Source organism: Schistocerca serialis, chromosome 3 (assembly GCF_023864345.2).
Source record: "Schistocerca serialis cubense isolate TAMUIC-IGC-003099 chromosome 3, iqSchSeri2.2, whole genome shotgun sequence".
NCBI lineage: Eukaryota > Metazoa > Arthropoda > Insecta > Orthoptera > Acrididae > Schistocerca > Schistocerca serialis.
The window spans coordinates 647,651,885-647,796,063 of NC_064640.1; the positions used below are offsets into that span (position 1 = coordinate 647,651,885).

General features: G+C 42.2%; 1 long non-coding RNA gene across 1 annotated transcript; it reads left to right on the plus strand.

Moving 5' to 3' along the window:
* Positions 1-2,952: 2,952 nt before the first annotated feature.
* On the plus strand, positions 2,953-115,635 carry LOC126469551 (uncharacterized). The gene is made up of 4 exons (XR_007586011.1): positions 2,953-3,023; positions 42,328-42,400; positions 99,470-99,545; positions 115,530-115,635. It is a non-coding gene; the product is annotated as an uncharacterized LOC126469551 (long non-coding RNA).
* Positions 115,636-144,179: the final 28,544 nt, after the last annotated feature.

A 144,179-nucleotide genomic window follows, 5' to 3' on the forward strand; every position in this document is an offset into this window, starting at 1 on the left:
TCATTTATGGGGACATTTGAAAGCTCTTGTCTACGCAACCTCGGTACCAAATGTAGAGACTCTTCGTGCTCGTATTGTGGACGGTTGTGATAAAATCCTTGGCTCTGAGCACTGTGGGACTTAACATCTATGGTCATCAGTCCCCTAGAACTTAGAACTACTTAAACCTAACTAACCTAAGGACATCACACAACACCCAGTCATCACGAGGCAGAGAAAATCCCTGACCCCGCCGGGAATCGAACCTGGGAACCCGGGCGCGGGAAGCGAGAACGCTACCGCACGACCACGAGTTGCGGACGGACGGATGTGATACAATACGCCATTCTCCAGGGCTGCATCAGCGCATCAGGGATTCCATGCGACGGAGGGTGGATGCATGTATCCTCGCTAACGGAGGACATTTTGAACATTTCCTGTAACAAAGTGTTTGAAGTCACGCGGGTACGTTCTGTTGCTGTGTGTTTTCATTCCATGATTAATGTGATTTGAAGAGAAGTAATAAAATGAGCTCTAACATGGAAAGTATGCGTTTCCGGACACATGTCCACATAACATATTTTCTTTCTTTGTGTGTGAGGAATGTTTCCTGAAAGTTTGGCCGTACCTTTTTGTAACACACTGTATACAAGTTATTTTCGAAGACAGGAAAAATCCCGGGTAACCTGCGCTTTCACATCGCTGAAGTATAGTTACTTGTTCTGAAAATCATGTAACAGTATGGAATAAATTATATTTCCTCTACGTATTCTCTCATCAGGTAAAAAAATCTTTAAAAATTTTTGGAAGGTGACTATCAACAGGCTTCAAGTAATGTATAAAATGCATGTTTGTCATTCAGCTGCTTTTATTTTAAACCCAAGTATCCACTGGTTGCTGGGTTAAAGGAAGAGCTGACGCAGTTTCGATATCCCCTATCAAATTAATTGTTTAACAGATTACAGGAGTCAAATAGATCGATTAAAACACTCACCAACATCACACAATTATCCTTCATTGTATTAAAACATTTTTTCAACGTTTGTGTATCAAACACAAACAGTATGGAAAACAAGTAACGAAATTTCTGCCACAAATACATAGTAGCACGAAATATATCTGAGGTGTTGTGTGCACCAACATTTGAGAACACAAGCTCCCTCCTCCACTGTAACATATCCACTAAATATATCAGGAGAAAGAAATCCAGCCGATCACATAAACTCGCGGTGACGAGTCTGCCGACTGCTAGAAGTGACGGACACGCTACCCCCCCCCCCCCCCCTCCGGCAGGGACATCGCAACATCTTGCGAGCGCCAATGAGGAGAGATCCGCACATGTATCAGCTATGCCGGCAGCCGCACGCTCATCCCCTGGTATCCATATGCCCGCAGTACGCAAAGCTCAGGGGTCGGAGAGAGACTGTCACCAAGCAGTCAACCGATCAGCAGCAGCAACAGTAAGTAAAAATCCAATTAAGAAGTCGACGTGTCCATCCAGCATAAGAAAATAACATTAGCAGGAATACACGCACTAGCAAGTGGACTTGCGTAGATGGATTCCTTCAAAACATTCCAACAAAGAAAACTGAGATCATAAATACATTACAAACGACAGGAAGCTTTATCTGTGCAGAGGAAATCGAGGGAGGACACGTTTACCAGAGACATTGAATTGGAAATCTGCCAGAGAGAAACGTAAAATATCTCTGCCTTTCTTTTACTGTTGATAATAAGCTAAACAGCAAAGTGAGTGGCATAAAGAAACCTCGCTGATAAAATGTCTCCATCCTACAGTTCCAAATTATTGGGCAGAGGACCCATGTGGATGAAATGAGAGAAGACGCCAGTGCTTGTATCTGCTAGAAATTCTTTTTAGCAACAGTGTGAACTCATAATGTACTGGTACACTGGCCGCTTCTGATTTAACTGCTTTTATTTTACAACCAGTTTATGTATTTCGGACCATCTTGAGATAAAAAAACACGAGAAGTGTAGAATCCGTGTCAAAAGCTCCTTAATCTTCCATCTGAACAAAAACCTCACACCAGATACCTTTAATGGACCACATGAAGTTCTCATAGACATGCCAAAGAAGCAGGTACACTGAAGTTTATGTAGAATCTCGGATTCCTCTGGCGTGAGTGCTTTATCTGACAGTATTATTAAATTCGTAATCAGAAAATAAATATTTATTTTAGACATACCAAAACAGAGATCGGATGCAAGGCAGTATTTTGAAAGAACAGAGACACAAAGGAAAATAGTGTTACGCAGCTTCTTTTGGCGGCGCAGCTACGCTGATGAGGGAACATGTGATCTCCACAATAGCGCGAAAGAATGCTACAAAGATTGCTATAATGATGAGGACCAAACTAATGAAGTCTTTAAACACGAAAAGGAAAGAATGTTCTATCACGCTCAAAAGTATCCGAGCGACTAGAATTACATTCCTCCTGATTTGCATACAGCCCACATAACGTAAGTTCCTTGCAAGTTTTCTAATCACCAATCGGTACAATCGTTTGACTATACAAAACCACTAGAGTTGCGGAATAATGGCCTTTATCTGATGTAACAGTGAAATTGAATTTTTTCTGGATGTCTTACTTTACAGCGATGCAACAACTGATCTGTTGGATACCGAAGGGTGTTTAGGAAAGTCAAACAGTTAGACACCTCCATCTTCTACAGACAAGTCTGCCCAGGTCCTAACCTTATAGAACGAACAAGGTGGAGAGTGGTAGCTCACCAGTCTGTGAGCAAATTGTCCACTGCAACCAATGTTACCAACCAAATTCAGCATTTACAAGTAAACTGCGTCATGCTTTATGAATGAAATGCTAATATCTGGATATATAAATGAGTGAATGATGTGGCTTAGGACTCTTTTGTTAGTTGACTGGCTAATAGAAAACTCAATTACTCTTCAGAAACTTTTACACAAAACTAACAGTGACCATTTTTATTTCAGGTTTTGAGAATCGGCGCAATCGGATAACACTAGCGGAATTGTTTTTTGCAATTCAGCTGCTAATTCTGAAGTAAGTAATTCATTACTTTTGTGTTTAGAACCCATTTATGTTGCAAATCTTATTTGTAGATTATTAAACTGTACCAATGAAAGGTGCAAACACCGTGCATTAATTCAGGAGATAAGTGGGAAATTATAGCAGCCATTGTACTAGGCAGCAGAGTACAATTTGTGTGGCACTTTACATAGTGCACTGTCTCATGAAGTTCCTCATGTTGTACTGTGATCAGGCACATCCAAATTTCAGTTCAATCTACTAAACTCCGTTGATGACATGTGCTTTTTAGCACTTCTTTCAGTGCCACGTAACATTTAGAAGCAAGCATTGATTCCAGTTACTAATCATATGCTTTACTCTAAACCTATAAAACCTCATTCTCCCACAGATATGTGTTTTCATACAAACCAGTAAAATCTCAATATATCATAAGTGAGATTAGAAATCCTCTCATTCGCATGTAACAAATTATTGCTGTGCATTTATCACTTCTATGGTAGGTTTTTCTCAGGCCAAGCTTTAGGTGCTCTTATTAAGCTATAAACCTTCAACAAAATACGAACTAATTTCAGTGTAGGGAAAAAAATTGAAATGGGGCTTCAGGTGGGGAGGTACCCCAAACATTAAATACATGGGACACTGCGATTATTGTGAGCAAAGAGTACAGACTGCACACAGATTAATGTGAAATTCTGGTGGTGTTCGGACCAAGTGCAATGTCACGTCCAGTCGTAGTGAAACGGTGCCAACAATTTTACGAAGGCCGCACAGACGAGGAAGATGCTGATCGGATTGTGTTGATCTTACAACATACGATTTCCATCTTTTGGCAAGCTGAAAGAACATCTGAGGGAAAGAGATTTTCCAACGATGAGGATGCCGGCCGAAGTGGCCGAGCGGTTCTAGGCGCTACAGTCTGGAACCGCGCGACCGCTACGGCCGCAGGTTCGAATCCTGCCTCGGGCGTGGATGTGTGTGATGTCCTTAGATACATTAGGTTTAAGTAGTTCTAGGTACTAGGGGACTGATGACCTGAGCACTTAAGTCCCATAGTGCTCAGAGCCATTTGAACCATTATTGAACGATGAGGATGTTTGCACAGCAGTTCTGAAATAGTTCCGTCAACAAGGAGCGGAGTACTATCGTCGAGGAATTGAAGGATTGATAGAACTTTCCGACCGTCGTATACAAATACTTGGTGACTATGCTGAAATATAGTGTCATTTATTTGTGTCAATTTGAAGGATAGTGTAAAATCCAATAAAAGTTTCTTGGCCTCTCATAATAACCATTTGGAGTCTCCACATACAAATAAAAACATCAATATAACTTCTTTGCGTGTTAAAATAAAGGCATGAGAATCTGCAATAGCTTGGTGATCTCATTTCACAAATATGTACATTTAACAATCTCTCTCTGAGAACTACAGACAATTGATATGATTTAAATTTCAGATTTAATACTTTAAAATACAAAGCTACCGACTGGAAATTACCAACACAGGTCGTATAAGTAACCATTTAGTCTGCTACATTTGTGAAAGAGGCCCCATATTCGTAAATGTAGTATTATGGTGGACACGGGGACAGCAGCAGGATAATATTGAGGCAAAACATTAATAATGTTACATTGAACCATTGACACTGGGGGAGCAGGAAGAGGAGAGCCATTTAAATTTAATGTAACGTAGTACAACGTAAGAATAAAAAGAAAAACGGCTTCCTCCCGTCAGTTGTTTCGACTGGAAGATTATAACAATCATAGTATATCTAATACTAAAATATGGGCATATACATGCGCATTCACAGAAATAAAACTAATATGTCATAAGCTAATTATACGTTAAATGGAACAAATACAACGTATAGCTATATTCTAATAAATAGATGTAAATGTAAAATCAATCGGTAAGTTGGTTTTTATGAACCCTTTCGCTTGTGAGTTGGTGCCAGCACCAGCTGAACCGTCTGCGACCTCTCCTGTCGTATAGCGATGTGCAAGGTGCTCCTTCCACGCTAGATTCTCCTTGCTGCGGCGTGTTTCCCTCTTTGCTCTCATTATGAAAACTTTACAATGAAAGAAAAGGATGCGTGCATGGTAGTAGGATGGCTTTGCCAGTACGAGTGGAGTCTTTATTGTTGCCTGATTTCCGACGATGTCATGCAATGTTGCCAGATTTCTACCTCCACTTGTATGTCGCCATAGGCCAATCATCTGCTGTGTAAAATGGTGGGAAATTCAAAAAATGTCCGGAAATTCAAATTAGCCCTGTTGTAGTAAGTGTAAAACAGCGGGAAATTAAAAGTTCAAGGTGGCAGATCCAGCTAAATTGCCCTAAGTATAAAATCCAAAGTGACAGTAATAGGCTGTTTGTGCTATTTGATTTTCCCCAGTGCTATGATGTCACAATCCAAGATGGTGGACCAGGGCATATGGGTGTAGTCTTCCTGATTGCAAATCATAGAAGCTATGTATAGAATCTAAGATGGGGTATGGGTGCAGCCTGCATGGTTGTCAGATTTCATGTGTTCTAAGTTTAAAATTCTGTTCTAAGTACTAAATGTGGGAGATTAAAAAATGAACTCACCGTAAGTTTGAAACTGTGAAGCCCACTGACACAGCTAGGGAGTTTAAACAATTTACGCCACGTGAGTCACACTGTCGTTAAAACGCTGTGTTGTTTAAACAACTACTGTTGTGTGTAGTTGGGTGGGATAGAAATATCTGCGTCTTTATTTAAACATTTGTTGCATCGGGAGGGCGTCTGTCATGCCACCTGCCATCATCCTCACAATACTGTAGATGCCTCAGTCGCCCTTGTGTAGCCATAGACCGATGGACATTGAGTCTCAAGTTTAGAAGCAAAGAGCCTACTCATCCTAAGTTAAGAATTGTGAAAAATTCTATATCCAAGATGGTAGTTCTAATTGCCACCACTAGTACATTGTTTATGATAACACTGCAAGCACCGACCCCTCTCCCACAACCCCTCTGACATAACTGCCCATATGACTAAGTTAAAATGGTGGGCAATTTTGAAAATTCAAAAAGCACACTTATGTTTTAGTTCATATTTAAAACGTCGGAAAAGTAAAAGCTGTCACAGGTTAAAATGATCTCAGTTGTGCAATGCCGCACACGTAAGCCCTGCAACACAGTTTTATTTCGCGTGTGCTGGAAGGAAATTCAGAAATAAGAGACACACATTTGTTCTCTGGTACATGGACATGTGTACTGGCTCAGGAACCGAAAGGTTCACGTTCTACGCTTTTAAAATTCACAGCCAAGAAATTATTGTGTTGGAGGGATGGTGTCTATTAAGCAGACCGCTTTTGTCAAAAGGCAGCTCACAATTCCGTCAAAAAAATATGTGAAGTTATATGCACTAGGCATGCATCCACCACATTTGAGAGTTAAACAAGTGATAAGAGGAATCACGATCGTCAAAAACGTTGAAAATACAGGTTACGGAAAAAGAATTATATGGTTCTACAGTAGTGGTTCCGCCTAGTTGTGTACGTCATTTCGAAGTAAAAAAACAGTCAGCTCTACTAGGCAGAGGAGTCGGCTACATCTGGTGGCGGCTGAGTGGCGGGTAAGAGGCACGCTGATTCAGTGACGGTGAACGCTCTGCGAGCAGAGGATTGGTGCAGCAGCGGTGAGCAATGTGTCGCCAATTCTCATCAGTTAAGGAAGACATAAGAGTAAATTTTTTTGGGAGGATCCAGGGGATGGGTTGCGATTGCAGATAATTGATGGTGCAGTACATCCATTCTATCCGTTCGGTAGCATCGCAGGAGATATGCAGTTAGTTAACTGTCAAATATAGATACTGGACGTTTCTGCAGGATTTCTAAATAATTTCTGACGAACACTGGCGCAAGATCACTACATATTGTTTCTAACAATCTACATGTGGACAGTAAATCAAACGACATTCATCATTCCTGTAAGCTGAAACCGATCTACTTTTTGGGCTGGAATAGCATTTTAAGGGATTCTTACCCGATTCCTCGCATAAACTGGAATGAACGAGTTGATCATCGGATGTGTCTAATGGATTTCTAAAGAACTTCTGACGAATGCACGTGTGGATCCTTTGGCAAGTGTGCTTGTGCAGGAAGTCTTTTGTGTCTAAGGCTGCGGACGGTCATGGTAGCGAGTATCGGGAGATAAGTGATGAAATTGCCGTGTACGTGGACTTCGTAAGTCTACTAGGGTGTGGGTCATTGAAACATGTTCGAGTGGTCAAACGTAGAGTCATTCGAGCTAGTGGTGACTGCAAGGTCAGAACACCATAGCGACCAGTGATGAGTGTTGTCGAAAGACAAAGTCCCTCTTCCTTCTGGAGAAAACGGTTGACGGAGCCTTCATTTGTCTTTGGAAGTACATGGCCACTCGTTAGCAGTTAACTGTTGTCATATATTACCAACATGAATGTGAGAACGGTTGTCATACGTGTCAGTAGAATGGAATCAAACGCGTATAAACCTTACATAAGGCGGAAAAAGACATATGGTGTCGTCATGAAACACCCAAATGCTTTTGTCGTTTTGTGTGCAGCATGTGGATTGAGTTTCAGGCATTCTGCAACCAGCGTATTTGGAACATTTTAAGTCTTTAGTCTAAGAATATTTAACTAATAGATCACAATGCCTTGTACTGGAATGGAAATGCCAAACAGCCCACTATATATAAACGATTTAACAGATAGCGTCAGCAGCTCTATACGACTGGTGATGTTGCTGTTGTGCAGAGCAAAGTATCATTGTTGAACGATTGTAAGAAACGCGGAAAACTGAGGTCAAAATTTCCTCTGATTGTAATGAAATCTGCCAATTTTAAATGTATGGCATTAGTTATAACGTACAGGAAGAACCTGGTAGTATCTAATTACAAGATTAGCAGTGAACATCGTACAGATATTTAAGAGCAATACTATTGAACAGAACAACCAACTAAAATCAGTACTAAGGAAGGCAAGTACATGTGTTATGGGAAAATTCAATGCATCTGTAAACGAAATCGCATACAAGATGCTAACGACATCTGTTGGGGAGTATTGATTCAGTTCTCAAGCAACTGGGAAGGTGAGTGGGCGTGTTCTGCAAAAATCAAATGTATCCATAAAGAAATAGTACACAAGGCGCTATTACCAACAATTCTAAAGTATTTTCCAAGTGTCTAGGGCCCTTATTAAGAATGCTTGATAACAGGCATTGAATTCAGACACCCACTAGTAGGATTTTAGCTGATTGATAGAGCTCCCATACGAATGTGCAACAGAAATGTTCGGAAAATTTAATGGCATTTCCTGGTAGAATGATGTAGTTCTCGTGAGATCGTATTTTGTGAAGGAGTATGGACGTCAGAATGGAGTAAAGACGTTACCCATAGGACTGTGCGTCCCTCTAGCAGACGTGATGAAAGCGAGGTCACTGGGAAGGGTAGGCATATACAGACAACGGCGTTTGTGGTCCAAATTTGCGGAATGCTGCAGATTTTGTGGTAACAGCGTGAACAAGAACAGAACGCTGATTCATCCTGATTTTTAGTAATAACTGTGAAGCAAGTATTGAATCAAATGATCCCACTGGCTGTAAAATATTTTTTAGTAGAAGTCACAACCGGTTTGGGGTCAACTGAAGGCGGATCTTCAGCTGGTACATTACTTTTAACAAGTCATAGCGGAAAGATAATTGAGTTAGAGCCACTACTCACCATTCACACCAGATTTTAAACAAATAGCATGCTAAAAGCGGTACTCCATAGTTAAAATGAAAGGGATAGCAGAACAATGTCACGAGCAGGAAGGTGGCTGAGTGACAGCAGGCGAGGCAGTAGAGACCCACTTCTTTGTCAGGGAAAGCAAGTGAATGGTTCAAATGGCTCTGAGCACTATGGGACTTAACTTCTGAGGTCATCAGTCCCCTAGAACTTAGAACTACTTAAACCTAACTAACCTAAGGACATCACACACATGCATGCCCGAGGCAGGATTCGAACCTGCGACCGTAGTGGTCGTGCGGTTCCAGACTGTAGCGCCTAGAACCGCTCGGCCGAAAACAACTGAGATGGGTCTATTATTCATTAGTGATATGAAGGCTGCCGCTAATTTGAGAAATTGGGCAGATGAAACTTACCTATTTATGGCGAGACTATGTATAGCGAGTGACACAAAGACGTACATTATGTATCATGAGACACTGAGTTAAGTGCAAACATTTAATGAACTGGCTATGGCACATGTCCAGGGCTGTCGTAAACAAAACAGTGTGTGGCTTCTTAGGGAGAAACTCAGTAGTCTGCAACAGAAAAATGGTGAATCGGCGGAGTCCTCCTCGGACAGGATTAGGTAGATCAATGCACAAACTTATGAACTAATGCAGAATAAAGAGACTGACAGAATCATCCAGCGTGAGGCGAAGAAGGCTTTAGATGTATGTGGGAGAGGTATTGCTGTTAACATGTCAAGAAGAGTCAGGGTGGAGAACCGAAATGATTTGTGCGCTTTATTAGGATCACCATATGCAACTTGAAGACAGAGTGACTGTAGTGTTTTCTCCTCCAAGGCAAAGTGTTATAGGTGTGGGCAAATGGGTCACATCTGAAAGCAGGTCCACCAGCTAGAATGTTATGAGTTACCAGAGTAAAAAACGGGATGAATAACATCCAAGTAAATATTCCTTAAAATGGGAATGGGGATGCCTGATCCATTGGATGGCATTTCCAGTAGAACAGAATACTGTATAAATGTATGTGGAGATGGAATGCTGCTTGCTGGCACAGTAAACGGTATGCCACATAAAATTTTGGTGGATACAAGTACTCATGTTTGGTCTTCAGTCTCGATCTTGTGGGCAGAAAGAGGATGAGGTCTCCTCAATATAGTTTACAAAGTGTAGGGGACAATGATGTGACGTCATTGTGAACAATCCTGTTCAGTTTTAGAGTTGGAACTAAGAATTTTTAGTAGCATATGGAAGTGGTGCCACATGTTGTTGAGGGGTACCATACGATTCTAGGACTGGACTTTTTGATAAACATTACACAAAAATTGACCTTTCAGAGCACACTATGGACATATTTTCTTCTTCGCGGGGGGGGGGGGGGGGGGGGTGTTGTGTTACAATGTCGCAAGCTTCAGCAATCATGAAGGGATTAGCAAATACACCGCAACCACATTCACTAAAGATCGGTTCACATAATACCATACTGCGAGGTACAGGTAAGCCAGTCTGGTTATGGATTAGAGTACATACGGACGTACAGAAGGAAGTATAGTGTGTTGTTGAGCCATAGGAACATAATGGGGAACTGGAGAAGTCACACAGCTTTATACACAGAAGTGTAGTATGCATCAGTGAAATGGATGGAGATTTTATGGTCCTGGTTATTCTTGTGGCATGGATGAAGTGAGTCTCCCAATTGGTTTACTGACTGCTAATTTTAATGTCGTAGAGGAGGATGATTCAGATAGGTGAAGCGATGATCTTTTGCCGTAAGCAAACCATTGATGTCACTGTGTAACTTCAGAAAATAAAGCACTTTCAAGCCCAATTAATGTAAGCGTTGTTATGCCTGTTTACAGATTTGTTTCATCCAAATGGCCAAATTCCTGTAACGTTACTCATGCACAGGGTACAAATGGGGAGCAACAGTGGTTCTGCAGAGCTTATTCCGGTCAGAAAATTAATGATGTCAGTACTTTTTGTTGTCAGTGTTCCAGGAAGTGCTTCGATTTCAGCACCCTTTTCTGTCATTGTTCAGGAAACTGGCGATGTAAACACATTCCAGTGTCGCGGTTTCTGGTGCCGAGGCAATAGCACTTGTTATATTCAGGGTCACTGTCCCTCTACCCTCGTTTTGGCCTCGTTTTGTTATAAGAAATTATTTTTACTATTATCCTAACTACTTGAGTACCATCATTTGTTGTCGTGAGAGTACCATGCAATGAAGTTTAAAAAAAATGACTGTAAATATTACGGGGTAAGACAGTTGGGCACTATAAATTAACAATATCATAGTTTTTCTCAAAAATGACGGTAAATATTAATATAAGGTACTTTGACAGCACAGTGTATGTGTATAAATTTACGACCTCATGTAAATTATGTAAATATTTTAGTCTGCTACGTGAACTGTGTGTGTGTGTGTGTGTGTGTGTGTGTGTGTGTGTGTGTGTGTGTGTGTGTGTGTGTGTGTCAGAGAGAGAGAGAGAGAGAGAGAGAGAGAGAGAGAGAGATTAAATTCTAGCCAATATTAGCATGACTAATGACTGCACTCAAGTTTCATATCTTAGTTAACATCAATTACAAGCAAAGTATTGAGCTACTGACGTCCCCCTCACGTCATACCAGCAACGCACACATATTGTACTGACATCATTATGGCATTGTACTAATGTCACCCATACCTTGCACGTACTTTTCACAACACTTTATGTAGATGTGTATATGCCTGATGTGAAATGTGTCCAATCGTGCAGAAAAAGATGTATGCAATGCAGATGTAACTGCGCATTGTAAATGAGTAGCTGTCTGGGGCTAAGTATGGGTCTTCTTGAGCAAGGGCCAATTACAGTGCAGCTTGTGCTCAAAAGTATCCAAACGATGTCAGTTATTTATCATTCATGCCCTGCTGCTTTCGGCCAGTAGCCACAGGGCCTCACTACTCTCATGCAGTTTGCTCTTCATTGTAGGTCTGTGGTGTGTAGTAACAGAATCAAGGGGAGCGTATTTGTTATAACAAATTAATTTTCTATTATTATTCTAATTACGTAAGTGTGTGTGTGTTGTCCTTAGCGTAAGTTAGTTTAAGTAGTGTGTAAGCCTAGGGACCGATGACCTCAGCAGTTTGGTCCCATAGGAACTTACCACTAACTAATGGATGAATACCTTCAAGTTCTTAATTAACACAATTAGCAGCAAAGTATTGGTCATTTTCTGTAATTTTCTGTAATTGTAGCAAATTGTTAACGTAAGTATCCACACTAAGAATGAATCTGAAACCACTGCTACGAAGAAACACGTCTTGATTTACGTTTAGTGCCTATTTACACGAAATTTTCAACTAAACTCGCACTTTAGCAAGCCTCAGCTGGTATTGAGAAAGCACACATGAAAATCTACCAAGTTGGTGATTGCTGAGGACCCACTGGCTAAGCCCAACTTGTTAGGACTTGCTGATATAAAACTGCAGAGAGACATTCTGTCTACAAGTATGTAATCCAGTAGATACTCAGTATTCCAATGCCATTGCGTAAGTGTTATATTAAACAAGCAGAAGAAAAATATTTTTGACCACAATTCCGTCAAATAAAGATATTATCTAATTATGACTGAGTCAAATGGTTCAAATTGCTCTGAGCACTATGGGACTTAACATCTGAGGTCATCAGTCCCCTAGAACTTAGAATTACTTAAACCTAACTAACCTAAGGACATCACACACATCCATGCCCGAGGCAGGCTTCGAACCTGCGACCGTAGTAGTCGCGCGGTCCCAGACTGAAGCGCCTAGAACCGCTCGGCTACACCAGCCGGCTTGACTGAGTCAGGCAATGTTATTTCTTAAGAAAAAGAGATAGTGTATCTAATGCAATCTATTATCATTTTCTCTATAGTCCTAATTATTTAACGAAGGAATCGAGACACCGTTGTATGTTTTGCGTTACAAGTGTAGTCGCCTCCGGATGCTATAATATTCACTGTACAACACTATATCATGGACTGAAGATGTCACCAGATGCGTGGTTGACAAGGAACCACCCTCAGCATGATATCTTCTGACCTGGCGTTCCGTTACGGAGTACTCTTCAAGACCTCACATCAGTCATACCGGCGCAGTTAACAGTACTGGTTAAATGTATCGAAAAAGTGCTATCGGTAAGAAATCTCTTGCCAAAGTTTGACATTCTCAATGTAGATCTTTCTCCCACTGTAGGTGGGTGCCAACGAGATATTTTCACACGTCGAGGAAACAACAGGTGATTGAAATTTCTTGTAAAGATCCTGCTGAAACAAAAACGCATTTGTTTTAATGATTGCCGCTCCAATTCATGTATCATACCCGTGACACTCTTTCCCCTATTTCGCAATACCACAAAACGAGCTAATCTCTTTGTAAATTTTTCGAAATCCTCTGTAAATCCTGTCTGATGCGGATTCCACAAAGCACATCAGCACTCCAGAGGACGGCGGACATCTCTAGTCGACGCGCGGTGTGGCCACGCGGTTTGAGGCGCCATATTACCGATTTGAGGCCCCTCCCACCGGAGGTATGAGTCCTCTTTTGGGCATGGATGCGTGTTGTTCTTCGCATAAGTTAGTTTAAGTAGTGTGTAAGTCTAGGGACCGATGACCTCATCAGTTTGGTCCCTTAGGAATTCACACGCATTGAACATTTTTTGAAGTGTAGTGTAAGCAGTCTATTTACCAAACATGTTGCATTTTTTAAGCGTTCTGCCAATAAATCGCAGTACCTGGTTTGCTTTCCCCACAAAATTATCCGTCTGATCGTTCCACCTTAAGTTATTCGTAATCGTATCCCTAGATAACTGTAATCCTTAAATATTATGATCGAATTCCCACATACCTGATACAGACGTCCAACCATCTCTTCATCAACGTCAGCTGGTCTTCAACAATTTACTGTAGACCTTCTCCATCGACTTCTCCTGCTGTACATTTTCCCTTGTACATTATCATATTTTGAGCTGCAACTGTGGATCTACTTGGAACATGATGGTGTAACTAAAATTCATCAATAAGTAGCCTGCAGGTATGGATTCATAATATTACTTACTGTTGTAAGGAAATGGATGATGCGTGATGTAAACTTCTTTCATCGCGTTGTGACTGTTAATACAATGTTTGACCATTTAATAAACCAGTAGTGGAGCTGGCCTTCAGAAACCTGTTACCAGTCTTACCAGTAAACAAGAAGTTTCAGGTCATTGACGCTAAAAATGTAAACACAATATGGATGTGCTATACTTAGGGAACTGAGGGCTGAAAAGTGTTTCTAAGTACAGGCTTTTTCGAAATGGGTGAGGAGGAATTATTATTGTTGAATAATGGGTATGTGGCACTGTTTTATAGTGAAACAGTAAATGGTATAAACACCACAGGTTTTATTAGTTAAGTTTTGACTGTCATGTAAGAATGTGAAATATATACATATTAACTGTAAACTTTTTCTTTCCCTGTTTTATTTTATCCACATTCCCTCCATTTCGTGTAATAAGCTTACTAATACCATCATTGTCACGTGAACTGACATATTGGAATCTTACATCTTTAGGGTATTTATATAAGAAATTTTGAAGGTGTCATTAATGGCAACTGTGTCTATGTATATGCAGTAAGTGCATTTACTACAATACAATGTACTACCATGTGAACAGGCACACTTGTTACACATGTCGATGTTAATGTCAACTGAGAATCTTATACTGTCTTTATAACTAATTTGTGGTGTGAATGTCATTGCGATTTCAGGATAGTTGTTTGCAAGAATAGTGTAAGAGGAGCTTAATATGTTGTTAACATCCAACTTGATTCTGCAGGTCACAGAAGCACTGTCGCTGAATAGACAATACCGTGTAAGTACGACAGACAATTATACCCAGGGGATTATCAAGAGTAATAAATGAGGTACTGTTTGACGAATGCTAGACATTTGTTTGAAACAGCATGATACGTTAACACATGCAACTGTCATATCATTATATTTCGTGAAACAGGAGTTGTTGTATTATCTTAAATTCTTCCCTTAGTTTTTATTGAACTGCAAAGTGGAGTCTTAATTAGGTGATTATAAAACACAGCGGAATGAAATAATATCGCCACACTTGACAAGGACGACATGTGGACATCTTAACGTAATTCTTGCCGTACCCGCATTGCAATAGTACAATATCAGAAAAAGCCACTGGGATTAACATCACACAGTTAATATTTTCTTCATATGTGTAGAGCAAACACTGCAGTTACAAATTGAAGCTTAACACACAAAATAGTGTAATAAGATCAGCCGTGTACTGCAAGACGTTAAAGCACCTCTTATAAAACAATGTCTCGATTTCGTTGTTAAATAATTAAAACTATACAAAGACTGGTAAGTTTTCAGTAGGTACGCTGGTTGTTTCCGTTAAGAGCTGCGATATGACATTGCTTCTAGGACTCAATCATAATTCGGTAATATCCTTATTTGACGAAATTGTGATGAAAAATATGTGTCTCCTGCTGCTGCTTCGATATCACTTATGTAGTGGCATTAGCATACACGGCATTTACTGGTTTACACACAGCACTAGACGATATATCTATCTGCAGTTTCATGTTGGCTAAACCTAGCACGTAGGGGCTCTCAAAAAGTACTTCGCCAGTGAGTCAGTACTTCAGCAATCACTGACTCAGTAGAAATTCATGTGTGCTTTCTCAAGACAGGTTGAGGCTTGCAAAAATGCGAGTTTAGTTGAAAGTTTAATGTAAATTTGCACAAAAGATAGTTCAAGACATGTTTCTTCCTAGCAGTGGTTTCAGCCTTATTCTTAGAGTGGATACTTGCGTTAAAAATCAGCTGCAAGTATAGAAAATTGCAGAAAATGGCCAATACTTTTCCGCTAATTTTGTTAATTAAGACCTTGATGGTACCCATCAATTATGGTGACAATGGCTAGCATTTTTAGTTGGGATAGCACCCTGTCTGAGACACACACACACAATTCGCCTATAGGGCTAACATTTTTGGAGAATTTACCATGACATCATACTCTGTTATGTCAAAGTATGATATTTTAATATTTACCATCATTTTGCAGAATATGCTATGACATCTCCAATTTATACTGTCAATATACTGTTAAAGTGTCTTAGCTTGTAGGATTTGCTGCTAATGGTCTTCTCATTAGAGAGAATGATGAAACTTACATAAATTGAATAATAATAGAAAATTAGTTTGTTATAACATATACCCTCACCCTGATTCTGTTACTACACACCACAGACCTACAATGAAGAGCAAACTGCATGGGAGTAGTGAGGTCCTGTGGCTGTTGGCCGAGAGTAGCAGCACATGGCTGATAAATAATTCACATCGTACAGATACTTTGGAGCACGGGCTATGTACAATTGGTGCAATGTCAGTACAACATCATAATGATGCTGATACAACGTGCATGAGCCATTGGTACAATGTGCGTGTGACGTCAATAGCCTAACACTCTGTATCCAATTGTGTTAATTAAGATACAAAATGTAAAGGCAGTCGTGATATAGTACTAATGGAGAGAATTCTTAGGCGTGATTGCTCTCAGGCACATACACACATACACTATACCTACAGGACTGACATTTATGCATAATTTACAATGGCAGCATTAATTTATAGACGCACAGTCTGATAACAAAGTGTATTTTGTTAAAATATACCGCCATTTTCCATAATATACCATGCTCTCATGATTTATAATGTCAATGTATCTTCCATTAATATTTACTGCCATTTTGTAGAATATGTTAGGACCTCTTTAATTTATACTGTGAAAGTGTCTTGCTCGCAATATTTGCAGTCATTTTTTTAACCCCGCTGCTAATGGTCTTCTCACTAAAGCGAATAACGAAACTTTTGTAACTGGGATAATAATAAAAAATTAATTTGTTAGAACAAGTATCCACACCCTCATCCTCCCACTACAGAGCATAGATCTAGAATGGAGTTCAATGAAACTGCAGTAAAGCTGCAGGCATTTCCCTGGGAGTATGATGACACTGACGTTTCGCAACTGGCTGAGAGGAAAACAGGTGGGTGAGGGGAGGGTATGTGACCTTGACTATAACAAGCACAGTTGCCTCAGCACCAGATCACTGGAATGTGCTGACTTTGCTAGTTCCTGGTTCGCTGACACCAAAAGGGCTGACAGCAGCGATTTTCGGACCAAAGCAGACCCTGTACAGTTACTAACGATACTCTGGTAACTCATTTACCTACAAAGACTTTTTAGTTTGTTATGTTTTGGAAAGGTTTTTTGTAGATATAAATGCAAGTAATCGAGATTAAACTTTTTCCATTGGATTTGTAAATCTGTAGTGAGTTTTTGGGCAGTCGAATAATATGATGAGAGCCAAGACTGAATGCTATCTTTCACTTCACGCTGTCTAACCCTAATGTTCCTTTTTGTGCTGACGTAAACACACTAGGTGGCTTTGCACGCTACTCATCACCTCAAATATCGAGAGCAGCAGTGTCAAGAGGGCATTCTCTCTTCAGTACGTTACACAAGTAATACATCAAATGTTTTATTAAAGTCTTGGGACAAGGAACACAACACAAAAACCAAATTACAATATTTTATATAAATTTTTATTCATTAATGGCAAGCTATACAGATCGATACACCCTTCCCTAATAATCCAAAAATCTAATAGTTTATCGAAACCAATACTCATGAGAAGTGTGAGAAATGTGTATAATACCAAATAAAAGAACTAGATGGAAGTGGAAAGAATATTAAGAAAGCGTTTATATCTCATAAATAGGGGATGTTTCTATGCCCATATTTCAGAGATGAAAGAGATAATCTGGGTTTCTTGGACAATATATGTGCTAATTCAATAATCGGTTGCCATGCACTCATGGAGTTTTAATATCCTGAAAATGGAAAAATTTTTGCAAGGAGACTGAAGGACATTGGACTTTGTAGTTGGTGCGCTGCTATGAGGCAGTATTTGACTGATTATCAAAAGATATATGGCATGGTCCCTTGGCACATCACGTGTATATTTACTTTGAGTTGTTTAGCCATTATTTTGCTTTTAATAGTCTACCCATCCCATCCTCCCTCGTTTTGGACGATCGCTCCAAGATGCTGGGGGACTGATAATGTTCAAAGCCGAAACATATTTTACCAAGTATTCTCTGTATCTAATCATAGACCGTCTACATTTGTTGCTCCAGATGGTAGCGACATTGTAATCTCTGCCCACGTGGTTCACTAGGGATTCAAGTCTGCTTACTTTGGTATGAAAAGAAAAAGTTATATCCTTCACTGGAGTTGGAACCATTTCTAGATGGTCCTGTAAATAAATTATCATCTATTAATTTCGAAATAATATATTTCTGACTAATGTTATGAATTTTTAATTTGTGTACAGTGAGAAAGGTCGCCACTTGCAATGGCTTTGTCATCCAAGCCAGGGGTTTAAACATCATATTAGGAAAAACGGTTTCAGATTCCACGAGACTTCGGTGAGTGCTGTAGACAACTATGAATGGGACTATGATCTTGTAAAGAAATTATCATCTATTAATTCTGAAGTACTATATTACTGAGTAATATAGAATCGTTATAAAAAAAACTTTCGCTGCTTGAGAGGGCCTCATGAATAACGAGTGAGCGTAGGATAATGAAATTTCGTGGAGACATCTTGAAGAACATGCGGAATAGAAATAACGAATAACCTATTGAAGTCACATTTTAATTTCCAGTTACAAACGTTGCTGGCCACGACCATCTGCATCGACGACATCGACGACAGCCAGGAACCGCACTAGAGATGCCATTTCAAAATAAATTGTTCGCAGCACTTTTCCAGCTGTCGTGACACAGCTCGTGCACTGCCTGAGGATCACACATTACGCCCAGCATTCTCAGCCATGACAACTGTAACTTCTTCAACAATTTGTGGCGCAACTGGCCGTCAGCCTCTCCCAAAAGCAATTCCTAAATCGCAAATTAATTCGAACTTCCGAATCATGTTCTTCAATCCCTTCAATGTTCCTCTCTATATTCCTTTAATGCGTCGATACTCGCAAAGAGTAACAGCACTATTGCTTTTGTCTTTATAAAACAGCATTACAAGTAAATCCCTGATCACCACGTCCACATCCATGTTGACTGTAGGCATCTGTAATGCACACTGATGCTTGTGTTTCAACCCTACGTCGTCATACCAGTACCGGGCCTAATGGCAAGAAATGACACTAACGCTACTTACAACGCAAATCCTGCAGCACACGGTATGAAGATCGTTCATATAAAGTTGAATACCCAAACGGTAAATAGTTTTCCGTATACACTGGCTCATGTAGTGAAAGTTTAGTTACAACTACCTGCACTATGAATTTTTATCTCTATACTGTGAAAAAATTCGACCCCTGAAATGACTGTGTCGTCGTAGATAGAAGTAAAGCCGCATTGAGAAAAGATGTTAGAGATTTCATGATACATCGATGAGTATGGACCTGACGGGATACCAATTCGATTCTACACAGAGTACACGAAAGAACTTGCCCCCCTTCTAACAGCCGTGTACCGCAAGTCTCTAGAGGAACGGAAGGTTCCAAATGACTGGAAAAGAGCACAGGTAGCCCCAGTCTTCAAGAAGGGTCGTCGAGGAGATGCGCAAAACTATAGACCTATATCTCTGACGTCGATCTGTTGTAGAATTTTAGAACATGTTTTTTGCTCGAGTATCATGTAGCTTTTGGAAACCCAGAATCTACTCTGTAGGAATCAACATGGATTCCGGAAACAGCGATCGTGCGAGACCCAACTCGCTTTATTTGTTCATGAAACCCAGAAAATATTAGATACAGGCTCCCAGGTAGATGCTATTTTCCTTGACTTCCGGAAGGCGTTCGATACAGGTCCGCACTGTCGCCTGATAAACAAAGTAAGAGCCTACGAAATATCAGACCAGCTGTGTGGCTGGATTGAAGAGTTTTTAGCAAACAGAACACAGCATGTTGTTATCAATGGAGAGACGTATACAGACGTTAAAGTAACCTCTGGCGTGCCACAGGGGAGTGTTATGGTACCATTACTTTTCACAATATATATAAATGACCTAGTAGATACTGTCGGAAGTTCCATGCGGCTTTTCGCGGATGATGCTGTAGTACACAGAGAAGTTGCAGCATTAGAAAATTGTAGCGAAATGCAGGAAGATCTGCAGCGGATAGGCACTTGGTGCAGAGACTGGCAACTGACCCTTAACATAGACAAATGTAATGTACTGCGAATACATAGAAAGAAGGATCCTTTATTGTATGATTATATGATAGCGGAACAAACACTGGTAGCAGTTACTTCTGTAAAATATCTGGAAGTTTGCGTATGGAATGATTTAAAGTGGAATGATCATACAAAATTAATTGCTGGTAAGGTGGGTGCAACGTTGAATTTCATTGGGAGAGTCCTTAGAAAATGTAGTCCATCAACAAAGGAGATGGCTAACAAAACACTCGTTCGACCTATACTTGAGTATTGCTCATCAGTGTGGGATCCATACCAGGTTTGGTTGACAGAGGAGATAGAGAAGATCCAAAGAAGAGCGGCGCGTTTCATCACAGGGTTATTTGGTAACCGTGATAGCGTTACGGAGATGTTTAGCAAACTCAAGTGGCAGACTCTGTAAGAGAGGCGCTCTGCATCGCGGTGTAGCTTGCTCGCCAGGTTTCGAGAGGGTGCGTTTCTGGATGAGGTATCGAATATATTGCTTCGCCCTACTTATAACTCCCGAGGAGATCACGAATTTAAAATTAGAGAGATTCCAGCGCGCACGGAGGCTTTCAGACAGTCGTTCTTCCCGCGAACCATACGCGACTGGAACAGAAAAGGGAGGTAATGACAGTGGCACGTAAAGTGCCCTCAGCCACACACCGTTGGGTGTCTTGCGGAGTATAAATGTAGATGTAGATGTAGTGTCGTGGACAAAAAACTACACTCACAAGGGGAGTGTGAAGGAGTCGGAAATGGATATAAGGTACCGAATGACAGCTGGTGCAGTTCAAGGTGTCAAGTATCTCGCACCGGTGTGCTTTGGTTCAGGATGTATCATCCTCGGAAAGCGGACAAGATCAGTTTAAAATGCCATCAGGTTTCGTAATGAGCAGATAGTCAAGTATGTCTGCTTTTAGGCTGGCCTGTTTGAGGTCTTGGATTCGTTAAAAGCCGTGTAATATTTTACTTTTTTAGCTTTGTTGGCGTCAGAATGCTTTAACATATGTTACTGAAAACAGAAGTCCGCTGAATTTGTGTTAGACTCTGTTTTCTGCTGTAAATGTTAATCAGCTTCACATGTTCAAAATGATAGCTAACCTTTACTTTACTGTTCTATTTTCTCTCTTTCCTCACTTAAAGATACAAGGAAGATACAGATCTGTTTTTATGTGAGATATTCTCTGCAAACTTTACACGTGCTCGGCCGCTCAATATGCTGCATTTTATCGAAGGCGACCGTGCTCGTTCCCGTCACCTCTTCACGCCTCATATCAACGCGGTCACTTACGACTTTTCGTTCTTTTGATTTAGAGACATAAATAGAACAATAAAAACTGTTCTCTGCAAGAAAAACATATGTAACAGTTGAATTCTCAACTAATAATAAGTTAGGAAACTTACTCGTCCATAGCATAAAATCAATTAAGCAAACATACAACAACAGCGGAGTGTACAAAGTATGATGCCCAAGTTGTCCTGCCTACTGTGTAGGGAAAACAGGCAGATACTTCAAAACCCGTTTTCTAGAACACGTAAATGCTTTCAGGCTCAACCACTTCGAAAAATCAATAATTGTACAACATATGTGGGTAACGAAACATGTCATCAACAGTCTAGAAAACAATTTGGTAGTAAAAATTGAAAGAAAACAGACCTCGGTCACTATTTTTAATGAATTAACCGGGTTTCAACACTGCTAGGAGTGTCTTCTTCAGAATTTAAATGAAAGAATTGCCTATAACATGGTCACAGAATTATGACTAAAAAGTATGATACAGAGTATAAGTACGGAATCATCGTGAAAGACTGGCAGTACTTACGTCATTTATAAAATAACTAATATGCCAAAAGGGCAATAGTCACAAAGATATTTAAGATAAAGAAAACTGTGATGGCGAGCCACTAAGGGCTGCTCGTTACTTGCGTGGTGCAGGTTGCAAAACGGTAGTACTGCATAACGAAGCCGACGGTAAAAACCTAAATCTGTTAGAACAGCTGGAGATATACCTCCACAAAATCAAAAACCAGAATATATGTTAAATAAACAAACAAATTTCGCAAGTCATATTTATTTCAGTAATTTTAAACACCTATTCCAAAGTTATTTCCTGCATATGTCAGTTGTTTAATAGTTATATCCTTAGCTCTAAAAATAAATTCATCTTTGACAATACGATGTACAAAAACATTTATGAAGTGTTGACAGTCATGCGTTTGCACATGTACTTCTTGAATGAAGTGACATGTACGAAAACGATGAAGAAAAGAATGTTTGCTGTGCTAAAACGTTAAAAACGCTTTTCTTGGATTATGTGGTAAGTTCACACTGTTAATATTTTCCACTATTTCGCACATATTTTCCGCGTTTGACTTACGAAATTCATAACCTAACATTAAACCTTTTCGTGACAGGAATATGCAGTTCACCTCCTTCAAGAGAAGAAATAAAGCATGTATTACGACAAATTACACTCGATGGACCCACAGGGTCCGAAATACATCATGTACTTAATAAAACACGAAAAATTGTGACTGAAGGCGTTTCTCCATTCATGTGCAGAGTTATTTGCCTAGTGTTGTTGGCGGAAGTGGTTTTACTTCAGATTAATTCTCACAAGAAAGTAAAAACAGAAATCAGCCACCTATTAACAATGTTATATATATTACGGGGTACGTACAAGAAGTTGAGATAGTAGGAAAATCTAAAGTTCTGATGATAAATATGACACAGCTGTCAAGAAATGATATGTACATATGCACAGATGAGTTTTTGATTATTGGCTTTCTGTTTCTTTATATATAAGCAACTGAAGTTATTTCAACAATGTGAGTACGAATGTCCCATATTTGAAAAATCTAACACAACTAAATTGATATATATTTACGATATCATTATAGACTAGCTGTTACCCACGTCTACGGTCGCACATTAGTAATTTTGTTATGATGAGTGATGATAAGTAAGTAATCTATTGTACGTGTAATGACGTCAACTTCTCTCAGGCGTCTGCCTGTTGGAGTATGCATAGCATGCGTAATGTGGCAAGCATATAGGATTGCTTCCAAGCAGTTCATGTGGGTGAGCAAGGCCAGGTTCTCGCCTCTATGCGTCGTGCTATTGAAGTAGCTACACATTATGCTGTGAATATCTTATGCAACAAATTTAATCACTTTTTATCGTGGTTTATGTTCACATATATAAAAAAATGTGTTCCATCCCCTACTTCACACTTTTAAGTGTCGGCTTTATATTTATTATGATGAATCGCATAATGTAGAAAATATCAGTCAACAAAAGCATTTTCACAAGTATGATAAAATTCAAAAGTCAAATAATTTATTGCCTTTACATAGATTAAATATTTTTCCTTAAGTGACGTAAAATTCTTGAAATCAATAAATACCTTGTACAAAACACTTTCTACTGTGGCCTATCTTCTTAGTCTACTGTAACCTACCTTCTTCCTAAGCGTTCAACCTACATCCACCGCAAATTTAATCAAAATCGGTTCAGCGGTTTAGTCGTGAAAATGTAACAGAGAAACATATTTTCGTATTTATAAAGTTTTCAATCACGATAAATGTTTTTCTGTGATTCGATTTTGATGAAATAAAGTCCATATGTTGTCCCAAGCTACGCTTAAGTTACCTGTGAAAACCACCTGAAAAATCGTCTAGCAGTTACGGAGATTAGCGTGTTCAAACAGAGAAACTGGCAGACACGACGTTTTTACAGCTTTACTATTAGTATAGATACAGATATCTGTGGAACAGAATTACGATATCTTCTTTTGCTGAAATTTTACAGGTCTCCAAATACCTTTGAAAAGGCTGCTACAAATTTTAGGTCTTTTCTCCTCCACAAATGATTTTTTATTTTATAGGGTTATTCATAAGTACCTCTGGAGTTTCAGAAGACGACTGCATGAAAACTACAATACTAACTGAAAACAGACAAATTGCAGTCGGTAGGGCATCTCTACAAGTTTACTCACATTACTGATGCTCAGTCTCGGCACCATTTGTGGCAATGTAAACGTAAACACGTGTATGCAATACATTAAGCGTGGTAGACGCTCCCTTTGGAAATCTCTTCCTAGGGTTGCCTATATACAGGTGCAATGTGATTCGATGTGGCTATAGAGACTGGATGAGCTGACACGATTACCAACTACCCTAAAGTGACAAAAGTCATAGGATATCTCCTTACGTCGTGTCGGACCTCCTTTTGCCCGGCATAGTGCTGCAGCTCGATGTGGCGTGGACTCAACAAGTCGTTGGAAGATCCCTGCAGAAATATTAAGCCATGTCGCGTCTACAGCCGTCCATAATTGCTAGAGTGTTGCCGGTGCAGGATTTTGGGCATGATATGACCTTTAGACTATGTCCCCTAAATGTTCCACGGCGCTCACGTATGACGATCTGGGCGGCCAAATCATTCTCTCGAACTATCAAGAATGTTCTTCAAACCAATCGCGTACAGTTGTGGCCCGGTGACATGGCACACAGTCACTCATAACAATTCGATCGTTGTTTGGGAACATGAAGTCTATGAATAGCTGCAAATGGTCTCCAAATAGCCGAACGTCCACAGGACCCAGTCCATTCCTTGCAAACACAGTCCACACCATTATACAACCATAACCAGCTTGCACAGTGCCTTGTTGACAACTAAGGTCCATGGCTTCGTGGGGTCACCCTCGAAACCTACAATCAGCTCTTACCAACTCAAATTGGGACTCATCTGACCAGGCTACGGTTTTCCAGTCGTCTAGGGTCGAACCGATATGGTTACAAGCCCAGGAGAGGCGCTGCAGGCAATGTGCTGTTAGCAAAGGCACTAGCGTCTGTCGTCTGCTGCCATTGCCCATTAACGGCAGATTTCGCCACACTGTCTTAACGGATACGTTCGTTGTACGTCCCACTTTGACGTCTGTTGTTATATCACGCAGTGTTGCTTGTCTGTTACCACTGACAACTCCTCATAAACTCCGCTGCTCTTATTCGTCAAGTGAAGGCCGTCGACCACAGCGTTGGCTGTGGTGAGGTAAATCCTGAAATTTCGTATTGTCGGCACACTCTTGACACTGTGGGTCTCGGAATATTGAATTCCCTAACAATTTCCGAAATGGGCTGTCCCATGCGTCAAGCACCAATTATCATTCCACGTTGGGAGTCTGTTAGCTCCAATCGTGCGGCTGTAATCACATCGGAAACCTTTTCACATTAATCAACTGAGTGCAAATGACATATCTTCCAGTGCACTGCCCTTTTGTACCTCGCGTACGCTATCCCATGACTTTGGTCACCTCAGTGTAGTGCAACTACGCCACGGCGCATATTACGAATCTATACTGAACCGATGCTCTGTCCTCCGATATGCGTCGTTTATCTAAATGTCTTTTAGTTCATGCGCTATCATCTTCTGGAACGCTGACGGTACTTGTGAAGAACCCTGTATTAAGTGAAAATTTCTTCAATAGAATTTTACATTATAGTGTTGACTAAATTTATACTACAGTGAATTGCTCTAACTTCAGTGGTTTGTGAGATAAAGGTACATACGACTTACAAAATCAAAGATGTGGGAGTGTTCGTATTAGGTATTCTGTTATCTGTGTGAACTAGTGCAAAGCACACGCATACTCCGCTTTATCCTCAAGCACTCTCTTTTCCTTGGTTAAGCTGATTTCGAACTTTAGTAGGAATAATATCAGCTGCAACAGTTCTCGTGTTATCCATATACTGCAACACTACTACTGGGAGTGTGAATGTCCCTGTATGAAATCCTTGCCTGTTTAGAATTCATAGTTTGCCTGGATTACCGTAGTTAAACTTTGAGCAGATATCATGTACAGCAATTTGAACAGCAATTGTGTAAACAAGGTTGTATTGGCACTCAGAGACATCAGAGAGTTGCAACTTTTACTAGGATTTTGAGATTTTCCATTCACACAGTTTTTCAAAGGTCTGATCTGATAAACACCTAAACATGGGTTTTATTGCATTTAATACAGCCTCTGTAAACTGTGCTTCTGTGAGTAAAGGTGCCTTCGTATACAGCCTTCTTGAATTTGCACCCTGATACGTCATAAAAATTATGTACGAGTTTGTCATCAGTAGACAGTGTATGAAAATAGATGGACCAATTGCTTTCTGCAAGTTCTTCACATTTCCGTTGTTTTCTCTTATGCCCTTGCCGCAGTACACTGCTAACACCCCCCACACCGCCTAGAGATTTTACATCCTCAAGTTTTTTAAATTTTGAATTAATGTTTTAATTTTTAAAGTTTACCTTCCATACGTTTTTGCACAAGGCCGACATATTCTAATTTTCTGTAGTACAACTAGAACAACTATAATCTCTTTACAAAACAGCAACAAATGAACAAGGGTCATCGTCACTAAGGTATCGTATGTATTTATCAACATAATTTTCCACGCTTCCATGAAACAAGCTTCATATCTGTAGGTTCAATTCCACCACTAGAACCAGTATAATTTCTACATCAACTTTTTTTGTGTTTAGAGCGCCACTTTTTTTCTTGCTCTTCGGTATCAGATTTATTTCTGAGTGCACAGCTACTAAAATATTTACTCATCACCTGGATGTCAAGAACTTTTCTCAGAATCAACATTAATGATAGGTGAAACTCCATACAGCGATGTATGACCACACTTGACCCACGTTTCATCACATGAGAGATAGCAGTCGGCGTCTGGTATGTCATCTGCTTCTGTCTTCAGATCACTACTTACCTCTTCAGATTCCTGTACTGACGATATCAAGTTTTTTCCCGCATTCTTCTGAAGAGCATGTAGAAATTCTTTATTTCCATCGGTTTACCTAGCATTGGGTTGTCGCATATTCATAGTCTCAGAAAACAGTCTGAACCTTCTCAGTCTACATCTAAACATCTCATACCACATAGTAACGCATGTATGCTTCATATCTCAGGTTACTTGGTGCTGAAGTTATGACATATTCATAGTGTCACGAAAAGTCTGAATCTTCTCTGCTTACACCTAAACATCTCGTACGACATAGTAATCCCATATATGCTTCATATCTTCAGTTACTTGGTGCTGAAGTTCTAAAAGCTGTCTGTGAATGTCAGCAATCGCAAATGAGATGCAAGTTACACACTATTCCAATTCTGTCTTCTTCGTCATATAACTTGAAAGTTCTTGTACCACAGTCAACACTTACATAGACAGATGATATAACACTGGATAATATTTTCAGATCAAGAAGCCTAAAACAACTAGTAACTTGAGCATCTGAGCCACGCTCATCAAGTGATATACCATAACCAATTTTCCTCTTCGAGGCAGTTGTTTTCTTGCTTGAAATGAAAGTCATTCATGGTTATTGGATTAGATTGCAAGTAGTCTTTATGACATCAAAGCACGAAACTTCCTAACCCTTCTAAGCGCTTTAATAGAACAAGGCAAGCTGCAGATTATAGTCCATACACAATTTTTGTAAAAGTTACTTCTTTACAACCACTTGTAAACAGGCACAATAAAGCAAAGAACAAAAAATCAGTAGCAGCCAGTGATATCTGTACTGTCTGGATACATAAATTTCATCTCTGGGCGTAGAACTCCGCATACCATCCGATTCATATGCTTTACATCGTCCGCCTTGTTGTAGTTGGGCAAAAATTTCGATCGGTCCGTACGGGTTATGAATAATTTAGCTATTTATTTATTTATTTATTTATTCATTTGGTTTCGTGGAACCATGTGAGCTAAAGCTCCTTCGTCTTGTAATAAATCAGTAAACAGTTAACAGATTGCTGCTTAGAAAATTTCTAAACAGATAATTAAAGAATTAACAAAACACGGAGGAAGCAGAGTATACAAATAAATAACAAATTACAAAGAAAAGTCATCTATTACTGCTAGAAACTCTTTTACAGAATAGGAGTGTGTCACAAGGAAATCTTTCAACTAGGATTTGACCACTTTTTTAGATCTGTTGAAAGTGTATTGAAAATGAAACCAGTTTAATAGTGCACGTCTTTCTGTACAGTTCTTCTGTACAACTCTTTAGATTAAAAGCCTTGTGTCAGTGACTCCATTTCTAACAAATAGACAGTTGACAGATCGGAAGGATATTGCAGTACTTCATTAGAAGAGATGTACATAAGCAGAATAATTGTTTCCTTTACATATGCTACGAATTTTACAATCTCCCTTGTGGTTTCGTTCCTGCACATGGTAAAAGGAAACTTAGTGCTCTAAAATAATTCGTGTGCTTTGTATTCTATACCCTGCAGGAAGCTGACAATCAATTCCAACAACATTTCCGGAATCTGTCACTTTGTACAAGTAACTGTATTGGCAAAATAGACTACGTACAGAGCACCCATAAATGCAGATAGTACTTCTTAAAACTTATTATTTAAGCTCTGTTGAAGGAAGTATATTGTTGCATTTGAAGTACATGTCTCTATGACTGACTAGTTATATGAATGCTAGCAGGCAATGCGGAACTTCAGATGCAAAATACGTAAAAATGTAGTATGCTTAACATAGAGATGTAATAGCCACTTTGTTCATATGAAATACACTGGTGTCCAAAATTAAAGCAACAAACCGCTATTTCCGTTTCTTTTATGTGATTCGCGATATAATCGTACAAACTGTCAACAGGTGTTCGTACGATCGGAAGATGGCATTCCGATCAACGGACAATCACGCCAGAGATGCCGTCAGGGCACCCATCAAACGGGGTAGTATTTGTCGTGTAGTTCCACATCTACAATCACTGTGTACACAATCACACACGGTGCATTACGGCACAGAGAAGCCTCCCACACTCTGCAGTGGAGAGGCGTAAAAAGAATGGAAGCAGGACAGTCGCAAAATGATGTGGCCCGATGCCTTAAAGTGAATCTTTCTGTTGTTTCTCGGATGTGGCGATAGTTTATAAAGACCGAAACTGTATCCCAAAGACCAGGGGAGGGCCGACAACATGTGGCATCAGAAAGAGAAACCATTATTTGGCAATAAGGGTACAATGGACCGCCTTAGTACTGCACGGCAACTGGCATCTGACCTCGCAGCATTCACTGGATGCTTCGCATCGAGGCAAACGCTGTACAGAAGGCTTCGGCAGAGGCCTTTACTGTCGGAGACTTGTTGTATGTGTACCTCTGACGAGTCTTCACAGAAGGGAACGTCTAGAGCGGAGTCGTCAACATGCCAACTAGACAGTCGAACGCCGGTCGGTGTGGCCGAGCGGTTCTAGGCGCTACAGTCTGGAACCGCGCAACCGCTACGGTCGCAGGTTCGAATCCTACCTCGGGCATGGATGTGTGTGATGGCCTTAGGTTAGTTAGGTTTAAGTAGTTCTAAGTTCTAGGGGACTGATGACCTCAGAAGTTAAGTCCCATAGTGCTCAGAGCCATTTGAAGCATTTTTAGACGGTCGAACAGTGGTCCAATGTTCTTCTCATAGATGCCTCGATTTGGTCTGGAGGGTGATTCCCGACCGATTCGTCTCTGGAGGGAACGTGGAATACGATTTCGTGACCCAAACATTGTGGAAAGAGACCAATATCGAGGAGGATCCCTAAAGGTGTGCGTAGGGATTATGCTGGCCACCCGAACAGTTCTTTATGAAATTTTAAAATTTTACGGGTGAGTCAGTAAGGTTTCACTGCTGTCAGGTATCGTGACGGGATCGTGGGAACTCACGCGCTGTTGTAGCAAGGTGCTATGGGCCCAGGCTTTGTATCGATGGGCAATAACGCTGGACCTCATAGAGCACGGATGGTTGATGTTTTATTGGAAACGGAAGATGTTGCATGGCTCGCTCGCTGAATCCCATAGGGACGGCTGCATCACATTAGCATCCACCAACCGCTCCCCAAGACTTGCCAGCAGCTCTGCAGGAAGAATGGGCGTTGTTGCCTCAACATGAGATTGATGACATCATTCACTGCATGTCCCGTCGTTTTCAGGCCTGTGTTGCTGCCAGAGGTGGTCACATCCCATAGTACACACATTAATCTGTTGTCGGAATGTGTGTGCAAATCCGTTAAGTTGGAAAAAACGAAGACCATTTTTGTTTGCCGTTGTGCATGTTGTAGTTGTTTACGTTTTGTGTTCTTTACATTGTTTCTGCATTACTAGCACCTGTTTACACTGTTTTATGGCAAAATAAACGCAACCTTGCAAAAATTTCTTTTTTGCTTTAATTTTGGACTCCAGTGTAGTTATTAGTAGTAACATGTATGAGGAAAAGATGTTAGTTTGTTCAAGAGGAGTCTGCATTGTTTACAACATATGATTTTACGAATTACACCTATTTAAAGGGGTGGTTGATATAGTACCTAATTTATTAGTTTCTACTGCAACTCATGACGTTTTCTGCACATTAAAGGAATGTGTGACTAAATCATACGTGAGATAATGCAGGATCAATTTTCTGATCTGTTAGTGTTCGGAACTCAAGAGATACACTAGAAAGGTCAATGTGTTTTCTTTCTGAAGTCTTGAAACATATCACCTTGTTCTTCTAGAAAAGCCTGGAAGATGCAGCGTAACAGGCTCTTACGAGCGCAGAATTGGGAAGTATTTTCTTTTGGATTCTAGTGTCACTTCGTGGCCGTTATTTTGTACTTGGCAAGATACGAAGTATAAGGATCTTTTCCCAATGCGCTTCCGTAGATGAAACTGGACAGAGCTCACTGGTACCAGCAATGTTCTTCCACATCTTTCTTGATGTACAGGTTGCTATTATTAAACTTTTGCTGCTTGAGCCATTTACCATAGCGGTACCAAACTTTATAGTAATGATGCTAAGTCTGGGCATTGCAGGATTTGCGTGTTAGTAGTGTTAGTCCCATGAATTGCCTCTAGGCACCGGCACTGGTAAAACAACGTAGGGTTGAAACACAAGCATTTGTGTATTACAGTTGCAGACAGTCAGCAAGGGTCTGGGCAAGGTGAGCAGGGCTTCACTTAAAAAGCTGTTTTATCAAGAAAACAGCAGTAGTGTTGTTGCCCCACGCGAGTAACGACGCATTAAAGGAATACGGAGATGTCCTCCTTCCGTAATGGAGTTGAAGAAAATGATTCAGAAGTTTGAATTAACTGGCGAACTGGCAGTTGCTTCAGGGAGAGGCTGACGGCCAATAGCATCACAAGTTGTTGAAGAAGTTACTGTTGCCATGGCTGAGAATGAAGGGCACAATGTGGGATGTTCAAACAGTGCACGAGTTGTGTCTACATCTACATCTACATCTACATCTACATCCATACTCCGCAAGCCACCTGACGGTGTGTGGCGGAGGGTACCTTGAGTACCTCTATCGGTTCTCCCTTCTGCACGACTGCATGGTCCACCGATGGACAAATGCTACGAATAATTGTGAAATGGTATCTCAACCGCGGTTCCAGGCTGTTGTGGATGCAGATAGTCGTCACATTGGGCAACGTTTGTACACGGAAACGTAAAAATGGCAAGCCATTAACAAATGACACCCTCTCATGTGGAAACTAAAACGTATCGCTTTCAATCGTTTATTCATTATTTCCCTTCCGCATGTCCTTTCCAATATTTCCACAAAGTCTCATTGCTGTACGATCACTCGTTTCTCATGAGGGTCCTGTCAAGTGGCGGAAGTTCAACCATCCTGTACTACGCAAACATTCCCTTCACTGTAGTGTACAAAACGGGAACAAAACGCCACATGAATAAAAATATATTATTTTATTCACACTTTTGAGTGGATTCGGAACGTAACACTCGGAAACTGAAATTTAAATGCGAAATTGGAATTGAAGAGCAAATATAATTTTCAATTTTCGTTACTTCTGCGTGGTAGAACATCCTGAAATTAAATATTTAAGTATTACAGTAACTAAAAATGTAAAGTGTGTTCATTCTGATGCTGTGTACTTTCATCACCTAACTTTATTACTACCAGTTTAGGTGGGGGGAGGGGGTTGAAGATAATGTACACTAGAAAAATATAATCGATGATACTGATGGGCAATTATTACAAATTTTAAAAAATTGGGCCTAGTCAAGGTTAAGACGATACAAACTGTTGTTGTTAGAACTATGGTGCGAAGCTTCTCTAAAACGTGTACCAGTTCGGAACTATGACCTTCAAAACTATTTACAGATTGTATTTCGTACAATCAGCTACTAAATAACACCAATATATAATAAAAATGTGTGATGTAAGACACACACTGACACATAACATAGTCAAACATGATTTAACGAAGCAAGCAAGAAGGTGTATTGTTATGATACATCACTTAAACTGGAGAACGACTGCTTGTTTAAACACACACTGCTTATCATAATATGCAGGTATAAGCATAGTTTTCTACGAAAATTCGAGCAAAATAAAATTGTATTACTTTTCGAAACACATAAGATTCTACACATCTGCAAGCTCAATGGACCTTCAAAGTAAATATTTCTGCATTTAAATTGCCTCCAAAACTTATTGAAATGCACTTCTCTTGTTTATCGGACCTAGTGAAATAAACAATAAGTTAGTAGACGACTGTACTTAGATCTTTGCATCAAGCATAAATTTCATCCAAATATTTTAAAAATTGTTTGCAAAACACGCACATGGATACTACTGTAATCTAACTTACAGCAGAAAGTACACCGCGAATTAGCAAATTATACAATGAAAACATCATATCTTAACAAAAAGCAGTTACCAGGGCAGTTCGGAAAGTAGCCACCACTGAAGTATGGCAATAGTATTTGTGTGCGGAGCGGCAATAGTATTTGTCACATCAGCATGTACTTTAATTCAGTAAGTGTCCAGCTGTGAAAGGAAGAACCTTGTTCTTCGCGTATTCGCTTGTTGTTACCTCAAAACGTGAGTACTGTAAAACAAAATGTCGTGAAATTCGAAGTGCGAGCAGCAATAAGATTTCTTTCGGCGCAAAACGTTTCAGCAGTAGACATTCATCATCAGTTGTGTGCAGTATATGGCCCACACGCGTTATGAAGTGAAGGTGTTGGGTGGCAATAAATATGACTTTTTCCAAGTGGTAGATAAAACATTCATGTTGAAGAGTTCTGGGTCTTTTCTAGCTCGAAGTTTATATTGTTGAATTCCACACAGCACATATATTGTATATAAATTACTCTGGCACACTTCATAATATTCTTAAAATGACTGTTGAGCATCATACATGTGATATATACTTGATGTTTTTGTTTATAATGAAAAATTATCATTAATCAAAGATACAAAGCTCTCATTCATTAAATACTGGCAATGGGAATAAACAGAGCAAACATGATGAGTGGGATGTGGAAAATGTAACATGTTAATAGCAGAAACATATTTGCATTGTAAGAGTTATTATTAAAATACAATAGAACAATTTGGTTTTAGTGTTTTTTTTTTACTTTCAGTGGAAATGATTGACGATATATTTTAAAGCTAACTGATTGCATATTGTAACGTAGACATATATGTAAACACATTTATATATACAGATATTTGATTATCGTTTCGGTTTATGAGTTTGTTGCAGGAAATAAAAAATTAAAAAGTTGGATGTAGTTTATATTTATAAAACTGTATACTGGTATCTTACAATGCAGTATATGACTGTTAGGGGTGCAGCTTATGTATGATTCCTGTGAACAGCCCAAGGAAACTATTTAGAAAATGTTTATTGGCTAGCTGTAGCTATTCATTTATAATGTATTGGGGTGAGCACAGTTTTCTACCAAAATTGCCAATCCTTTCCTAAGGACTGGCGTTCAACTAAGTTGCAATAACACTGTGCAACATAACATTATCCACAGACCAAAACCACCAGCCCCGGCATAGAAAAATCAGGAATTTACAAGATTATTTGTGACAAGTGCCCTTGCTTTTATCTTGAACACACCGGAAGAAGCTTCAGTATAAGATATGGCGAACACATAGATGCCTTTAGACTATAAAATTTAAATAAATCTGCAATAACCACCCAAATGAATGAATATGGATGCGCTGCCTTTAACGTTTACGCAACTTACAGATATTGCATACCACTAACAAAGGCAAGGCAAGAAAATGGACCTCTTAGAGGAACTAGAAATATATATTTTCACCCTCAGCTCATCCCATACATTCTAAGTGAGCAGCTGGAGCTAGCCAGTAAATGTTTTCTAAATAATTTCCTAGGGCTCTTCACAGAAATTGAACAGAAACTGCAACCCTAACAGTCACAGCACTGCAATTCAAAATACCAGTATAAAATTGTACAAACATAAACTACCATGATGAACAAATGTGTTGCTCTCATCCCACCCTCCAACTTTCTAATTTTGTATTTCTTGCAACTCATTTACAAACTGTAGTTATGATCAAATAACTGTATCTACATTCATCACAAAAAGTTGAGCATATTTCCAAATTACCCACCAACAATCACTATGAACGTTCCTTTTGTGCTTACGTAGGGAGGTGGTCGTGTACATAATGCGAACTCTTTCGTCGTTGCTACTCTGCCTTATCAGGGACCGTGCAATCACGGCATCCAAGCAAACTTGGTACACCAGAGCTGAATTCTTGTGAATTCACATTTGTCTGTCTGCCTCGTAGTGCAGCTCAACGCCTCAGAACAGGCTCTCCATGGCAGACCGTATCAAAATCATCAACGCGATCATAAGGCTGTGACAGCATCTGTGACGACGGGTCCTACAAGGAATCTTAAGAAAGGTAGGAAGATATATTTGCTCAGCAAGGGCGACAGGATACAAATTTCGGAATATCTCAGCAGTCAGCATCAAATATTCGGTGATGAGGACGAAGATGTAGAGAACAAACGGAAGAAATTCAAAGGCATCGTTCAACATGCCATAGACAAGTATGTTCCGAGTAAGGTTTTAAGGGATGGGAAAGATCCACCATGGTTTAATAACCGTGTTAGAAAACGTAAACAAAGAGCACTTCATCTCAGATTCAAGAGAAGTAAAAACCTAGCTGACAAACAAAAGCTAAACGAAGCGAAAATGAACGTCGGAGAGCAATGAGAGAAGCGTTCAATGATTTTGAAAGTAAGACGTTGTCTGCCGATCTGAGCAAAAACTGTAAGAGATTTTGGTCGTATAGAGAATGAGAAAATGGGTAAAAATCATCTATTAGCGATCACACCGGCACTGAAACGGAAGATAACAGAGAGAAGGCCGAAATACTGAATTCGGTCTTCCGAAGTTGTTCCATCGCGGAAGATCGTAACACTGCCATTCCTATCAATCGTCGTACGAACATCGAAATGGCAGGTATTGAGATAACCGACCGCGGAATTGAAAAGCCGCTAAATTCACTTAGTAGCGGGAAGGCTTCAGGACCAGATGAGATACCTATAAGATTGTATAAAGATTATGCGAAAGAACTTGCTCCCCTTCTAGCAGTAACTTATCGTAGATCGCTTGAGCAACGAAAGGTACCTAACGACTGCAAAAAAAGTGCATATCATTCCCGTTTTTAAGAAAGGCCGCAAGACAAATCCACACAATTATAGACCTATATCGTTGACATCAATCTGTTGTAGAAATATGGAACATGTTTTATGCTCAAGAATTATGACTTTTCGAAAATGAACATCTCTTCTATAAAAATCATCAGAGATCCTGCGAAACTCAGTTCGTTCTGTTCCTCCATGAGATCAACAGCGCAGTGGACAACGGCGCTCAGGTTGATGCCGTCCCGCATTGCCGCTTAATGAAGAAAATACGAGCTTACGGAGTATCGCAGCAGACCTGCAAGACTTTCTTGCAGATAGAACTCAACACGTCGCTCTTAACGGAACTAAGTCGACAGATGTAAAGGTAATATCCGGAGTACCACAAGGAGGTGTGATAGGACCGTTACTGATTACAATACACGAGGGTAAGTCAAATATTATCCGCAATTTAGTTATATTTTTGTTTATTTTGGTAGTACTATCGTTTTACGCTGATGACGCATGCTTTGTTTATTTGTTGTTATATCGTTGCAATTTTCAAGCTGTTAGGTTAGTTTCGTTATTGCTACTGTGGCTGCTCCGCTGTCTATTTGCACCAAAGAAGAGCAACGTTCAGTGATCCGTTTTTAGTGGTCAGAAGGCGTATCAGGGGCCGAAATTCATCGAAGACTTTCTGAACAGTACGGGAAAGTGTTTTGTCACAACGGAGTATCTACGAATGGACTGAAAAATTCCAAAATGGTAGCACAAGTATTACGCACGAATAAGGAGCCGGACGACCGTTTACCGCCACAAATGAAGAAACCACTGAGCGTTCACGTGAAATGATCCTCTTAGACAGACGATTAACTATTGACGAAGTGGCACATCGTTGCAAATTAGTCACGATTCTGCCTACGAAATCATACACAACAGACTTGGGTTTCATAAAGTTTGTGCAAGATGGGTCCCAAAACAACTCACACAGTTGAATAAACATACACGCTTGAACACCTGCAAAAAACATTTGGATCGTTATGGTAACGAAGGGGACAACTTCTTAGACAGGATCATTACTGGTGACGAAGCATGGATCCATCATTACGAGCCGGAGAGTAAACGGCAGGGTATGGAATGGAAACATCCAAATTCACCTTGCAAGAAAAAGTTCAAGACCCAGCCGTCCGCAGGAAAACTGATGCTTACGGTTTTTTGGGATGCACAAGGTCCAGTACTGGAACATTATGGGGAAATGGGCACAACAATAAACAGTGTACTTTACAGAGAGATGCTTGCTGCCAGGCTAAAGCCTGCAATTCGAAGCAAACGCTGAGGATTGCTGTCAAAAGGTGTTGTGTTGTTGCACGACAATGCCCGTCCGCATATTGCTGCCCACACTGCTGAAACGCTCCAGAAACTCAAATTTGAAGTACTGCTGGATCATCGTCCATATAGTCCCAATCTTGCCCCTTCTGACTGTCACTTGTTCGGTCCACTCAAACAGGCATTAAGGGCCGTCGATTTGCCTCCGACGAAGCAGTAAAAGAAGCGGTGCATTCTTGGCTCGCAGCTCAACCGAGAACCTTCTTTTATGAGGGCATCAGGAAGCTTGTACAACGATGGATCAAGTGTGTTGAAATGCAAGTAGACTATGTCGAAAAATGATGTTTTTCTAGGGGATTCCTATTTGATTACAATAAAGTTTTATAACTACTCTGCGGATAATAATTGACTTACCCTCGTATATAAATGACCTAGTAGAAAGCGTCGGATGCTCTTTAAAGCTACTCGCAGATGATGCAGTTGTCTATACCAAAGTAGCAACGCCAGAAGATAGAAAGAATTAGCAGAACGACCTGCAGAGAATTGATGAACGGTGCAGGCTCTGGCAGTTGACCCGGAACGTACATAAATATAACATACTGCGCATACATAGGAAAATAAATCCACTACTGTACAGCTACACTATTGAGCTGGAGACAGCGTTTGTCAAAAAATGTCTGGGCGTAACTATCTACAGCGACCTTAAGTGGAATGGCCATAAAAAACAGATAGTGGGAAAAGCAGTCACCAGACTCAGATTCGTCGGAAGAATCTTAAGGAAATGTAACTCATCCCCGAAAGAAGTGGCTTATAAGGCGCTTGTTCGCCCGATTCTTGAGTACTGTAAACTTCTCTGGGATCCCTCTCAGATAAGACTGATAGAGGAGATAGGAAAGATCCAATGGGGAGCGGCGCGTTTCATCACGGGATCGCTTAGCTGGCGAGAGAGTTTTACGGAGATGCTAAACAAACTCCACTGGCAGACGTTACAAGAGAGGTGTTGTGCATCACGGAGAGATTTACTATTGAAATTTCTGGACAGCACTTTTCAGGAGGAGTCGGACAACTTATTACTTCCCCCTACCTACATCTTGCGTATTGACCACGAGGAGAAAATTCGGCCGGCCGAAGTGGCCGTGCGGTTAAAGGCGCTGCAGTCTGGAACCGCAAGACCGCTACGGTCGCAGGTTCGAATCCTGCCTCGGGTGTGGATGTTTGTGATGTCCTTAGGTTAGTTAGGTTTAACTAGTTCTAAGTTCTAGGGGACTAATGACCTCAGCAGTTGAGTCCCATAGTGCTCAGAGCCATTTGAACCATTTTTGAGAAAATTCGAGAAATTAGAGTCAATACAGAGGCTTACCGACAATCATTCTTCCCACATAGTATTCCTGAGTGGAACAGGGGTGGAGGGATCAGATAGTGGTACCGAATCTACCCTCCGCCACACACCATTAGATGACTGAAGGAGTATTATGTAGATGTAGATGTAGATGTAGATTGATGGGATGAAACGTGAGACAAAATGCAAATATTGTTCACGATAATCAAAATGTTGTCTCCAGACTGTGGAAAAAGTTCCAGGAAACGTATTCAATAGCGAATCGACAACGCGAAGGCCGTCCACTCAAAACTACAGCAGCTAGGGACCGGTATGTAACGATATCTGCACAGACGCTCTACAAAGACAGCGAATACTATGCGCCTCGCGCTTCAAGAAGACACAGGGGTTACCGTAAGTACCTACACTGTGCGTAGCAGACTTCATGATGGGAGGTTGTACAGCCGAAGACCTCTCAAGACTACACCACTCTCTCCACATCACAGGGGTGCTCGTGTAAGATAGACTAGAGCACATGAACATTGGGAACGAGACCAGTGGACCAAAATGCTGTTCACAGACGAGGTACGAATAGCCTTGCACCCTGACGACAACTGTGGATATGGAGGTGAACAGGGGGACGCCATCATCCCTCAATGACTGTGGAATGTCACCAACAATCCGATTGCTCAATTGTATTCTGGGCACGTATCATGTACGGCCGCCGCACACCACTCGTTCCAATTGAAGGCAACACGACTGCTGCAGTGTACGAAAACAACATTCTTCCACCCATAGTGAGTGCCTTTCCAGAGACTGTAGGGGAAGGATTCACTCTGGGTCATAACGTCCGATCCCATCGTGCTCGCAGAGTGTGTCGATATCTGACAGTACGTGGAATCTGAAAAATGGATTGGGCACCATTCTCACCGGATATAAATTATATAGAGCATGCATGGAGCGTGCTCAAAAGAGCGATTTCTAGTCGTCAGCATCCTCAGCTAACGGTTGAAGCTCTCAGGAATGTCGCCATTGAAGAGTGGAACATTGTGCCTCAAGAGGCCTGCAGTGATTTTGTACTGAGCATGTCCCGTCGCCTTCAAGAGTGCCTGAGGGTTCGTGGAGGACCTACACGTTATTCAACACTGCAATGAACAATCCATTTTATGTTTTTTGATGTTGTGGGGCATTGCAATTTTTTTGTTTTTTCAAATAACGTTCCTTTTGCATTTCACAATCGGTTCAATGATAACATACAGTGTAGTTTACTTTTGCGTAGTATTCTGTATTATCAGAAAATAAAGTATAAGACATCTATCTCTTTTTAAGGTACGAGAAACAATTATATCCTTAACGTTTGTTTGATGGGTGTATAAACGTGTGCACGTGTATGTCTACATTATAATAAGCAATCAGTTGATTTTAAACTATTTTGTCAATAATTTCCACTGAAAGTAAAAAAAAGAAAACGCTAAAAACATGTACCACAACAGAACAAATCGCCATCGGCTGTAACTGACATAGGTGAACACAACTATTTTATATCACATATAAAAAATTAAGCACTTTAGCGTAAAGTGGCACTAAGTATTGAAATATTCTTGGCCATTGTGGAGCAAATGACATGCTGTTGACCAAAACATCTATGTAATGGAAAATATCAGTCATCTGAAGATGAACATGGAAGCCTGAAACTGGTTGTGGTACTACAATAATTAAAAAGTATTTATGGCTGTTGCGTCTTTCACCAACTAAATTACAACTTTACACTTGCAAACAAAGTTATCCAGAAGCAGCATAGATACACTGCTACCAATGATGGTTTTTCACTGTGGCGAAAGTTTCTATGATAACACTGCTACCTTAAGGTACTTTCGACCCAACGAAAAATTGCCAACATCGTACTTACATCAGGTAAATGCAATTTTAAATGTGACCAACTGTAGGGCGATTAACCTGTCATTTTGAAACCAATACCAGTATAATTTGTTCTTCATAAATACCATTTTAGCAATGGCTCGTTTCTGTTTATACTTTACTTTAAGAATTAATCTGTATTTTTATGGAGCCAGCCTATTAGCATGTCAATTGGCGCCAAGATATCGTTCATTTTACTTCTCTTAGAGCTCCGCAGGGTAACCGCATCAGTAAACGCAAATGGGATGAGTTTATCAAAAAAAATTTCGTTGGACACGGTGACTAGGTGCTCGCCTGTTATGTACCAGTTCTTTACCCTAGCAGTGTAGAAACAGACTCAGAGAATGGCAGCGATACTATTTGCGCGACGGATACACGTTACGTTCACGTTACGTTCAGACGTAACATTCGCCCTCTAGAGCCTTTTCGGCCATCGACTCAGCGTCCATCTTGTTACCCACACCCAATATGGTTTGCGGCAGTGACTTGCTTAGATTTTGACAGACATGTAATGTACAATAATGCACTAACAAGTGTGTCAACAAATTTTCCGAAAAGTTTGTCTTATACAGGGTGTAACAAAAATGTACGTCATAAATTGCAGGACACATTCCTCACACGTAGACGAAGAAATTATGTTATATGAACATGGGTCTGGAAACTTTTTCCATATTATAGCTCATTTTCTCCAACTCATTAATCATAGGAAACACACACGAACAGAACACACCACCAAACAACATGCAACTCTTTCTCACAGGAGATGTTCAATATGCCCTCCATGCGCTTTGACAGATGTATCAGTCCCACGTCATAGTGGATCTCGGGTGTCTGATGTATCCATGGAGTATTTCGTATGGTTTCGTATCGTTCCATAATACGGATACGGAGACACTGAACATCTTGTACTGGAGTTCTATACACAAGAGCTTTCAAATACTCCCACAACCCAAACTCCAGTGGGCTTAGGTCCGGAGAGCGTGGTGGAGGCCTGGCAACTGGTACATCTCTATCTGTCCATCTGTCACCGAATCTGTTATTTAGAAGAGAGGGACATTAGCACTAGAATGAGAAGATGCTCGATCGTTCATGAAGTACATGTTTTGTCTGGATGAAAGCAGGCCGAAGTGGCCGTGCGGTTAAAGGCGCTGCAGTCTGGAACTGCAAGACCGCTACGGTCGCAGGTTCGAATCCTGCCTCGGGCATGGATGTTTGTGATATCCTTCGGTTAGTTAGGTTTAACTAGTTCTAAGTTCTAGGGGACTAATGACCTCAGCAGTTGAGTCCCATAGTGCTCAGAGCCATTTGAACCATTTGATGAAAGAAAGAGAGGCCCTAGCAAACTGTGACCAACAATGCTGGCCCAAACAATGACAGAAAATCTTTGTTGATAACTTGCTTCAACAGTTGCGTGAGGATTGATGTCTGCTCATACATGCCGGTTGTGAAAATTTACGATCTGATCTCGTTGAAATGACGCCTCATCTGTGATAAGCACCGTTGCACTAAAATTAGGGTTGACACTTTGTTGAATAAACCATTCGCAGATGGGTACCCGTGCAGGAAAATCAGCTGTTAATAATGCCTGCACACGCTGCAAATGGTATGGATACAGCTGGTCCTTGTGTAACACTCGCCAGACAGTCATATTCAGTGTTGCATCTACAAGTCTTGTACTGACGCTGGATTCATCGTCGACTGTATGAAGAATTGCCGCCTCCCACATCGTTGTCCTCGTCCCTCTAGGCGGGATCAGTAACTTCAAACGTTTTCCTGTCGGGGAACCGTCGTCCTGGAAATCTCTCCAGGTATAAACACTGAGCGCGAGCGTCATTGCCATCAGTTAATCCGTAAATCAAATGGGCATCTGCCTCCTCTGTGTCTGTGTACACTGCCATTGCACCAGCCAAGTCTGCGATTAGCTCTACGTAGTAATCTGTGTGCTGGAAACGGTCATATTGATCGCTGGGACAGTTGTTACCCGTAAATAAACAATGGCAAGAGGGATATTTAAAACGAGACACTGGCGGTGCACAACGTAACCAGACGTCACCAAGAGTGCATGTTCCCCATGATTCTAAGTTTCTGTTCTTGTTTGTTTCCCATGATTAATGAGATGGAGAAAGTGAGTTGTAACATAGAAACAAAACGTTTGCTGACCCATTTCCTTACAATATAGTTTCCTTGTCTGCGTGTGAGGAACGCGTCCTGCAATTAGTGCTATACAGTTTTGTAACACACTTCATGTATGTGTATGTGCATAATTTGGACCTAACTTTTCATCATCATGCTGCGTATATTTGTTGACAGGTATCCAAAGCCAGGCGTAACTCTGGGTCTGGCCATGTCTTTGATCACAAGACGTGGGATAATCCTCAAATGGGTAAGTACCCCATGCTCCCTCATACTAGTCAAATGTTCGAGTGGAGCGAAAACAAGACCCCACAGAAATTACAGAGTGAATTTTTGTTTGAATTTAGAAAAAGCTAGTGGGAAATGGACAAATGGGGGTATCAAATGGACCAGTTGTATTTGTTGGAAAGCAATCAGGGTGATTAAGAACCTCTTATTTATTGACTTGAGCGAAATTTTAAATATTTCATGAACAGCTGCTGCTAGTTATGTAAATGAAATGTCAAAACATATCAAATCACAACATAAATTGAAACTGTTTGTCTTCTCTTCATGTACATATTGTTAATACTTACTGAATACCGATCGATATTGACATGTACTATACCTCATACATTCTGAACAAACTTAAAAATAAAGAAAATTGAAATAAGTGAAATGTTTTATGAAATGATTTGTCTAAAAATAAAAAATAAAATTTGTTAAAGAGCCATTTGATGCGCCTTTGACTGATGTTCGAAACCACTTACATCAAATGAGGTGCTGGTCAACGTAAAAATTTGAATTTTGAAGATTACTAGAAGATATTTATCTTGTGAAATTTCACGTCACTAATGAAAGAGCATCTCAGCTGCTCTGTATGAGTCTGAGCATCATTCAAAGGCGTGTCAAATATTTCTCTAATCTATTTTATTTCTTACTTATAGACAAATAATTTCACAAAAGGTCTGACTGTCTTTAGTTAACAATGTTTATGTGATCTAGCCTATATTTGTTATGTTTATGTTTTTTATTTACGATTTTTTATTTTGATTGACTCATTTACTGTCAAATTTTTAACAGATCTTATTGGTCACATAATGAAGACTCTATATACATTTTCCAGCATAAGAAATATAGTGCCTCCGTTTCGCTCATAAACAGATCATACGGTGCAGCCAAGGATCAGCACGTCCTTCTGTGCCCCAGGCAACTCTCATCTTCTCACTCTTACTTAATGTGGGAACTACACTATCTGATCAGAAGTATCCAGACACCCATGCGTTATGTATATAGATGATTGTAATAATAATAATAATAATAATAATAATAATAGTAATAGTAATAATTTCGTGTAGCTCATCAGCCTGGTGCAAGTCTTCCTTTTGGACGCAATATCAGCGCCTTTTATTTTTAAGTTTTGGTAACGTAGTCACTACAGTTATCTTGACCACTGTGTCCAGCTGGCGCTGTGGTGAGAGCATCTGCGTAGCAAGGAGGAAACCTGGGTTCGAATCTCCACCTGGCACAAATTTTCAACTTTCCCCATTGATTTAAATCAATGCCCACCGGCAGCTAACGTCATTAATTCCGCTGTGTCTTGTTTCATAGTGGCTGCAGGATCAAACCGTGTCTGTTATTTCGAACATGCACAGAGATCAGATACCACATACATGGAATACTAGAGTCTATGGTCCCTTGGCGGTGTAAATAACTCAAGCCTCTAAATCAATGCAATCAGAAGATATGGCCACTTGCATGTTATGACACTTGCAAACTCACTCATCATGACATGTACGGTACATACAGGGTGGTCCATTGATCGTGACCGGGCCAAATATCTCACGAAATAAGCGTCAAACGAAAAGACTACAAAGAACGAAACTTGTCAAGCTTGAAGGGGGAAACCAGATGGCGCTATGGTTGGCCCGCTAGATGGCGATGCCATAGGTCAAACGGATATCAACTGCGTTTTTTAAAATAGGAACCCCCATTTTTATTACATATTCGTGTAGTACGTAAAGAAATATGAATGATTTAGTTGGACCACTTTTTTCACTTTGTGATAGATGGCGCTGTAATAGTCACAAACATACGGCTCACAATTTTAGACGAACAGTCGGTAACAGGTAGGTTTTTTAAATTAAAATACAGAACGTAGGAACGTTTGAACATATTATTTCGGTTGTTCCAATGTGATACATGTATCTTTTTGAACTTATTTCTGAGAACGCATGCTGTTACAGCGTGATTACCTGTAAATACCACATTAATGCAATAAATGCTCAAAATTATGTCCGTCAACCTCAATGCATTTGGCAATACGTGTAACGACATTCCTCTCAACAGCGAGTAGCCTTCCGCAATGTTCGCACATGTATTGACAATGGGCTGACGCATGTTGTCAGGCGTTGTCGGTGGATCACGACAGCAAATATCCTTCAACTTTCCCCATAGAAAGAAATCCGGGGACGTCAGATCCGGTGAATGTGCGGGCCATGGTATGGCGCTTCGACGACCAATCCACCTGTCATGAAATATGCTATTCATTACCGCTTCAACGGCACGCGAGCTATGTGCCGGACCTCCATCATGTTGGAAGTACTTCGCCATTCTGTCATGCAGTGAAACATCTTGTAGTAATATCGGTAGAACATTACATAGGAAATCAGCATACATTGCACCATTTAGATTTCCATCGATAAAATGGGGGCCAATCATCCTTCCTCCCACAATGCCGCACCACACATTAACCCGCCAAGGTCGCTGATGTTCCATTTTTCGCAGCCATCGTGGATTTTCCGTTGCCCAATAGTGAATATTATGCCGGTTTACGTTACCGCTGTTGGTGAATGACGCTTCGTCGCTAAATAGAACGCGTGCAAAAAATCAGTCATCGTACAGTAATTTCTCTTGTGCCCAGTGGAAGGACTGTATATGACGTTCAAAGTCGTCTCCATGCAATTCCTGGCGCATAGAAATATGGTACGGGTGCAATCGATGTTGATGTAGCGTTCTCAACAATGACGTTTTTGAGATTCCCGATTCTCGAGCAATTTGTCTGCTACTGATGTGCAGATTAGCCGCGACAGCAGCTAAAACACCTACTTGGGTATCATCATTTGTTGCAGGTCGTGGTTGACGTTTCACATGTGGCTGAACACTTCCTGTTTCCTTAAATAACGTAACTATCCGGTGAACGGTCAGGACACTTGGATGATGTCATCCAGGATACCGAGCAGCATACGTAGCACACGCCCGTTGGGCATTTTGATCACAATAGCCATACATCAACACGATATAGACCTTTTCCGCAGGCCGGCCGAAGTGACCGTGCGGTTAAAGGCGCTGCAGTCTGGAACCGCAAGACCGCTACGGTCGCAGGTTCGAATCCTGCCTCGGGCATGGATGTTTGTGATGTCCTTAGGTTAGTTAGGTTTAACTAGTTCTAAGTTCTAGGGGACTAATGACCTCAGCAGTTGAGTCCCATAGTGCTCAGAACCATTTGAACCTTTTCCGCAATTGGTAAACGATCCATTTTAACACGGGTAATGTATCACGAAGCAAATACCGTCCGCCCTGGCGGAATTTTACGTGATACCACGTACTTATACGATTGTGACTATTACAGCGCCATTTATCACAAAGCGAAAAAAGTGGTCCAACTAACACATTCATATTCCTGTACATACTACACGAATATGTATTAAAAATGGGGGTTCCTATTCAAAAAAACGCAGTTGATATCCGCTTGACCTATGGCAGCGCCGTCTCGCTGGCCAACCATAGCGCCATCTGGATTCCCCCAAGCTAAACGAGTTTCGTTCTTTGTAGTTTTTTCGTTTGATGCTTATTTCGTGAGATATTTGTCCGTCACTACAATGGACCAACCTGTATACATGACGTTGACCTAGCGATGAAGTGAATGCCTGGAAACCGAGGAGTCGCAGGTTCGAATATCGGTCGGACCATGAATTTTTCAGTTTTCGTTTTAACCTAGCCTTCACTTGTTGAGGAGTTCGCAGAAGTAACGCGTGGTTCGAATTCCAAGTTGAAATGTACATCCACTAACCGCCGCTGGATAACTGAGATAGGTTAAGGACAAATTATCTACGTAATTCTTCCTTTAACTACTTTTATTTTATCAATGAAATGTAATTAAATTAAATAATCTGAAATAGTATGTATTACGAGTAATCTTTGAATAAGGCAGATATATCTCTGAGTCTAGCTCTTCTTGTTGGGATTGTTGAGGCCAGGCAGACGTCACGGGCTGTCAGTCGTGAGCTGTCAGTTAGCACGGTAGTATGGAGATAGGAGGTAATGTCGCCTGGTATTATGTATATTTGCAATTGCACGTTCTGGTCTGAAGTTAATGTTAAAAGTTTGTATTTCCATGAAGTGAAATAATAAGTAAGTTACAGAATAGAAAAATGCGTATCAAAAATTGTTTCAAGTTGTGCCCCAAAAGGACCTTCCAGAAAAAGGATTCTGCAACGAGAAAATGAAGTCCGTATAAGTGCACGGCTACCGAACTTCCACACAGGATCCGACGCACAATTTATATGTCATCCCCTCTTAGAACAAATAAGAGATACAAGGTACTGCCGGCCGCGGTGGTCTAGCGGTTCTAGGCGCTCAGTCCGGAGCCGCGCGGCTGCTACGGTCGCAGGTTCGAATCCTGCCTCGGGCATGGATGTGTGTGATGTCCTTAGGTTAGTTAGGTTTAAGTAGTTCTAAGTTCTAGGGGACTGATGACCACAGATGTTAAGTCCCATAGTGCTCAGAGCCATTTGAACCATTTGAACCATACAAGGTACTGTCGTAACTGATCAGCAAAACCTTAGAGAACAGCTCTGTATAAAAAGATACTCTGTAGGAAGCCCGTTTAATTACGCTACGATTGGGAACTAAATGATGGTATTGTAGGACTGTATCCACAGCTATCACAACTTCCAACTCCATACATTTAAATATAGACATATACTCTCATTTATATAATCAAATAACATCCCTTTATCAATCTTTCTTATAATTTACATTTTTATTAGATCCTGCTACAGTGTCCTTGACGAAGAGGTTATTGGTATGCAGTATGACTCCCTGGTTAATGCATATTACGTGAAACTACGAAATGAAGAAGTGTGTCTTCGCGTCATGAATCTGACAAACGGATCAGCTGATTACACGTCAAGTAAAGGTGTAACGAGTACCGTTACAATTACCTTTGTTGGTTTGGGCTTTCGTAACGGGAAGATCTGCAACCTGTCCTTTGAAATTGCAGACCAGCGGCTTAACGATGCTCTATAGGTATATAGTACTCTGTACACTATTACACGTGAACGTTAGCAATAACAGGGTCTTTAATGTAGAGAATGGCGTTCATTTCCGCGCAGATTGTCCACGCAAGTGCCGTGTGCAAACGACGTATTTTGATGCTGTCATCAGTGGTGCGCCAGCCACTGTCCCACCGACATTCGCGGCCTTATTAAAAAGTTCATCTCCTTCTGACAATGTCAATGGAGTACCAGTTTCATAGTCAGTGAACGCCGAGAAAACATCTCCTTCTGACACTACAGCAGTTTTCACAACTGCCGTTGATGAAGCTTCCATGACTGAACGAATTCAGCAACCTACAGAAATTTCTTCCGAATTTACGTACGCACCAATGGATGCTGCTCCAGGTCTGAATATGCCAAAGAAAGCCACAAAAGAAAAATCCGAGGACCGTGACACACAATCTTCGTCCACTACGAAGAAGGGTCGTGTCGCGATAAAATAGGAACAGGAGCTACAGGTACAGCTAAAGAAGAAAGTAAGCAGGGTTGTCGAGAAACTTAAATGACGGGGAACCAGCCACGCGCCAGGCTCCCGCGAAGACTGCCCAAAGGCTGTGGAAACCGAAATTAAGCCACCATCTCCACCACCAGCCCCAGGCGATGAGGCCTGGTGAGCTGATGATGATACGGGTGGATACTGAGAACCTCATCATAGGTGATCAGATGAACAGGTCCCAAACTTTTAAGGTGACAACAGTTAACAACAATCGCATCCAGAATGCCGTAAAGGTCTGTGTCCTGCAGGAACTTTTATATTGAACGTATGTCGACACTGTACTCCTTCAAGAAGCTCTAACTGAAATATTCATTCCCGTTTATGTTGCAACTGCCGGCCGGTGTGGCCAAGCGATTCTAGGCGCTTCAGTCCGGAACCACGCGACCGCTACGGTCGCAGGTTCGAATCCTGCCTCGGGCATGGATGTGTTTGATGTCCTAAGGTTAGTTAGGTTTAAGTAGTTCTAAGTTCTAGGGGCCTGATGACCCCAGATGTTAAGTCCCATAGTGCTCAGAGCCATTTGAACCATTTTTTTATGTTGCAACTACTACAGAGGACGCAGCTGACACCGCAGTTACGTACCGCGAGAGTATACATGTCACCGACATCAGTATTAGAGGAATATCCTGCAAAACTAACGGACTATTAATTGTAAATATTTATGCGTCCTCTAGTAGTGGCCATCGGCGGGAGTGGGATTTTCGGACGGATGTACCTGAGTTAATCGGCCTGCACACCGCCAGTGTTCTTCTCGGAGGGGATTATAACTGTATGATCCATGCCAAGGATGAAATTCTTCACACCAATATTTGCTAGTTACTCAGGTGTCTTGTTCTCGACCTCCAGCTCCGTGATGCGTGGGAAAAACTATACTTATGTGACCTACGACTCGACGAGACGTATTGATAAAATTTACGTTTCGCACAGTTCACAATATTTCCGACCACAGCACCTACCATGCCTACGTGAACCACCACTGCTCCCCATTCCACCGGGTAAAGGGTTACTGGATGCTCGGTGTTAGATTTTTACGGCATGAGGAGCTGGATGTGGAGAGAGACCGCTCCTGACAGCAAGCTCTCCGATCCCGCCCCTGCTACAATACGACACTTGAATGGTGGGTCAAGGTAGCTGAGCCTAAACAAAGATCCACGACTATGTTTTATGCCAGATAAAAGAAATTTTGGTGGAATCACAGAACTGAGACGTATTACCAATGATTACTAGAACTATACCAAGACGCTAGCCGCCCCAGTTCCGAAATTTCCCGCAACATTAAGAGGTGTAAAGCAAGAATAACGTAAATTCAGAGGACAAGACTTGAAGGCCACTTAGTCCGCACGCAATCCAAGAACGCTGCGTCTCAGGAAACCGCCTCCTTATACCACCTTCTCAGAGCGTTCCGAAGCCGCAACGCTACCATCATTGTCGACATCACGGATGCAGCAGGGCACAAATTCACCAGCAGTACCATGCGCATGCCCGTTTCAGTGACCTCAACCGGAAACAGCCAGTAGATGCACAAACGTGTGATGCCCTGACGTGTAGGATATCCATCCGTCTCACCGTGGAGGATGCAGATATACTTGAATCTCCTTTTGATAAAGAAGACATCTACTATGCTGTTAACAGGGCGACAGACAAGAAAACTCCAGGATCGGATGGACTGACATCGGACTTCTACAAGTATTACTGGGAACTTCTCGGGGCATTGAAAACGAACTCCATATGGGAGGGGATATATCCCCAGAATTTAAAGAAGGAATTATCGTACACGTGCCGAGGAAGGGTAATAACAGACAACTAAACAAAGTGCGACTTTATTGAATGGTGATTTTAAAATTATGACAAGAGCTTTGAAGACTCGCTTGCAAAGGGTCTTATGTACGTTCTGGGTGACGGTCAACATGATGCTGTTCCTGGAAGGAGCATAATAAACGCCGCCTGTACCCTCCTGGACATTACCAGCGCCTATGCAAAGTCCAAGGAATCTGCTACACTGCTCTTCCTCGCCTTAGACAAAGTTTTTGACCGCATCAGTCATGATTAATTACCAACTGCCATGCAAGCAGTGAGTTTTAATCTCCAGTTTATGAACATAATTCGAAATGTCACCACGAATGCAACATCTCGCATTATGATAAACGGACACTTAAGCCAACCGGTAACAATCGAGCGATGTATCGATCAGGGACGCCCCTTATCGACGGCTTTGTACGCCATCGCTGTAGAACCCCTCCTGACCATATTACCAGAAGAAACTTCAGGGCTGGTGATTGGTAATATCAGGTATCAATGTATTCTACACACATGACCTGTGCCTTGGAGTAACAACTCAAAAAGACCTTAAAACAGTTGGCCATGCCACTCAGGAATTCGCGATAGCATCTGAGGCCAAATCAAACGATACAAAAACCGTTCTTATGGACATCGAAATGCACATCCGCAATGTTGAGGACATGGATTGGCGGAACGCCGGCAGTTATTATAAGTCACTGGGTATGCCCCTGGACACAGACTCAGCGAGCATGAACACCAGAATCAGGGCAGACGTGTTACCTCAGTTTAGGGCTGCCCTTAAAACGAATGGGTTCAAAATGATTCAAATGGCCCTGAGCACTATGGGACTTAACATCTGAGGTCATCAGTCCCCTAGAACTTAGAACTACTTAAACCTAAATAACCTAAGGACGTCACACACATCCGTGCCCGAGGCAGGATTCGAACCTGCGACCGTAGCAGTCGCGCGGTTCCGGACTGAAGCGCCTAGAACCGCTCGGCCACCATGGCCGACTAAACGAATGGGGACAAGCAACTTAATATACTGCAAAAAGTTCAAAACATTAAACTTACAGTTACCAACAAATTTAGTTACCTGGTGCAGGTCCTTCGCGTGCCACCCACTGTAATTACCAGCATTGAGAAGGCCTTCTGCTGGTTCGGGTTTGTGGTAAAAAATTGGAAATTTGTGGTAAGGTCTTGTAGGACCAAACTGCTGAGGTCATCAGTCCCTAAGCTTACGCACTACTTAATCTAACTTAAACTAACTTACGCTATGGACAACACTCAAACCCATGCCCGGTGGAGGACTCGAACCTCCGACGGGGTGAGCCGCGCAGACTGTGACAATACGCCCTAGACCACGCGGCTACCTCGCGCGGCGTTTGGGTTTTGTCACGAGGAGTAACATCTTCAAGGTCGGCTTGGAGACTCTGGTTTTGCCAAATACGTAAGGACGTCTCAACTTACTCGACACAAGAACGCGAAGTACGGTCCTCTTAATCAATCGATTCAGGCAGTCTCTTGAGATCCCTAAAGACAACACAACCAGTATCTTATTAGAAAGATGGGGCCCAAGTCGACTCGAACCCTCCATTGATGTATCAACGATTCCTCGTATGTTGCCATACGTAAGAGCGTACTGTTTAGAATTCAGTTACATGTATAAAGACTGTCCTCCCCATTCAAGTTCCGTCGGTCTGACGAATAAGGTAATATATGACTTCCCGACAAAAACTACTAGACGAAACCCTGTTGAACAGAAATGTCCGCGTTACAAATGGAACATTATTTGGATGAATATCTTCAGTGACTTCCTGCCTAGTGCTGTCAAATCCACCTGGTACATAGCGGCCAATGACAAGATACCTACTAACGACAAACTGCAAAAAATCCACCTGGCGGCATCTCCTATGTGTACTACCTGTGGATTTGTGGGCACTATAATTCATCGACTCAGCTGTGGGCCTGCTAAACAAATTACTTTTCTTTTATCCAGGGCATTGGCAATCATCTATCGCTCCACCGAGAGGCCACAGAAGTTACGCTACCCCTGAACAAAGAAAAACGGTTAAGCACTATTGCTCACGTCATTCGAAATCGAACAGCGACTTTCACCGACTACTGCTCTTATACTGAATATGAACATTTTAAAATCCAACCTGACCTGTACTACTCTTAGAAGTATGGGAATATGTTAGACATTATGATAGCAAAATGGACTGAGTACTGACTAATCGAAGTATTTCATGTAAACTCCGAACGAACGGACATCGAGAAGAAGCTCCTTCATTTCATGGAGTAGCAAGAAGTTCTTGGTTTTAGCTCTTTGTTACATTCAGCGAGAGTACCGTAAAAGTATTTTTCAACTTTTTCAAGAATTTATTTATTTTAAGAAAAACTTCTTGTTTTATTTCCAAGAAATAGAGAATTTTATTTGCTATAGCATTATGCCAGCAACTATTTACTCAAGAAGAAGGCGTTTACGTTTTTTTACGACTTTACTCTTTATTTCAAGAAGAGATAATTTAGTATTTCTGTCAAGGCGCTTATGTTATAGAAAAATGAATAATAATGGCGAAAAAGCAACACCGACGTAGGCACTTCTGGCAGGCGTTAAGGAAGAGCTGAACGGGTGGAAGGAGGCCAGTAAAAGAAAAGTGAGCCTGACGCCTAGGTTCGAATTCCAGTCTTGCTGAAATTTTCAGCTTTCCCCATTGATTTAAATCATACTCACTGGCAGATAATGTCATTAAATATTTTGTGTCTTAGTATTTTGCATAAATTTCAGTTTCTTAACTATTTCTTACCTAAAGCCACACCTGAGAAAAAGAGATCCTTACAGACGGCCGTATTTATTCATTGCACTGACTTAGAGCGTTAAATTTTCTGCACATCCTAGTAACCGTAGACCTCAGTATCTGACATAAATTTCAACTTTGTACCTGTAACCATTCCTGAGGAAAAGGGGTGTTAACACATGGGCAGACAGACAAACAGACAGAATGGCGGACGACAAATGACAAAAGAAAAGTGTTATAATCACAAAATAACAATTTTCCGATAAATTAAATTTTATGTTGGTCAAAGGGACAGTATCCCACAGGTTTTAATGGTGGAGTTTCCGGGTATCGAAATAGGAGACATAAATGGCCGCGTCTTTTGATTGCATTGACTTAGCAGCTTAACTTTTTCACACCGCGAAGGAACTGTAGACTGTAGTTGGTTGGTTGTTTTGGGGGAAGAGACCAAACTACGAGGTCATCGGTCTCATCGGATTAGGGAAGGACGGGGAAGGAATTCGGCCGTGCCCTTTCAAAGGAACCATCCCGGCGTTTGCCTGGAGCGATTTAGGGAAATCACGGAAAACCTAAATCAGGATGGCCGGACGCGGGATTGAACCGTCGTCCTCCCAAATGCGAGTCCAGTGTGCTAACCACTGCGCCACCTCACTCGGTGTAGACTGTAGTATGTGACATAAATTTCAGTGTGTTACCTCTATCCATTCCTGATAAAAAGGAGTCATAACAATCGGAAAGATAGACAGACGTACAACAAAGTGAGCACATAAGGGGTCCGATTGTACCGATTGAAATACAGAAATCTAAACAGTAAGTGAACTGTTTATTACTTCAAAAGTAATCGACATACCTGTTAAATTTGCCTCACTGTGAGACAATACGGTCAATTTCTTTATGAAAAATGCTTGCAGTTGCCTACGGAGCTATGACTGTACCAAGACGTGTATCTCTCCGTGCGAAGCAAATCGACAAACACGAATGTCTTTCGGCAGGGCTCTCTAAATATATGGAAATCACGTGAGGAGAGATCGGTACATTTTGAAGAATGTGTGAGGGTTTCGTTGCGAAACTTTTGCAGCGCAATCGAAATAACATTTCAACATTTGGGCCCGCCCGCACTTACTTTTTTTCCGCGACTCGTTTTCATTTGGCTGCTCATTGTATATTCTCTATTAGTACTGTTGAAGATGCCATGCAGGTAAATGGGTCAATCTTTCACGAACACACAAACACGTTTTGTTATGGTCGGCGCACACGAAACATTGTTTATGGTGTCTTTTTGAGTACAAAAATGGTTCAAATGGCTCTGAGCACTATGGGACTTAACTGCTGAGGTCATCAGTCCCCTAGAACTTAGAACTACTTAAACTTAACTAACCTAAGCACATCACACACATCCATGCCCGAGGCAGGATTCGAACCTGCGACCGTAGCAGTCGCGCGGTTCCACACTGTAGCGCCTAGAACCGTTCGACCACTCAGGCCGGCAGAGTTTTGAGTACACTTGGCGCAATTTGGGTCTGGTGTCATTCCGATTTTAAAGCGTTTCTCTCGCAACATCTGCAGGTCTAAACTGGAGCATTAAAGTTTTTGTGACGGAATTTGTTCTCGCTTGAAGAATGCGATACGTTTCTTTTACGAATATGATGCGAAAAATGAATCCACGTATTTTGTAGACCAGGGCATCTGACTGTGGTTGCTGTCGATGTAATCTGGAAGGGTGTTTTAAGGATATTTGCTCACCATATGGTCCATGCCCCGGCTGAAAAAATTTGCTTTACTTTTTTAGCTGCTTTGGGGCAGAGAGACGCTACCTGTTGTAACTTGAATAACAGAAACGTATTTATAAAGTGCACTAGTTCTAAGCGATCCATGTGCCCTTTTCGATGTTCCCATATTGTACTCAGTATTAAGCGCATTCTAATTTTCCAGTTCGTTTGACATATAATCTGAGTATCTGCAAAAATGTACATCTCTTGTTTTTCGTGTTCTGTTAGACTCGGAGGCCACTCTGTATGAGGTGGTCGGCTTCTGTGCCCAACCTGTAAGATGGCGGATTTGTCCTTGTCAAAAACCGGGCGCCGGCCGGGGTGGCCGAGCGGTTGTAGGCGCTACAGTCTGGAACCGCGCGACCGCTACGGTCGCAGGTTCGAAGCCTGCCTCGGGCATGGGTGTGTGTGATGTCCTTAGGTTAGTTAGGTTTAAGTAGTTCTAAATTCTAGGGGACTGATGACTTCAGAAGTTAAGTCCCATAGAGTAAAAAAAAAAAAAAAAAAAAGAAAAAAAAATGAAACCATCGTAATATTTTCCTAGTTTTAGTAAATTAAAGACACTGGGTCGATATTCTCGAGAATTTTTTAGAGTCGTTTTGACATGCTTTACCTTTTTGATATTTAACTTCTGAACTTTTTTTACCACAAAACACAAAAATCCGATTGTCATATGGTCCCCTTGTACGTAATAAATACATGAAACATTTGAGCCCTTCGAAAGCTGCCCCAGTCGACTGTTGATGATGCGATTGTGAAGTGGACACTCGAAAGAATAACCACAGCTAAACCAAAACCAAAAAGCCCTCATGTACTGATGGACAGGGACTTTTGAGCTTTGCAGAATATGGTTTTAAAAAATCGCATGAAATTAAATGAAAACATCACTCGTGAGTTCCAAACTGCTACCAGCAGTCCAGCCAGCACTATTACTGTTCGTAGCGAGTTAAAAAGAAAGGAGTATAATGGTCGAGCAGCTCTTCGTGAACGATGAGCTTTGGCAGTCAGTGCTACGTGACGGTTGAGGTGATGTAAAGAGTGACGCCACTGGCTAGTCTGCGACTGGAAACGAGTGATTTGGAACTCTCGAATCACGCTGTACGCTGTGGCAATCGGATGGAAGGGTTTGGGTTTTGGCGAATGAATACTTACCTGTCATCGTGTGTAGTCCCAAGAGTGAAGCATGGAACTGGTGGTGTGTTATTGTATAGGCGTGTTTTTTCGTGGTTGGGATGTGGTCCCCTTGTTGCACTTAAAAAGCGCGAAATACCGAAGTATGTAAACACATTTTACAGCAATGTGTACTGCGTACTGGAGAAGAACAGTTCGGAGACGATGACTGTGTATATCGGCATGAGAATGCACCCTGTCATAAAGCATTTGGGAAGGAATGGTTTGTGGATAATAACATTCCAGAAATAGATTTCCCTGCCAGTATTCCTGACCTGGTTCCAAGGGAACGTCTTTGTGTGAGTCAGAACGGCGACTTCTCTCGAGCCCCCAGCGTCTAACATCACTATCTTCTCTGGCCTCGGCTCTTGAAGAAGAATAGGCTGCCACTCCTCTACAGACATTAAGACTCCTCACTGAATGTGTCCCGGACAGAGTTCAAGCCAACATAAATGTGAAAGGTGGACACACCCCATATTGAAGACCACAAATGAGTGTCCGACTGTCCGCAGCTCGTGGTCGTGCGGTAGCGTTCTCGCTTCCCGCGCCCGGGTTCCCGGGTTCGATTCCCGGCGGGGTCAGGGATTTTCTCTGCCTCGTGATGACTGGGCGTTGTGTGCTGTTCTTAGGTTAGTTAGGTTTAAGTAGTTCTAAGTTCTAGGGGACTGATGACCATAGATGTTAAGCCCCATAGTGCTCAGAGCCAGAGCTCAGAGCCATTTGAACCATTTTAGTGTCCAGCTGCTGTTGATCAGATAGTGATCTACATTGGAAATGAAGCGCTGCAGTCCCCCACTTCTATGCAGATTAAGTTTCTTTCATCCTGAGCTGATACCCTGTTTCATAGTCTACGGCCAGTCTTAAAACACCTCTCCATTTAAGGTGCCCATGGCTATCGACAGTCATCACTATAGTAGCTTTACCTGCCATAGGAGCTACGATTTCATTTCATGGCAATTACATTTATCCACATTGGTCCACGAGACATAATGATCTTTAATTTAATTTTTACAAGCTCGTGGATAGCAACGCACAACGTTTAAGGATACATTTCTTTACACTGATCAGTGCAAAAAAAATTCGCTTATGAAACGAGCAGATAAATAGTAATGTATAAAACAACAAATAGAGGGCAACGTAATGTATGAAGTATATCAGTTCCCAGTACCATATTAAAGAAATGCGAGCATATGAACCGGATGTAGAATGGAATACAGAGCAAGGTACATGTTGAAACGTCCCCTTAGAGAAATTTATACGTGACTGTACTTAAACTGACACAAAATATTTTTTTTTAGCGCAACGCAATCTGACTTTCAGTAATCCCTACAAGAGAATGGCCCTTACTAAATTAACCTATACGTTTCACAAATCACTTACCTCACAAAAATCTTCGTTACTCGAACTACTGCAATACAGCGAGCGCCACTACTGCCAGCTAAATAAAAGATTCAAACTACGGAAGGCACTAACTACTGATAGGCATAGTTAGCAAATGAAAGATTTTAATAGAGAACAAACAATGTATTTACCTCAATAGTCATAATATATATAGCAGTTCATGACATCCATTCTTACAAATTTCAAAACTCCGCCATTTCTCTCCCCACATCCACCACTGCTGGCGGTTCACCTCCAACTGCGCAAAGCTACACGCTGTTCACATCCAGCTGCCCAACACTACAATGGCAGACAGCAATGCAAACTAGCCACAGACTGCACACAGCACAGCCAGTGATTTTTCATACAGAGCGCTACGTGGCGTTACCAATAAGAAAACCTAAACAGCCTACTTGCAATGTTAATAACAAGGCATTCTGCAAATAATTATGTACAAAACGTGCCATTAAAAAAAACTCACAACCAAAGAAAGAAATGAAATAAGGAAGCTTCACCAAGAGACAATACTCTACGTACAACGATAGTGGAAATTTGACTGACACATCGTGGGTCTAATATACTGATTCCGTTATCTTTAAAACACGTTCCTATTTTAAGCAAAGAGTTTTCCATTCCTACTGTAATGAACCACATGATGACTGTATCGGCAGCGCCATTTTACGGACACTCGCAGCAGCAGTCATTAACCTGTACCGAAACAGCTCCCCTAGCAACTGCGAGCTGCTTCCAGTCTTCCCTCTGCTTTCACGAGACGATGACCGGGTCCTCGAACACTGACCTCCCTACGATATCTTCCACGTGACAGAAAATTCCGTGTGACCAGCTTCTACGGGGCAATATTTATACCCCGTTGCCAGTCAGTCATCGGCGAATAGCTGGGCCATGTTATGATGCCCACCCTGTGTCGGATAGTTCTATGAAGACAGCGACGTACGTATGACGCAGCTGCAGTCATCGTAGCCAGGTCCCGAACTCTCGACAGCTGGTTAAAGGCGATTCAGTCGAACAAGGTAATGAGTGTATTAACAGGCCGTAAGCCAACACTCCAAGCAGTCAGGGAATCAGAATTATCATCAACTGTGGCACCACTGTGGTACGATACAGTCATATCCCAGCTGCCAGTAGAGCTACACTATGTGATCAAAAGGATCCGGACACCTGGCTGAAAATGACATATAAGTTCGTGGCGCCCTCCATCGGTAATGCTGGAATTCAATATGGTGTTGGCCCACCCATAGCCTTGGTGACAGCTTCCACTCTCGCAGGCATACGTTCAGTCAGGTGCTGGAAGCTTTCTTGGGGAATAGAGGCCAATTCTTCACCGAGTGTTGCACTGAGGAGAGGTATCGATTTCGGTCGGTGCAGCCTGGCACGAAGTCGGCGTTCCAAAACATCCCAAAGGTGTTCTGTAGGTGTCGGGTCAGGACTCTGTGCAGGCCAGTCCAGAACAGGGATGTAACTGTCGTATAACCAGTCCGCCAAAGGCCGTGCATTATGAATAGGTGCGCCGCGCAGTGTGGCCGCGCGGTTTGAGGCGCCATGCACGGATTGCGCGTCCCCTTCCGCCGGAGGTTCGAGTCCTCCCTCGGGCATGGGTGAGTGAGTTGTTCTTAGCATGCGTTAGTTTAAGTAGTGCGTAAGTCTAGGGATCGATGACCTCAGCAGATTCGTCCCTTAGGAATTCACACAAATTTGAACATTTAAAAACTTTTGAACAGGTGCTCGATCGTGTTGAAAGATGCAATCGCCATCCCCAAATTGCTGTAGACCTGTGCTGTGATAGTGCCACGCAGAACGACAACAGGTTTGTCCTCTCCATGAAAATCACGACCATACCATAATACCACCGCCAGCGAATTTTATTGTTGGCACTACACACGCTGGCATATGACGTTCACCGGGCATTTGCCGTACCCACACCCTGCTATCGGATCGCCACAATGTGTACCGTGATTCGTCACTCCACACAACGTTTTTCCACTGTTCAATCGTCCAATGTTTAGGCTCCTTATACCAAACGAGGCGTTGTTTGACATTTCAGAAATGGTTCAAATGGCTCTGAGCACTATGGGACTTAACATCTGAGGTCATCAGTCCCCTAGAACTTACAACAACTTAAACCTAACTAGCCTAAGGACATCACACACATCCATGCCCGAGGCAGGATTCGAACCTGCGACCGTAGCAGTCGCGTGGTTCCGGACTGAAGCGCCTAGAACCACTCGACCACTGTGGCCGGCGTTTGGCATTCACTGGCGTGATGTGTGACTTATGAGCAACCGCTCGACCATGAAATCCACGTTTTCTCACCTCTCGCCTAACTGTCATAGTACTTGCAATGGATCCTGTTGCAGTTTGGAATTCCTGTGTGATGGTCTGGGTAGATGTCTGCCTATTACACATTACGACCCTCTTTAACTGTCGGCAGTCTCTGTCAGTCAACAGACGAGGTCAGCTTGTACGCCTTTGTGCTGTTTGTGTCCCTTCACGTTTCCACTTCACTATCACTTCGGAAACAGTGGACCTAGGGATGTTTAGGACTGTGGAAATCTCGCCTACAGGCGTATGACACAAGCGATACCCAATCACCTGACCACGTTCGAAGTCCGTGAGTTCCGAGGAGCACCCCATTCTCATCTCTCACGATGTCTAATGACTACTGAGCTTGCTGATATGGAGTACCTGTCAGTAGGTGGTAGCACAATGCACCTTATATGAAAAACGTATGTTTTTGGGGGTGTCCGAATACTTTTGATCAAATAGTGTACCTGATTGCCCAGACTCTTTTCATCCGTGTACTCTGCTGTGTCGATGGGTCTACTGGCCAAAGTCTAGCCACCTTCAGATGTTCCGGGGCTTCAACTAAAGTCACTCTAACCCTATACCACTGGGGCCTGACGCAGCCAGCCGTACCTGTCCATCTTCTGGTTTGGAATTCTGGGCACTGGGTCGCACTGCCGTCACTTGGCCTCCTTTTTTGGACAACAGCGGGTGCCGCAGCGGGGACTGCTACGTTATCTGTTACAACGAGACGTCCACTGGGGCTGTCGCAATGTCATCGGGCGCTCGATTGGTGTTACAACTGACAGGGACAATGCTGCAAGAGCAACACTGAGCAATGCTGTGGCAGAGGATTTATTTACCGCACTCACCGAGGTCACAGATATCAACACCCGTGGTAAACAAGGCTGAATGATATCCAGTGGCTGTCTTCTTCTGCTGCATCCACATCCGTCTGTACATCGACATACATGACCACTCTTGAACTCACAATTAAGTGCCCAGTTGAGTTTTTATGGAACCAACTTCTTGAAGCTTTTTCCTTGTCGTTCCAGTCTCGAATAGTCCGTGGGAAAAACGAAAATTTAAATCTTTCCGTGCGACCTCTAATATATTTTTTTTTTTTACAATGATTGTTTTTCCCTGTGTAGGTGGGCGCCCGCAAAATATTTTCCACATTTGGAGGAGGAAGTTGGCGTTCGAAACTTTGAGATAAGATCCAGTTGTAAGGAAAAACCCCTTTGTTTTAATGAGTGCCACCGCTTCTTGCATATCATATCTTCCTCCTATTTCTAGCTAATACAAAACAAATTGCCTTATTTGAACTTTTCTGTGTTCCCTGTCAGTCCTGATGCGGATCCCACAGGGCGTAGCAATACTCCAGAAGAGAGCGGTCAAGTATATCTTGTGATTTATCGTGTAACCGAAATTTTGATGACTACTTTTAGTACTCATGTGGATGACCTCGCCGGCCGCTGTGGCCGAGCGTTTCTAGGCGTTTCAGTCTGGAACCGCGCTACCGCTACGGTCGCAGGTTCGAATCCTGCCTCGGGCATGGATGTGTGTGATGTCCTTAGGCTAGATAGGTTTAAGTAGTTCTAAGTTCTAGGGGCTGATGACCTCAGATGTTAAGTCCCATAGTGCTCAGAGCCATTTGAACCATTTTGGATGACCTCCCATTTTTCATAATTTAACGTCAACTTCCATTTTTCGTCCATACAGATAGCTTGTCTAGATGATTTTGCAATTGATTTTGATGACCTGATGGGTTAAATCTCCGAAGACGGTAAATCTCCGGTAGAGTATCTCTGTCTCACTACAAGTCATCTAGACACCGCGCCACACTATATAGGCGTCTCCGTTATGATTTTGGGGTAATTTCATTGGTCATTCGTATTGACTGTTGATCTTTTACCTTTCAAGTTTCTTATCCTGCTTACATTTATCTTTTATATGCTAACGTGGGACACTAGTACGTAAGCAAAAGGAAGAAAATAACGTTATAGGTTAATGTTCTGGCTTCTAAGATGTCATCGAAGACGAAGCGCTAGTTATGTCGAGCAGGCATGTAGAAGAAAATTGCCCTTGTCGTGTTCATAGGTGCACATGTGCATTTGATTTAAGAGATCTGAGTGAACTACGGCAGATCTAAATCTGGGTCTCCAGGATGCGGTTAGCATAATAGCCCTCCAAATTTTTAGTTACTTGGTATATGCCTGTAGCCTAGTGGACAGAAGAGAGCCCATAACACTTCCTTGTTGCACGCCAGGTATCACTTACAATTTACTCGATGACTTTCCGTCAGTTATTACGAACAGTGACCTTCTTGATGATTCCTGTCGAACAACTGCGATGATACTCCATAGACACTCACTTCAGTAGCGGCCATCGCTTGTGAGGAATGTTGTCAAAAGCTTTCTGGAAATTTAGAAATTTATGAACACTTCTCCGAAAAGCGGCTGAACCTACGCTGTGGGATATCCCAGCCAATAACGACATACGGAATTTACATTACTTCGTGGAAATAAAGAGCCAACTGTGTTTCACAGGACTTAAGATCTGAATCAGTGCAGAATATTTGAGAATAGATCGTTTTCATCAAAATTTCATAACTTTCGAACACAGTATATGTTCCATGGTGCTACTGAGAAACGATGTCTATAACATAAGTCCATACTTACGTATATACGTATACTTCTGTTTCCTTTATCGTGTATTGATGCGATCTGCCCACCTTTCCAGTCTTCAGTTACTGTAGGGATCTTTAGTCGTGCGAGCGGTTGCATATGATACCTACTTATGAAGCGATAACATCAGCATACTCCGTAAAGAAACCTAATTAGTATACAACCTGGACAGAAAGACTTGCCCTTATTAAGTGATTTAAGTTGCTTCGTTACACCGAGGCTATCTACTTCTAAGGTGCTCATATTATCAGCATTTCTTCATTTGAATTTTTCTTTGGTAAGATAATTTCGAAAAACTGCATTTAGTTGCTCCCCTTTAGTGTCGCTGTCATCGATAACATTACCATTGCTATCACGCAGTGATGGTATTGATTGTGTGTTGGGGTAGGTATACTTTACTTATGACCAGAATCTCTTTGAAGTTTCGGCACGCGGAGTCGCCGCGTGGTTTGAGGCACCCTGTCACGGATGGCCCGCCCCTCCCGCCGGAGATTCGAGTCCTCCCTTGGGTATAGGTGAGTGTGTTGTTCTTAGCATAAGTTAGTTTAAGTAGTGTGTAAGTCTAGGGACCGATGACCTCAGAAGTTTGGTCCCTTAGGAATTCACATACATTTTAACACTCGTTTCTTTCAAGTTTCTGCCAGATTTCGAGACAGAATTTCGTTGTGGAAACTGTTAAAGGCATCTTACATTGAAATCCGCTGTCAACTCCGAGGCTCTACGTTCCTTTAAATCTGGCATAATCTTTTCGCTGCTTCTGCAGTTGTTCCCTGACCTATTTTGTGTACCACGGAGCGTCTGCTCCGTGTCTTATTAATTTACTTAGTATGATACTCTCGTCTTCCATCAATACCAATTCCTATAATTTAAGCTAACGTCTGCTCTACGCTAATATAATTAGTTACGCTTACATAGTAGTAGAGGTTGTCTCTTAGAAATACTTCACGACAGTTTTATCTGCTTTTTTAAATAGATACATTTTGCGCTTATTTTCGGTGGAATTGATTATTATGGTGTTAAAAAAATGAAACGTGGGTGGGAGACTCTTTTTAGGATGTTCGGTCGCCTGCTGCGTCTTTTTATGTGACGTCATGTCGGCGAATTGCGCATGGATGATGATGAAAAAAGCCCCATCCACCCGGGAATCGGACCCGGAATCTCGTAATCGACAGTGAGCAACGTTAACCACAAGCTGCTGACGACGGTGTTCAGTCTCGTTACAACTAGTTAGTGGTCACTAATCCCCATATCTGTCATGACTCTCCCCATTTGTTCAGGATTAGTTTTCACTAAGAAATCAAGTTATGTTACCGGAACCATTTGGACTTAGAGTGAGCTCCTGAACTAATGACTCAAATTAACTTTCGGAGAAAGAATTTAGTGCAATTTTTTTGTCTATCATCGAGTTTAAACATGTATTTTTTTCAACATTTCGAAAGTAGATTGAAATCATTGCCCACTAGAATTGTATAAATCGGTTATCTGTTCGAAAGGAGTCTCAAATTTTCGTTGAACCTTCCAACAACACTATCGTCTGAGCCCACGATTCAGCAACACGTACCAGTCATTAATTTGTTCTCGTTGTCAAGTATAAACTCTGACCATACTACACTGAAACGCCAAAGATACTGGTATAGGCTTGCGTTTTCAAATACAGAGATATGTAAACAGGCAGAATAAGGCGCTGCCGTCGGCAACGCACATATAAGATAACAAGTGTCTGGCGCAGCTATTAGAAGGGTTACTGCTGCTACAATGGCACGTGTCAAGATTTAAGTGAGTTTGAACGTGGTGTTATAGTAGGCGCACGAGCGATGGGACAGAGCATCTCGGAGGTAGCGATTTTCCCGTACGACCATTTCACGATTGTACCGTGAATATCAGGAGTCCGGTAAAACATCAAATTTCTGACATAGCTGCGGCCGGAAAAAGATCCTGGAACAACGGGACCGCCGGCCGCTGTGGCCGTGCGGTTCTAGCGCTGCAGTCTGGAACCGCGGGGCTGCTACGGTCGCAGGTTCGAATCCTGCCTCGGGCATGGGTGTTTGTGATGTCCTTAGGTTAGTTAGGTTTAAGTAGTTCTAAGTTCTAGGGGACTTATGACCTAAGATGTTGAGTCCCATAGTGCTCAGAGCCATTTGAACCATTTGAACAACGGGACCAACGACGACTCAAGAGAATCGTTCAACGTGACAGAAGTGCAACCCTTCCACAAATTCCTGCAGATTTCAATGCTGGGCTATCAACAAGTGTCAACGTGCGAACAATTCAACGAAACATCATCGATATGGGTTTTCTGAGCCAAAGGCCCACTCGTGTACTCTTGATGACTGACGACACAAAGCTTTACGCCTCGCCTGGGCCCGTCGACACCGACATTGGACTGTTTATGACTAGAAACATGTTGCCTGGTCGGATCAGTCTCATTTCAAATTGTATCGAGCGGACGGACGTGGACGGGTATGGAGACAACCTGATGAATCCATGGACCCTGCAAGCCAGCATGACACCAGTGATCTGTTCAAGCTGGTGGAGGCTCTTTAATGTTATTGGGCGTGTGCAGATGGAGTGATATGAGAGCCCTGATACGTCTAAATACGACTGATATATGACACGTACGTAAGCATCCTGTCTGATCACTTCCATCTATTCATGTCCATTGTGCGTTCCGACGGACTTGGGATATACCAGCAGGGTAATGCGACACCCCACACGTCTAGAATTGCTACATTGTGACTCCAGGAACAATCTTCCAAGTTTAAGCACTTCCGCTGGCCACCGAATTCCCCAGACATGAACATTATTGAGCATATATGGATGCCTTGCGATGTGCTGTTCAGAAGAGATCTCCACCCCCTCATACCCTTACAGATTTGTGGACAGCCTCGCAGGATTCATGGTATCACTTCTCTCCAACACTACTTCAGACATTAATTGAGTCCATGCCACGTCGTGTTGCGGCACTTCTGCGTGCTCGCGGAGGCCCTACACGATATTAGGCAGGTGTACCAGTTTCTCTGGCTCCTCAGTGTAACAGCAACTATCTTGTTCAATTTCTCTATAAGATCAATTATTACTAACAGTGAAAAACATACCGTCACCAGTTGAATTCAGTCTATCCCTTCTGATCCCCGTTAGGTCCTTGGTGAAAACTTTGGATGAATTTGTGAAAAAAACAACACGTTACCATGCCTAATATAGTATAGGAAACCATTGGCATTCATAATAACTTCCAGTCGTCTTGGAATGGATACATACTGTTCTTGTTATACCATTCTTCTTGCAAAATAGTAGGAAGATGAGGAAACGATGATGGAGGTGGACTGTTATCACACACCCTTGTCTCCAATGCAAACCAGGAAGGCATTGAGATCTGGTGACAGTGGTAACCAGGGGAGATGCGAAAATTCATTCTTGTGCTCACAAAACAAGCCTTGGGCAATGTGAGCTGTGTGAACATGGGCCCCGTCTTCTTGGAACACAACATCCACTGGGGAACAAACATTGTACCATGGGAAGTAGTGCAGTAATGGGGCTCCTGGTGCACTTTTGATATCAAACTGATATGCAAATTAATTAAATGGATCAATTAATTACCCTGACACACTCACCCCATCCCCAGGTTATGCCATGTGTTTTCCCCAGCCGGCACATGGGACAACGCCCCCGCCCCCTCCTCCTCCTCCATCCCCACCCCTACCCCTCCCCCACCCATCCTATTGGTGGGAATTTGGAAATTTGGTGGGAATTTCGAATTATGGCAGTAAATTCAACAACTGGCGAGAATTACAAAAATGGTGGAAATTTCTTTATCCCAAGGCTGTGCTGATGCCCCTTCCCATCCCCCACCCGGGAATTGGCGTGAAATTCAAAATTGCAGATGCCCTTTCTGGGACTCAAATCCCAGTCCTCTTGGGTGGAAAGCTCAAATGCACCCCCTACACATGGAAACTGTCCAGATGCAGTAGAGGAAGATTAGGGTACTGTAGTTTATTTATTTTTGGTGGGAAACTGAAGTAAAGATCGGTCCTAATTACGTAATTAATCATAAAGATTGGTCTTAATTACAGAACTATATGCATGGAGCTACACTAGGAACTCCTAAAATCGCAGTACAGCTCAAAAACTGACGATGTCATACAACTGGTGTTATCCTGCTGGAAGAAACTTTGACAATACCACTTGAAACTAGTGGCAGACGTGGCCAAACTCTACATAGGATGATCCCCTCGCCTAAAAGCTGGAGGTAAAAAGGCTGGAGTTGAAGGTACTATCGTTACTTTTGGCGAGAATTGTGTTCAACTGACGAGATGCTGGTGTTGGACAGAGAGGAGTTAAATAAGTGTATTACCTGTAACCATACTGCCGAGGACTATGTCTATCGCTGTTTGACGTCAGAGTTCCCTGCAGACACCTCCAGCTGCATTATTTGGCAATCACTCTGCAGCCCAGCTGATCTAAATTCAGGAATACCAATACATGTTACCACAGCTGGTGGAAATTGCTTCACTGTTGTAGTTACACATCAAAATCGTAATGAAACAAACCATCACTCGTAAACGTTGGGTCACAATGCAGCACATGTATTGGGGATTGGGAAAAATTGCAGTCCCAAAAGATGGCACCAGGAGACAAGGGCAGTAGTTGCAAATGTGTTCTCCTTGATTTGCGCTCACAAACTAATCAACTTAGAGCCAGTCTTACCTCCTCCCCCTACATCCCCTCAACCCTCTCTCTCCCCACCATAGGTAGGGATAGGGATACTGACCTGTTCTATCTCGTCGCTGATGGCCGACAAAGAGATCCATCTGGTGGCAGTGATATTCTGTCTCCAGTCTGCAGAACTCAGTCACAGATAGATGACTCCTGCCATCTGTTAAATATATTTCTCAGAAAGACAGGAGCCCCCCTGGAAAAGCAACGAAATTTTGAAGAACTCTCCAGACCGCTTTTTCAAAACGACAGCTGCTATCACTTCTGCATGCCCCAGCACTGGCCCAGCAAGTGGACAGTGGCTTCACCCAGCGGAGCACATGGCTTGGTGGTCTAGGCAGTCGGTCAGTACTAACGATACCGACATACACAATATGCCGTGACACCACAGAGCCACGTAACAAAGTAAGATAAATGACAGCTACTCCGACCGCTACTTGATTGTCTAAACTGCAGCACGCCCCCATGCCTCCAGCATACCACAATCGCCATTCTGCGAGGAAAGCATTTCACTATAACAACTGTATTTAACATCACCGGACCGTAAACGTGGTGACTTCTGACATTTTTTGCTCCATAAGTTGCCTCTAGCTACCTGTATGTAAAGTTTCTGTCATCCAGCAGATCATCATTCACAACAGCAGCAGATTCTTGTGTTGTAGTTTTGTAAGCAATTTGGTCATCACAGAACAGCCTGTTTCACGTAATCTACTCACATGTGGGGACAAACACTATCATATCTAGGTTCCACAATCTGCTATAATTCAAGTGGTGGATATTTTTAATTAGAGCTTATGAAGTGTAACATGTATTTTTAAACATGCTATAGTGACGATAATAATTTAAAAAATCATGATTCCATGAGAGTAGGTAAATCGATTTCTATTAGTTTTATAAGCAAAATCGGTGTAGTTTGAGAGCATTCCACATCTTCAAATTAAAAATTAGCATGCATAAGGGCATTACATCCAATTCAAACATATGATATACCGATACAGATCAGCATCTATGCAGTCATTTAGTATGTTCAAGAGCACTCATCATCGTTATTTTTTAACATCCAGAGTAGGTAAAAAACTGTAAACAATCTGCATCCGAAGTTTAATCATACCATTCCTTCTAATAGCACAGCGTATAAGATTTTACTGTGTTCCTCTCTCTTACGATACATCGAAAAACAAATACCGACTGTGTGCTGACATCTGGCATATTACCTATACACGTATTGCTGCAGTGGAGCAGGTGGCTGGTGATCGAAGTCGCTTGCACAGACCTGTGTAACATTTTGTCGCCTGTACTGGAGGAACACCATATTCCACAGACTATACTTCACAAGAGAGGGTTCCTGTCTTGTTCTTTCATTAATACGTTGTTTTTCAAGCATAACACAACCAACCAACATTAACACATTTCTATTCATTGGCTCTCACAGAAATCTGGACATGCATAGTGTAAACTATGCTGCTCCCACAACACATAGGGTGGTACAAATGACAGACAGAAGCGATGTTTCCAGAATGAGATTTTCACTCTGCAGCGGAGTGTGCGCTGATATGAAACTTCCTGACAGATTAAAACTGTGTGCCGGACCGAGACTCGAACTATGGACAAGTTTGGAAGGTAGGAGACGAGGTACAGGCAGAAGTTAAGCTGTGAGGACGGGCCGTGAGTCGCACTTTGGTAGCTCAGTTGGTAGAGCACTTGCCCGCGAAAGGCAAATGTCCCGAGTTCGAATCTCGGTCCGGCACACAGTTTTAATCTGTCAGGAAGTTTCAGAGGCGATATTTCTTACTGACAATAATGTTTGAGACATCACAACATACAGGAACTGGAAGAGTTTGTTGCATTGTGGAGCGTCTCCAAACAGATGTCAAAAGGTGATGATGTATACAGTTAATCTCATCTTCCACAGTCACAGCGTAGCTGATGTCTTGGTATTCCGTTTTGAAGAGCATTGTTGCTTCATTTTGCAGTCATGTACATGATCATTGTTCCACTGTTTACGCACTCACTCACTCACTCACTCACTCACTATACTGACGGGCCTGCCTTGGCCTGAGGTATAGGAATTTAAGCTTGGATAAACTGTTCCTCCTGAATCCTCTCTGTTGGGAATGTTTTTCTTCTCGGTTTGGATTGTCCTCTGGTGTCTGTAGATGAAGAATTATCTGCCGGATGCTTCCGGCGGCTTGTTACTCTTCTTTTTCTTGCTCCTTCCTGGCTGCTCGAATTCTATCTTCTTCAGGCGGGAGAAGTCCACTGGCGGCGTCTGTTGTTGGATGTACAGGACTGCTTGGTCAGTCATGTACCGCCAGTCCTCGTCGGTGAAGATCGGGTGCTTATTTATCAGCTCCAGATTTGCACGCCTGACGAGTTCCCTCCCGTGAATGTTCTGATTTAAGGATTCGCACCCCCAGTGGAATGGATATGGTTTATGAGGTAGGGGAGGGATGTTGTCTACCGTGAAAGGGTAGGGATGGCCATGGTGGGGGTAGCTACCGTCGCGCAGGGAATCTGCGATCTTGGTGAGCACCTCCCTCACACAGTTCTTGTTGGGGAGGGGGAGGCACTCGAACGGCTCGTCTTCTTCTTCTCCCTCGGTTTCCATCGGCATTTCCTGTGACGTCTGCGTTTCCGCAGAGACAGGAGTGACGACTGCTTCCGAGGTTGCCGTCTCCTTGTTGTCGGCGGTTTTCCCCGACTGCATGACCAGCTCCCTATCAACCTGCGTTCCCGCGTCGGCCAGGGAGGATGTCGTTTGTGTAGCCGCGTCTACCCCCGTACTGGTGGGGGTCGGTGCCACGTCCGGCGTCGTGCGAGACGCGAGGTACAAGGCGACCCTTAGTTGAGTCACCTCCCGACGCGTCTCTTCTAGTTCCGCTCTCAGGGCCGCACTCTCCTCCGCCATGGCGGATTTGAGCACGGTGATTGCGTCCTCGTTGGCTTCCCGCAGTGCTTGGCGAAAGGCGTCCACGTCGTCTTTGTGGCGCAGCCCGCTTCCCCTACTAAGGTAGGAGGGCGGGAGGTCCACCTTTTCTTCTTGTTGGGCCACCTCTTCGTGTGTGGTGGCCAACTTCCGCTGCTTCCACGTCTTCAGATAGCTGCAGCTGCGCGCGTTTGCGGCGTGCGAGCCACCTCAATTTACGCACGCCGCTGCAGTACCTCTTGGTTTGGTGCAGCGCGTGTCGTGCGGTTTCGCCGCACTTAACACACGCAACCACGCCGTCGCATTACCTGGCTATGTGCCCCAGCTTTTGACACTTATAGCACTGTAATTGTGCGACAGGCTTCCGCTTCTTCTTCTTGTTGCCGCAACCGTTTCTCCCGACTGCGTTTAGCAGGAGTTCAACAGCAGCAGCAATCGTGCCTCTTCCTCCATTCCTACGTCTCGGCATGGCGTTGGGCTAGTGGCGTTGGCGTGCGCGAGCGACGGTAACGAACTGAGCCGAAGCGAGTCGAGCAGCGGAGCGGCGTGCACTGTTCACTGTCAGGGGAAGGTGCTGTTCACACCATGTGCGGGATAGTAGAAATAAAAAGAGGTACTGTTATCTTACTGGTGAAACAAAAAAAAATTGTGGAGGGCATCGCAGCATATGGAAATAGGACAAGTCTGCATCATTCAGGAATGCATCCGAACAACTGTCTGAAGGTGATGACACAATAGGCATTTAATCCCATGTTCTACGGTGACAAGTAGCAGATGTCCAATGTTCCGCCAAGGCTCTCTCCATCTCAAACAATTGGTGTCACTCAATCATTATGCGGTAATCAACAGCGTATCGGTGGACAGATGGGATAGAAAATAAACCTTCAATAAGGGATGATGTACTGTAATAAGCAATACAGTTGATGGCGCTATCAATTCTAGCAATTTTCCCAGTTCTTCCATAATTTCAACAACAGCCAGTGACACAGCAGAAAGCTTTCCAGTTTCTGTATCATCACTAAACCATCCCATCACTACTCTTCAAGTACCATATACTAGACTGCAAATACAGATCGACACCCGTGGAGTGCGTACGTTCGGTCATTTACATCAAAGTATACCAGTATACCATGCAGCGTCCTATACCGATGCAGTTTGGTTATCTATTAATTTCTGGCACATCGATCATAGTGCGTAATTTACGATTACGACTGGTCGTCTTTCACTGCGTGGATGAGAGTCACAGAGTATTCTCGCATTCATACGAGTAAGTCGGAGATTGACAAATCCCTCCAAATTTTTCTTGACCAACCGTCCCTGCAAAATGGTCGCCGATTTAATCGGCAATTGACCAGAAGTACTTGCTACATTCTACCTCTGGTGAAGTAAAGGTTGTTCACGTGGTGACTGGGGCAGAAAACTTGGAGGGTGGTTACATGTCAGATGTTTCACATATATGTCCTGCATTAGAGCAGTCCGCACAGCTAATACTTCGCAAACCATATGGCTTGAACAATATAGTGTTTTTAGGTGCAGAACCCTGCAGCCATAGCAGTGTGTGCTTACGCTCGGTACTGACTCCAGACGCTGGAATGATACTCCAGAATTCATAGCACAGTTGATTTAAATGATAATTAAATGGACATCCTAGCTGCAAACAGGCGTTTATGTACTTCATTGGGGACATGTTGAAAATGTGTGCCCCGACCGGGACTCGAACCCGGGATCTCCTGCTTACATGGCACTACTTCCTTCCACACTAATCTGGTGTCCTACAAAGTGACCAAGCTGTTCGTCACTGCGAAGGCATCATTGGTGTATATCCGCCGCTCAAGCTGCTGATAAACCTACTAGAACGAAGTGGGGAGACTGCTGTTCTGTCTCTTAGGAAGTTGATGGATTTTATACGTCTTTTTAAGTCGGAAACGTGGTACCCTCAATCACATTTCCCGCGCCAGTCGTGCTTATTATTAGTAGTAGCGGTTTTGATACAGGGTGTTTCAAAAATGACCGGTATATTTGAAACGGCAATAAAAACTAAACGAGCAGCGATAGAATTACACCGTTTGTTGCAATATGCTTGGGACAACAGTACATTTTCAGGCGGACAAACTTTCGAAATTACAGTAGTTACAATTTTCAACAACATATGGCGCTGCAAGTGATGTGAAAGATATAGGAGACAACGCAGTCTGTGGGTGCGCCATTCTGTACGTCGTCTTTCTGCTGTAAGCGTGTGCTGTTCACAACGTGCAAGTGTGCTGTAGACAACATGGTTTATTCCTTAGAACAGAGGATTTTTCTGGTGTTGGAATTCCACCGCCTAGAACACAGTGTTGTTGCAACAAGACGAAGTTTTCAACGGAGGTTTAATGTAACCAAAGGACCGAAAAGCGATACAATAAAGGATCTGTTTGAAAAATTTCAACGGACTGGGAACGTGACGGATGAACGTGCTGGAAAGGTAGGGCGACCGCGTACGGCAACCACAGAGGGCAACGCGCCCCTAGTGCAGCAGGTGATCCAACAGCGGCCTCGGGTTTCCGTTCGCCGTGTTGCAGCTGCGGTCCAAATGACGCCAACGTCCACGTATCGTCTCATGCGCCAGAGTTTACACCTCTATCCATACAAAATTCAAACGCGGCAACCCCTCAGCGCCGCTACCATTGCTGCACGAGAGACATTCGCTAACGATATAGTGCACAGGATTGATGACGGCGATATGCATGTGGGCAGCATTTGGTTTACTGACGAAGCTTATTTTTACCTGGACGGCTTCGTCAATAAACAGAACTGGCGCATATGGGGAACCGAAAAGCCCCATGTTGCAGTCCCATCGTCCCTGCATCCTCAAAAAGTACTGGTCTGGGCCGCCATTTCTTCCAAAGGAATCATTGGCCCATTTTTCAGATCCGAAACGATTACTGCATCACGCTATCTGGACATTCTTCGTGAATTTGTGGCGGTACAAACTGCCTTAGACGATACTGCGAACACCTCGTGGTTTATGCAAGATGGTGCCCGGCCACATCGCACGGCCGACGTCTTTAATTTCCTGAATGAATATTTCGATGATCGTGTGATCGCTTTGGGCTATCCGAAACATACAGGAGGCGGCGTGGATTGGCCTCCCTATTCACCAGACATGAACCCCTGTGACTTCTTTCTGTGGGGACACTTGAAAGACCAGGTGTACCGCCAGAATCCAGAAACAATTGAACAGCTGAAGCAGTACATCTCATCTGCATGTGAAGCCATTCCGCCAGACACGTTGTCAAAGGTTTCGGGTAATTTCATTCAGAGACTACGCCATATTATTGCTACGCATGGTGGATATGTGGAAAATATCGTACTATAGAGTTTCCCAGACCGCAGCGCCATCTGTTGTTGAAAATGGTAACTACTGTAATTTCGAAAGTTTGTCTGCCTGAAAATGTACTGTTGTCCCAAGCACATTGCAACAAACGGTGTATTTCTATCGCTGATCGTTTAGTTTTTACTGCCGTTTCAAATATACCGGTCATTTTTGAAACACTCTGTAGATGGGCTATGCCTCGCTAGGAAATAGAGGGAGGAAAAAACGACATGAATATTTTCGATAATTGATACATTGAGTTACCACGCACACCCTGCTGCACGAAAATGCACATGAAGAAACAGTGACTTCTTACAAGTGGGTAAGCACCACAATCAGTAGCCAAAGGAGATGTAACACACGACTCTGATAGGTAGTTTTGCTAATGTTTAGGATATTATAGCAATTTCGTCCTAACACCACATATCTAGAGGACACTCTCCTCGCACTAGTAAGGCAAATATATGAAGCATCAGCCCACTCTCCTACAGAAGACGCTTAGGAGCGGCTTAACTCTGTGGCAGGCGCCCTGAAGGTAATGACGACAGCGGGCGGGTGCGGCGCTCAGTGCCTCCTAACATCAATTACCATTTAACTGGCAATATTTTTAGTTTTCTTATAGAATTTATAGTAGAAGTTTTGAGCCACAAGTACGATAGTTATAACAGCAGATTTCAGTGCTGTTATAGGTCTTTATTAAAGCAAGTCTTACAAAAATGTGTAGTGAAGAGAAACAGAAATACTGTGTAGTCGTAATAAAGAATAAGACTTCCAATTAAGAAAAAAAAATCATAAACACACTTTGTTCCTCTGGAGCAGCTCTGAATTCATTACAAGTTACAATGTTGTTGCTGTGTTGAAACGGCCTGGCAGATTAAAACTGTGTGCCCGACCGACACTCGAACTCGGGACCTTTGCCTTTCGCGGGCAAGTGCTCTACCATCTGAGCTACCCAAGCACGACTCACGCCCGGTCCTCACAGCTTTACTTCTGCAAGTATCTCGTCTCCTACCTTCCAAACTTTACAGAAGCTCTCCTGCGAACCTTGCAGAACTAGCACTCCTGAAAGAAAGGATATTGCGGAGACATGGCTTAGCCACAGCCTGGGGGATATTTCCAGAATGAGATTTTCACTCTGCAGCGGAGTGTGCGCTGATATGAAACTTCCTGGCAGATCAAAACTGTGTGCCCGACCGAGACTCGAACTCGGGACCTTTGCCTTTCGCGGGCAAGTGCTCTACCATCTGAGCTACCGAAGCACGACTCACACCTGGTCCTCACAGCTTTACTTCTGCCAGTATTTCGTCTCCTACCTTCCAAACTTTACAGAAGCTCTCCTGCGAACCTTGCAGAACTAGCACTCCTGAAAGAAAGGATATTGTTGCTGTGTTGCTTGCAAACAAATTCTTTCAACTATTGCAAGTGACGGTGGTTTTGTTATTCTTCATACCATCACAAAGATAGCCCCTTCCACACCTAACAACCTCTTCGTTACTTGCGGGATTGATCAATAGGGTGACAGAAGTCCCTGGATGTCCCTTGTTAAAGTAAAGATTTGAACCCTTTCTCTCAACTGGCTCTTCATTAGAGCCAAGGCCACGTTTTTGAGGTACGTTCTTCTTCCGAAACTTTTATCTGGATTATTTGCTAAGAACAGCACTTGGAAATTAATTCCAGCAATATCCACATACCGGAAAATAAGGCCAAGGGTCATCTTCTTGTTGTCCCCTGAGTGGGGTAGGATGTACACATGTAACCAACATTATGTACGCCGCCTTCGGTTGCATTGTAGTCCAGGTTTACAACAGACTGCCCTGTAGAAGTGTCTATTTCATCAGTTTCATGCAGTGACGACAGAAAAAGTACAGCCTTGCATCTTTTCGTTTGGCACGAAACAAGACAAAAGTCATCCTGAAATCCGAAAAAAACAGTTTCCAGTTTCTCGCAATCTTTTTGGCAAAAACTCCGGAGGAATTTCCTTCTTGTTCGTTTCCAGTGTCGGTACGAAGGTTAGCCCATTTCCTAGAACATACTGTCCTAAAGGATGATTACCATAATAGCTGTCCGTAGTTACATTCCTGCGAGTGCCCTTCATTGGTTCAACTAATCTCTTCACAATATCCATAGGCTGCTTAGAGGCAAGATGTGGTCCACGATTCAGTCTGCCGCAGTATACTTCAAAGGTACAAGTGTAAAATGTCTTGCTATGGCACAATGGGTACAACTTCAAACCATACTTGGCAGGCTTATTGGGCATGTACTGCACAAAACCACAACGTCCGCGACAACGAACAACCATTTCGCCTATGATTGTCTAACCTTGGCTGTAGTTATTTCCGCAATTGTTCAAAAATGCAGAGTGGAGATCGCGGATGGCAGCTATTTCGTCAATTGCAAGTCGCTCTTTTCTCGTCGAAGTTTCATCAAACGACCGCGACAACGAACAAGCATTTCGTCTATGATTGTCTAACCTGGGCTGTAGTTATTTCCGCAATTGTTCAGAAATGCAGAGTCGAGATCACGGATGTCAGCTATTTTGTCAATTGCAAGTCGCTCTTTCTCGTCGAAGTATCATCAAACCTCAATGACCGGAGCAAGAACAGAAAGCACTTGTAGCTAAATACCACCCTGAGAATAATTATTTCTGTATCATTTGATGCCCACAGCTCTAATGCGTTTGCGCGTCCTCCTTTTTGTACAGCAATGAGAAACAGTGCTCCTAAATGAGCAATTCTTTCAGAAGTAGAAGTATTTCTGCAGTCTAAGTTCCCCGATGATGATCTCTCGTTATTTATATACCTATTGGTGTTCGAAGCAACACAATCAATTATCTCAGAATAAAAAAAATGAGAGAAATTTTAATTTTAGTTCCTGTAGCATTGCATTTCGGGCCAGGTAAGACCTTGATTATAAACTTTTGTTTTACCCGGCACCGCCAACGGATTATTTATCCACAAAGTTTCCTGGTCCTTACCAATATAAAAATGGCACTCATCATATGGTAATTCATTCACTTCATTCCCGCCATCGTACGGTTGTTCAGATTCACTGGAATAATCTGCAGCCTCGATTATTTCTGCTTCAACATCGCCGTCAAAGAAATCAGCACAATCCTCTTCGGGAGATTATTCCAGAAGGCGTTCAATTTCGTGTGGCGTCAATGCTTTTCTTTGTGTGATCCTTCAGAGCAATAGGAAAAGTATAATGCTAATCTTCAGTAACTAAAGAATCATTCACGTGGAATGTTTTTGGGAAATATAGCTTCTGATCTTCAAAACATACAGCAGATATTACGCCACATTACTTACGTCACCAGGCGCGTGCGGTACGCAGTGCTACCTCAGTGTAGTTGTCCACTCCACAGATCAGCCACGGCTATTATGAAGGGTCTTATAATCCGACAATAGTGAAACTTGTCGCTTGATAATGCCGTCGGAGCATATCTAGCTCCATAATTGTGTGCTTGGCGTAATAACTTAATTATGGAAAGAAAACTGAATTGGCGTTACTGTGTGTCTTCACACGCCCGCCGCGGGGTAAAGTCTGATAAACACATTATTTCTTCTCCTAAACACTTATGGAACAACATTACTCGTGAGAATCAACCATAACCAGTAATACCGATATTCGGCTGCATGTGTGAGAACACAGTCCTGGATTGGGATTCAAATGTACCGTCTGCTTTAATACAGCGCCTCTGTGTAATACTTATATCGCCCTTGTTGAAGTATGTGTTACGAAAACCCACGTAGTTTACAGGGGAGAGTGGATTAAAACTGGATCCAGACGGAGCATAATTTTTCAGTTTTTCTCGGTCTTGAGTATCCGGGTTCCCCCAACCCATCTCAGTCATCTACCCGATTCCTAAATCTGCTTTTACTGGGCGCTGCGCAGGACAAATCACTTTCTGACACTGAAACTGAACATTACACAGAACTTCACTCTTTTTGGATTTGAGGCTGTTTGTGGCAACCAGTTTACAAGTGAAAGAAACGCAAAAGTGTACGAATATATGGAGATGGTGAGATGGTAAGGGGAGGAAAGGAGAAAAAAGTAACAAAGAACGAAGTGGGTGTTAAACGGGAGGAATTATGGATAAAGTTAGAGTAAAGGAAACAGAAAGGAAATATTTCCTTGCACTACGTAGCTTCCTCTTATGCATCAGACGACATGCCCACAGTACTACGCATTTCCTCTCTTTCTTCTAGCTTCAGACTCTCGAAATTTCGCACGTCTGGGCACAAAACTGATGCAATAAGATGTTCGTCAAGAATCTCTGTTTTCTTATCGATAACGCTTCTGTTCTTAGCTTAAGAGATGCTGTCTCTGTCCAAAATACGGTATAACTTGATAACAATCTACTTTGGCAGCAGTAAATGCTCGTAAATAAGGAATCAGCCTGAATACCTACCAAGAACTCTAGTTCCGATTGCACTGACTCTGTAGTTTCAGGGACAGAGCAATGAGCTAGCATATTATCGTGCCTTGGTCAAAAGGATGTACCGGGTGCTTCTTTGTTTGAAGCTCATGAGAAACGTCTCGAAACTTCGAGACGAAGTTAGTCAATGCGGTAACAAACTCCCCATTCCGCCCTTTTAATCGTCGAGTTTATTTTCGTTGTGTTAATATGACACCCATCTCGTCAATACGATTCGCCACCGACGCTGTCACATCGACAACAGTATTCCAGCAAACATCTATGCTGAGCTGTACCAGTTTGCGGTCGCAGGTTCGAATCCTGCTTCGGGCATGGATGTATGTGATGTCCTTAGGTTAGTTAGGTTTAAGTAGTTCTAAGTTCTAGGGGACTTATGACCACAGCAGTTGAGTCCCATAGTGCTCAGAGCCATTTGAACCATTTGAACCAGTTTGGTAGAAAGCTTACTCAGACCAGTTTTGTTAAGGTAATTAACGATACTCGTTGAAGTAGTTATTAATGTAAATGTCTGTGGTGCAAATTCTTTGAGAAACTTGTTTTCGTTTAACACGTGTTGCAGTACGGTTGCAATGAAAAGAGCTATACAGAGGAGCCGCTTATAAAGGGAAAAGTTCAGCCTTTATATTGGTTGGCTGCCTTGGTCTGTTACAAATGTTGCACCTCCTAAATTCGTGACAGAAAATTGTAACTTTCTAGTGCAGACAAAATTTCTTCCCGAAAATTAAGATCAGACTTGGTAACTTTAACAGGAAACTCCATAATGCGGAAAACGTGTAATTTTATTTGCATTTCGGAAGTCTGTCCAACAATGGTAACACATTCCGTTTTAGTATAGTATCGTGCCATTAAGTATACTTCAAAAGCAGATGAATTGGTCACTGAGGAACCTTTGATTTCCTGCTGGACATCTGCTTTAATTTTTTCAGCTGCTTCGGAAACAGTGCGTGATCATAAATATTTATGCGGCCATATTCCACATGTTGTGCACCTATGTCTAAAAGTTCTTCAGCCATTCACCTTTAACAATATTATACGAATGTAGGTCCAGGGTACAGAGTCGAGCGTTACTGCTACTACTAACAGTGTGTTTTGTTCAGGTGTAATTAACTAGGTGTCTCTCAAGAGTTTTTCACTTTTACCGCATTTGTGCGTGATTAAAGTTGATGGCGACGACCCTTTCTTGATACAATAGACAAAATCACATGATTTGTATCGCACAAAACTAACATATTCGTTCGACTGTACACAATGTACGGTCGAAGAATATTTCGATATAGCTGACAACTGATTGTCCCTTGAGAACAGAAAGAATTCTTTCTGCGCTAACTTTTCCTTCACTGCTACTGACAGACACAAATGACGAAGGCGATGGTGACAACTGCACCTCGTGCGAAGTTTTAGAAAGCACCGTGTAACAAAGACAGGTTACGCGTTGCACTCAGACTAAGATTCACACCTTTCTAATAACATACCAAATCACAGACACAAAACTATACGGCATCGCATTCATGCTGGGCTTAAATATTCACAGTGCTGATTTTCCAAATGGTTCAAATGGCTCTGAGCACTATGGGACTTAACATCTATGGTCATCAGTCCCCTAGAACTTAGAACTACTTAAACCTAACTAACCTAAGGACATCTCACAACACCCAGCCATCACGAGGCAGAGAAAATCCCTGACCCCGCCGGGAATCGAACCCGGGAACCCGGGCGTGGGAAGCGAGAACGCTACCGCACGACCACGAGATGCGGGCACTGATTTTCCATTCTGACATAAGATGCACTGCTGATTAACAACGTTTTAATTACTTATTCTGCAAAGCTTTATAAATTTATACGATGTAAATAAGCCTTCAGTAAACTTCATCGATTAGCTGCAAATTATGTTTATCTCATACGATATGCATTTGTATACAATAAAAGAGTAACACTTCTGCAGTTAATTATAAAACCATGTGTCTGGGATAGCTTTAATGTAGGCTAGGATTCTTTGCTGTGGAAGGATGTTGCGCAGCTGACGAAGGACAGATGACAGTTATAAAGGCTTCTGTGTTGAGGCTTGTTTACAACCATTGGTTCGTGGTGCTGTGAGTTCGACGGCGTGTCCCCAATGTGGCTGGCTCCAACTGCTGACAGCATACACTGCTGTTGTCGCCGTCGTTGCTGCTGCGTCGCTAGGTTCTTGGGTCTCCTGGCCGTAGTGAATGGTGCCGGAGGCGGCGGTTACGAGATCCCCAGGACTCATAAAATGTACGGGCCCTGTGGCGTGCATCACTTCACATGACGCTATAGGTCTTACGAGTTGCAGTGACCGTCTCCGGCGGGGAACGAGGTACTATTTCACACCAATTTCATAATTCGTAGCTACACGTTGAAGCTCTCGGTAACACATAACAAAGTAAAGGACTTTATTTTGTGCCTTTTCATGCACATACTGATTTCTCGCCTGAACCTGGACATAGCCAAAAGTTCGCGAAATATGTCAGGCAAGGAAAATAATGTGACGTGACAATTTCGTTGCAGGGCCCGTATTTCCCATGGGCTCCACGGGTCGTCGGGCTGCGTCACGCTCCAGTGTCTGAAGCGTAGTGGCCATCTGTTAGTACCCTAGGGAGGATGGAGATGGCTGGATCCTCACATCATACTCTCATACTCTCGAGACATGTCATACTGTCGGGAAGATGGTCAAGTGTGGGGCTGCCCTTGGCGCCTGGATGCTTAGGTGGCAGGCAGAGTTCGTGTCCCGGCGCTGGTAGAAACGTCTGTGTCACCAGCGCGATGTGGAGAAGCACAGGGTGGGCGTCACAGAACTACCAGCTGTTCGATGATGACGAGTTGGTTCTTTTGTCTTTAAATACTCCTTTCTCATGCTGATTTCACAGTAACGTTGGCGTTAGTCAGTCGCCCCGATTGTTCTGTGCTGGTGCCGACGACCCAGGTGTCTTAATTGAGCTGCAATACCTCCCTGAAAGCTCGCTCTATTTCAGTGCCTGTATTCCGTCAGCACAGAGGTGGTTGTGAAGCCGCTGACCATGCAGTATCCTGATTCTGCCTTAACACTGCAACTACTGGTCCTAAGTCTCGTTTATAACTTTTCCACGTTACATTTCTCCCATCCACACTTGTTGAAAAAACTAAAACTCCATCCGCACAGGTCTTGGAAGGCCCAACGGTCCCGACCGGCCGCCAAGTCATTCTCAGTCCACAGGCGTTACTATATACGGATATGGAGGGGCATGTGGTCAGCACACCGCTCTCGCTGCCGTATGTCAGTTTACGAGACCGGAGCCTCTACTTCTCAATCAAGCGGCTCCTCAGTTTGCCTCTCAAGGGCCGAGTGCCCCCTGCTTGCCAGTCCAGCCCGACAGCGCTTAACTTCGGTGGTCTGACGGGAACTTATTTACACTCCCCTTTTCCACCTCTATCTACGGTTTCGCTTTGTCCTTTGCACAATGTACATTAGGCGTCTGACTTCACTACCACTTAGCTCTACACAGAGATCATTGTTCATGGTTCACTTCATCCGTCGTCAAATTGCTTCTGTTTGGTGCTATTATGACTAATTTTAACTCTCAGGGTGAAGCCTGTCAGGGATGGGATTTGGTCTACTTTCCTATTGAACTGCTAGTGCACGATTCCTATTACTGCGAAAATTATATAGGCATCTGAGGATGAGGATCGCAGTACCTTTCTTTGTGTTCCAAAAGGAGTTCCACTGACATGCAGCCATGCTTCGTAGCTAACATTCGATCTAGGGAAACATGTAGGGTCGGGTCTAACGAGTTACAGTATTTAGAAACGATAGGTTTGCTGCGGGTAAAATTTCAAGGGGTAGATGGGATATATAAGTCAGTGTGTAGATTATATTCAGTGAAGTGGTTCTTGTCACGGTGCCACGTAATCGGGATGACTCTCTGGATGTGTCACATTGGGTTTCATTAATTAACAACCCTTGACCATGTAGTTCTATTCGCTGTGTGCCAGTTTGTCGACCTCGTTCTTAACAAGTACAGATAGTGACATTATGGTTTGCTACAGAATATAGCCAGTATAGACCAACTCTGGAAAAGCTCTGCTTCGTCCAAGATGACATCTTTCAGATATTTTGTAGCATAATTTTGGCTGTTTAACAAGGAAAACTCACATGACCTCGGAACGTTATGTACCTGTTTCGCAGAGCAGATGGTGAATGGCCCAGCTTGCCAGTGTAGTGATTCCTGTGTGAAGAGCAGGAGATGGGAATGTCTGTTCGATGCCATCAGTTGTGCTTTCTGCACTTTTAACTGAACAAATTTTCGTAGAGCCTTTCATGCCAAGGGGTCTACATGAAAAATGTAACACTTAAATCTACAGATCTTCCACGTTCATGGTAGCTGAATATGGCTTGTTCTTATAGTGACAGAAATTCTTTCCTCACTGCTGTTAGTAATTATAATGGTGTGGGTAATTCAGCTTGGATTTTCCACAAACCTTCGAGGAATTGATCCGGTGGTATAGCAGTGTTGTTGTGGTCTTCAGTACAGAGACTGGTTTGATGCAGCTCTCCATGCTACTCTATCCTGTGCAGACTTCTTCATCTCCCAGTACCTATTGCAACTTACATCCTTCTGAATCTGTTTAGTGTATTCATCTCTTGGTCTCCCTCTACAATTTTTACCGTCCACGCTGCCCTCCAATACAAAATTGGTGATCCCTTGATGCCTCAGAATATGCCTTACCAAACGATCCCTTCTTCTTGTCAAGTTGTGCCACAAATTCCTCTTCTCTCCAGTTCTGTTCAATACCTCCTCATTAGTTATGTGATCTATCCATCTAATCTTCGGCATTCTTCTGTAGCACCACATTTCGAAAGCTTCTATTCACTTCTTGTCTAAAGTATTTATCGTCCATGTTTCACTTCCTTACAGGCTACACTCCATACAAATACTTTCAGAAACGACTTCCTGACACTTAAATCTATACTCGATGTTATCAAATTTCTCTTCTTCAGAAACGCTTTCCTTGCCCTTGCCAGTCTACATTTTATATCCTCTCTACTTCGACCATCATCAGTTATTTTGCTCCCTAAATAGAAAAACTCATTTACTACTTTAAGCGTCTCATTTACTAATTAATTCCCTCAGCATCACCCGATTTAATTCAACTACATTCCATTATCATCGTTTTCCTTTTGTTGATGTTCACCTTATATCCTCCTTTCAAGACACTGTCCATTTCGTTCAGCTGCTCTTCCAGGTCCTTTGCTGTCTCTGACAGAATTACAATGTCATCGGCGACCGTTAAATTTTTTATTTCTTCTCCATGGATTTTAATTCCTACTCCGAATTTTTCTTTTGTTTCCTTTACTGCTTGCTCAATATACAGATTGAATAACATCGGGGATAGGCTACAACCTCTGTCTCACTCCCTTCCCAACCACTGCTGCCCTTTCATGCCCTTCGAGTCTTATAACTGCCTTCTGGTTTCTATAAAATTGTAAATAGCCTTTCGCTCTCTGTATTTTACCCCTACCACCTTCAGAATTTGAAAGAGAGTCTTGCAGTCAACATTGTCAAAAGCTTTCGCTAAATCTACAAATGCTAGAAACGTAGGTTTGCCTTTCCTTAATCTATTTTCTAAGATAAGTCGTAGGGTCAGTATTACCTCCCGTGTTCCAACATTTCTACGGAATCCAAACTGATCTTCCCCGAGGTCGGTTTCTACCAGTTTTTCCATTCGTCTGTAAAGAATTCGTGTTAGTATTTTACAGCCGTGGCTTATTAAACTGATAGATCGGTAAATTTCACATCTCTCAACACCTGCTTTCTTTGGGATTGGAATTATTATATTCTTCTTGAAGTCTGGGGGCATTTGGCCTGTCTCATACATCTTGCTCACTAGATGGTAGAGTTTTCTTAGGCCTGGCTCTTCTAAGGCTGTATAGCAGTATTGGTGTTAAATCCCCGCAAACGGCGGGTAATAAGGCTTCCTGTAATGCTGTGGTCTCAGTGTGCGCATCAGTAACACTATTGGCAAGGTGATGGAGTAATTTGGCAAAAATTAACTGGGTATCTATGATATCCAGACGGTCCCTGAATATGCCTAAGCCATGATTAGTACTATCGGCTGCTGCCTGAATTTGGGTCATTAGCGTTACGGCCAAAGTGCGTAATGGTCTCGTCAGTGTTTCAAATGGTTCAAATGGCTCTGATCACTATGGGACTTAACATCTGAGGTCATCAGTCACCTAGAACATAGAACTACTTAAACCTAATCAACCTAAGGACATCACACACATCCATGCCCGAGGCAGGATTCGAACCTGCGACCGTAGCAGTCACGCGGTTCCGGACTGAAGCGCCTAGAACCGCTTGGTCACAGCGGCCGGCCGTTAATGTTTATTCTGGCTTTCTCCAGACTGGCGAGGTGGCCAGTGTGCAAGACCACTATCCTTGCTGCCTTTTATATTGGCCTGTACTTTTTGTTACGCCTTATTAGTAGTTTCTAGGTCCTCTGCTTCTGCTATTCCGATAACTGTTTTCGAAATTCGACTTGCCACGCCTAGCCAACTCTTTTTCGTCACACTCCATATTTACCAGGAGCTGTAACGTCCATGAGCTGTAACTTCCACCTTCCTAATTTCGTTCCCTACACCCTAATATTGTAATCTATTCTGATGATCTGACAGTATCACGTCGTTTTGTCATGAAAACCAGACACTACATGTTAGAGGACTTACTTTGATTGCTTCTGCCCCCCTGCACCAGCACAATAGACCTATTATGACGAGGCTTTTCATTTTGTTTTCCCTTTTTTCCTTCCCTTTTCCCCCGATTATCATCTTCTTTCAAGGAAGCTGCTGACAGTGGAGACAGAACCTCTATGGTCCCGTTAAAGGGACGAAGTTCACTGGCGTGAACTATGATGTGGGGGAGAGATGGAAATTGTAGCTTGGCATTAACATACAATATCATTTCTATCCCCTGAAACGGGCCCTGAAAACGTGTCACAAACTTTTTAGATTTTCCTTTCGGGACATACGGGTTGGTCATCATAACCCATTTATCTACGTGGTACCTAGGTAACACTGCTTTTGTATTATATATCCTGTCTTGCCATTCCAAAGCTGTGCTGTTCATCTTTTTCACCTGCCACTTACAACACTCAAAAGGAGACCGCTCTCTCAGACCAGAATCAATCTCATACAGGAAGAACCGTGTTCCCTCTTGGGTTTTCGCATTATACGCTCCCATTACGTATGCAATTAGAGCGTCCCAGTTATAATGCCGCAAGTTAACACAGCAGCTTAGCATCTTTGCAGTTGTCGATCAAACGCTCTCTGTTCGACCGTTTGCCTGTGAATGTGAAGCACTGGTCTGAAGTTTCTTAATGTGCAATGGTCGGCATAACTGCTCGGACATATTCACCACCGGAAAAAAGTTAGTACATCAGGAAAGACGACTTCGATTTTGATGAGATGACGCCACATACCACCTGAGGGTAGTAAAAGTACTGATAATTGTTTCAACGTTGTACGCCAACAGATAGAGCAGTGGCGTAGCTACCAAAGCGACATTTGTGTCCATCCTTTGATAGGGATTGCTCACAGCCAGAAACATCCGTGTGAAGCAAACATGTGAAGCATGCAGGCAACTATGCCACAGACATGCACTAGTGCTTCCTACAACCAACTGAGAGAGTCCGAAAGGAGTCAAATTGTGGCCTTCTGAGTGGCGGGATGGTCCTTTTGGAGAACTGCCACACAAGTTGCACATGCTGCGTCAGTTGTGCAACGACGCTGGTATCAGTGCTCATGTGAACATTTCATACTATTTTGACGATGTTCTGGACGTCCACACAGCACAGACCCCCCACCAGGATCGTCGTACTGTAACGGCAGCAATGGCACCTCTTACAGCTGTTTATTAGATGTGTGGCTAAGGTCACGCACACCTCTAGCACGTCTCCCACTGACGCCACGGCAACAACGTGCATGGCTCGGTCAGAGGATCGCTTGGAAGATGGAATGGCGCAATGTGGTCTACAGCGATGAATGCAGATTCTGCCTGCAAACAAGTGATGGTCGTTTGTGTGTACGACGAAGACCTCGTGAGTGCTGTATTTTAGAATGTATTCATCCTAGACACACTGGCCCCACCCCAGGCCCTTTGGTCTGAGGTGTGATAAGCTACAACTCTCGTTCGCCTATGGCGTTCCTGGAGCGGACGCTAACCAGCGCTTGGTAGGTACACAATGTTATTAAACCCATTCTTTTGCCATTCTTGATACAGTAAGGTGATGTGTTGTTCCAATAGAATAATGCTCGTCCACACATTGCCCGTGAAACTCGACGTGTTCTATAAGACGTGCAGCAACTTCCCTGGCAAGAATGACCTGCAGACTTATCTCCAATTGAGCATGTGTGGGATATGTTGGGAGAAGAAGTGGCTCATATGACTCGTCAACCAACAACTCTTACAGAACTATGTGAACAGGTTGAGTAGGCATGGCGTTACTTTTCCCGGGACAGTATTCACTATATGTGATCGGTTGGATGCGAGAGTGAGTGCCTGCACTGCTGCCCCTGAAGGCTACGCCACGCACTAATAATGGTGTGTCAGCGTGGGTCGATATCTGGTACCTCAGTCCCGCTTGCTATTGTTCTGTATTTCATGCGCTCCATATGCACTGTGGCGACAATAAATATTGAGTGAGTTGACAGCCTCTAAAGGGGCGTACTAATTTTTATCCCCCTGGAGTGTAATTTGTTCAGTTATTACCGTCTCAGGCTTTTTGTATTTCAGTATCCACTGATTCACCATTGCGTGTGCTACTGTTTCGGCCTGTTTGTTTGGTATGACTATCATGGAACGAAACATGAAAAACGATCGATTATTATGATCACGTAACGGTTTCCTGCTTGTGTTTGCATGAATGGGCTATTAATATCCATCCCAATCATTTCAGATGATTTTTCTGCCTTGAGTAACCTTAGCACCAGAGAACTTTGGTGACTATGCTCTGTCCTTTGTGCTAATAGTATACAATTCTGTATGTGAAAATCGACTTCATGTCCGTGTGTTACTCACCAGTATTTTTTAATTACTCTGGGTTATGTTGCCCTCCAACCTGTGTGTCCTGCTAAAATACAGCCGCGCGGGGTAGCCGCGCGGTCATAGGCGTCTTGTAACGGTCCGCGTGGCTCCCTCCGTCGGATGTTCGAGTCCTCCCTCGGGCATCGGTGTGTGTGTGTGTGTTGTCCTTAGCCTAAGTTACTTTAAGTTAGATTAAGTAGTGCGTAAGCTTAGGGACCGATGACCTTACAGTTTGGTCCCATAAGACCTTACCACCAATTTCCAAATTCTAAAATGCACTCATGGACCTGACTCAGTATTTCGTTTCACAATTTCTCTGGTACTACTATGCATAGCCCGCACCTTGTCTTCCTGTGCAACACTCTGTGCTCCATAATGAATTGTGGCTGTCTGACAGACTGTTGACAATCTGGATAATTCCTTTATGCTTCCTTCCACTCATCCTCGTCTATGCCAGCACAATCCACAATGTGTACTTTGTGACTCAGGCCATCTGCATTTGCATGTGTCCTTCCAGGACAGTGTGTTCCTTCAAAATCGAACTCCCTGAGATCCAGTATCCATCTAGTTAACCTACTAATTGGACTACATTTGAGTGCTGCATAATCGGTTATTTGCTTAAAACGACATATCTACAAATAATATCAGGCATAAAGTCAGCAATTCTTTCTCAGCTATTGAATAATTTTCTTCTGCCCAAATAAGCTGTCTGGTTGTGTAAGTAGGCTGTCTAGGTTTTTATATTGGTAACGCCACGTAGCGCACTGTATGAAAATCACTGGCTGTGCTGTGTGCAGTCTGTGGCTGGTTGGCATTGCTGTAATATTCGCTATTGTAGTGTTGGGCTGTTGGCTGTTAACAGCGCGTAGCGTTGCGCAGTTGGAGGTGAGAGAGATGGCGGAGTTTTGAGAGCGGATGATATGGACGTGTGTCCATCAGAGACAGTTAATTTGCAAGACTGGATGTCATGAACTGCTATATATTATGACCTTTGAACACTATTAAGGTAAATACATTGTTTGTTCTTTATCAAAATCTTTGATTTGCTAACTATGCCTATCAGTAGTTAGTGCCTTCAGTAGTTAGAATCTTTTATTTAGCTGGCAGTAGCGGCGCTCGCTGTATTGCAGTAGTTCGAGTAACGAAGATTTTTGTGAGGTAAGTGATTTGTGAAAGGTATAGGTTAATGTTAGTCAGGGCCATTCTTTTGTAAGGATTTTTGAAAGTCAGATTGCGTTGTGCTAAAAATAGTGTGTGTCAGTTTAGTGTTGATCAGAATAAGTAAAGAGCGAAATGTCTGAGTACGTTCAGTTTTGCTCAGCTGTTTGAAAACCAAATAATGTAAGAAGTTTATCAGCACAGTAATTCATTAATTTTTCTAAGGGGACGTTTCATAGTTGTATAGGCTGTGCAGTGTTCCTGACGACGTATTTCCTGACTCAATACACAGCGTAAGGTGAAACTGCAGGAGTTGCAGGACAGTATAAACTGAACCTAGTAATCTACATCTATATAGATACTCCGAAAGCCACCGTACGGTGCGTGGTAGAAGGTACTCTGTGCCACTACTTGTCATTTCCCCCTTGTTCCACTAGCAAATAGAGTGAGGGAAAAACGACTTGTCTGTACACCTCCATGTGAGCCCTAATTTCTCGTATCTTTCTTCATGGTCTTGGCGGCAGTAGAATCGTTTGGCAGCCACCTTAAAATACCGGTTCTCTAAATTTTCTCAGTAGTTTCTCGAAAAGAACATCGCCTTCCTTCCAGGGATTCCCATTTGAGTTCCCGAAGCATCTACGTAAAACTTATATGTTGTTCAAACCTACCGGTAACAAATCTAGCAGCCCGCCTCTGAATTGCTTCGATGTATTCCTTCAATTCGAACTAAAATTGGTTCCAAACACTCGATCCGTACTCAAGAATAGGTCGCACCAGAGGCCTATATACGGTCTACCTTACAGGCTAGCACTGTTTCCCAAAATTCTCCCAATAAACCGAAGCCTACCACTTTCCTTCCCCACCACAGTTCTCACACGCTCGTTGCACCTCATATCGCTCTGCAACGCTAAGCCCTGATATTTAAACGACTTGACTGTGTCAAGCAGGACACGAGTGATACTGTATCCGAACATTACAGGTTTGTTCTACCTACTCATCCGCATTAACTTACATTTTTCCACATTTAGGGCTAATTGCCATTCATCATGCCAACTGGAAATTTTCTCTAAGTCGTCTGGTATTTTCCTACAGTCACTCAACTTTGACACCTTACAATACACCATGGCATCATCAGTAAACAACCGTAGATTACAGCCCACCCTGTCCGATTAATCATTAATATTTATAGAGAACAACAGTGGTCCTATCACACTTCCCTGGTGCACTCCTGACGATACACTTGTCTCTGATGAACACTCGCCGTCGAGGACAGCATAGTGGGTTATATTATTTTAGAAGAGCCTCACATATATCTGATAACTTATTCCATATGCTTGTACCTTCGTTAACAGCCTGCAATGGTGCACCGTGTCAAATGCTTTCCGGAAATCTAGCAATATGAAATCTGCCTGTTGCCCTTCGTCCATTGTTCTCAGTATATCACGTGAGAAAAGGGCAAGAACTGGAGTAGACGTGAATGAATATTTTAGTTTTAGGAATTCTCCTTCACAATTTTAAAACCAATGAAATTTTATCCCCTTTCTTAACAACAGAGTGGGGTCTCATACTTTCAGAAAATTTTGGCATTAGTTTTAAATAAAAAGTTACGAGGCTTAAACGTAAATGCAGTTTCTCTAGTGTAGTGGTCGTCGGAAAGTATTTATCAGAACCCACAAGTCACGGATTGGCGCGGACCCCATTTTGGTGGATAATATGGCCCAAGTAAGAGACTTCCTGTAAAATGAAATGGCACTTTATAGAGTGAGGCGAAACTGTGCTGTATGTAGACGATTTAAAATTTCATGTAAACGCACTATATGCTCCTGAATATCTTTAGAGAATACAATTATATCGTTGGAGCCGGCCAGAGTGGCCGAGCGGTTCTAGGCGCTACAGTCTGGAACCGCGCGACCGCTACGGTCGCAGGCTCGAATCTTGCCTCGGGCATGGATGTGTGTAATGTCCTTAGGTTAGTTAGGTTTAAGTAGTTCTAAGTTCTAGGGGACTCATCACCTCAGAAGTTAAGTCCCATAGTGCTCAGAGACATTTGAACTACACTCCTGGAAATTGAAATAAGAACACCGTGAATTCATTGTCCCAGGAAGGGGAAACTTTATTGACACATTCCTGGGGTCAGATACATCACATGATCACACTGACAGAACCACAGGCACATAGACACAGGCAACAGAGCATGCACAATGTCGGCACTAGTACAGTGTATATCCACCTTTCGCAGCAATGCAGGCTGCTATTCTCCCATGGAGACGATCGTAGAGATGCTGGATGTAGTCCTGTGGAACGGCTTGCCATGCCATTTCCACCTGGCGCCTCAGTTGGACCAGCGATCGTGCTGGACGTGCAGACCGCGTGAGACGACGCTTCATCCAGTCCCAAACATGCTCAATGGGGGACAGATCCGGAGATCTTGCTGGCCAGGGTAGTTGACTTACACCTTCTAGAGCACGTTGGGTGGCACGGGATACATGCGGACGTGCATTGTCCTGTTGGAACAGCAAGTTCCCTTGCCGGTCTAGGAATGGTAGAACGATGGGTTCGATGACGGTTTGGATGTACCGTGCACTATTCAGTGTCCCCTCAACGATCACCAGTGGTGTACGGCCAGTGTAGGAGATCGCTCCCCACACCATGATGCCGGGTGTTGGCCCTGTGTGCCTCGATCGTATGCAGTCCTGATTGTGGCGCTCACCTGCACGGCGCCAAACACGCATACGACCATCATTGGCACCAAGGCAGAAGCGACTCTCATCGCTGAAGACGACACGTCTCCATTCGTCCCTCCATTCACGCCTGTCGCGACACCACTGGAGGCGGGCTGCACGATGTTGGGGCGTGAGCGGAAGACGGCCTAACGGTGTGCGGGACCGTAGCCCAGCTTCATGGAGACGGTTGCGAATGGTCCTCGCCGATACCCCAGGAGCAACAGTGTCCCTAATTTGCTGGGAAGTGGCGGTGCGGTCCCCTACGGCACTGCGTAGGATCCTACGGTCTTGGCGTGCATCCGTGCGTCGCTGCGGTCCGGTCCCAGGTCGACGGGCACGTGCACCTTCCGCCGACCACTGGCGACAACATCGATGTACTGTGGAGACCTCACGCCCCACGTGTTGAGCAATTCGGCGGTACGTCCACCCGGCCTCCCGCATGCCCACTATACGCCCTCGCTCAAAGTCCGTCAACTGCACATACGGTTCACGTCCACGCTGTCGCGGCATGCTACCAGTGTTAAAGACTGCGATGGAGCTCCGTATGCCACGGCAAACTGGCTGACACTGACGGCGGCGGTGCACAAATGCTGCGCAGCTAGCGCCATTCGACGGCCAACACCGCGGTTCCTGGTGTGTCCGCTGTGCCGTGCGTGTGATCATTGCTTGTACAGCCCTCTCGCAGTGTCCGGAGCAAGTATGGTGGGTCTGACACACCGGTGTCAATGTGTTCTTTTTTCCATTTCCAGGAGTGTATTTTATATCGTTGGAGAACACAATTATATCGTCTAAATAGACCAAGCATTTCTTCGGTTCTAATCCTCGCAATACACCATTTAATAATCGCTGGAAAGTAGGTGATGTATTTTTCAGCCAAAAGACATGTGGAGATATTGATGATCATCAGATGGTGTTGAGAATGCTGTCTTCGGATGATCTTCAGGTGCTACCTGTAACTGATGGTACCACTTCATAGTTCCATAGCTGTAAAATGTTGACAGTGGCCCAGATACATTTGGCATCGAGCTATGCTGCCCTGCCATCTGAGATTTTTTGGGTGCGATGCTGACAGGTGCTGACCAGCGGCCGTTACTTGTTTCTGTGATCGCATCTTGAAGCCGTTGGGTTACAAAATATTCCACATCAGGCTTTACGTTTTGAGGAGGTACATAGTGTTCCTTATGAAAAGGAACTTCGTTTTCAATGCTGAACTAGTGGTATGACTGGCGTGGGTCACGAGGATCAACCAACGCTTTATATTTATTCCACAGTCACTAATTTGCTTCCATCAATTTCCTGTACATATGATACACTACGCCATGCAAGACATTTTACCTTACCCAATACTTCATTTTCAGACAAAGTCTCAATAATATATAAAGAATTCATTTGCAGATCAGCTCCTATATCATCTCAGGTCTTTCCAGTACCTTTCAATATCTCACGAGATTTTAACAGACTTTGTACGCAGTTTAGGCAGCTGTACCTGGTCTAGGGGTGAACCTTGTGATAGTTATGGTTTTCTGGTCATAGAACCAATGTGAAATGGTGCTCCATTCAGTTCTACTATACGCCGTTTCACGTCAACTTTGGCGTTATGTGCAACCAGGAAATTTAATCCAAGAATGAATTATAGCCACTTCCAACCGTAGGAAGAACTTCTACATCAACACTCAAGTTACTTTCCCCCACTCCGAAACTTATTACCTCTGAACTGGGCGGATCTAAATGACCCCCACCTATGGCTGCTTAATGCCCAGCATCGCTGATTTACTTTTACTTTATCAAATATGCCTTTGGTTGCCACCCATAGCTGAGATCCAGTGTCAAATAAAATTTCAAACAATCTTCAGTTTCGTAACCAATCAGAAAAAGTCTGTCACTGATTTCACACTTGTGCTAACTCTTTCTGGGAGCTTTGTACGGTTTACACAATGTCCCTCGCCCCATTTAACTGCGACGTGCGAGGTCCGCCGTGTGAGCATCTTCCATGACTGTGTGAATGTCTGTCATTACAATTCCGCCCAGAATGTCCCAGTCGTTTGTATATATGGCACTGCTGTTCTCTGTAATTACGTTCCATATACTCTGTGCAACCACATCCAAATCATTTAACATCCGTATTTAATATTGCCTTCTTTCACCATGACTTGGTGACCATATCTGTCTCAGATTGTGCTACTGCGGTTTCTGTTGTTTCACTCAGAGTCGTTGGGAATTCCATGAGAATTCTTTGACATTTGTGGCTGTAACCTCTGTAAAAACGTGGCACGTGCTCTCTGTTCAGCTTCCTGCAAGGTGACCTTGATGGTATTTTCATCATCCATGATATCATATGTACTGAAATTAATTTCACAAATACAGTCTACAAAACTCTCTATTGATTCCCTGTGCTTTTGAAACATACTGTTAAGTTGCTTATGGTAGTATTTCGACGTATTCTTTCTCCTGTATCTTCCGACCAACGCTTCCCTGAAGACATCTCAACTTTTTGTGTCACATAGCATATGTCCCAGCGCCCTCTGCTAGTTTTAGCTTCACCAAACTTAGCATTTGCTCATTAGTGGCTGTGTCAAAATTACAGGAAAATACAAGGACATCCTTCCCTGCGTTTGGAAACGTTCGCTCGCTGTGTTTTTTACAATTTTCTGTGCGTTGAAGTCGTTTAGTGAATTTCGTGCTTTATTTTTCAACTGACGTTTCTTACTGTTCCTGGTGGAATATTTCAGTAAAATTTTCATTCAGTGTTTTAACTTCGTTTAGTGTTCCAGTGTCCGTTTGAATTTTTTGGTTTTAGCTAATAATTTTGTAAAGTTTTGTTGGTATTGGTATCAGCTGTGGTCTAGTAGTATTAATACAAGTAGTTGCTTTCTTAGTAGGCAGATAATTTCGAGACCATTATTATTAGTTCTATAAATAGTTGTGCTGGTGTAACTGAACTTTGGTAACGTCGACATATAGTTTTTTTCAGTAACTGTAAAATTTTACCATGAGGGAGAAGTGTGGGCTCTGTCGTAGGTTTATGAGTAGTGGGTTACGGTAAGGGATTCCTTCAAAGAATTTTCATTGGGGGGAATGCAGTGGGGTTAGCCAGTGGTCATTTTAGTGAGATCCTCTCCTGGTAATGCAGAATCTGTAGTACAAATAAGTTGATAGAGGAGCAGGAGCGTAAGATCTGTACCCTTCAGGTGCAGTTACAACGCGCAAAGGAGGAACTAGATAGGTTGAGGCGGGTGAACGGTGGTGGGAAATGGGAACTGGCAGTTGGCAAGAAGGCAGCTAGGAGGAGGAGGTATCCACGCAGGTTTACTTTGCATATATGCAATAGATTTGACTCACTGTCAGGGTTGAGTGGAGAGGAGCCTCGTGTAGCTGTAGATGTAGGGAGGTCTAGGTTAGCTGAAAAGTCTAACAGGAAGAAGAAGGTTCTACTGCTAGGTAGTTCTCACGGTAGAGGTGTGGGCCAGCAGTTGCAGGAAGTGTTGGGGAGTGAGTAACAGGTCACCAGCATTGTGAAGCCTAGTGCAGGGTAGGCTCAAGTGACTGACAGCATAGGGGAGTTATGTAGGAATTTTACGAAGGAGGATCAGATAGTGATAGTGGGTGGAGCAGGGAACAGTCTTGATAGGGACGGGGAATATGATGTAGGTGGTGACCTGATAAAGATAGCAACTCAGACTGGTGGCACTAATGTTCATTTCGTGCAACTGTTTCAGCGTCATGATCGGCCTCACCTTAATGCGGCTGTTAGGCGCGTTAACATGGGACTGGATGGTGGGGGGGGGGGGGGGGGAGTGACGCTGATGGCAGAGGGCTTGGGTCACATCTCAGTGGTGCCAGTTGGGTCTGTCAGTAGATCGGGTTTCACTAGGAATGGCCTGCACCTCAATAGGTATGGGAAGGGAAGGCCAGCTAAGCTTATAGGTGACAGTATAGTGGGTTGTGGTGGTGGGGTCACTCATGGAAAAATTCCTGTAGTAGTTAGTGTTAGAGCTGCACCTTTTTCAGACTGAAGTCAGCTGATAGGAATACCTGCTTAAAGGAAGTCCCTCTAACTAAGGGCTCACCTTCCGAGGATGTAAAGTTTCCAAGTAGAGAAGGTATTAGCATATTTCATCAAAATACACGAGGTATTACAGATAAAGTTAGTGAAATGCTTATAGGTGTTGATTCTAAAATTATTGGTATATCAGAGCAACACTTGAATAATTTGACAATTCAGAGGCCTCCTTTACCAGGATACAGATTAGCTGGCTGTTCCTCAAGGAGCTCCTTGCGAGGTGGGGTAGTGGCTATGTACGTAAAAAACACTATTCCATTTGAGTCCATAGACGTATCACGACACTGCACTGAACAGACATTTGAATGTTGTGCAGGGGCAGTTGAATTTAGTGAAACTAAACTTCTAATTGTTGTTGTTTATACGTCCCCTAACTCCGACTTCATAGCATTTCTGCTCAAGCTAGAGAGGGTACTTTATTCACTTTGTAGGAAGTACTAGACATTAGTTATATGTGATGACTTCAGTATTAAATTTGTATATGATGGTGCAAGAAAAATGATGTTGGTAGATTTCCTAAATTCATATGATCTGATGCAGATTGTGTTTTTTCCAACTAGGGTGCAGGGGAACAGTAGCACAGACATAGACAATATTTTTATTCATTCTTCATTACTAGATGGGCGTTCTGGTAGTAAAAGCGAGAATGGAGTTTCAGATCACGTGCACAAATTTTAACACTAAAAGGCTTTGGTACTCAAACCAATGTCATATTTAATTAAAAACTACGTAGGAAAGTTAATCCAGCAGCAATAGAGAGTTTTTTAAACTTTGTCAAGGAACAAGGGTGCCGATAACATAGATGGTAAATTCAATGCTTTCCTTAACACATTGCTCATGCTCTTGGAGAGTTGTTTTACATTAGAACGTTCTAAACGGGGTACTAGCAGTAATAGGCAGCCTGGGTGACTGATTAGGGGGATAAGGATATCTTGTAGGACAAAGCGGCAATTATATCAAAATGTTAGAAGTAGTCACAACGAAGCTACAGTAGCCCATTACAAACAGTATTGTAAAGTGCTTAAAAATGTTATTAAGAAGGCAACGAGTATGTGGTGTGCAAATAGAATAGCTAATTCACAGGATAAAATTAAAACCATATGGTCAGTTGTGAAGGAAGTGTCTGGTCAGCAGCACAAGGTCGACGATATAAAGTCAGTTCGCGGTAAAATTATTTCTGTTACTGATAAATCAGATATATCTACGGTATTCAACAATCATTTGCTGAGCATTGCTGGTGAATTAAATAAAAATTTAGTTTCTACAAGAAATCGTATAGCTTTCTTGGCAAATGCCTTTCCGAGATTGATGTCTGAAATACTCCTCTGTGATACAGACAAGAGGGAGATTGAGTCAGTAATTAAATCACTGGAGACTAACATTTCTCATGGTTATCATGGAGTGTCTAGCAGAGTATTAAAGTACTTTGCTGCACATGTTAGCCCCGTATCTAGCCATATTTGTAATTTTTTCTTTAAGAATGGTCAGTTTCCTGAGCGATTAAAGTACTCACTAGCAAAGCCGCTTTATAAAAAGGGAGAAAGAGATAATGTAGATAGTTTTAGGCCTATTTCTATGCCATCAGTGTATGCAAAAGTTATTGAAAAGGCCGTGTATGTAAGGATAATTGATCATTTTATATCACACGATTTCCTATCAAATGTACAGTTCGGCTTTAGAAGTCGTTTAACAACTGAAAATGCTATATTCTCTTTTCTCTGTGAGGTACTGGATGGGCTAAACAAAAGGTTTCGAACGCTTGGAGTATTTTTTGATTTAACTAAGGCATTTGATTGTGTTGATCACAAAATATTGCTCCAGAAGTTGGATCATTACGGAATATGGGGAGTAGCTCACAACTGGTTCACCTCTTACTTTAACAACAGGCAGCAAAAGGTCATTATTCACAATGTTAATAACGGCTGTGTTGTGGGGTCTGAGTGGGATCAAGTGGGGGGCGCCCGAGGGATCAGCGTTGGGGCCACTCCTGTTCCTTATTTATATATATGATACGCCCTCTAATATTACGGGTAACTCTAAAATATTTCTGTTTGCTGATTGACATTAGCTTGGTAGTAAAGGATGTTGTGTGCAACATTGGCTAAAAAAAAAATGGCTCTGAGCACTATGCGACTTAACTTCTGAGGTCATCAGTCGCCTAGAACTTAGAACTAATTAAACCTAACTAACCTAAGGACATCACACACATCCATGCCCGAGGCAGGATTCGAACCTGCGTCCGTAGCGGTCACGCGGTTCCAGACTGAAGCGCCTTTAACCGCACGGCCACACCGGCCGGCTGTGCAACATTGGCTTGGTTTCATATAGTGCAGTACATGACCTAAGTTCATGGCTTGTAGAAAATAAACTAACGCTAAATCACAGTAAGACTCAGTTTTTACAGTTTCTGACACACAATTCAACGAAACCTGACATTTTTAATTTTACAGAACGGGCATATGACTGGTGAAACTGAACAGTTCAATTTTCTAGGTGTTCAGATAGATAGTAAACTATCGTGGAAAGCCCACGTTCAGGATTTTGTTCAAAGACTAAATACTGCAATTTTTAATATTCGAACGGTATCAGAAGTGAGTGATCGGTCGATACGAAAATTAGTCTACTTTGCTTATTTTCATTCGCTTATGTCGTATGGTATTATATTTTGGGGTAACTCTTCCCATACTAAAGGGATATTTTTGGCTCAGAAACGGGCGGTTCGGGCTATAAGTGATGTAATTTCACGAACCTCTTGTCGGCCCCTATTCACGAGTCTGGGTATTCTGACATTGGCCTCTCAATATAATTATTCCTTACTGTCATTTCTTGTTAACAGTATTAGTTTATTCCCAAGAATAAGCAGCTTTCACTCAGTTAATACTCGGCAGAAATCAAGCCTGCATTTGGCTCGGACTTCCATAACTCTTGTGCAGAAAGGTGTGCAGTATACTGCTGCATCCATTTTCAAGAAGCTACCACTCCAGTTCAAAAATCTTAGCAGTAATCCACGCGCTTTCAAATCGAAACTGAAGAGTTTCCTCATGAGTCGCTACTTCTATTCTGTCGAGGAATTCCTTGAAAAATTAAGCTGATTCTTATTGTATTGTTGACTGCGTTTGCTTTAACTTGTGGACTGACTTTTTTCTGGTTCATAAACATTTATTTTTATCTGTTATTATTTTTATGTTGTAATTTAATGTACTGACACGTTCCATGACCTTGGATATTTGCTCCTCAATTTGGTCCTACGGAACTTGACGTGTAAATAAATAAATAAAGGGCTGATCAATGCAACGGTGTTGATGTCCAGGATAGGTTTATTATGAAGTGACAATTCCTTCCTTTCCTCCCTTAGTTACCGTAACTCTACTTAGCTCTGAGCTACTTGATTTGTTCTATTGCAAAAGATCTATCGTCATCTTCATACTCAGAAGTCGGTCTGATAGCAGTTGGAAGTGAAAGACATTCTTCTGGAACCTACCTACCCATGTTTCTTAGATGACTTTAGTGTGGGCTGGGAGTGAGGAGTGTCTGCTGAGGTTGGGTGTTGTGCAGCTGAAGAAGACCCATGATGGTTACAATGACTGTTATTGAGACTTGTTTGCTATCATTTGCTGGCGGTACAGCTGAAGAATCCCTGATGATGGTTACAATGAATTCTGTATTGAGACTCGCTCGCTATCAGTTGTTGGCGATGCAATGAATATGACGGAGTTTCTACAGTGCGACTGTCTCCGGCTGCTGACAACACGTTCTGTTGCTGCTGCCGCGTCATCAAGTTCCTGTGTCTCTTGGCCGTAGTGAATGAGACTGACGGCGGCGGTTACAAAGTCGTTGGGCTGCGTCATGCTCCAGGCTCCTAATCATACTGATCTTCTGTTGATAACCCACGGAGGGCGGAGATGGCTGGATCCTCACGTCATATTCTTGCGATGACTGTCAAGTTCAGGATGCACCTGGCGTTCAGATGCTAAGGTGGAAGGCAGCATTTCGTGTTTCGACGTTGGCAGAAGCGTCTGCATTCGCGGAGCGATGTAGAGAAGCACAGGTTTCACGTCACATAACTGCTCAACTGTTTGACGATGAAGAACTGTTCTACAGGAATTGTTGTAAATTATTTAATATCAACAGATTAACGCCTCGATTGATGGGAGTCGTCTGTAATGTAACATTTTTCTTTCTTTTCTCTACTAGTCACTTGTGTAACAATTGCATCTACAACGGTTCAGCTGTCTATATGTCTATATGAACTGCAAATTATTCCAAAAAAATTATGGTCTGAGACATTTCTGGTCTGATTGAAGTACTTAAAATTCACACGTGTGCACTTTTGGCTTTGAGCTATGCAGCGCCACTTCCTTTTGTCACGGTACGTCTGCTTATTCACTGATTCGCACACCATGGCTGTACGTTGGGGGTGTGTGTGGGGGGGGGGGGGGCGGGGGGGGGGGAGAGGGTGGGAGTGTGCGTTGTTATAAGAGGTCTTCTTGCAGTAAAAATTAATAACTTTAATATTTTTTTAAAAATACTTGCAGTGTCCCTTAGCACCTAAAATTTTGATAATGAATTTCCTGCATGAAATATTTCAGGGTGGGTTTCGACATGCCGGATTGGGCCGTTCCCTTGTCAGCTATGTAGTCCGGCGATCTACACGAGTTGGACCATGCCCCGCCCAGTCAGGCCGCGAGATAGTAGCAGAAATTAGCAACATGCACGAGTCTGCTCATTGTTGCTCTAGTATCTTGGTAGATTTATATTCATATCATTTCTGTACACATAAAGTTACTCGTCCCATGGAAAAAAACGTTTGGCGAAATCTTTGTCTCGGTATGTTCAACCTTATCTTAGATGTTATTGATGTCCAGAGACCTCAAGGTCTACAACTAACAACGTCATTTAATATCCAGAACCTCCTTTCAGTATCCTGTACGTTTGATACCGTATTCTATCTAATTTTTGGTGTTATAATTTTCACAAATGGTAGCGTACATTCTTGATCATGGCTTATTGTGTTATTTTGAATTATAATACCCAACACATGCTCAGCCCTTCATTAATGTTAACATTCCAGCACTAGTTGACCGGTATTTTTCCTATTTAACTGTCTTTATCCACATTGAAATGACTGTGTGTGGTTTAACACGGCAATCATCTTTTCTGTTTTATAGGTTGTCATAAATACTATCGCATTTATGTCGTTGGCACCAGAAGTAGAAGAGGCCGTGTTTTCAGGAACAATGATTAGTAAGTATATACCGACTGTTCTTAAAAATAAGTTTCTTGTTCTTGCACTTCCGTATTTTATTTCATCATCATCACCACACCATTATTATTATTATTATTATTATTATTATTATTATTATTGAGTATTAATATTTTGCACCACCACTGCAGTCTGATTACGTTCGCAGTGGTTAGTATAAACGTCACCACTGTCGTGAAGAATACGGCAAGTGCCACAACCTGATTTCCCAGAAACTTGGCTTAGTGGAATAGGGGTCAAAATAAGCAAACGTATGTCTTGGCTTACACGTAGATACAGGACTGTTTCTGAGAAAGCGCCGCTCACAATTTCGGAGGTACTTTGTCTGCCTGTTAGCGAATAAACAGTTCAGCCAATGCGATGGCACAGTCACTAGCGTCGCGACTTCACGCTTTTGCGGCCCATGTTCGGAACCCGATTATCACTATTTTTGTTTTTCATTTATCTATCCATGTTTATTTGCGATTGTTTTCGGTGAAATTCCTGTACTGCATGTGGATTCATAATCAGTTGCAACCTCGAGGTTTTCGATAAAGTTATGCGTGGTTTGACGCGAAATTATAGCCAACGCTTGAAATCGTCAGGAATTTTAACGACCGTTCTTTTCCAAATGAGATTCATACGAAGAAATATCACTGTGGTAAGCCTGCCTTCAAGCAGTGGTCGTGGTGTTTGGAATTTCTATTTTCGAATATTTCTGCGGTCAGTATCATCCAAGGGAATGCGCCAAATCTTCTTGGAAGAAAAACATAAGAATAAAATATAAAATTTGAGAACTTCTATAAGAATGAAATATAAGGATATGAGATTTTAGGAAGATTGTAACCCCTGAAAATACTATACACACGTATATTGTATAATAAATCTATGACACTTATTGTGAAACTTCTTGTAATTTTACAACTTGATAAGCAACATTCGTGTAGTAAGCTGCTATGGACATGGACAGATAAATGAAGAAAATAAAATAAAAACAATAATCGAGTTTAGAATATGGGGCGCACAAGTGAGAGGCAGCGACGCCAGCCACTGTACCATCAAACAGTTGGATATTATTTCCAGCTAAAACACTCCTAAATTACCTCGAAAGCTTTGACTGTCTTTTTCTCAGAAATACTCTAGTATATACGGATATGTTGAGATACGTGTTCACTTATTTGGACTCCTCTTCCACTGAGCCAAGTTTCTGGGAGATCAGGTTATGGCATTTGCCGTTCCCACCTCAAGGGGTAAGATTTAGTAGGCTGGACGTTTTCATGTTGCCTTTCACACTTCTACGCAATGTTGAGTAGCCATTCCAAGGCGACTGAGTAAGCACTTTTTATATCCATTTTGTTGTAAGTGTTGGCCCATAGCCAGGGAATGTGTATATGCAGTCTGGTAACAAATATGGAGGAGTCTGTTGCAATCTCAAGCTTCGGGTCAATCTGCGAGATGGAGTGACGGGTTGGTACACTGCCTGTAAAAGGCAGTTATCAGAGTTCACGTCACTTATAACCAACACCTTTTAACTTCTTTAGAAGAAACTGAAAGAATAATTTGAAGCTATCCATATGAAGTTGATAATGATTTTGAAATTGGGGTACACGACAGCCTGAGTACCAGCAGGTGTGCTGCATTCACACAAATACCACTGTGCTCCTAGTTAGTGAAAAAAAATTTCGAAACTAAGTTGCCTGGGTTCATGATGAATCTTTCTAATTATTAGATAAGAAAGTACAGCCTTTTGACTTTTGACCTTGGTTCACAATTTCTATTTTACACAACCTCGATTACTCGTTACAAACACAGTGTCTGGTGTTGCTGTTTAAAAGATGTCATTCATTTCTTCAGGACTACAGTGAAACGAAGTATGTACAACCATCACGTAATTTAAGCTGTTACTTGAAATAACGCGTAACACAGGAAGGTTGAAAACGCAATAACACAATCTGCTGCTTCAGATCACGTTCAAGTTTCGTGGAAGGATTTCAAACGGCCCCCAGTAGTACCACCCCGTATACCGGGACAAAAACTGCGGTCGCACTACAATCCTAACGCACTACAATACTAACGAAATAGATCACTTTCAATTAGGTTGCAGTCTGTAAACTATGTGGGAATCAGTGGCTCATGGTATGGGTGGTTCCAGTGACGTCCTTTATGCGACTTCCTGAGACATTTCCGTGTCGATTCTGAGCGGCAGAGTGTCTGAAATACGTATGTCGGCCACCGCGTGATTTCAACGCCGGGCGTCGCGGTTCTGACCTACATTACGGAGGCATCAAAAGAAAGGACGAAATGTGGGCAAGAGAGGGTGTGACGACCCTTCCATTTATGTGACATTAACACACCTTACACGATACATAAACTTCTGAGATACGGCCTTTTCTCCGCATATGAGGAAACCTTGCTGTCTGTAGAGACGCCGAACCTGAGTGTGGCGCCGCAGGGTGCCTAGCTTTTGTATCATCACAGAGGAAGGTTCTACGCACATTTGAGCAAAATTTCCAACTTCTGCGTTGCAATGGAAGACAATTACGGAGTTTCAAAAAGTGATCCTTTAATTGTGTTACACAGTGTAAATTAATGATTTAATACAGTTTCTCACTGCACTATATTGGAAATGGGTTAATTAAATTTCAGATTACACATAGAGCTTTTCATCGCATTTGTTGAAAACAGGGCACTATTTACAACACAATAGAGGGTCAAGGTATCCTTAAATGGTTAAAACCATGTTACCACAAGCGTGTTAAGTGCTAGTCAAAATTAAACATTCATTAACACCCACTAGATGACTGTTTGGGCTCTTAAGCCGATGTAAAGAAAACTATAATCTAAGGCATTTCATCAGTTTTGACAATATGTAAGGATGGAGTTTTAGGTATAGATTATGTAACTGAAGGGCACATAGTGCGTTAGAGAGGTGGGAGACATTAACCAGATCATCATTGACGCTGAAAATAGCTTAAAACAAACACAACCTTTAAATGTTACTGTCTAGAAACCAACCGTAGATATTCTGGGGATGTCTAAATACTGCACTCAAGACAGAAAATACAAATATTTTAATCCTTGAAGTATGAAACGATTTTTCTTCTCTCTTCACATCTGGATACAGCTAGAAAAGCTAAAGGAAGAACTGGGTGATATAGTCCGCTATTCCCACTCAAACTATGCTGATCGTTCTTGCAATTTGTACCTAAATATCGTCCTTAAATTCTGTGAAAATTTCTGAAACAGCCTGTCCTGTAGTAAGGAGTGTCCTATTGTCAGTATTGTGCACTGAAAAACTTTATAGTGAGCATGTAATCTATTTAAGTTTCATCACCTATGTGCCATATCATCATTTAATCTAGCTGTTGTATGTTTGATCTTGACGTCTAAGGAGTAATCAGAAAGTCTCCGTTCGAAGACCACACTAATCTTTTACCAACGTGTCAGTGCTTCTGACCCCATCATCTGATTTGTGCGGGGTTGCATATACGCTGCAGAAAAGCCCTCTAACTGAAACCTTTTATCACTTTATTTCATAGCACACCAGAACGCACGACTAACATCTTTGAGAGAGTGATACAGTAGTAGTGTGAAATCAGAATATAAGCTGAAACTATGGTGGCGTAATATAAGAAGTTGCAAAACAGGACAAAATGTGTGTTCTTTTGTGCAAGCGTCATTCAGTATTACATACAGTAGTAAATGTTGCATATTGCCAAAACATTATTAATGAACATTGACATCCAGATATACGTTATGATGTCAACACATTGATTTGTTTGTAATGTAATTATAGAAGAAACAATTTTTTTTCTGTTGTGAGGGGGCAGTATGTGCAATCTGTGGCAACCATGCCACCTTCGACAGGATCAGTTGCGGATAGTCACTGACGTGGAGCCCAGAAGGAAAACAACAGGTGTGCAGGGCCGATGTCTGTATATAACAGTAAAATGCCACATGTCTGTGGTGGCAGTTCCAATCAGCTACAGGATTGCAAGTGTCAACACAAACGATAAACAGGCTCCATGAATAACAATTACGTGCTATGAGACCTCTCAAGCCCCCCCCCCCCCCCCCGCCCCCCACTAAACTGGATTTGGTGAGGAGCTCATGTCTCATGGCCATGAAATCAGTTGTGGACTAGGGAGCAGTGGAACACGACAACACACTTTTCTGATGAGATCAACATCAGTGTAAACCTTGACAATACTGATATTCGTGTGTAGAGGCAACTTGAGCAATATTTACACCCTAAATGTATTGTAGAACACCACCTTCATCAAGGCAGTTCTGTCATATTTTTGGGTGGAATCATGTATGGCCGCAGGACACCCCTTGTGCCAGCACATTGGAGGACGACTGGTTTCAGGTATCAGAACAACATTCTTGCGAACATTGTGGCTCCATTTGGTGAACATATTGGAGCAGGATTGACGCTTATGGGCGACAATGCACCTCCCCATCATCGCAACTTTGTGAACAGTTTCCTAGTGCAGCACATAGTCAGTTGGATTGAATGGCCTCTGTATTCTCCAGATCTCAGTAGCTTTGACAATACTGAGCCCATGCTAAAACGAGCAGTGTTCAAATCTTCCTGTCCCACCAGAGACCTTACAGGGATTCACAGAGGCCAATGGAATGGTACAATATCCCACAGGGTTACCTGAATAATTTGGTAAGGAGTACTCCTATGTGTATTCAAAAGTGGCTCCAATTATGAGGAGGGCCAATTGGTTTATAAATAATGAGTTGAGCAAGATGAAAGTGAAAAGAAACTGTAGAGTTGAGTGTGAAATCATTTGTAGGGTTCTGTTTTTGTTTGTGTTTATCAAGTGGAAATGTGTTAGCTTCTTTATTTTTGTTTCCTTATGACTGCACATGACAGAATAAAATCAGTTTTGTAACCTGTTATGTTCAGTATTGCCATTCAAGCAATGTGCATCATTTATTTTGACTACTGTATGAATACCAAGTTGACAAGAATCTAAATAAAGGGAACAGTATTTGTTAATATCTAAATTATAATGAAATATTTAAATATATGTAACTATAAAATATTGATTTAGATAAATGTGACTTGTTCATCTTAGACTACTAAGGAATGACCAGACACCCGGAATTACACTTTTGACCTCACAGTCAAGGGATTTCTTTCAAGTCAGCAGCAGGATTACAGCTAGCAGCTGCAGAGTCTGGTGGTGGCAGCCTCCAGACTCATTTCGACTCAAAGACTCGCAGAGATGCCCCTCATTGCTGGCATCTGTCAGACTGCATACTGCTAACTAGAAATGAGTCATATTTATATGGACTTGGCCTGTCCTTGTTTCACCAAGGCATCATCCCTATCATGGAAGCCATAACAGAGCCACAGCTCAGATGTGAAGCAACCATACCACAAACATCACAGTGGCTCAGCCTTTCTGCTGTGTCAATGATATTATGGCTTGTTTCCTCTGATGGTCCAGGACATGTGGTAAAAGGTTGATGCATTAGGACAGTGCTTGTTGCATCAGCAAGTCACTTCTGATGTAAGCGAGTAGATGATATTTGGCATCCCTCCCCACTTTCATAGATTTTAACCGTTTGTAATAATTGGGGTGGATCCAAATATCACCTATTACTAAAAAAAATTTCAACTGAATCCCATCAACAAATCTGGTAAAAAAGTCAGCTAAAGTACAAATTTAGTTCGTTTTGGAAATGATTGAAAATGAGCTGATTATAAATTGTAACTGAATTTGAAAATGATTGAAAATCAGTTAGTTATAAATTTTTAACTTAATTAAGAAAACCTGGACATAAAATTTAAAAAAAAATAAACTTAATTAAAAACAATAAGTTATCTCCTCATTCTGGCATTCAAATATTCACAACCTATACAAAAAATTAACTCGAAATTTTTCATTTTTAAAATTAAATAATTTATTTTTATTTTTACACAAATCTAGTATATTTTTAAACTTCTAAACTAGCTCCCCAAATTTAACATTCAAATATTCCCAAAGTACATAAATTGGTTTATTTCATTTTTAAAAACTAATAAAATATTTTCTTTATTTTAATCTATTAAATTTTTATATCAATGTATTAAATTTCATATTTTTATTTTTTAAATCTATTAAATTATTTTCCTTATAAATGAATGAGCAATTAAACAGCTTCACTGTGCCTGAATGCCCCACCTATCATGAATCTGATGACTGTTTTAAAATAAACTTTACTGTGGTTCAACTTCATGACTATAATATAAGAAATAATTTAAGGGGATAGTATATATTGTGGAAAGATAATTTAATTAATCTTATAATTAAGCACACCATTTTCACTGATAGAAGAATCATAAGAAAAAACTGGAAAATGTTACCTATTGCTAATAGTGAAAACAGTCCTGAAGTTTTCAAAGATGAACCTAAACTACTGAAACAAATATAGGAATAAAATCTTGAACGTATGACAGTCAACAGTTAATAAATCTAAAATTTGTTCAACATATAATTTGTTAAGAAAAACCTATAAACACATTTGGGAAAACAAAAAATTGGAAAACAGTTAATCATTACACAGTTTACAAAACATCTGAAAATATTACAACCTACATATTTCGAAAACAGTATAGACTTAGTTGAGCCTAACCGTTTATTAAATACTTCAGAACCAAAAATTATGAAACAAATTAAATGATATTTAAAATTAAATAGTGGCTTCAAAATAAATTTCTTATTTTATAGTGGAAACAGAATGCAGACCAAAGACAAAATTATGGAATTTGGGCATGAAATGCAAAGTTATAGGACTGCTAGATAAAAGGATATGTCTCAAAAAATTTAAGAAAGAAAACAAAATATTTTAACACAAATGTCTAATTTTCAAATACATGGATCAGAATGGACATCAAATAGTACTTTTGGATTGCATTTAGCAACTAATAGATATGTTCCATTAAGAAGTCTATCTTATATTGAATACAAAAAGAGGGCCAAGCAATTTAATATTAATATAAAATTAATGATCAAAATGTTTCCTTTGGTCTATAACATTAAATACAGTAGACAGTAAAAATGCAGACGGAACAAGTGATTATAAAAACTTCAGTACAGAGCTTGAAGAAAATATACCTAACATTTCGTTTCCTTTTTCAGTTCAAAATATTGTAATAATAGTAATTGATATATCTATTAATGATTATTTCATTGATGAAAGATATCTAGCACACCCATTGAAACAAAATGTAAAAAAGATATACATCTTAATTAATTATATTTTAACGAAGGAAATGTACCTCACACTACTTTTGGGTAGAAAATTTAGCTAGACTTGCTTTTAGACAAATTAACAACAATGATAATATTTGGGAATTTCATTTCAATGATAAAGTAGTAGCAGATGATTACTCAAGAAATTATTTCATTAATGATCCAGTAAAAGCAGAAATCAGGAGATGCTGAATACAAAAAATTAAAAAATTATCAAATTACACAAAAAGGTAAGTTTGTTATTCATGCAGATTTGAAGGATTGTTATTAAAATAAATGATAAAATATCTAGAATTGACATCAAGTGATATTATTAATAGCTACTACAGGAAATAATTAAAGGGTTGAAAAAGTAAATCTATCTAATTAAGATTAAATAAACAAACGTTTACTACAAAATTACAACATTTCAAAAACACGAACGAAGTGGTTTATGTTATTATATTAAATAAATGATCATTATGAAAATCATGTAGTATATTGACAAATAAACTGCATTACAAATATGTAGAATCTATCAAATCAAAGTTGAAGAAATAGGCAAACTTTATTCCGAAGGAAAAGGAATGAAATCTTGAACGTATGACAGTCAACAGTTAATAAATCTAAAATTTGTTCAACATATAATTTGTTAAGAAAAACTTATAAATATATTATGTAATAACTGAAATCTAAAACTAAACAGTCCAAATTTTGAACCAGTTATGTACATAATTTATCTGGTTATTATTCTCATTTATTTTGAAAATAAATTGGCTACAATGAAACAGAGACTTAACACCAAATAATGAAAGTAGATATATTAGCTTGAGCAAAGAAATAGAAAATTTGAAACTGAGATTTACTAATATATTTCAATTTAAGGCTTCAAGTGTTGAGAAACTAACTTCAACTATAAAAAACATATGAAATATTTAAAAACATTTCCCTGAATATCTAATAAATTAGTAACTAAAAGGATCTTATCCTTATGATTGTGTATATGTAGCTGAGAAAAATTTTAAGAAAAAGAATTTCCATGAAAAGAAGAATTTGATAATAAATTAAATGAATGGAACATTAGTGTGGAAGACTATAAACATGCTAAATTAATTTTGAAAACTTAATACAAAAAATTTAGGAGAATATCACGATTTAGAAAAACTTGTATAAAAGCTCATGATTTAGACTGTTGTTGTTTTACTGCTCTAGGTTCATCTTGAGATTCAAAGTTAAAAATGACATTAAAACCACTTAAATTTTTAGAAGATTATGATATGGTTGTAATTATTGAAAAAGGCATAAGATATTGTATATCCCCTGCAGCAAATAATTAATACATGGAACACTGTGGTAAAACTATGTCATCGATTTTATAATATATTTAGACGTAAATACTTTATATTGTTATGCTATGGGTCAATATTTGTCATATGAAGATTTTGAATGGTTTGAAGCAAATTCGTTTGATTCTAAAAAGATAAGTGAAATTTCAGACACTTCTAAAATTGATTATATACTTGAAGCAGATTTAGAATACCCAAAAAATTTACATGACAAACGTAAATATCATACTCTTTCCCCCAAAATAAATTTGTGCAAGGAACTAAAGGAACAAAACTATTAACAACTTGAAATAGTAAAAAAAATCATTCGGTATAGAAATTTTCAAAAAATATGCCTAGGGATGAAATTCTCAACAATCACATAATGTTTTAAAATTCAAGCCATTTGGTTGGTTAAAAAGTACATAGTTTTAAATTAGGAAATGCGGAATAAAGCAAAAAGTTATTCTGAAAGAGATTTCTGCAAACTGATGAATAATTCTGTACTTGTGAAGTCAATAGAAAATATAACAAAGGGAGTAGATATAAAATTAGTTTCAGATTCAGATAAATGTTGTAAATTAGTTGCAAAACAAATGTTTAAAGGTAGGACAATGTTTAATGAAAACATAGTTGCTAACATACAAATGAAAATAAAACTTTGGTTAATAAACCTATTTATATTCGAATGTGTGTATTTGATTTATCAAAAGAATTAAAGTATAATTTTCGCTGTAATTTTATGAAACCGAATTATGGAGAACAGGCTGAATATTGTTATCAAGGCACCTACAGTTGTATCTGTAAGAACTGAAGATTTTTATAAAGACAGGATATCAATAATTGATTATTTTGATACTAGTGATTATTCAGAAGAAAATATTTATGAAATACCTAAGGTAGACAAAGTAATAGAAAGAATGAAAGATGAATGTAGTGCAAAAATGATTTTCTGGTTTAAGATTTATGATGTATGCTTATGTAGTAGTTGATAAAGAAGAGAAAAAGTCAGGAGGACAGAAATGTGTTGTTAAAATAAAGTAAATTTGGAAGATTATAAAAATTCTTTATTGAACAATAAAATGGATAGAATTATGATTTTAATATGAATCTTGAAATATGAAATTTATTCCCTTGACAAAATCTTTATGTCCTCACGATTGTAAAAATTGTGTCTCAAAATATAAAAGAGATGCATTACCATATGGACACTATAAAATAAATTATTCTTCCCTGACAGAATTTTCTATTTAACTTTTATTAATAAAATAAGAAATCTGAATTAAAAGTATTGTAAATTTTCTCATTTTTAATATATTCTAGAATGTATTTTTTCTATTTACATATGTATTTTACCTTACAACAACAACTTAAATCTATCATTTCTGGGCAATTTATATGATTATGCATTTGTTTTCTTCGTTTTTTTAGTATATGTTTTCATGATTTTTAATTAATAATATTTTTCAGTGTACTTCATTCAGAATTAATGTCAATTGTTCTTTGTAATGATATTTAGAAACGAATTTTAAACACACACACACACACACACACACACACACACACACACACACACACACACACACACACACGACATTTATCATACAGTTTTTGTGATATTATTTTAACAAGTTGAACACAGTGTTCTACAATCATCTCTTGTGCATTTCCATGCTGTAAAATTTTCAATTAAATTTTCAGCCCAAAATTCTTTTAATGGTAGCTTACATTTATTTAGAAAAATATTTAATAGAAACAACAAAAAAATAAATTTCAACATTAATAATAATGAAGAAGAAAAATAAAAATTTCAAATAACTTTTTGTAATAAACGAATTAACATACTAAAGGCAATAAGTTTGTAATTAGTAATGAAGAATTATTTATGTTAACTGATGGAAATAATGCTTGGTTTAAAACATAGGGAGTAGCAGAAATATTAATTTATAAAGATAAAAATCAAGATGGTAGCAAAAATATTGCTGAATATAATATGACTATTTAAGAAAATTTAAAGGCATCCAAAAGACAGAGTTAAAAGTAATGAAAAAACTATGTTCATTAATGAATCTAGTATATATATTTTTTAATTTTATCTTCTAGAAAAAAGGAAACTACATATATTTCATAATGGGTTACTAATGACATCTTATGATCACTACGAAAACACGGTGAATGTAAAATTAGGAAATAAATAATAAATTCATAAACAAACGAAATAGAACACACATATAATTTTATACAACAAATTCAAAAAGTAAATAAAATGTGAAATAAGTAACAATGAATGAATGAATAAAAGAATGAAGAAGTAATTAAATTAGTGGATCGAAAAATTGAAAATGAAAGAGAAACAGTTAATACCACTTCAGAGAAGATAAATGTAGAAAATGATGAAATAGAAAGAATATTCCCAAACACGATTTCTTAAGGGCCAGCATTGTTATTGTAAGATTATATTACTATAATGTTAGATATAATTATTATATTATTAGGACACAAAGAAAGAGATATCAAAAACAATTAAATAAAGATAGAAATAGACTCCCTAAGTGTGAAAAAATGTTAAGACTTCGTTCTTTCCGAATTCAATGAATTTATATCATAGAGTAGTTGAAAATTTAAGAATTGAATGTCATTCCACATTTAACATGTTGCATAAGCCACAAAAGTTTACTGTTGACATAGCAAATCCTACCTTTTATGATACTAGCTTTTAATTTTAATGTTAATCTTCAAACATTTTTAATTCTAATATTATTCCCTTTCACAAATAAATTTTAAATATTTTCTTGTTGTTGTTGTTGTTGTTGTTGCCTTCGGTCCAGCGACTGGTTTGATGCAGCTCTCCATCCAACTCTATCTTGTGCAAGCTTCTCCATCTCCCAGTACCTACTGCAACCTACATCCCTCTGAATCTGCTTAGTGTGTGCATTTCTTGGTCTCCCTCTACGATTTTTACCCTCCACGCTGCCCTCCAATACGAAATTGGTGTCCTCTTGATGCCTCAGAACATGTCTTACCAACCGATCAGTTCTTCTAGTCAAGGTGTGCCACAAATTTCTCTTCTCCCTAATTCTATTCAATATGTCCTCTTTAGTTATGTGATCTACCCGTCTAATCTTCAGCATTCTTCTGTAGCACCACATTTCGAAAGATTCTATTCTCTTCTTGTCCTAACTATTTATCGTCCACATTCACTTCCATACATGGCCACACTCCATACAAATACTTTCAGAAACGACTTCCGAACACTTAAGTCTATATTCGATGTTAACAAATTTCACTCCTTCAGAAACTCTTTCCTTGCCATTGCCAGTCTACATTTTATATCCTCTCTACTTCGACCATCATCAGTTACTTTGCTCCCCAAATAGCAAAACACATTTACTACTGTAAGCGTCTTATTTCCTAATCTAATACCCTCAGCATCACCCAATTTAATCCGACTACATTCCACTATCCTCATTTTGCTTTTGTTGATGTTCATCTTATATCATCCTTTCAAGACACTGTCCATTCCGTTCAGCTGCCCTTCCAGGTCCTTTGCTGTCTCTGGCAGACTTACAATGTAATCGACGAAACTCAAACTTTTTATTTCTTCTCCATGGATTTTAATTCCTACTCCGAATTTTTCTTTTGTTTCCTTTACTGCTTGCCCAATATACAGATTGAATAACATCACGGATAGGCTACAACCCTGTCTCACTCCCTTTCCAACCACTGCCTCCCCTCAAGTCTTATAACTGCTAACTGGTTTCTGTACAAATTGTAAATAGCCTTTCGCTCCCTGTATTTTACCCCTGCCAACTTCAGAATTTGAAAGAGAGTATTCCAGTCAACATTGTCAAAAGCTTTCTCTAAGTCTACAAATGCTAGAAACGTAGGTTTGCCTTTCCTTACTCTATTTTCTATGATAAGTTGTAGGGTCAGTATTGCCTCATGTGTTTCTACCGGAATCCAAACTGATTTTCCCCAAGGTCGGCTTCTACCAGTTTTTCCATTCGTCTGTAAAGAATTCGCATTAGTATTTTGCAGTTGTGGCTTATTAAACTGATTGTTCGGTAATTTTCACATCTGTCAACACCTGCTTTCTTTGGGATTGAAATTATTATATTCTTCTTGAAGTCTGATGGTATTTCGCCTGTCTCATACATCTTGCTCACCTGATGGTATAGTTTTGTCAGGACTGGCTCTCCCAAGGCCATCAGTAGTTCTAATGGAATGTTGTCTACTCCCGGGGCCTTGTTTTGACTCAGGTCTTTCAATGCTCTGTCGAACTCTTCACGCAGTATCATATCTCCCATTTTGTCTTCATCTACATTCTCTTCCATTTCCAGAATATTGTCCTCAAGTACATCGCCCCTGTATAGACCCTCTATATACTCCTTCCACCTTTCTGCTTTCCCTTCTTTGCTTAGAACTGGGTTTCCATCTGAGCTCTTGATATTCATACAAGTGGCTCTCTTTTCTCCAAAGGTCTCTTTAATTTCCCTGTAGGCAGTATCTATCTTAACCCTAGTTAGATAAGCCTCTACATCCTTACATTTGTCTTCTAGCCATCCCTGCTTAGCCATTTTGCACTTCCTGTCGATCTCATTTTTGAGACGTTTGTATTGCTGTTTGCCTGCTTCATTTACTGCGTTTTTATATTTTCTCCTTTCATCAATTAAACTGAATATTTCTTCTGTTACCCAAGGATTTCTACTAGCCCTCGTCTTTGTATCTACTTGATACTCTGCTGCCTTCACTACTTCATCCCTCAGAGCTACCCATTCTTCTTCTACTGTATTTCTTTCCACCATTCCTGTCAATTGTTCCCTTATGCTCTCCCTGAAACTCTGTACAACCTCTGGTTCCTTCACTGTATCCAGGTCCCATCTCCTTAAATTCCCATCTTTTTTCGGTTTCTTCAGTTTTAATCTACAGTTCATAACCAATAGATTGTGGTCAGAGTCCACATCTGCCCCTGGAAATGTCTTAGAGTTTAATACCTGGTTCCTAAATCTCTGTCTTACCATTACATAATCTATCTGATACCTTCTAGTATTTCCAGGATTCTTCCATGTGTACAACCTTCTTTTATGATTCTTGAACCAAGTGTTAGCTATGATTAAGTTATGCTCTGTGCAAAATTCTATCAGACGGCTTCATCTTTCATGTCTTTCCCCCTCTCCATATTCACCTACTACGTTTCCTTCTCTCCCTTTTCCTACTCTCGAATTCCAGTCACCCATGACTAATTTTCGTCTTCCTTCAGTACCTGAATAATTTCTTTTATCTCCATCATACATTTCATCGACTTCTTCATCATCTGCAGAGCTAGTTGGCATATCAACTTGTACCATTGGAGTAGGTGTGGGCTTCGTGTCTATCTTGGCCACAATAATGCCTTCACTATGCTGTTTGTAGTAGCTTACCTGCACTCCTATTTTTTTATTCATTATTAAACCTACTCCTGCATTACCGCTATTTGATTTTGTATTTATAACCCTGTATTCACCTGACCAAAAGTCTTGTTCCTCCTGCCACCGAACTTCACTAATTTTCACTATGGTTGTGAATATCTAAGCTAATTTATAGGAAAAATTATAAATTTTTAAAGAATGAAAACAAGATTATTTTGTATATATTTATATATTTATATTTTCAAAGTTAATGTTCCTTACATTTTTCAGGCACATGATTTTTTTATTCAGTTAAAGTTTATAATTAACTGATTTTCAACCAATTCCATATTTGGTTAAATTTACAATTTACTATTTAACTGATGATAAAATCATTAAAATTTCTATTTGGATTTGGTTGAACATGTTTTTGTAGCAATGTGTTGGTATTTGGTTGAATTATTTTTGGTATTAATAGATGATATTTGGGGTCCCTCCATGTACCATAAAAAGTGGGGTACTATTGCCAAATGTCATCTACTTAAGCGCGTGGCCAGCTCCAATGTGACTTGCTCCCATGGTATGGGACAATGACCAACTCTTAGCCATACATGAGCACCAATTTTGCTTTTTGTGGCCAGAAGAGTGTAGGCCAAGATTTCACAGTATATTTCACTTATTGCCCCTCCCATCCAGCTCATGTCCCTCTCAAAAGAACATGTGACTACTCACAGGGGCTATAAACTAGGAACAGGTTGCAGTGAACTTTGGAATGCAAACTGGGAAGAGGATACACGATAAGAAGCATACGATGTATCGTTGTCTCTCTCATACCGGTAAATTGAAGACTTGCAACTGTATGATTGACAGAAATATAAATGAGTGGTGAGATAACAATTAGTTATTCATACTGATGTATTTTGAAGATATATAAGATGAAATTTCGGTTATGAGGCCACAATACATATCATGTTCAACATCATTTTCGTATCTCTATAGACAAATATAATAGAATGTTAAATGTCCAGTTGTTTAGATAAAAAGTGGACAAGGTTGAGACACTAGTTGTCATCGTTACATTGGGAAGAAGTGAAATTGGTTTCAGTTGTTTATGGTCTTGTTGCTGAAGATAGTCCAATTGATCAGCAGCAAGACGTTTCACTATGTGATAGGCTCTGAGCACAATGGGACTTAACTACTGTGGTCATCAGTCCCCTAGAACTTAGAACTACTTAAACCTAACTAACCTAAGGACATCACACACATCCATGCCCGAGGCAGGATTCGAACCTGCGACCGTAGCAGTCACGCGGTTCCGGACTGCGCGCCTAGAACCGCTAGACCACGGCGGCCGGCCACTATGTGATTGATTGGAATTCAGGATAAAGAGGAGCTTGTGAAATCTGTTTGATAAATTATTTCATTAATATTTCGAGATGGAAGCCAGAATGAAAGAGAAATTGTTAAACATTGATAAAGGAGTCTGATACTCAACTGTGGGCGATCAAGACGTCAGATGCAACGCTGATTTGATTTCAGGGTATTATGACAAATAAAACCACTGTTCAGAGCATCTAAAGAAAGCGACTAGTGGGGCATGGAAATATTGGGCAGAAAACTGAATAGTCTAAACGGTTGGAAACTCAGAAGCATTGCATTTATCAGTGGTAGTGAATCTCAGACCTCATATAGCACTACACAATAGGTTAACAGATAAAAAGTGAGAGAGTAAAATGGAAACCAAGTGTGAATTCATTTCTAGCACTCTTGTTGACCTTTATCATCACTCCATTAAGTTCTGCATGGTTGTTTAAATTCATATTAACACTATTACAGCAGCAGACAGTAATAAGATGGTTTTTCTTCAGGATGATTACTTTTGAGACCTTTCAATGTTTTTGCTTTTGCATAAACATATTTATAATTTACAATTAAGAGTACAAGTACAGCAATAGCCTCTATAACAAATAATTAATATTACATCTATGGAATGTGTGACCTTTTGTTAACATAAATGTAAGAAGTAAATCATGTTGTTGCAGTGTTGGCTGTCCTCTACATTTATGGAGCCAGCATCATTCTTGTACTTCCTGACATGATTCGGACACCACTGGATGAGTGAAGACAATTCTAGAAGGATATGAAACTAACAGGTAATTTCCAAACAGTACTAAAAACGTTAATTTTGTGGTGTTTCAATCATAGTACATATTTCAGAACTGAAATGTTGTAATTAGTGTACCCTGAGCGCTATCAAGACAAAGAAGTTCAACTCCTTTCACAGTCATTGACACATAAACATAAAGACTGGGGGATCAACTGAAGTGGATATCATTGAGATCACATAACGTCAATGGTTTGCAAGTAGAACAGCATACATTAACGATGTGTTTGCAGTCATTTAGAAAGGGATGCGTCATATTTATCTTTCATTATCTCAAGCTATAGTGCTACATCCATATGGAGTCTTTCGAAGCAGCATCTCCATCAGCATCTCCAGACTAAGTTGAGAGGAGAGCAATGGACTGCACATAGTTCCAATCTTTAACAGTGGAGAAACTGAAATGCTTTATTCATTGTCCAAGATATATCTATTACTCTTATAATAGTTTTTCAAATGACATGGTAATATAACTCATGTTAAGGACAGTTGTTTGTCAATTTCTCTCTTCAAAGAAATGTACTGGTAAACGTGAAGGCAGAGGCTTCAGTCGCTTAAGCAGACTGGTGTCCTCATTTTAGTTTTTCAACTATTGAGAATAGTCAAAGTCTCATTATATCCTGATTGTACTAAGTGCAACATTGTTTGAAATAGTTAAAAGATTATAACCCATTACATTATATTAGCTGAGCAAACCAAATTTATATCAGAATTTTAATACGATGGTCCTGGGAATGGATTATATCAAACGTTCAGTAATCATTTCTCACGCAGGATGGGCTAATTTCAGTGATCCAGGGGATGTAGGAAGATGGCTGAGTGCATATGGTGGGGAAACCTTCCGATTGTATAATGAAAGCAGATGAAATTTATTCATATGCTTCCTTAAAGTGAGGTGGTTTTTCCGATAAATATTATTGGTAAGGGAACTTTACGCAGAGGAGGTAATCCGCGGATGCGGAGTGTAACGAGCTTTAACATTCATAATATCCAAACATTTACACTGACTACACTGTTTGCATTTGCCTACTGAGCCTTGATTCTCCCCAGGCATCTACCTCTTTGTTCACACGACGTCAATGGGCACGAATGTCTTTCGTAAGAGCTCCAAAATTACGGAAATCACATGCTGAGAGATCGGGACTGTAAGAAGAATGTGTAAAAGCTTGGCAGTGAAAATACACACATCAAAAAATGTTTTGCATCACCTCGGTTCCAAGAACTGTGGATATTGTATCACAGACACAGTCCCCTTGCAGCAAGGTGGAGGCTCCCTGACGTTTTGGAGTGGCATTTTGTGGGGACGACGTACGTCGCTGGTGGTCATGGAAGGTGCTGTAACGGCTGCACGATAATTGAATGCCGACCGATAGTGCAACCATATCGGCTGCATATTGGCGGGGCATTCGTCTTCATGGACGACAATTCGCGTCCCCATCATGCACATCTCGTGAATGACTTCCTTCAGGATAACGACATCACCCGACTATAGTGGCCAGCATGTTCTCCAGAGATGAACCCTATCGAACATGCCTGGGATAGATTGACAAGGGCTGTTTATGGACGACGTCAGCCACCAACCACTCTCAGGAATCTACGCCGAATCGCCATTGAGGAGTGGGACAATCTGGACCAACAGTGCCTTTATGAACTTGTGGATAGTATGCCATGACGAATACAGGTATGCATCAATGCAAGAGGACATAGTATTGGGTATTAGAGATACTGGTGTGCACAGAAATCTGGGCAACCATCTCTGAAGGTCTCACTGTATGGTGATACAACATGCAATATGTGGTTTTCCCGAGCAACAAAAAGGACGGAAATGATGTCTATGTTGATCTCTATTCCAATTTTCTGTACGGTATTCGGAACTTTGGGAATCGAGGTAATGCAAAACTTTTTTTTTTTTTTTTTTGGTGTGTGTACTACAGCATAGTCGCACAGCCTTGGCAGCATGTGGGTCCGGAGCACGTGGCCATGCTGCCCAAGTTGCACTGGGTACAAAAAAAATCCATACAGGCCCGATCTCTCCCCATGCAATTTCCATATTTTTTTGGAGGCCCTGAAAAAAGGCATTCGTGTCCATAGATTTGCTTCAGCTGAAGAGGCGCACGTCTGCCGGGTAGAATCATGCTTCTGTAGGCAGCTGCGTATGTTCTTACATGAAGGAATTGACCGTCTTTTCGCACAGTGGGATAAAAGCAATGACACTTATGGCTACTACTTTTCAAATAATGAACGAGTCACTTTTCTTCTATTGTCTCGTTTTGATTTGAGTGCCCCTTATATTTCACCTTTTTACTGACTCATCTCAATAATGACATTCTTATGACCTATTTCTAGAAAGAATAAGGTAGATCATTGGATGGTTGACGATTTGTTGTCGCGAGTAATGTCTACATTCTACGTAACAAGCGTTTCATATTTAAGCAAAAGATATCTTAAAATCTACAAATGCATTGGTACAGACTTATTTACTTTCTTCAGTTTCTCATGATGACAATAGCTTAAGGCACAACGTTGCATTCATTCAGTTTCCTCGCGTTGCACCTACATCGAAATTGAGAAATATACTCAAAAGACTATATGATGTCAGAAACAAATGTGTTTGATTGTTAGAATATTATTGTCCACCAAATAATTGAAAGATGGAAGGGTAGTTAAGCGTAATTCATCCCTTAAATATTCGATTTCATTTTACAGTTATCTATGGAACTTCAAACTTGAGAGCTGCAATGTTCAGATTTTAGAGCTAAAACTAGGGTTTTATTTAAATTCTGTTGTGACGCTGTACTCCTTATAACGTCACCATTCTGGGAAAATTGAAAGCTTCTTTATCTGCATATCCGTTTACAACTGGGAAGAAATAATTGGAGACGAAGCAAGTAGAGTTAAAAATCAAAAGAGCGGCTTCGCACAGAAAGTGAAAATATTCCAGCATCATTTATTTCCTGATTAACAGGGCTTTAACACTTATTTTCCGTGGACATCGTGCCATTGAAGTATACACCGAATGGTGAGGTGTCCACAGATTGTATCAAACTTCTTTTTCCTCCAAACTCTTGCCTTCATTGTGTAAGCTGAATGAGACAAGTGCACTTACCAAACGGATATCATTTTCCAATTGAAATCAAAACCCTGTGGGCAATCGAGCACTGTATTATTGCTTCCACGGTGTAAATGAAAATAACATGAACCTGCTACAGATATTCATGTGCTTCAGTTGCTATTCTTAAATAAAGGTATAGCCCCATTTACAATTTCCTGCTTTGTAAGAACCATTCGCAGAAAAGTGATTCTTTCAAAGTTCGGACATCTGGCTGCATATAGTGCTGTGTATTTTTCCTACTATTACAAAATGGTTCAAATGGCTCTGAGCACTATAGGACTCAACGTCTGAGGTCATCAGTACCCTAGAACTTAGAACTACTTAAACCTAACTAACCTAAGGACATCACACACATCCATGCCCGAGGCAGGATTCCAACCTGCGACCATAGCGCCAAGAATCGCTCGCCCACACTGGCCGGCATTTGGCAGAAGTGATTTTTTCACACACACACACACACACACACACACACACACACACACACACACACACACACACACACCTTCCTAAGCTTTGACTGAAGCAGCCCTATGAAGTCTTATTTTGTATATTTGAAAAATTTTGTATATTTGAAAAATTTTGTATATTTGAAAAATTTTGTATATTTGAAAAATTTTGTATATTTGAAAAATTTAGTAAAGCTGTGTACTTATACACTTCTTTCTCTTTTTCAGGTTATTACTACAGTCAGTAGAAAATATGGAAAATATACAGTTCAACGTCATTTTTATAGTGTAAAATTTTTATTAATAAAATGTACTTCTTCGATATTTTTGTATCACTATGACACCTGATTCCCCCTATATTCCTTATTATTTATGTAGATATATCTGTAAAATTATTTATACCACTCGAAGATGACTGTGCAGTTTTATGGAATTGTTTACTTTGTAATTAGACCTTTGATTAAAAATAACGGCACCATGTGACTATAGAGCGTCAGTTGCTCTTATATTGTACATTTCGCATATTATGACGCGAAGTTGTGTTTATAAAGGGGCAATTTCTTTTCAAGCTCCAATCGGTCGCGAAATGGAAACCGCAATAAAAATAATAATTTTTGTTTGCAACATTTCGCTACATCTTCCAGCTACTTCTCTACATAGTCGCGGCTCTGACTAAGAGATTTGTCGTAGCATGGTACGAAATTTCCAATACCCTCGTCATAGAAAGCAGTCCCATGTTCTTTCAGCCAATTTCCTACGCTAGTCTTCTTCTTGCTGTGTATGCCAAAATGATGTCCCCATAGCCAACAGTTCAGATGAGTGAAGAGATGAAAATCGGGGGGAGCCAAGTCTAGTCTATGTCGTAGGTGATCAAATACTTTGCGTCTGAAACGTTACAGGAGCGACATTGTTGCACTTGCTGTGTGCGTCCAAGCATTGCCACGAATATGGAAACGCACGACAGCTTGTTTATGTGGTCTGCATGATAACAGGCGGAACACCTCAGTAGGCTCTTCACACTTTGCGGGAAATTATTTTTCTAAGCACGTTTGTGTGTTCACTATGGGCTCAGAACTGAAAAGTGCGACATGACACAATCGAAAGACATACTAGAGACACTACTCGCATTCGGGAGGACGACGGTTCAATCCCACGTCCGGCCATCCTGATTTAGGTTTTCCGTGGTTTCCCTAAATCGCTGTAGGCAAATGCCGGGATGGTTCCTTTGAAAGGGCACGGCCGACTTCCTTCCCTAATCCGATGAGACCGATGACCTCGCTGTCTGGTCTCCTCCCCCAAACAACCCAACCCAACTATAGACACTGTGCAACTTACCTGCGCAAAGCTTCATCGGATTTTCACTGCGGTTTTAATTTCACGACCGATCGGAGGTTAAAAAACAAATAGTTCTCGTTTTTTGAAGCATATGCACTCCTAAAAAACTGACACTAATGTTACTACAAAACACTCCACCCACCACCTTTTCATTTCTAGAGACTTTAGTAGCTACAAACAATAGTCACGTAACAATGAGAAGTGCTTTCCTTGCAGTATCAACACACGCCATGTGACGAAATTATTCCGGGCGCACCATTAAACAGATTGTGTCATCAGGCTCAGCATTCGATCATGTACACTCATAATTAACAGCACTGCAGGTAGACGGCATGTTGGAGACAAGGGGCCTGTGATGCCCATAGCGAGTATAATGCTTGGTTGTGTCACGTTGCTGGAAGGTCATCAGGCTTTCACCTGGTGTAGGAAAACATCCGTTTCCTTTTCTAAGGAATCATCGCGAGAGTATTCTTCGGCGATTTCAAGAAACAAAGAAAGCCTTCAGTGTGTCTAGTAGCTAGACGAGGATTCGTACCGCTGCTCTCAGTGTCGCCATCACCCTAGGGCTGCTGTCATGGGACCATGTGACGATTGTTTCTCACCTTGCCAGCGAAGTTGTGGTTACAAACATTGCTCCCAATCACAGAACTCTAACGCACTGCTTCACAGTGGGCGCCAAAACCATAAGTTTTCCACTTACGACTGGATTTTAGTTTTCTTCCTTGTTAAACAACAATTTTTAAGCAACTATCATGTGTTTAAGTTGCAAAAAGCACGCTACATTACCGCCACGAAACGAGAACTCGATTATGTGCACGTAACTTGACAGGTATAGCGTAAGCTGCCATATCCATGAAAATGGCAGCGTATTCTCACAATGTGCCAACCTCGTGTTGGTTAACAAATTGTACTGTTCTTGAAGGTTTGACACATATTAGGTGCATTTAGGGCTGGCAAAATATAGAAAGATATAACACTAGCTAAGCATAAAACTGATGATATGATGAAAGTTACAAAGGTCTGCACACGTATATTTAAGCATATACCTGAATAAGAGCTACTAAAAATGAAACAGCTCCGTATACTGGCCCGTACGAGCCATCCAATGAAAACCGGCCATCGAGTCATTCTCTGCCAAAGGCGTCGTGCGGATGCGGGGCATGGGCTCAGCACACAGATTCCCGGCCGTTATCGGTTTCTTAGATGTTGGGCCCGCTACTTGTCATACAACTGGCATCACGAGGCTGACTGCACCCAAATCCAGTCCTCTCACCAAGAATAACTTCCTGGCAGTACCAGAAATCGACAATTGGAAATTGGAAATTTCGAAATTTGTGGTAAGGTTCTATGGGACCCAACAGCTGAGGTCATCGGTCCCTAGGCTTACACACTAATTAAACTAACTTTCCATAAGGACAACACATACACCCGTGCCTGAGGGAGGACTCTAACCTCCGACGAGGGGAGCCGCGCGAACCGTGACAAGGCGCCTAGACCGCACGGCTACCCCGTGCGACAAATCAGCATTTGAACGCGCGCCAGCTGCATAGCAGACACATTGCACGTATACCTATGGAAGCTGACATAAGAACAGCTCGATGTGCAACATAAAAATATTCAAAGATTGAACGTCTCACCCGAGTATGTACGATATAATAATGCCACTTATCACTTTATAAACTAAAAGTGGAACTGTTAATTTGGTTTTAAATATTTCAATATCTTCTAGAACGTTAATTTAGCTCATTTTATTTGCATTGTGGAGGATTTGGAGGTGATCAATAATATTTCTATACGTATGTACCTTTTTCACGAGATGCACGTTATTCACTTTAGGTTTCGAATGTGTGTTTTTTTTTTTTTTTTTTTTTTTTTTAAACGAAGCCGAAAGCTCTTCCCGGATAGTCCGATTTGTACAACGTCATAATCGTCGCGGCAAATTCTGTACCAAGCTGACACATACTGGGGTGACAAAAGTCATGGGAAAGCGAATATGCACATATACAGATGGTGGTATCTTCTCGTACACAAGGCATTCAAGGACAGTACACTGGGGGAGCTGCCATTTGTTCTTACGTGATTCATGTGAAAAAGTTTCCGACGTGATTATGACCACCGACGGGAATTAAGAGGCTTTGAAAGTGGAATAGTGGTTGGCGCTAGACACATGAGATATTCCATTTCGGAAATCGTTAGGGGATACAATATTCCACAATGTCAAGAGTGTGCTGAGAATACCAAATTTCAGGAATTACCTTTCAACCACGAACAACGCGGTGGCCGACGGCATTCACTTAACTACCGAGAGCAGCGGCGTGTGCGTAGATTGGTCAGTGCTATCAGACAAGCAACGCTGTATGAAATAATCACAGTAATCAATTTGGGAAATACGACTAACGTATCCGTTAGGACAGCGCGGAAAAACTTGGTGTTAATGGGCTATGGCAGGTGACTATTGATGCCAGTGTTTTGCTAACAGCACTACATTGCCTGCAGCGTCTCTCCTGGGCTCGTGTCATTATCGGTCGGATCGCAGACGACTGGAAAACCGTTGCCTTGTCAGAGCGGACGCGATTTGAGTAGGTAAGAGCTGATGGTAGGGTCTGAGTGTGGCGCAGATCCCACGATGCCATGGAACGAAGCTATTAACAAGACACTGGGCAAGCTGGTGGCGGCTCCAGAGTGCGTCGGCCGTGTTTCATGGAATGGACTCGGTCCTCTGTTTATACGGGTACTTTGAGACCATTTGCAGCCATTCATGGACTCCATGTTCCCAGATAACGCCGCTACGGTCGTAGGTTCGAATCCTGCCTCGGGCATGGATGTGTGTGATGTCCGTAGGTTAGTTAGGTTTAATTAGTTCTAAGTTCTAGGCGACTAATGACCTCAGAAGTTAAGTCGCATAGTGCTCAGAGCCATTTGAACCAGCCAGATAACGATGGAATTTTTATGAACACTACGTCATGTCTCGAGCGAATGGTTCGGCCACCCAGATCGCCCGACATGAATCCCATCGAACATTTGTGGGACATAATCGAGAGGTCACTTTGTGAACAAAATCCTGGACCGACAATAGTTTCACAATTATGGACGGCTACAGAGGTAGCTTGGCTCAATATTTCTACAGGGGACTTCCAGAGACATGTTGAGTTCATGCCACGTAGAGGCGATCCGACACGACATTAGAAGATTTCCAGTGGCTTTTGTCGTCTCAGTGTATTTAATAGTTCCGTTTCATGTCTGCTGTGTCCTACTTATTCTCTTACGTTGTTTATTTTCGGTGCGAAGACCAATTTTGATACTCATGATTTTGAAATATTTTAGTATTTTGATGACAGTACAGGGTGGTTATAATTAAACTTTCGCTACTTGAGATGGCCTCCATGACAAACGAGTGACTGTAGGACAGTAAAACTTTATGGAAACATTTGTAAGGTTAAGCACAAGAGAAATATAGAATAAATGATTGAAGGAAACAAATTTTAATTTCTACATGAGAGGGTCACATTCGCTAATTGCATACCGTATTTGCGTTGAAGGTTTCAAACATTTCTCAATGTGACGTCCATCTACTTCCACGACAGCCTGGAACTGCACTAGAGATACCTCTTCACAGTTGCTCGCAGCACTTTTCGAAAGCTGGACCATGGAACGCTCAACTATCGTCACACGGCTCGTACACTGCCTGAACATCGCACACTGCGCCCACCATTCTGAGCCTTGGGTAGAGTATATTCTTCAAAAAATTTATAGCACAACCGACCATCGGCCTCTGCCAGGAGCAAGACTCAAGTCATCAGTTAATTTGAACTTTCGAAGCATGTTCTTCAACCCCGGTGCGGAAGGAGGACTTCTCCGTATTCCTTTCATGCTTTGATACTCGGGAAAGCAGCAGCAGCAGCACTATTGATGTTCTAAAGGCGTGCTCACATTGTCTAGACCCATGTTGACAGCCTGCAACTGTAATGCATATTGATGCTTGTGTTTCCACCTACGTCACCATCCCGCTACCGGCGCCTAACCCAAGTCGCGACACTAACACTACTAACACTACTAACACTACTAACACCGACCTCCCGGAGCGCGCAGTCTGAACATCTGACTTTATAACCTTAATAAACCACTCTTTCATAATTCTATCGCAGTTGCGTCTGCAAAAGATGTTAGTGAGGTGAGACAGCGTAAACTCCATTTTGTTTTCGCAAAGGAAGCAAATTTTGACATGGCAACTAGAGATATCTGTAGGTTTTACTCAAAATTCGCCACTCATGACGGTTCTCTGGAAATTACAAATAGTTAACATGTCAGGCGAAACTAAATCGCTGCATTTTCGGCGGAATTCTTTTTAGAAACTAACGAAAGCAGAGATGACAGACCTTTTTGAACGGTTACCATGCAAGTGTGTGTGTGTGTGTGTGTGTGTGTGTGTGTGTGTGTGTGTGTGTTGAGGGGGCTCCACTTAATATTTAGAAAAAATGTGAGCGTAGGCTTCAGTTTAGAACGGGAACGGCAATTCCTCTCCAGCTGTATCCATTTCCCCTACAGCGCTTTGAGCGACCCCCACACCACTGCTGCTGCTGCTGCTGCTCTCCCCACGCTTCCTCAGCCGACTGCGCATATAGCGGCCACTATATTTTGCACGCACTGTATTTATGTTTCTCTAGAATTGTTATTGGCAGCATTTGTTTAACTTTTTCATACAGTTATTTAATTATTTGCGACTCAAAATCGTTTGGTTTGGGGGAATTTTCTAGGATTTCTGTTCCATTGTTAACCCCGTCTTCATCCTCACGAAAATTTATCATTCTCCTTAACGTTGCGTGATGTGTGCCATTTTGTGGATAATTTGGTTTCACTATTCGTTATTGATTAATGTGTCTGTGGTTTCACGTTTCCGAAGAATTCTGAATTTGTGAATCCAATCCTTTGCCTTTGTTGGAACGTCTAAAAGTTAATATAATTAGTTACTTCGATCTTACTGATCAATTTGTTTTATAGAGCATACTATTTAATTCTGAGTGCGTAATAGCGATGTCTCCTGTGGTGTTCAACAGGGCTAAGATGTCATTGACAATTTTTGTTGTAAACGACATTGTCGGTTGTCCCTTTAGACTAAATAGTTTTTTTAAAAAAGTTAGCGGTTATGTCTGCTACGGTCTCTGCCATGCATTTCCCCGTCCGGTTCCGAGTATAGAGAGTGATGTGAAAGACACTGAAAAGCTTGTAAGGATGTTACACGGTAGGTTGTGCTGAGAAATAATTGTTAAGAAAAAATTCGATACGTTACGCTGTTTCTGAGTTAACTAAGCCTGAAGTTAGCCAGTCAGGCGGTTGTGCGCGCAACTTCGAGCGGCCCGCCAATGACGGTGTCGCCAAACGATTGGTTTCTTTGGTTTCCTAATACTGAAGAAGAGAGTGATACAAAAACTGCACGTGGGACGGTAGCAAGGATCGAACCCGAGCCAAACGCTGAGCGGCCTAGTGCGCTGTCATCTACTCTGTGAGAACAACTGACATTAAGTGTATCTGGCGGGCTGCTTGAATTTTCGCCTGCAACGGCATGATTGGCCAACTTCAACGTTAATTAACTCGGAAATGGTGCAACGTATCGAATACTTTTCGTAACAACTATTTCCCGATCGTTAAAGCAGTTATAGGGAAGAGAAGTTGCAACGATTTAATGAGCTCATAGATTACGGAAGGACTTACACTGGCAGTAAGCTACAAACGTCATACTGGCGCCGGCCGCGGTGGTCTAGCGGTTCAGGCGCTCAGTCCGGAACCGCGCGACTACTACGGTCGCAGGTTCGAATCCTGCCTCGGGCGTGGATGTGATGTCCTTAGGTTAGTTTGGTTTAAGTAGTTCTAAGTTCTAGGGGACTGATGACCACAGATGTTAAGTCCCATAGTGCTCAGAGCCATTTGCTATTTTCATACTGGCATACCGTTATTTGACCATCGGACAGACTCTTGTGTGGACGACATAGTAGTAAGCATCCCTGGCATAGAGAAATAACTGAAATGTTTGAAAGCAAACAAATCATCAGGTCCGGATGGAATGCCAGTTCGATTTTACAAAGAGTACTCTACGGCATTTGTCGCGAATGTCTCGCCCAGAACAAAGTTCCAAGGGACTAGAGAAAGGCGCAGGTGACTCCAGTAAATAAGAAGCGTAAAAGAACGTGCCCGCAAAACTACAAAAAAAGTATCCCTAACTTCTGTTTGCTGCAGAATCCTTGACCATGTTCTCAGTTTGAATATAATAAACTTTCTTGAGACTGAGAAGCTTATGTCCACCAATCAGCATGGTTTTAGAAGGCATCGCTCGTGCGAAACTCAGCTTGTCTTTTTCTGACGATGTGGTGTGAACTATGGATGAAGGGCAACAGGCAGATTCCGCATTTCTAGATTTCCGGAAAGCATTTGACACGGTGAACCATTGCAGGCTGCTAATGAGGATACGAGCATGTGAAACAGGTTCACAGATACACTATGTGATCAAAAGTATCCGGATACCTGGCTGAAAATTACTTTCTAGTTCGTGGCGCCCTCCATCGGTAATGCTGGAATTCAATATGGTGTTGGCCCACCTTTAGCCTTGGTGACAGCTTCCACTCTCGCAGGCATACGTTCAACCAGGTGCTGGAAGGTTTCTTGGGGAATAGCGACCCATTCTTCACGGAGTGCTGCACTCAGGAGAGGTATCAATGTCGGTCGGTGAAGCCTGGCACGAAGTCAGCGTTCCAAAACATCCCAAACGTGTTCTATAGGATTCAGGTCAGGACACTGCAGGCCAGTCCATCACAGGAATGTTGTCGTGTAACCACTCCGCCACAGGCCGTGCATTATGAACAGGTGCTCGATCGTGTTGAAAGATGCAATCGCCATCCCCGAATTGCACTTCAACAGTGGGAAGCAAGAAAGTGCTTAAAACATGAATGTAGGCCCGTGATGGGGTGTCACGCTAAACAACGTGGGGTGTAAGCCCCCTCCATGAAAAACACGACCACACCATAACAGCACCGCCTCCAAATTTTACTGTTGGCACTACACACGCTGGCAGATGACGTTCACCGGGCATTCGCCATACCCATACCCTACCATCGGATCGCCACATTGTGTACCGTGATTTGTCGCTCCACACAACGTTTTCCCACTGGTCAATCGTCCAGTGTTTACGTTCCTTACACCAAGCTAGGCGTCGTTTGGCATTTACCGACGTGATGTGTGGCTTAGGAACAGCCGCTCGACCATGAAATCCAAGTTCTCTCATCTCCCGCCTGTTATATTACTTGCAGTGGATCCTGATGCAGTTTAGAATTATTGTGTGATCGTCTGGATAGATGTCTGCCTATTACACAAAACGACCCTCTTCAACTGTCGGCGGTCTGTCAGTCAACAGACGAGGTCGGCCTGTACACTTTTGTGCTGTACGTGTCCCTAGGGATTTTTAGGAGTGTGGAAATCTCGCGTACAGATATATGAGGGAAGTGACACCCAATCGTGAGCCAATTATGCTATTACGAGAAAAATTAATCAACCGATCCGCATCAACTCCCAACATTTCAGTATTACCGATATAGTTCAGACGAGGTGTACTGGCCTGGTCTTGACCCACGAGACGGGAAAAAAACCAACAAAAAAAACAAAAAACGTTACCCCTACATACTATCAGCCTTGTGTCGGCCTGATTACGTTAGATTAAGTTCCAAATTCCTACAGTTGATCCAGAAACACACATCGTCACCGGATTCCACTTAATTGTCTGCACTTAATTTCCAGCTAGAACACTGCAATGTCATCAGATATGTGAGCAAATAAACGTCAGAAAAAATGTTCAAAGCAAGAAATATCCTAGAATCACAGGAAATCTAGCACATCAGGTCTCAAGGAAACAGTATGTTCACTCTTCTTCTAAGGAGCCTCCGACCACTGGTTGCTTGCACGAAGTGCTACCATCGATTAACAACACAAACGTCTCTTACATAGCAAATCTCTACCCCTGTATTTTGAACGAGGAAGGTTGCCGACCAGCCATCACCACAGGCAGCTGCCACAATAATCTCTCGAATTTCTGCTTCTGATCACAACAAGACTTCAGAAGTCGGGAACTGTTGATGCCCAGACACAGGGACGTAACTTACAACTCTTTCGATCCTTCCGTACTGGAATTTTAGCTTTTCAATATCCATAGATCCCAAATAGTGGTCTAGCGTAACTGATGTGTCTCTCTAGTGCTCTAGTGCATGTAACAAGGCGGAGGGTCGGTGTGGAAGTAGAACTTACAGAAAAATATGTCACAGTTCCTTCTATCTTATGGAGAGAGGAAGGGATAAGAGAAAGTGGTTTTCAGAAGGAAGAATGGATTGTGAAGGAGAGATTTAAAAGAAAACTGTTTCATAGGTTTTGCGAGAAACTAGCAAGTTAAAAAGTATAATTTCAACGGAAACTGCTTGATTTGATTGCTAGTTTTGGGAGGATGGAGTGAAAGACAAGCGAGACGAGAATGAAACAGAGAGAAATAGATAGAGAGGTATAACGGGAAATCAAAGGTGAATAAGTATTAGAAAATACATTCAATATATTTTTGGCACAATGCGAGGGGGAACAGAGAAGGTAGAGATGAATTTAAAGTAACAAATATTCGCCTTAAAAAGTCGTTCTTAATTTACTGCTTTTCGAACATGTAGACACACAGCAAATAAAAAACTAATTAATGTTTAAAAATATATTTAAAGGAAATTTATATCATTTCAAAATCTTACAATTTTAAACATGGCAGTGAGGCACCAAGTGTACAAGCATATGATGTGTAATACAGCCAACTGGCTGCAAAAGATTTTACTTGAACTTTGTTTCTACGCCAACTATTGGTATCTTCATCATTAAATTCAAACAATAACCTAAAAAGAATACAAAACCATTAACACAGAACAACAATGATAGAGGGTTATTGTGCCGATCGGGTTTATGAAGATGCTATACTTACATGTAGTAAGAGATTTAAGAGTAAAATGCTCTTCTCGTACAAAATACTTCATAAGAAGATAATATTTAAACCACGCAAAATTATAAACATTGGAACTGATATGAAGTTCGTAATTGCCTGTAAAATTGTAGCTACATGGCGTAGCACACTACACGCCGCTAAGTGCTGTGAGAGGAAAAAGTGGCCGAAGTTGCCACAGGTTGGACACAAACCAAGTCGTGCAATCTATTAAGAATCTAACAGATCACCTGCTTAAATTACAAAAATATTTTAATCAACACATAAGCGTTAACCTAACAAGTCAGCTAGGATTATGCTAATTGAAATGTAGACATGAGAATGCAACAGCAATTATTCTATATGTCTTGTGTGAAAACGACTACAACGTAATAACGAGGGGAGAGGAAAACGATGTTTTAGAGTCTACTATGAGTAGAAGTAGAGAGTTTTTTGCATTTCTAAGTAAAGGCTTTGCACCACTGAAGAAATTTTTATTACGTAACCAACTGTTGATTCAGAATAAAACAGTCATTAAAAGAAAGGAGTCTGAAATTTTCTAATTCTTCAAGGATATTACGTTTTAAGCCTTTCTTCTGTGTGCAGGATACTGACGTCATCAACTCCCTTATGCTTATGGCCTGTGATTAAGCAACGATCGGCATAGAACATATATGACCTTTTTTCCAAAGAGATGTTCTTTATATCTAACAGCAATGTGAATTCCTCAAGATACAGGCCGTAAAAACTGGATAGAAAAATTTCTTATATTCTTTATTGGGAGAAGTGCCGAGAGTAATTATTATTGGTTTCATTTTTCAAAACATTGTCCACTACTTTTGGTTCGTATCCATTACTGACTGCAATAGTTTGATTCAAATTAACCCCAGCATCGAATTTTCGTCGGCTTAAGGAGTAGAAACAGCTCAATGGATGGAAGAATGAAAAAAAGGTTTTTGTGCGAATGAAGGTGTGTTAAACAGGACGGCTCTATTCGATCAGTGGTTTCCTTGCGAGAAACATTGAAAGAAATATTGATATCAAGTTCAAATGGTTCAAATGGCTCTGAGCACTGTGGGACTTAACATCCGAGGTTATCAGTCCCCTAGAACTTAGAACTACACTCCTGGAAATGGAAAAAAGAACACATTGACACCGGCGTGTCAGACCCACCATACTTGCTCCGGACACTGCGAGAGGGCTGTACAAGCAATGATCACACGCACGGCACAGCGGACACACCAGGAACCGCGGTGTTGGCCGTCGAATGGCGCTAGCTGCGCAGCATTTGTGCACCGCCGCCGTCAGTGTCAGCCAGTTTCCCGTAGCATACGGAGCTCCATCGCAGTCTTTAACACTGGTAGCATGCCGCGACAGCGTGGACGTGAACCGTATGTGCAGTTGACGGACTTTGAGCGAGGGCGTATAGTGGGCATGCGGGAGGCCGGGTGGGCGTACAGCCGAATTGCTCAACACGTGGGGCGTGAGGTCTCCACAGTACATCGATGTTGTCGCCAGTGGTCGGCGGAAGGTGCACGTGCCCGTCGACCTGGGACCGGACCGCAGCGACGCACGGATGCACGCCAAGACCATAGGATCCTGCGCAGTGCCGTAGGGGACCGCACCGCCACTTCCCAGCAAATTAGGGACACTGTTGCTCCTGGGGTATCGGCGAGGACCATTCACAACCGTCTCCATGAAGCTGGGCTACGGTCCCGCACACCGTTAGGCCGTCTTCCGCTCACGCCCCAACATCGTGCAGCCCGCCTCCAGTGGTGTCGCGACAGGCGTGAATGGAGGGACGAATGGAGACGTGTCGTCTTCAGCGATGAGAGTCGCTTCTGCCTTGGTGCCAATGATGGTCGTATGCGTGTTTGGCGCCGTGCAGGTGAGCTCCACAATCAGGACTGCATACTACCGAGGCACACAGGGCCAACACCCGGCATCATGGTGTGGGGAGCGATCTTCTTCACTGGCCGTACACCACTGGTGATCGTCGAGGGGACACTGAATAGTGCACGGTACATCCAAACCGTCATCGAACCCATCGTTCTACCATTCCTAGACCGGCAAGGGAACTTGCTGTTCCAACAGGACAATGCACGTCCGCATGTATCCCGTGCCACCCAACGTGCTCTAGAACGTGTAAGTCAACTACCCTGGCCAGCAAGATCTCCGGATCTGTCCCCCATTGAGCATGTTTGGGACTGGATGAAGCGTCGTCTCACGCGGTCTGCACGTCCAGCACGAACGCTGGTCCAACTGAGGCGCCAGGTGGAAATGGGATGGCAAACCGTTCCACAGGACTACATCCAGCATCTCTACGATCGTCTCCATGGGAAAATAGCAGCCTGCATTGCTGCGAAAGGTGGGTGTACACTGTACTAGTGCCGACATTGTACATGCTCTGTTGCCTGTGTATATGAGCCTGTGGTTCTGTCAGTGTGATCATGTGATTTATCTGACCCCAGGAATGTGTCAATAAAGTTTCCCCTTCCTGGGACAATGAATTCACGGTGTTCTTATTTCAATTTCCAGGAGTGTATTTAAACCTAACTAACCTAAGGGCATCACACACATCCATGCCGAGGAAGGATTCGAAACTGCTACCATAGCGATCGCGCGGTTCTAGACTAGCGCCTAGAACCGCTCGGCCACCCCGGCCGGCTGATATCAAGTATTGTCAGATTCAAATAAATTTACTCGCGGAACTCTTTTTCGGACTCTTATGTTAAAGAAAATTTTTCCTTGATATTCGTTAAAATTTTGAAGGAGAGACGAGCGCCTTCATTAGGCCATCTGTAAATAAAATGATGTCTATTATGTCTGGAGTACGAAAGAACACCTCTTGGCTGCTAAAAAATTAATTTTTCTAAGGAATTTATGAAAATGTCAGCAAGAATATTAGCTAACATACTACCCATTGCAAGAGTGTGACTGCTGATAAAACTGTTCATTGAAATCTGAATTGTTATATTTGAGTACAGTTTGAATTAAATGCACGAGGTCGGTTATCTGCTCATCAGAACTTTTTTATAAAAAATTTTTCTACAGTATCTGAAGTTTTTTTGCACAGGTACGTTCGTGTAAAGCTTTTTAATATCTAACTATAGCCGTTTGGTAATTTGATCACAATTTAAGTCCTACGGGTACGGAAATTAAAGGTTTGAGGAAATAGGACTTTTACGTAATTATGCAAAAGCTTTTTTGAATTTCAAACCATGAAGTACACTGGTGTCCATAATTAAAGCAACAAACAAATTAAATTTTAGAAGGTTGCGTTTATTTTGCCACGAACAGTATAAACATGTGATAGTAAAGTAGCAACAATATAAAGAATACGGAACGTAAATAAGTGTTACGTACATAACGTTAGACGAAATGTTCGTTTTTCCTACTTAATGGATTTGTACACACATTCCGACAACTTGTTAATGTGCTCAGTATGGAGTGAGGTCACCCGTGCAGCAATACAGGCCCGAAGACGACGGGTGCATGCTGTGAATGATGTAGTCAAGGCAATAAAACCCATTCTTCCAGCAGAGCTGCTCACAAGCCTTTGAGAGTTGGTGTTGGATGCAGAAGTGATGCAACTCGCCTTCCTAGTGCATCCCAGCCAGATATGCCCTATGGGACTCAAATCGCGAGAGCGAATAGAAAGCGCCAATGCGTGCAGTATCTTTCTGTTCCAAACAAACACCAACCACCTGTACTCTAAGAGGTCGATCACCATCTTCCATCAATACGAAGTTTGGGCCTACAGCTCCTCGCAACAGATGCACATGAGATCCCAAATATCTCATTACGATAGTTGACTGTTAAACCTTGCCGATCCACCCGTACAATTCCATGGAGTGGTGTTCGAGTGGTCAACATAATCCCTGCCCACACCGTTAGGGATCCTGCTCGATATCGGTCTCTCTACAACGTTTGGGTCCCGAAATTGTGTTCCACGTTCCCGCCACATGTGAATCCGTCGAGGATCGCACACCCTAAAAAATCGGGACTCTCCCATTAAATGTCCATCGGCTCACTGTTCGACCGCTTTAATGCCGCTCGTGAGTAGATGTTGGTGCAGCCTGAGGACGGCGAGTGGGTCAAGACGCTCTTCCGGTGTTCGTAGGTTCGAATCTTTCCAGTGATATGGAGTATTTTCTCTTGCGTGCGCGTGTCTCAAATATTTGTGAACTAGGTCTTACGATACTTGCTTGAATCTGAAAAAATAATGGATAGCGGTACTACAAAGTTGATAAGCGACAGTAGTTAGCATCTGTAGCAGGCATGTGTCCGATGCCATATTCTCCAAAACTTATTTGTCTAAAAAGAGAGAACTCTGTCTTGCTGACCTCCAGTTGCAGACGGAAGTCTGGAATCACCACTTCGAATTTGGTCAAAGGCACAGTGTGTTGCCATTTTGCGAACGCGATGAGTAATAATACCGACGATATATCCCAGTGAAGGGCTAGATTAATTGACTGCTAATTTCGAGAATATGAACCATTGAAACTCGTGTGTCCAACGTCGAATTCGGAAACAAAAATCATTTGCACTCTAAGTATCTACTGCAGACACATCATGAATGGTCCTGGATCCACAGCTCGAGTCTAGTAATAGTGCCGCTTAATCGCTCTCGTTTGCTTCCAGGATACCTAAAAAATCCAAAATGTGCTAGATACGTGTGGATAAGTGGGGGGGGGGGGGGGGGAGTGGGGGGGGGGAAGTGGGGGGGGGGGGAAGTGGGGAAGTGGGGGGGAAGTGGGGGGGAAGTGGGGGGGGGGGGGGAAGTGGGGGGGGGGGAAGTGGGGGGGGGGGGGGGGGGGGGAAGTGGGGGGGGGGGGAGTGGGGGGGGGAGTGGGGGGGGGGAGGTGGGGGGGGGGGGGGAAGTGGGGGGGGGGGGGAGTGGGGGGGGGAAGTGGGGGGGGGAAGTGGGGGGGGGGGAAGTGGGGGAGGGGGGGGAAGTGGGGGGGGGGGGGGGAAGTGGGGGGGGGGGAAGTGGGGGGGGGGGGGGAAGTGGGGGGGGGAAGTGGGGGGGAAGTGGGGGGGGGGAAGTGGGGGGGGAAGTGGGGGGGGGGGAAGTGGGGGGGGAAGTGGGGGGGGGAAGTGGGGGGGAAGTGGGGGGGGAAGTGGGGGGGAAGTGGGGGGGGAAGTGGGGGGGGAAGTGGGGGGGGAAGTGGGGGGGGGAAGTGGGGGGGGAAGTGGGGGGGGGGGAAGTGGGGGGGGAAGTGGGGGGGGGAAGTGGGGGGGGAAGTGGGGGGGGAAGTGGGGGGGAAGTGGGGGGGAAAGGGGGGGAAAGGGGGGGAAAGGGGGGAAAAAGGGGGGAAAAGGGGGGGAAAAGGGGGGAAAAGGGGGGAAAAGGGGGGAAAAGGGGGGAAAAGGGGATGGGAAAGGGGATGGGAAAGGGGACGGTTAGACCGTCAGTGAGAGAGCACTTCGATTTCCTGCTGCTAATAAGGCGAGTACACCGTTCGCTTGTTACACATTTTTACGAGCTTGAAACAGGTACAACTTATTTTCAGTTATCTGGGTAGTTACTATTTTATTTTTGTAATTTCTTGCGTGTTTGAGTGCCTACTAGACACAACCTTTTATTTTAATAACAGTGTAGTGTACAGTATCGCCGTTGCTATCGACCCTCGTATCGTACAGGCTTTTGTTTGGTTGGTTAGAACAGCTCAGTGTCGGTTAGACCGTCAGTGAGAGCACTTCGATTTCCTGCTGCTAATAAGGCGAGTACACCGTTCGCTTGTAGGGTAAACATAGTCATGTGTAGGGACTGTGGTTGTTGGGAGCGGACGCAAGGAGAATTGGCCACTCTTCGGGGGCAGGTGGAGGCTTTGTCTGTTAGGCTCACTGAGCTCGAGGCGCAGGCGTCGGCTCGTAGTGGCGTTGGGGCAACTGTGGTGAGACCTATGCCTACTTCAGTGGCCTTGGAATCGCATGGAACCCCTGATGTCGCTGCGTCTTCCGGCAGTGAGCATCTTACCGGTCAGCCATCACTCCAGGGTGAATGGCGGACAGTGGTGGGCTCGCGCGTGCCTGGCCGAAAGGCGAAGGTGGGATCTGGCCGCGTGGCAGCTGCCTTACCCCTTTCCAACAGGTACGGGGTGCTTCCTAGTGGTGATGACATCGTTTCCGAGCCACCACAGGATGCCTCGCCTGTTGGGCCAGTGGCCGATTCTCCGGCAAGGTCCCGACTGTCACAGAGGGCGGGCCTATTAGTTATAGGGAGCTCCAACGTTAGGCGGGTTATGGAGCCCCTTAGGAAAATAGCGGGTAGGTCGGGGAAGAATGCCAGTGTGCACTCGGTGTGCTTGCCGGGGGGTCCGTAATGTGGAGGAGGCCCTTCCGGCAGCTATTGAACGCACTGGGTGTGACCGGCTGCAGATAGTAGCACATGTCGGAACGAATGACGCCTGCCGCTTGGGTTCTGAGGCCATCCTTGGTTCCTTCCGGCGGCTGGCTGATTTGGTGAAGACAACCAGCATCGCACGCGGAGTGCAAGCTGAGCTTAATATCTGCAGCATAGTGCCCAGAGTCGATCGCGGTCCTCTGGTTTGGAGCCGTGTGGAGGGTCTAAACCAGAGGCTCAGACGACTCTGCGACTATAATGGTTGCAAATTCATCGACCTCCGTTATTGGGTGGAGAACTGTAGGGCCCCCCTAGACAGGTCAGGCGTGCACTACACACCGGAAGCAGCTACTAGGGTAGCAGAGTACGTGTGGCGTGCACACGGGGGTTTTTTAGGTTAGAGGGACCCCCCCTTGGGCGAAACGATAAAATACCTGACGGCTTACCAGAGAGGACATTATCATCGTTGATAAAGAACGTCCGTCCTCAGAGACCAAAACCAGGAAAAGTCAACGTAATATTGGTAAACTGCAGGAGTATCCAGGGCAAGGTTCCTGAATTAGTATCTCTTATTGAAGGAAATAGTGCGCATATAGTATTAGGAACGGAAAGTTGGTTAAAACCGGAAGTGAACAGTAACGAAATCCTAGACACAGAATGGAATATATACCGCAAGGATAGGATAAACGCCAATGGTGGAGGAGTATTTATAGCAGTAAAGAATTCAATAATATCCAGTGAAGTTATTAGCGAATGCGAATGTGAAATAATCTGGGTTAAGTTAAGTATCAAAGGTGGGTCAGATATGATAGTCGGATGCTTCTATAGACCACCTGCATCAGCAACCGTAGTAGTTGAGCGCCTCAGAGAGAACCTGCAGAACGTCGTGAAGAAGTTTCGTGATCATACTATTGTAATAGGGGGAGACTTCAATCTACCAGGTATAGAATGGGATAGTCACACAATCAGAACTGGAGCCAGGGACAGAGACTCTTGTGACATTATCCTGACTGCCTTGTCCGAGAATTACTTCGAGCAGATAGTTAGAGAACCAACTCGTGAAGCTAACGTTTTAGACCTCATAGCAACAAATAGACCGGAACTTTTCGACTCCGTGAATGTAGAAGAGGGTATCAGTGATCATAAGTCAGTGGTTGCATCAATGACTACAAGTGTAATAAGAAATGCCAAGAAAGGAAGGAAAATATATTTGCTTAACAAGAGTGATAGGGCACAAATCGCAGAATATCTGAGTGACCACCATCAAACGTTCATTTCTGAGGAAGAGGATGTGGAACAAAAATGGAAAAAATTCAGAAACATCGTCCAGTACGCCTTAGATAAGTTCGTACCGACTAAGGTCCAAAGCAAGGGGAAAGATCCACCGTGGTATAACAATCATGTACGAAAGGTACTACGGAAACAAAGAAAGCTTCATCATAGGTTTAAGAGTAGTCGAATCATAGCTGATAAGGAAAAGCTGAACGAAGCGAAAAAGAGCGTAAAGAGAGCAATGAGAGAAGCATTCAACGAATTCGAACATAAAACACTGGCAAACAATCTAAACAAGAACCCTAAAAAGTTTTGGTCATATGTAAAATCGGTAAGCGGATCTAAATCCCCTATTCAGTCACTCGTTGACCACGATGGCACCGAAACAGAGGACGACCGAAGAAAGGCAGAAATACTGAATTCAGTGTTCCGAAACTGTTTCACTGCGGAAAATCGTAACACGGTCCCTGACTTCAGCCGTCGCACGGACGCCAAAATGGAAAATATTGAAATAAACGATATCGGAATTGAAAAACAACTGCTATCACTTAGTAGCGGAAAAGCATCTGGACCAGACGAGATACCCTTAAGATTCTACAGTGATTATGCTAAAGAACTTGCCCCCTTTCTATCAGCAATTTATCGTAGATCGCTGGAAGAACGTAAAGTACCTAGCGACTGGAAGAAAGCGCAGGTCGTTCCCATTTTCAAGAAGGGTCATAAATCAGATGCGAATAATTATAGGCCTATTTCGCTTACGTCAATCTGTTGTAGAATAATGGAACATGTTTTGTGTTCTCGTATTATGACGTTCTTAGATAATACAAATCTCCATCATAACCAACATGGATTCCGCAAACAGAGATCATGTGAAACTCAACTCGCGCTATTTGCCCAAGAAATTCACAGTGCCGTAGACACTGGCGAGCAGATTGATGCCGTATTCCTGGACTTCAGGAAGGCATTTGATACGGTTCCGCACTTACGTTTAGTGAAAAAAATACGAGCTTACGGAATATCGGACCAGGTTTGTGATTGGATTCAGGATTTCCTAGAAGAAAGAACACAACATGTCATTCTTAACGGTTCAAAATCTGCAGATGTAGAGGTAATTTCGGGAGTACCGCAGGGAAGCGTGATAGGACCTTTATTGTTTACAATATACATAAATGACTTAGTTGACAACATCGGTAGCTCCGTGAGGCTATTTGCAGATGACACGGTTGTCTACAAGAAAGTAGCAACATCAGAAGACTCGTACGTACTCCAGGAGGACCTGCAGAGGATTAATGCATGGTGCGACAGCTGGCAGCTTTCCCTAAACGTAGATTAATGTAATATAATGCGCATACATAGGGGCAGAAATCCATTCCAGTACGATTATGCCATAGGTGGTAAATCATTGGAAGCGTTAACGACCGTAAAATACTTAGGAGTTACTATCCGGAGCGATCTGAAGTGGAATGATCACATAAAACAAATAGTGGGAAAAGCAGGCGCCAGGTTGAGATTCATAGGAAGAATTCTAAGAAAATGTGACTCATCGACGAAAGAAGTAGCTTACAAAACGCTTGTTCGTCCGATTCTTGAGTATTGCTCATCAGTATGGGACCCTTACCAGGTTGGATTAATAGAAGAGATAGACATGATCCAGCGAAAAGCAGCGCGATTCGTCATGGGGACATTTAGTCAGCGCGAGAGCGTTACGGAGATGCTGAACAAGCTCCAGTGGCGGACACTTCAAGAAAGGCGTTACGCAATACGGAGAGGTTTATTATCGAAATTACGAGAGAGCACATTCCGGGAAGAGATGGGCAACATATTACTACCGCCCACATATATCTCGCGTAATGATCACAACGAAAAGATCCGAGAAATTAGAGCAAATACGGAGACTTACAAGCAGTCGTTCTTCCCACACACAATTCGTGAATGGAACAGGGAAGGGGGGATCAGATAGTGGTACAATAAGTACCCTCCGCCACACACCGTAAGGTGGCTCGTGGAGTATAGATGGGAAAGGGGATGGGAAAGGGGATGGGAAAGGGGATGGGAAAGGGGATGGGAAAGGGGATGGGAAAGGGGATGGGAAAGGGGATGGGAAAGGGGATGGGAAAGGGGATGGGAAAGGGGATGGGAAAGGGGATGGGAAAGGGGATGGGAAAGGGGATGGGAAAGGGGATGGGAAAGGGGATGGGAAAGGGGATGGGAAAGGGGATGGGAAAGGGGATGGGAAAGGGGATGGGAAAGGGGATGGGAAAGGGGATGGGAAAGGGGATGGGAAAGGGGATGGGAAAGGGGATGGGAAAGGGGATGGGAAAGGGGATGGGAAAGGGGATGGGAAAGGGGATGGGAAAGGGGATGGGAAAGGGGATGGGAAAGGGGATGGGAAAGGGGATGGGAAAGGGGATGGGAAAGGGGATGGGAAAGGGGATGGGAAAGGGGATGGGAAAGGGGATGGGAAAGGGGATGGGAAAGGGGATGGGAAAGGGGATGGGAAAGGGGATGGGAAAGGGGATGGGAAAGGGGATGGGAAAGGGGATGGGAAAGGGGATGGGAAAGGGGATGGGAAAGGGGATGGGAAAGGGGATGGGAAAGGGGATGGGAAAGGGGATGGGAAAGGGGATGGGAAAGGGGATGGGAAAGGGGATGGGAAAGGGGATGGGAAAGGGGATGGGAAAGGGGATGGGAAAGGGGATGGGAAAGGGGATGGGAAAGGGGATGGGAAAGGGGATGGGAAAGGGGATGGGAAAGGGGATGGGAAAGACGTTACACGATGATGCAATCGAACTCGCCAGATTGACATCATATAGTCGACTCAGCATGATTAAGAAGAAATATGGTTACATTCACCTTGTTAGACTCACGACAGAGAAACACAATAAGATCCAGAAACAATCGCTAGAAACTTGACCTTCTGAAACATGTTCACTGACTTCGTATCTATCAATGTAGGTGCCAGTTTTTGTTTCTAGGGTGCAAAAACGAGGATCATACGCGCCCATGTCAAAACTATAGAACACGAAGACAGGAGTGTTAAAAAAGAGGACTACACATTAATCCCAGTCGACGTAAGAAGACAGCTAAAAGCAAGGACATGGAGAAATGTCTAACATACACCATAGCGAAACAGGGTTCCAGAACAAAAAAATAAAATAGGCATCGCCATATTGCTACGATGGTTAAAAAGTAAATCGCAGTCAACAACCGGCGCGTCATTCGCTAAAGCAGCCGGTAACTCAGACGGCAAACCCAAGTGGGAACTTAAACGGTTAAATCATGGGCATTCCATCAGGAAGTGGCGGATAGTTAAAACTTGGGGGCGAAGTGCACAAAGTGATGGAGCGTCACTTAAATGGCAATGTAAAAAAGCAGTGCCCAACACACTATCTAGTTAAAATGACCACCTCACTGCGGGAGGACCGAGAGGTGGTCGTCCAAGTCAATGTGAGAAGCTTAATAACCTGGAGTTATTCCCATGAAGGAAGGACCAGTGGAGATGCCAAAGCGACATCACCTCCTGACAGATGGAAACAGAGATCATTGGAGGGAATATAAGATCAGTGGGCTGAGGTACGAGGACTGCAGCCTCGGCAGCAGCGTCAGCAGTCTCGTTTCTTGACAGACCGACATGACCAGGAACCCACAAACATCATAGTGTCTCCATCAAGAGTGAGCAAGTGACAGTTTTGCTGGAGCCGTTGCACTAACGGATGGGTGGTGTAAAGCACATGGAGGCCTTGAAGGGCACAGAGGCTGAGCACAGGACACAGTAGGGAAGCCTGTATCGCCAGGTGTACTCCGTGGGCTGATACAGGGTGAAGCGCTCTGCTGTAAACACTGAGCAGTTTGCCAGAAGCCGATACCAATAAACTTCGGCGCCAGTGACGAAGGCACACCCGACACCACCGTCAGTCCGAAACCCATCAGCGTATACAAAGGTACTACCGCGAAGTTCTGGGAAAACTCCCAAGAGGATGGTGCACATTAAAGTCACCCATCAGCAGAAATGGATGAGGTAGCTGCCCAGTAAGCTGGAGGAAGTCTTCTCTGGTGACATTGAATGATGGAGGGATGTAAATGGAGCAAAGGGAAAAGTTCAAGTGAGGAACGAAAAGGCGAACTGCAACAGCTTGATAAAGGGTAGTTAGGGAAATGGATTGACTATTCATGTCATCCCCTACGAACAGCATGACTCGCCCATGAAATGGAATGCTGACCTCAGGGGAAAGTCAAAGTTGACCAGGAAGAAATGTTGGAGTTTAAAGCGATCATGAGGATGCAATTTCGTTTCCTGGAGAAAGTACAAGTGGACACAGCAATTCTAAAAGCAACTATTCGTCCATTTTGTTGGATCGAGGGTCGCGAACATCGCATTGGAGGAGAGTCATGATGAGGAAAAAATTAATGTGTCACCTCAACAGCTGCTGAGTGATATGCTGTGGAGACTGCCTTCTACAGGACACGAAGGCAGGAGGATCCTGCTCCATGAGCTCCACAGAAATATCAGCTTTCTTCTGCTATCGACCTGCAGGGACCAATGCAGAAAAACGGTTGGTGGTGCGCACCGGCGACATAGAGGCTGGCCTGTCGAAGGTATGACTTGATGACACCATGAGAGAGGGTCTTCGAGTCAGTGAAGGAGAAGACCGTTCGTCTTTGTTGGACTTATTTGAGCTTTTCCGGTTAGCAGAGGAAGATTCAGGTGTTGGTTCGCTGGAGGGATGTAGGAATTCTTCACGGGAGTCCTTTCTGGCCTGCCAGTTATGTAGCTGGTGATTTCGCCCCTTGAGGCGAGTGTTTTTTTGTGGGGTTTTAGGGCGCTGAACTATTGAGGTCATTAGCGCCCAGTCCCAAATGTAAGTGGGCATATAATCTGGTAAAACTCAAGGGTGGGACACCAGAAAGTTCTTAAAAAGACGCAGATAAAATAATTAAAAGAGATGTCTTTGAACAAGTCCGTCAAAGTAATGAGCGTCATCAGCTAAAATTTCCTATAAAGTAGATGGCAGAGACAGGACAGCACGAGATTTATTAAAACGGGGACACGACAATAAAACATGGAGCACTGTCAATGCATGACCACAAGGGCACTGCGGGGCGGGGTCACCGGATAGCAGGTAGCAGTGGCTAAACCGGCAGTGCCCAATCCGCAACCTGGCCGTTGGGAACGGTTGTATGGCCCGGAGCTTATTTTCTTTAAGTGACGACCAAGTATCCCACCATAATGACAAGCCTCTTACGAACAACCCCACAAATGTCAGACGATGGGACACAAAGGGAGGCTGTCCTAGGCAGGAGGACTGAAGCCTTGGCCGCAGCATCAGCAGCCCCATTCCCAGGCACTCCTACATGGCCTGGAACCCACATAAAGCTAACAGGAGAGCCATCAGCAGCAAAAGAATGGAGGGATTGCTGGATCCATTGCACCAAGAGATTGACCGGATATGGAGCTCCAAGGCTCTGAAGAGCACTGAGTGAATCAGAGCAGCGTACATACAGAGAATGGTGGTGGCGGCGGACATACTGAACAACCTGATTAAGAGCAAAAAGCTCGGCCGTAAAGCAGGAACACTGGTCGAGGAGCCAGTATTTAAAGGTGACGTCCCCAACGACAAAGGCACAGCCGGCACCATCATACGTTTTGGAGCTATCTGTGTAAATAAAGGTGTTACTGGCAAGTCGCACACGAAGTTCGACAAACCGTGAGCAATGCACTACATCCGAAGTACCCTCCTTCGGGAGCGAGCTGAGGTCAAGATAAATTTGAACCGGAGCCTGGAGCCAAAGTGGTGTTGGGCTCTCACCCTCTATGAAGGCGGTAGGGAGGGCAAAAGCCAACTGTCGAAGCAGGCGACGAAAGCGGACTCCAGGGGGCAGTGGAGCAGACATGCACAACCCATACTGACAGTCGAGAGAATTGGCAAAGAATGACTGATAAGAGGGGTGGTCGGGCATTGACAACAGCTGGCAGGCATACCGACAACGCAGTACATAGCGCCGGTAGGTCAATGGTAATTTGGCACATTCAGCATAAAGACTCTCGGTGGGACTAGTATAAAATGCTCCAGTAACAAGACGTAACCCCCAATGATGGATGGAGTTCAGACGGCGTAAGAGGGATGGCCGAGCAGACGAGTAGACGAGGCTCCCATAATCCAGCTTTGATCGGACTATGGACCAATATAAGCGAAGCATGAGAGTGCGATCCGCTCCCCAAGATGAACCACTAAGAACATGGAGGACATTAAGGGAACGTGTACAACGGACAGCCTAAAAAGAGACATGCGGAGACCAACAAAGTTTCCTATCCAGTGTGAGCCCTTATAAATTCGTTGTCTCGACAAATGGGAGAACAATGGGACCAAGACGTAAGGATGGTGGAAGGAATGATTTATATCGCCCAAAGTTGATGCAAATCATGTTCTCTTCAGAGAACCGGAAGCCATTAGCCACACTCCAGTAGTATAGGCTGTCAAGACAACGCTGAAGGCAGTGCTCCAGGAGGCATGTTCTCTGGGCACTGCAGTAGAGCGCGAAGCCATCGACGAAAAGAGACCCTGAGACGTTTGGTGGAATGCAATCCATAATTAGATTGATCGCCATGGTAAAAAGGGCTACGTTCAAAACTGAGCCCTGAGGCACTCCGTTCTCCTGGAGGAAGACGGAGGACAATACGGAACCCACATGTACCATAAACATTCGATCTGTTAAAAATGAATCAATAAAAAGGGGCAGGCGACCACATAGGCCCACCTGTGCATAGTGCGGGGGATACCGCCTCTCAAACAGGTATCTTAAGCCTTCAAGTCGAAGAACACAGCTACCGTCTGGCACGTACACAAACAATTGTTCATGATGAACGTCGACAAGGTCACAAGGTGGTCAACAGCGTAGTGGCGTCGACGAAAGACGCATTGAACATTGGTAAGTAGGAGTCGAGATTCAAGAATCCAAACCAACCGAGCATTAACCATGCACTCCATCACCTTACAGAAACAGCTTGTAAGAGAAATGGGGCGGTAACTAGA